This window comes from Corvus cornix, chromosome 4 (genome assembly GCF_000738735.6).
Source record: "Corvus cornix cornix isolate S_Up_H32 chromosome 4, ASM73873v5, whole genome shotgun sequence".
Lineage (NCBI taxonomy): Eukaryota > Metazoa > Chordata > Aves > Passeriformes > Corvidae > Corvus > Corvus cornix.
In genome coordinates, this window is record NC_046334.1 from 21,860,576 (window position 1) to 22,004,754 (window position 144,179).

General features: G+C 39.2%; 1 long non-coding RNA gene across 2 annotated transcripts; it reads left to right on the forward strand.

The window, feature by feature from the left end:
• Positions 1-3,962: 3,962 nt before the first annotated feature.
• LOC120409860 lies at positions 3,963-112,605 on the forward strand. 2 transcript variants are annotated; one of them, XR_005601676.1, is made up of 5 exons: positions 3,963-4,015; positions 8,548-8,639; positions 12,831-12,985; positions 90,612-90,760; positions 111,961-112,605. It is a non-coding gene; the product is annotated as an uncharacterized LOC120409860 (long non-coding RNA). The 2 variants fall into 2 exon arrangements; XR_005601677.1 differs by lacking the exons at positions 90,612-90,760; positions 111,961-112,605 and adding an exon at positions 76,814-76,906.
• Positions 112,606-144,179: the final 31,574 nt, after the last annotated feature.

The following is a 144,179-nucleotide window of genomic DNA, read 5'->3' on the forward strand; positions in this document are numbered from 1 at the left end:
CTACCGAAGTGCATGCTGTCATCTGATAAGGACAATAAGGAGAGCATCAGCAGCATTCCTTTTTTTATTCCATCATATATAACATGCTTGTCAAACAAAATACAGCACGGTGAGGTAATGACTGCACTGCGTGAGCAAGTTTCCGAGCAGGAGGCAATACCCCTGGAGCAGTTATGCTGTTCCAGGACCTGAGCCAGCAGCTCTCCATGGCTCTGCTTGTGCCGTGCTGTGAGTAGCCAGCATGGGGGTCTGAAATCATCCCTGCTCTGCGCCGTGCAGTCACGGCCTAGCGACAGCATTTGCAGCTTTTTCATGGGCTGCCCAAGCATTGTGTTGTCTCTCAGCTAAAGCAAGGCCCCTCGAGGCCCTGGGCAGGAGGAGGGTGCCTTTATCAGGTGCCATCCGAGCAGGGGGACGGGGTTTGGTACCCCCTGCCTGGTGGAGGTCTGCGTGTTCCTTCGGCCAGGCGCAGGCACATAATGGCACAGCTCAAGTTCCGGATGGAGGCAAGGAAAGAGCATGCTGAGAAAAATAATTGAAAACGAAGCTGCATTTAAAAGTAATCAAATTACTCCTTGGGATTAAATTTTTAGAGCCAAATTTTAGCCCTCGTTCTATGGCGGTGCGTTGGCAGGAGTGTGTAGCTTGGCCCAGCTCCATGCCTGGGGAGAGTTTACTACTTTTCTGAGTAAATAGAACATATGAAGCCAGATTCTCATTGCTTTTAAGCCTAAGTAAATGCACCCCTTTTTCAACTGAGTCCTCTCTGATTTATACATATGTCCATGAAAGAAAACAGAAAGAGAATAGCTCCACAGCTGCTAAACCCTTGCTGACTGCTCCCAGAGTGCTTAGGGAAAGCACTGGTAATGAAAGATAAGAAGGCATGATTACTTGGGGTCTGAGTACTTCTTCATAGATCTGGACCTCTCTTTCAGCTACAAAGTGACCATTAGGATGAGGAGTTTAATTCCACTGTGGCATCTAAGAAATGTAAAATTCCATTGTTCAAGGACTCCGCCCTTAAGAGCACCAGGGGGTTTATCCTAAACTGTTTGCCTTACTGCCTTTTGACACTTTATCAATGAGAGTAGTTACTAGTACACAAGAGGAGGAGGACGCTTTATAGCTCCTGTAAAGGAGAAGAAAAAATATGTTCAGAGGGCAGGTGTTATATCTCTGGTCTTCCAGACCACTGCAATTCCCAAGAGTCTAGTCATGGAGCTGCCAGGTTTTGGTGTTCAGTGAAATTAAATATGTTGCTGAGTTGCACTGCCTGGGAGAAGATTTCAAAAGGAGCAAAACACTGCAGGTACCAACCATGAAGATGATTTTTTTGTGGCTTATGTCTCCAACAGGCACCTCAGTGATCCTGGATTCTTTTCTTTTCCTGGGGTGTGCACACATCTGCAACATGCATGGGTACGTAGCAAGGAAATTTGATTTGAGTGAGGAAATGTGATTCCCAGCTAACATCCCTGACACCTGCATGAGGAAGCATCTTGCTTGTACTCAGTGCACCATATGCACCCAGCCTACAGTTTTTGGGCAAGAGCTAAAAGCATGATATAGACTACTGCAGTGAGGTCTCTCAGCATGTGAGCTTGGGTGTCTCCCACAGGCTAAGGCAGCTGCTCTTAAGGAAAACGTGCTAATTTATGTATGTGTGTGTATATATACACACATATATTTGTGTGAACATTTAAGCTGAGCTCAATTTAATAGTTAAGCAAAGAGGGGTTAAACTGTTGGGAACAGCATATGTGTAAATATATATATGTACGTATGTGTCTATATATATGTGTCTGTATGTGTGTATATATATATACATATATATACACACTGCAGCTGGCTGTGACAAATACAGCAGCCTAAGCTCTGTGGCACTGAGGTGTTGCACTATAACATGTATCTGTCTTGCCTGGCTCTCATGCTGAGCCCCTCCACATGCTATTTGAAGATTTTTGTCATACATCCTACACTGTGCTCTGACAGTATCTGGGCACTACAGAGTGAGTTAAGAATGGACTGACACTTCAAACACTGTCCCTTGCTGTTAGCTTAGCACTGTTTCATGTGAAAAATATCTTCAGAATGGCTGTTTCTTTCTCAGATAACAGACCTGCCTACCCTTACAAGTGACAGCTCCATTCCTTCCACTTCAGAAAACAGAGGGCATCATTAAAATTTTGACATCCATATAGGAATACCACAAAAAGAAAACAATAAATGCAAATACCAAGGTCTGGTATATGTCAAGATTTTAATGGAACCAACACTGTCAAAGATTGCAGAACCAACCAATTCCTCAAGAAAAATGTCCTCACTTCTTTACTGTTCTGGTTCTTGAAAAATGGTAGACAGGTCTTAGAAGAATTAGATTTGTAGTGCCCCAGGGTGAGAGTCACCACATCTGTGCTCTTATTAGAGGACTTCTCTTCCTCCCCAGATGCATCCATCAAAAGTAGTAGAAAATAATTCATGTAATGAAATTGGATGTGCTGACTTCTTTGGAAACTTGGTTCAATATTCACTGAAATTAGAGGAATATTTTAATCAGGACCTTGGGTTTATTTTTGGTTTTGCAACATGTTCATAAGTGACAGGGCTAATCTTTTTTAAAAGTTGTTTCCAGAACACAAAAGAACTTTGAAGTAATAACCTTGAGATTGCACTAAATCCATGAGTAAATTATGACTAAATGTAAGCATTTAGGGCTATAAGAATATCAAAGTTGCCCAATCAGATCAGACCCATTCAGGCTCGGAAAATGGCCACATGCATGACAAGAAATTATAAGAGATCATGTACTAGAAGAGTGCAACAATAGAGTAATTTTCTTCCTGCCCTTCTGTCAGAAAGAGCTCTTCACTTGAAGTATTTCTTTCTAGGTTCTGTTGCTCTTCTAATATAACCATGAAAGGTCTTACTGTCCACAAATGAATAAAGTACCTGATGCCCAATTCTGGCCTTTTCCCAAAAAACGGATACAAAGCAGATACACTGCTCAGCCTCTCTCTCATTAGTCTGATGGCAAAATTCCCATTATGTCTCCTGCCATTGGAAGAATTTTTTCTGTTGAGATTTAATTCACAAACTACATCACAAAGTCAACCAAAACACTTATATAGTTCCTAAAATTATATCAGACAAGAATTGGGAAAACCCACAAAAGTACAGAAAATTTAAAAAAACCCCATTTTTTAAATTTTCAAAATTGTCTCATTACATCTTCATCAATTTATTTTCTACACTGTTAAAAATCATCCAAAAAATGCTTCATTCTTAGTTAACCAAATAATAAATAAATCTTTAACAATTTTTTTTCCTTTGCCTCGCAGTCATATTTTTGGTCAATCCAAATTTTCCTTTAGACCAGCTTCTTGTTTTGGCCAATAAAGGGGAAATATCAGTTGTTCAAGCACGCCTTTCATCTGTAGCTGTAAAGGACTGAGATTAAGACTGCAGTATCCTAAATGCCAAAAATGGTTTCTATCACTGATTACTAATTAAGTAGTCCCTTATCAAAGGACATCCATTCATAGGAGAAAGGAAATCTCATCATTTAAAGGGCCAGTAGTCATGAAATATAAATGAGAAGATAACAGTAATGCTATGTTCTCTTAGCATGCATCATATCCCACAGTGATTTTTTACTTATAAAACATTGAACTGATTGCATACTGTTTTGCTGTGTATCACTCACAAGGACTACTCTTGGGTAATGAAGTGTAATTAAGAGGAATCGTATCCATCTCTTCATTCAAAGGCAATGATTTCCTTTCCCATTAGTTACCCTCTGGAAATACAATGCTTTACAGACGTCATCTTTACCATTGATTTAATTGACTCAGCTGTCTTCAGATGTTAGAGCTGTGTACCAAGGACTATATCATTTAGATGCTTTTTCTTAGTTCAGAAGTTAAACAAATATAAACTATATTCCTTACCAATCATCAGGACAGATTATTAGATGCAGTGCTAAGCAGCCATCCCTGCCTTTGAAGAACACAAGGTATGTGCTCTTTTCTTTTTTTCTGTTTTTTCCTATGGGAAGTTTCCTTGTGTTTTAATTTGAATTTGCCAAATTAGGTAATCTCGTTACATTTTTTTTTTTCTTTCTTGAATTTAACTATGTTTTAGAAGCTAATGAAATATTAGAAAGTCTTGGGGATATTGGTTTCTGGCTCCTGAGAATCTGCAATATCAGTCTGTGATGTTGAGGTGAAGAGCAGAGAAACTGAAGGAACGTTGATGCTCTCTCAGGAGTGTGGCAACTTCTATACATGTGCTATTCCCTATGGCTGTCTTCTGACATCTCCCTGGTGGTAACAGTGGCATCCTTTACATCTCACTGGAAATTCACAGTCATATACTGAGAAATTCTGAAGCCCAGTAATGATATGAAGGTAAAACTCAGTGTAGAATTCTCTATGCTACCATATAGAGTAACCTAACATTTTTAAAACATGAGCTTATGAAATTGGACTTGCTGTGATTTCATAGAATCATAAAAACAGCTTGGGTTGGAAGGGACCTTAAAGATCATCTGGTTCCAATCTGCTTGCCATGGGCAGGGATGCCTTTCACTAGATCAGGTCTACTTCTTCTATTTTAATTTGACAATCCTTTATCTTGGCCTTCTATTATGGGAAGTACATTTGAGTGAAAGAGTTAATCACCTACTCTCTAAAATGCATATGGACAAAATACAAACTACAAGATGAACAGTGTTTGGCCAGTGGGAAACATAGGGTAAACCTGTCTTTTTGGTGCTTTTTGCTTGCCAAGACCCCTGCAAACCTCCGGCCTGTAGTTTTCTGCCAGTCAGCACCGCCACTACCATGTTAATGGTCATCAGATGTCAAGAATCACTTTCACCTTGGAAAATACTTGGAAGAAGAGGATGATGACTAAATAAAGGCTGACTCTTAGGGATAAATATGTAATTTGCGATGTGGCACAGAAGGAGGATTACCTGTATAGCACTTCCCTGGGTATGTGTATGCACACAGAGAGAGGAGAATCTGTTCTCCTTGTCACGGTGCACATTTGTAAATGTTAAAGACAGGGAACAGATGACTGTTTAACATGGCAAAGAACTATAAAAGCATTACTGCCTCTCCTTTCTTTTTCAGTCATTTAAATTTTTTTTTAATGAAGTATTGCAAACTGACTTCTGAAGTCATATGGTATTTTAAATACCTACCAAGGGAAGAGATTACTTTTAAATATTGTATTTTAAAGCTCACAGGAGACCTCAGACAGTTTGTTATTCATTTCAACCTAATGCAAGCAATAACAAGCTTACTGGATTAGGTGCCTACTTTCTGAAATAGTTTGACTCTCTAATGTCCATTATTAAATGTTTTAATATATAGAATTCACTGCAATTTATTGTACATGTCTGAACATTCTTTAGGAAATCAGGAAATAGAGTTCCTGGACATTAAAAATGCCCTGGACAATGTATTTTATTACTTCTCAGCTATCTTCTGTTTTGAAAATATAAATTCAAGGAACTCTTAGAAAGGAGGGATCATTAAGAGGGCAAAAATATCAGGGTGGCAAAACAATAACATTCTTCAGCTGCTAATAGTCTCTGAACTGCTAGAAATGCTTCCCACCATCTGCATTTTAGCAACCAAGGTAATGCTATTGGTGTTTTGTATCCTCAGGATCCTCAGTAGTGTCATTAGTACAAACAAATCTCAGGAAAAGTTCTCTGGGTAGCAGAAGGAGCAGTCTGGGACCTGGCTGCTGCCACATCCCCCAGCTTGTGCAGTGGGGATGCTGCCTTTGTGTGTCCCATTGTGCCCTGTTTGTTCATAGTGTCACATGCTGAAGCTGCACCAAGGCCTTGCTGGGTGCAGGAAGAGGTTTTTATCATTAGAACTGACTGAGCAAAACAGAGAGACAAAGTCTGTGGAAGATAGGGAACATTTTACCTGCAGAATTTCCTCCTAATTATGGCAAATCAGAAAAGCACTTTGATTTGTTAACCATGGGGCTTTCTTGTGTCCAGGAGCTCTGGTTTTTCCTTATGTCTAAACAACTCTTAGCACAGCACAATGATGGCTCAGCACTTGAGCTCTCACAAGCTACAGTGACAGAAGCAGAAATAAATAATAAATATAGCAGTGCTCACAGCTCCCAAACTATTGACACTTGCTGATTTTGGAAGCCAAATTAAAAACAATTTCTCACATTTCAAGCACAATAAAATACTGGGTTTGTAAAACTTAGGGAGATGTAAAACCCCTTGTTGACCTTTGTCCTTCTGGCACTGCTGAATTTAGTAGGCCTAATCTTGAGGCATCTGACTGGCTTAACCCTCCTGTTTTATTCTTCAAACACCACTGATTTACATGGTAGTTTGCCTTAGACAGGGCAGTTGGGCTTTGATATTTGATCCCCATGGGAGTGTTGATTAATAAAGCCTGAGAGGAAAAGTTATAACTGCAGAAAATGAGAGCAAGTGAGAGTCCTTTGTAAATGAGAGTCCTGGGATCTGCAATGATTTCAAATTACATTTCTGTGTATGGGGGGGTGTGTGTGTGTGAGTGTAGTCACTTTGGCACGTCACTTTGGCTTTGGCATGTCAATAGCTCTGAGCGCACTTTAGAAAAGATGCTCTGAACATTAATAATCTGTAGAGCTAAGCTATCTTGGCTCAGGTGATTGTATAAAAATAGCACCATCACCATGTTAGAAATGAAAAGAGGAAAAGAAAATAAACCTGCAAAAAAGGCAGGTAAAAGCAGGGGACTAAGGAAAACAAAAATTATAGATATTACACCCAAGAACTAAGAAGTTTCTCCCTGAAGGCACAATATCAAAAAATTAGTTCCTTTAAAAGGCAAGATCCAAATTTGGGGCATCAAGAAATCTGAGAAGTAAGCTGTAGGCTTGACACTGGGGCCAGGCACCTGACCTCATTGCTGTGGGCTGTTCGAGAGCAAACAGAACTTTCTGCATTTTCTGTATTCCAATTCTGAAAGGGTCACTGTGTGCTCTAATAGCCCTGGCTACACAAAGCATCTGACACTTTTTCATATGACCCCACATGGCCTTTCTTAGTGTGGAAAAGACTATGAATCTACCAATTACTACTGAAAACTAATAATCAGTTGTGTTACATGCATGTAATAAGACCTCCACTAAAATTTATTGATCAGTGTTTGTTACAAAAACGCTATCAAAATTTCAATAATGTCTTTAGAAATGAATGTCTTGAGAATTGTGGTATGCTCAGATTTTGTTGGTGACCTTCACTGAACTGACTGTAATTTGGAAATACTGTGAAATCTATAAAGGCTACACTTTGCAACCAGCCAAATGTTGAATGTGGGTTATGATTTCCACTGCATGTGAATAGCTTAATATTTTTATTTTATTTTACCTCTGATTAGTTGTACATGGAACATTAAAGCTGGCTTTTTACAGTCAGTGTAGCTAGGGGTATTGAAATCAGAACATAGGTCTCTCCTCTAAGTACAAATCAGAAGGACAGACACTTAATAGTTTTGAAACATATAGTTAGTGGGCCTATATTTTTTATTTATAGTTTTATGATTATATTTTATTTTTCAGTTTGTAGATATTACGAAAGGAATCTTCAGATGGTCCTTAATTATTTTGAATTTAGCTAATGAGATATGTTGCCGCAGTCCAAACTCTAGGCTCATAATAAACAAAAGCTAAAAGAAGGAAATATACCCATTCTTGTTTTTTTACTGAATGTTATTTAGAAATCTTTTTTGTTTTTTCTAATTTTGCAACCACTGAGAGGGTTGGTTTGTTTTTTTTTTTTAATGGTTGTTCTACATCTCCAAATTTCATTGCTTCTCTGTGCTGGGTTTTTGAGAGACCTCAGCTCTCATTCCCGCCAGAGCAATTGGTATGATTTGGCGAAAAAAAGGCAAAGTAGCTCAATGTAGGAAGAAAAGGCTGACCAGAGGTAATCAGCTGTCAAAGCCAAGCCCTCACGCAGCCACTCTGACTGGCTGGGCAGCATCAGTGTCGTGTTTGCCCTCACTATCCTGCAGGGCAGGGAAACAGGTCCATCTCATATTTCAGCTTAGGAGCTGAGGAGGGGAAAGGATCAGGGTGGGGCTGTGCTTCAGGCTGAGCGCCCATCCTGGATTCAGAGTTGCCCCTGTTCCCATTAGATGAGCCACAAGCTAGATCTGCAGTGGTCCCTGGACAAGGTGGGATGGAGTGCTGGCATGACAGACCCCAGGAGGAATATGTGATACATCAGTGCAGCCAGGGTCATCTCTAGTGCCACCACTGTGACTGAGGAATAGGGTCTTGGACCATGGGAGACAGATGGTTTGGAGGAGAGCAGGAATGATGCCTGAATCGGTGTTCCACTCCTGCTCCCAGGAAATGCCCACCCAGCAGATAAACTGAGTATCTTTCCCACGCTGCAGGGAGTGTCTGACAGAAACATTGGGTGATACGTGCTTAGGGCTGGTATCCGGTCTGCTGAACCACAGATTCTGTACTCACAGCACTGTAATTGCAATAATTTTCCTTTTCCAGTTCATTTAATGAAGATGGGAACTTGTGGACCATTCTTTATTCTTCAGAAATGCTGCATCTCTCATGGACATAAGGCATTTGTGACCAGCCAGGTGAGTATGCCTCTAGCACAAAGCTGTCACTCAGAATTTAAGATAGATATCATATATGCACTGTATACTGCAATGCCTTTTTTTTTTTTCAATGTATGTTTTAAATGGTACAAGGAAAACAGGGAACCCTGTCAACAGTGTGGCCAATTCCATTTCACCGTAGCAGGTTTGCTTGTGGTTTGGTCACTGGCTGGGCTTCTCCTGACAGTTTACCACAGCTCTGAGGGGTTCTTGGCTGTGTTGTTTGTGCTGTTCCTGGGGATTCTGTGGAAAAACAGATTAAGGGATACAACGGAGAAAAGGGTAGGGTTTTTGTTTCCTTTCATTCACTGTTGACACTCTCCAAAGGAAAACTGGCAAGAAAGGGATGTAGGTAACACAGGACTTGGCAGAAAGCCAACACACAGGAGGGCTGCAGGGGTTGAACATTAAGTCTTTTGTCCATTTCAAGTATCCCTATTTTATTCTGTGCAGTACAAGCTGTACAAGTCCTTATTTACATAGGCCACTTATGCAAGCTGGACCAGCAAAATTTCATGTTTTCTGTTGTTCACATCAGTCCTGATGTGCACTTCAGGATCTCGTCTGTTATCCTTGCCACTGGAATTGCTCAGTGTATCTCAAAGTAGTTTGAGGACAGCTGCTCAGCCTCACAGAAGACAGTGAATGTTAGATGTGATAGCCACTGCTCAGGTGTTACTGACTGACACTGGATTCACACCATGGTGCATAAACTGCAGTGGAAACAGTGACAACAGTGGTCTGATCCCTGAAGTCATCATTCTATGTCATTTGTCCCATGTTTGGTGGCATTGCCAGGATCAGCACTCTTTAACCTCCCACCACCAGTCTTCCTTGTTCACTCTGCTTCTCCTGTGTGCATGTCTCCTTAATGCCCCACAACCTTCTGAATCCTTCAGGAGACACAGGACAGGTGCATGATTTTGTTTGTCCAAATGGTGACCACCTACCAGAGTGGGAACTTCCAAGTTTTTGGTAACTGGCTCAATTATTGTAGCACCTGCCTTTTTACAGGAGTTGTCACATTCTCTCTCTGGGTTGCAAGTATGGGTAGTTCTCATCTAGGCAGGTAATATGAGTCATTCTTGGAGCTGGGTCTTTTCAAGGATTTTGAATTAAACTGTATTTCCTTTCAATCTCCCAAATAATAGAAACGAAGGATAATATATTGTTATGAATAAATTATCTTAGACACATATTTTGACTTAGACTTAAACAAGCTCTACTAATAATATAGGAATGGGGAGAATGGGGTTTGACATGAATTCCAGCAAGGTATTTATAGAACTGTTAGAACAGATTTTACAATAATTAAAACAGAGTATAGGTTATGTTAAAGTAAATGAAGTCAATTTAGTTCATCATCATTTTTAGTGCTGCAAATTAACATAACAATGACAACTGTGGTTGTCACTGACTTGAACAGCAGCAATTAATCATTGCAGTTAATCATTATTAACACATAATGCATAATGATCAATCATGCTTGACTCTAAGATCATAGTGGGCTTGTATTAAATACTATATAAAAGTATAAGGGCATTAATAACTGTCCAAACCCTAGGAAAATCAGGCCCCCATTTTCCATTTTGATGTAGTGCTATGAGCTATTTCTGTCATGTCTCTGAGTTTGTTAGGACTTGTTAAGTTTGAATTCATCTTGACAGGTAAGATTGCTGCATGTATGTGCAAATAGCATAAATGCCCCATATTTGTCTAAGGTAGTTGTGCTACTGTTCTGACTGCTGAGTCAGTCAGGCAAAACTCTTCTGCTCAGCATTGAACTGGTGCTTTGGCCTGGCAAGTCCCATCTAACTCTCTCCCCATGGCATACAGAACTTCATGAAAAGTAACCTGTGGTTTTTGAAATTACTCTCAGTTCCTCCTCAGCTGCTATGCTCAAAGTTGGTTGAGTAAGGGCTGGTTCCAAGGTGAGCACTGTGCTGTGGTTTATACCTACTTGCAGTACTGATGTCCAGGAGCACAAGAACCTCTGAAAAGTAGTTTTGCAGGCTGCCTTTATGGCTTTGCAGGCTGCAGATTACCTGTATTCTGAAAGGCCACGCTCTAGACCATGTTCAGGTTTAGGTTTTTTTAACAATCTCACTATTTGTATGCTCATTTACCTCTCTGTGAAGCAGAAAAACGGTGACATAAATTAAGTCCTTTGTCAAAAAGCTTTGGAGTACTACTTTTCAAGTTAAATGTGCCTGGACATTGTAATACATCTTCTTAGCATGAAGGCTAACTGGAGTGATGGTGTTTGTCTTCCCGAGTAACCTTTCCATGTGATGGAGCCCTGCTTTCCTGGGAGGGCTGAGCACCTGCCTGCCCATGGGATGTGCTGAGTGAATGCCTTGTTCTGCTTTGCTTCTGTGCATGGCCTTTGCTTTACCTGCTAACCAGTCTTTTTCTCAACCCATGAGTTTTCTCAGGGTTACTTTCCTGATTCTCTCCCCGGTCCCACTGTGGAGGGAGGGAGTGAATTTAGTTGCCAGTTGGGGTTATTATAGAATCATAGAATATCCTGTGCTGGAAGGGACCCACAAGGATCGTCGAGTCCAACTCCTGGCTCTGCACAGGATCTCCAAGAATGATCCCAGGTGCCTGAGTGCATTGTCCAAATCCTTCTTGAACTCTGTCAGGCTGGTGCTGTGACCACTTCCCCAAGGAGCCTGTTCCAGTGCCCAAACAACCCTCTGGGTGAAAAGCCTTTTCCTAATATCCACCCTCAACCCACCCTGATACGGCTTCATGCCATTCCCTCAAGTTAAAACATGACACCATGATTCAGACTTATACTGCACCCCAAAACAAATCAATTTGGTTTATTTTCCCTTGAAGAGTGAAAATAAATATTTCAATTGAAATTAATTTAAAATATTTTAGTTTGCTCTAAGGAAAACAAGAGACAACACTGTGTGCATGTCCATAATGAACTTCAATAACAGTTCAAAATGAGTGTTATTACAGCATACAACAGTGCTCAAAGAAAGCCAAAAATTCAACACAAACAAAATAAAAGCATTAAAGTTTGAAAGCTGTATTATTTCTAGACAGAGGGTAAAGACCCACTGGAGAAGTTGCTAAGTGCCCTGGTACAGCAAAGGATGTTTGAAAGTGCTTTTTTCTTAACCAAACAAAATATTTCAAAAGGAGCAAGCCCCTTTTAAATTCCTCCATGAAATGAAAGTCTCTTCAAGGGTAGTTTGGCAGAATTAAACCATTAATTCATCAGATTTCAGCAGCGTCTGATCTCTGAATATTATGCAGACTGTTTTCTGCCTGAAGGACAAGCAAAGCCATGTGACTCCTGCGAGAGGGTAGAGCTTAGAGCAGCAGGTAAAATTGTGCTGTATTTGCTTCAAAACCAGCCAGGTAACAGGGCTCCATCCATTGTTATGTAATGGATTCAAAATTAGTTCTCTTGCCACAGGTGTATTTTCAATCCTTTTTTCAATCTTTTTTTTATCTTGCCAATAATTTTTTTCCTGAGTTTGAGGATCCCTCATGAAACTGTTATTTTTATGATGCTTCATTCCTTTTCCTCTGGGAAATCACACCTTGCTCTACCAAGGGCACAAGTTCACTTTTCAGCTTCAGTCCAGTCCTTGGCCATGTGTCTCTCCTGTCCTGCCAATGACACTGCTACTTCTGTGACTGCTGTGCTCAGAGAAGGTGCTACCAGTCCAAGTGATTTCTCTGTGTGCTGCAGCCATGCACAAATCCTGAAACACAAGACATGGAAGGACTGGGAATAAGATTCTGATGTGCACCTTTTTTCTGTGCTGCCTTTATCCCTCTGCACATTCTTACTGTTTAACTGTGCTAAAATGATTTATTACCTAAATCAAATTAGGAATGGATCCCATTTTGTCCTTCTATTTTTTGCTCAGAACGACACTTAGAACTGGAGGCAGGTGAGCAGAAAATACTTGAAAAAAATGTTGCTATTAAAAAAGTACTTTAAGTGTCTCTCTCCCTAAAAACTAATTATTCCAAAAGCTTTCAGCAAAAAAGTGGCTTGAAATAACTGAGATAAAAGAAGGTAATATAAAAAAAAAGATATTAATAAAAGATTCTATTAGGAGTTTGGAAATTGCCTCCGTTGTGAGGTTTTGTTTTAAGGATTAAAAAAAAGCCCCTCAACTTCAACATTTAAATTTTCAGGTTCTGGCCTCTGAGGGAAGCATCACATGCTGAGTGCCTCAGCTTCCTGAAGAAAGTGTGGGAGGGGCAGGAAAAAGAGTTGAATTCAAAGCAGCTGAACTTCCAACTGGGAGATCTGCTATGGAGGGGATGAGGAAAAACCTGGTCAGTGGTGGGTAAGTACTCTGTTGGTTTGGAGCTTCACTCCGTGTTGCAGAGAGGCCCTTTTTATCCAGCTGGGGTCCAGAGCCTAAAGGATACCACCAGAACATGTTTTTTCATGCTTTGGTGATGAAGGACTGAGCAGGGTTCACTGCTGTGTTTGAGGAGAGCAGCAGCAGCAGCAAATGTGCCTGTAGAGGTGTGAGCCCCAGTGCTTGGGGGATTCTCAGTGAAGGGGAGAACAGGTCCCTACAGGTTGAAGTTGTCTGGTTTTGAATTGCAGTTTCTGACTGAGGGGCAAGTGGTCCCTGTAGCCCCTCTTTGCAATGCTAAATCTTTCATTGTACCCAGCTCTCTATCACTCATCTCTCACAGATTCAAGATGAAGAGGGCAGAGCCTCTTTCTAGGCTCATTTGTTTTCTGTCTGATTTATTTATATTGGTAACTCTTCTGTTGATGAACTATTATTACCAAGATACAAAGAGCAGAGTGAAGGACTCATCAAGATTGATGCTTTCAAGAATGCTGGATTGTAAATAATAATGTATGTGTGTGTTTGCCTTGTCTAATGTGTTTGGTTAGAAAACTAGTGGGTTTCTGAAATGCAGTGAACCTGTACATTTTTCAGGATGCTCCTGTGAAGAAAAGTTGAGTGGAACTTTAAAAAAAACAGCCAAATTACTTTCTTCTAAAGAACTTCTTATTTTGTTTGTGGCCCTGAATATAATAATCAATTTATTTCCCTTCTGTTGTATTTCCTTTGCAACCTGGTGAGTCTCATGAGCAGAACAATGGTGATTATTTTAGGAGCAGATTGTAAATGTAAAGTTGGGTTTTTTTACAATTGAAATAATAAAGCTCTGTAACATATGGTAGGTGAATATCCTAAATATATAGATAATAAAAATAAGAAACAAATATAGAAATTTAAATTTTAATTATATATGATTTTTCATCTCCAAAAAGTCAGTGATTAACTTAGGAGTACACAAACCAATTAGTGTATATGAGAATGAGTGGCACTGACACATTGCAGGCACGAGGAATGTGTTATGTTATATTCTTCTATTCCTCATGCCATATAGGAGTGAACACAAATTATTTTAAATCCCAACAGTGGTAAATTAATGCATATTACTTGCATAAGAAGCTACAGGCATCTGTTTCAGTAAAATGCATATATCTATACACACAGCAGAATATGAATAGTTATTTTTCACTCTTTGTTAAAGTTTTGGTAAAAATCTTAGCTATGCAAAACTGAGAGGTCTTGATAGCCAAAGCTAGGAATGAGAACTGTAAAAAACATGTATTTCCTGTGTGTCCTTCTGCTTGGGTTACCAAAAGATAATATTTCCCAGATGCCAGCTTGCTGTGGGCTTTTTCAAAACTTAGACCTCACAGATATCCTGTGTAGTCTCAGCATTTCATTGCTCTTACAAGGAGATTGAATGATATGAAAATGTAGTCCAAGGGCTGGTCTTCAAAAATTCAGGTGCTTCTTATCTAGAGCCACTTACCAGTCAATACTGATAAATATTTACTTGATAAGGTTCAGGTGCTTGGAGGAAAACTGTGTGAATAGTAAGTGAGCAGCATCAACAGGAAAACTTTGTTTTCCAGTATTCATGTTGGATGCACTTTTCCCCTGTCCTGAGGACCTCTCTCCCTTCTCCTCCCTGCAATTATAATTCAGTTATGACTCTCATGATATCTACTCTCACACACATCAGTTTTGGGTTTTTGGTAGTTTGGTTTTTGTACAGAGATATGGTGGTTGCTAGTGACCTTCCTTTGCACCCTCTTTGTTGTCTTAGTCACAACTCCAGACCCCTGGCAGTTTTTGAGTGAGAGGGGCCTGCAATATCTATATAAAATTTGCAGTACAACTTGACCTAGATTTTACTGTTATTATCATTTATGCAAACAGCCTTCCTTGCTGCTGAGTTCCTGCTTTGACAATGTGAGCTGAAAATCATCCATGGATGTAGCGCAGGAATGCTAAATTCCTCATGTTATTGCAGTGATGGGGAGGGGTGAAGGAAGCATAGATAGCACCTTTGTTATTGAACCAAGGTGAAACAGTTGTGATGTTCTGTGCTGCTGGGTTCCTGTCAGGAACCAGCTGCTGGGGCGTCTCGGTGTCAGCATGAATTTGAGTCTGCAGCCTCCTGAGAATTGCTGTGACCTGGTGAGGGCAGTGTGGCTCAATGGGGGTACTGAGGAAACAGGTGGCAGAACTCCTCAAAAGCTTCCCTACATGGTTTTGCAACCCCATCTGGTTTGCAGCTCAGAGACTGGTGCTTAGACTTGGGATTCAGAGGTATGAACACACTCATTTGTTCCTTACCTGGAACCACAAAGAGACCACCATTGCTGTGCCTGGAGCTCTTTCCACACCCAAGCCCCATTTAAATTGCCATTTATTAGGTTATTTGAAGAGCAAGGCGCTGTTACCTTACAAGTAATTATACCTTGGACATAGTTAAAGATAACCTCAGTTATCACCTGGGCTGATGAGGGGTCTGTGATGAATGATGAGTCCTAAATACTCCTTTATTTCAAGGGAGCTGCTGGTTTTTGTTTATAAAATACCAGCAATAATGAAAGGGTTTTGACATCTGCCATTGTTGCAGCATATGTTTCCAAGAACTTCTTGCTATACATGTTGTGAAAACAACTTGTTATGATAAAATATATTTCCTCCATTCAAATGCAATTTAAGAGTACTCTTTAATTTGGTTGAATTCTTCGTGAGCCATTTTTCCATTTAACTCTTGTGATGCAATAATCTAAAAAATAAAAATAAAATCCCTTACATTCTTGTTACAGCTGAGAACAGGTTTAAAAACTGAAAGATCACATAATATCCATTAATTGATCCAATGAAGTTTTGAGCGAGATATCAGGGGTCTAAGGTTGGTTTATTCTATATGCCTAAATTTATGCACATTTATAGTTATATTTTGTCACATAATTTGTCGTTGTACACTACCACATTGTCCTTTTAGCCTAATTTACTATCCCTACTTTTAACACTGAGTGTTACTTTGTATAAATTGGTCTCATCCAGACCTTCCCAAACACCTTTTTCCTTCTGGGTCTCATTCTACTTAGAGAGTAGGGTTAGATGATTCGGTTCAGAAAAGCTTTTACAGACTAAAGAGATTAAAAAATTTTTGCTCAATTTCTGGTTGAATAGGCTTTTAATTTTTAAAGAATTTTGGAGATGGCAGAGCCTGCTGTACTGACAGGGTCTGAGGCTGCCGTCGTCTACACAAGCAAAGGTGCACAAGGCAGCAGAGCAAAGTTTGGGTGAAGGTTTGTAAGCTCCTATTTCACCTGAATGTGTCATGCAATCCCATTAAAAACGATAATTATGGGCTGAATCTGAACCTTTTTTTACATCATTATGAGTCTTGTTCATAAATTATCCTCTTTACTCTGATAAGCTTCTCTACTTCCAAATTAAAGGAAGTACTATCAAGCACAGGAAAGAGTGGCAGAGCTGTTGCCTCATGCAAACAGCTAGATTCCTAAAATGTATTTATTACCAAAGGATTCAGACAGAAACTACTGAGACCTAAGGACCTGGGCACTCACCCTATTTCTAAGTCCAGATACATCCAGAAAACGGAGTTTCTGAATCCAGATACATCCCGAAAACCTGCCCCAAGGCAGACCCATCGCTACCCTTGCCGAACTTCATGACCGCTCATCTGTGTGCTACCCCCTACATTTTTTGTTAGGATATTCTGAGGATGCTGGCACAGATCTTCAGCTCCCTTTCCTTTTCTAGACATTTCCATTGATAGCGAAATAAATCACCAAGAAAATGATACTGCAAATTTTCTCTTCTTCATCCTAAACATGTTTATCCTTGTATTTTCTCCTACATGACAACAGCTCCCAGAGTAACTATACCTAAACAAATTAAAAGTATATGAATATTCTTCATACTATAGTGAGTTTGGAAATAGGAAATTTTTGCTATAAGTATCCTCATTCCCAACTTTCTTTATTCTAATCTCTTGTGTATGCTGCTATACTACAGAAAACATTAAAGTAAATTTGAATAATAAGAAATTAATATGATCCATTTATGGGTCAAATAGTAAGTTTAGATGTTCTTTTTAAGCTCTTAATTGTTTTTTCCAAATCATGTTATGAGAAGACATAACAGAGTACTTGTAATGGGCAGTTCTACAAGATAGACTAAAAGCTTTCAGATAATTTATATACATTTTCCTTGGCAAAAAATATACATCACAGGTCAATTTTTTTTTTAATTGGCTTTTTGGAACCCAATACCATACATGTGCCATAGCCAGACTTAAATGTTAATTGAAATTAATATGAAGAATAGGCCTTATTTTTAGATCCAAGGCAACAAAATCCTGATAGACATCATTTCGCTTTGAGTGCAATTGTAAGACTCTCCAGTCCCACAGGTAATAAATAACAACTTGACAAGGCTCCACTTCATGCTATGGGTATTGAATCATTACAAAAATCAAGCTCTTAAATTTCATCTTTAATTTTCTTTCCTTTTTTTTGGTAACAGAATTTTGTTGATTTTGTTTCTAAACTCTGATTATGGAGTTCAATGTGGCTCATTTGGCATTTCAGGGTTTGGAAGTTCTTATGTTTTATTTGTTTCCATAAAGATTGATATAGGAAGAGAAAATGCTACTCTCTCCTATACCCTATACATGTTAACTGATTATGTGGTTGAACTCTATGACCTATTTATCTTCCTGAAAGAAACAGAAATGACTTTGTCACAAGCTACAGAATATATGCAGGGCTGCACAGTTCTCAGTCTCTACTGCATTCTGAAGAGTGATATATTTTAGCATCTAATATTTATGTTCATTTCAACTTGTATTCTCATTTTTCATCTGCAGTGCCCTTGGTGATGGTAGAAATTAGTTTTATTACAGCTTCCTCTAAAGGACATCCATGCTTGGAGGAAAAACAGGGAGGGGAAAAGTTATCCAGAGGCATGGGCTCCAAATTGATATGTCAGAGAGGTATATCCATGAATTTCCTGTTGAAGTATAGTGATCCATAATCCTCTCTTGTATTATAGACTTATAAATTACCTTCTTTTATGGTATGTCATTGAACTATACATGTCTTTGTATCAAAACTCTGGTTTCAAGCCTAGGATGGAACCATCAGTGTTGTGGAGGTCACCCTGGAGAAACAAAATAGATAGCAGTCTTGATAAGCAGAGACTTCCCTTCCCTCAGGCATGGGCATGGCCGTGGCTGCCTCAAGTCCCTGGGAAGTCTTGTGGTGATATTTGTTCCTGTTCCGTGGGGCGAGGCTGGCACTGCCATCTGTCACTCACTGCCTCAGGTTGCGCATTTTTGCCTCGTCTCACTTTTTCCCTCAACGTGGCCTCCCTCCAGGCTCCTGCAGCCGAAATCTTAGCAGTCAGGTGCTATTTTTCCTGTGTCTAGCCTGTGAGCCTGCATCTTCATAAAACCTCCAGCAGGCCCTTTTCTCCTCCCCACTTTTACAAGAGCGACATTTTGAGTAATTCAAGGTTCAGTATGTGCCAGGAAACAGATGAAATTATAAAGCATCCTTCTAATGCCATATAAAGTTGTGGTAAAGGTGTAATGAAGGAAAGAGTAATTAAAGGAAAAAAAAGGTCTGCATTGCATAATCTTTTACATTCAAAATGGCTAAAAAACCACATAAATTCTTCTATAGCTATAACATTTTTGTAACACAGGCCCTATTAATCTGACACTTGGTCAAATTGCCAAAAGCTATTAAATATATATGAAACTGTTCTGCAATATTTTGAAAAAAGTCTTGCCCTTTAGAACTCTTGTTGCAGAGATAATGACTTGGTGCTTGGTAAACATTTCATACATGTTTAAAACTTCTACAAGCTATTTTCTTCTGAGAAAGAGCTTCTGAGTTTCACTAGTGTCTCTATATCTCATAATGGAGAAGGAAAACAGACAGGAAGGCACAGTGTATAATCCAAAGCTATTTACAAGAAGGTGAGTGAGGGAGTGAAAGAAATCCCAGGACTTCCAAATACATGGAAAAAATGCAGGCTTGCAGTCAGTGTGCCTCTTTTGGCCACATGCGCCTGGACATGAATGGTGGCCATTTTGCATGGGAAAAAAAGCGCATTCCCCCAGTGTCTCAGGGTCAGGTGAGAGGGGCTCCAAGGGCAGCCAGAGTCCTAGGTGCTGGCAGCTTTGCTCTGGGAGAAATCCTGCGACATTTTAGGAGGCAGCACCCCACTGTCAGCCACATGCGCCTGGACGTGAACGGTGGCCATTTTCCATGGGGAAAAAAACCTCTTCCCCCCAGGGTGAAGAAAAATGTGATCTTCTGAAGTGTAAAACTTAAACCTGACTCCACTTCCCACTCTGGAGTTCAATGACTTTCCTAATTTGTTCTTTTCTACTGTGTGCAGGTGGGGAAACTAATACAAGTTTCCAGGAGTTGTGCTACTCTCACCTGTCTGCACAGAATGCAGGTCTCAACAACAATCTTCGTCCTACAGAATCCCTCAGTAATAACTAAGCATTTTCTAAAATAATTGCAAGTCATGACTCCCCAAAAAGCAAGGGTACTAGATGAACAAAGTCACTGAATTAAATTTTTGCATCAGTTTTTTTTGTTGCCCTTCCCACCCCACCCCTCTCCCCATCCCAAGGGGTTTTGCAACCTGGATTATTTCAGTGTATGCCCCTAAAAGCTGCATTAATTCTATGAGGAGGAGGCAGTCTAGGTGAGATATAGATGCAGGACCAAGATGCAAAGGTGATAAAACCGAGGATATTTTAAGCCAGGTTTGCTGCTAAAGGACATTTCACACTGGAAGCTGCACAGTAAATCTCCAGAGCCTTTGTTCAATCTGTGTTGCATGTTATTTCCCCTCCTTTTCACTTAGCTATGCTGAATACATAAGGGTCACTTTGGAAGAAAAAAAATATTGGTATGTTTAATGTCACTGCTTTATTAGGGGAAAACTGACACAAAACTCTTGCATTTCAGTATATCAAAGGTAAGTTGTTTGCCCCTTCCAGTGCTGATTAGTAGGAAAGTCCAGAGGTGACCCTGTCTGGTCTCCAGGACTGTATGGTTTATCACTGGGTCCTTCAGCTCTGTCTAGGCTTTCTAAATCACAGTACTCAGAGAGAACTCAAGCAGGGTCTCTCAGTGGTGTTTCTCACAAACTGACTTCTTGCAAAACTACAATAGAATCCCAAAGACCAAGCAGTAGGCAAGAAACAAAAATGCTATTTTTAGCAATTCCCTGTGAAGAACTGAGGAGTTGCACTAAGGAGGAACCCACACAGCCAAGTGCTTGATGCAGTGCGTGAATAGGCAGCATCTTCTTTATTGCAGGGGAAAGTTCAGACTTGTGCTGTCAGGCTGCCTGGCAGAAGCTGTGTAAGGCAAAGGGGGTTCTCTGTTGGAGCAGCATGGGCTTGGGGTGCTGGTGAATTATTGAGGTACAGAGGTAAATTAGAAATACTGCTGGGAGGCCAGTGAGTGTTCCAGGCAGCTGTTTTCAGTACAGGCAGGACATGACTGACTGCAGGCTTATTTTCCAACTTCACATCACACTGTGAAATACTTTGTGTGTACCTCAGCTGTACTTGTTTCAGAAAATCCCAGGCAGGAAGGAGGATTGCAGTGCTTTGTGACTGCCGTAGCTTCTTCTGTGGCTACCCAGCTGCTGCAGGGAGGAGAGAAGGCTCTCGGGTGCTGCCCTGCCCTGCAGGCAGAGGCTCTGAGGAGGACGAGTTCAGCCAGGTGCCAGTGCAAAGGTCAGGCCTCAAAATTTCTGCACATACAGTAAAATCCTATCAGCAGCAGACCCTCCTTGTGCACTGCAGATGGTTCGGCTGTGAGTAGAGCCTCCCAAGCCCACTGGGAAGACTGGAGAGAAAGATACTGTCTTCTGTGAAGGTGTGCTGGAGTGTAGGCTGCAAGCCAGATCTAAAAACATGAACTGTAGTGGTTTAGGGCATGGCCTTCAGCAAAATGAAAATGAGATGTTCAGGAGAGAGCTGCGATGCCACACATTGTATCTCTGATGGAAGAAAATTATGGTCCAGGGGACACACCTGACTGTCTTCATCTTTATGTAACTGTTAATTTTTTTTCAGATTGTATTTTTGCATAATAGGGCTAACTAACTGTATTCTCTAAATTCAGCCAGACAAATTCTTGCCCAATATGAAATCGTGATGATGGGGGAGTTTAAGTTATGGTTGTTATACTTGTGCTTAGGGACTGTATTCTGAAATAAGTAATCTAAATGAGATACAGAAAGACCTCGTATAGGAAGGATCCAAAGTGGGCAAGGAGTAGAATGAAGATTGGGAATAGAAATGAACAGGAAGATGAGCCGGTAAAGCAGTCACTAGAAGGCAGCGTCATACAACTTTGGAGAGACGTGCAGCAAGGCAGAAGCAGAAAAAAAGAGATGTGGAAAGAATAAAGAACAGGGAAGGTATGGGAAAACAAGTATTGTCCATATAGCATGAGAAGAAGTAATCTAAGTCCAATATAAAATATGGCCTAGAAGAAAGCCAGATATCTAAGTGTATCAAAGTCATAACAAAGAATCATAAGAGAAGTGAGATATTGAAGAGAGCTGTAGGAAGTAAGACAATAAATAAACTGTAGAAACACTGTAGGGGTTTGAAAGATTTTTTTATGTCTTCTTCCTTATTAAGCCTCATCATTAACAGGAATACTGTTTGATCTTATTTATAGCATCAATATACTGCTGCTGTAAAATCTCTTCCAATACTGTATCATCAGCAGCAGCTGCAAGTAAATTTGAAAGCTTCAGCAGAGTAGTGCAAGGTAAAGCCATGATCAGCCATTGCTTTCTCTCATTTCCAGTGATGCTGGTCCTTTGGAGTTCAGCGGATCAGTTCTCTGAGAAAAGCTGAGGGGTTTCTGAGACTCTCCAGCACCTTCATTGGAAAAATGTGCAGAGCAGGCAGTCAGAGTAACAAGACGCCCATTATGGTAACGATTGATTCGGCAGAGAAGAGGAAAGCGAACTGCTAGGGAACCCACATTTGTTGATCAGTGCTGAAAATAATGGGATTAATACTATAAATTAAAAAAATAATCGTAAAAGAGGGCTATGGCTAATAACAGAAAGAGGAAAGGATAGAATGGGGGAGGGTAGGTGGGAACACTTCAAATAATGGGAATAAGGTGTGAAGGCAGAGAATAGATACCACATGTAAATGAACCTTTTGGAGTAAGATAAATACTGCCATACACTGATGTCAGTTTTGACAGTAATAGTGATTAGTGTGAGTTGATAATTGACAACAAGGAGCTACAGCCAGAGCAGAAACTGTCTGCACCAAAGTCCTGTGACACTATTACTTAACTCAATTAGCTCGAATTACAGAGGTGTAGCTGAATAAGCAATATCATGAACTGTGACTCACATAAGCATTTCACTCTGGGAAGGTAATTCAGAATCTACTAACTAGAAGCTAATAGCCAGCAGGAGCGCATGCACAATTTATGACTTTCATTTAAATGGGACTGCTTAACACAAAATAGCTACTTTAAAAATGAGAGTGCTTAAGTCTGTTTTAACACCTTTCTCAGCACTAGAGAAAAATCTGTGTTAAATCAAAACCATCTTTACAACCTGTAAAACTCTCGTGTTTTGCTATTAGTGTTGACAAAACTAGATGCAGCATCATCAACATAGATACTTCCTTATGTCAGAAAGGTGCCATTAGCTTTACTTCAAACATCAGCTAAGCTGTGGTTTGAAAGAGGTACTAAAAATATTTCTGAGTACACATTGTTTCATCCAACACCTGACATTGGCTACCAGGTTCAACTTTCCCACCACGTTGATTCAGGTGGTGTTTCTAGTGACTCTCACATCTATTACCTCAAGCAGAGTCAGGTCAGTTGAATCTAAAGGTGAAAATATTAATGTAGCAGTGAGAAGTTTCTCTGAAAAGCTCTTCAAAACTTACCCCAGAAGAAACAAATCCCTCAGTATTTATAATTGCCACCTCACATTCACCAGCTATACAAATCACGTTTCTTAAAGCAGGATACATTTTTCTCATCATGGCATCAACTGTCATGTATATCCAATCTGAGAAAGTCATTGCTTCTGTGGTGATCAAGGAATATGAGATCTCTTTATCGTCTCTTCAAATTCTTGCCTCCACATCCCCAGGACTTGGGGGAACTTGCATAGGGGCAGGCAGACTGTTGTTGATTTGTGAGGTTTTCTGCTTTTAGCTCTCTTCTCATGGATTATTGCCTAAGCTTTCTTTCACTGTGTTTTGTGCGTGCCATGTGTGAAAAGATATTTTTGGGTTTAATCACGGTATAAACTGAGCCTTGAACTTTCACAAACAGATGTGTGGAGCTGTACACAATGCTGAGAGAGAATCAGATTGTCCTTAGAACGCCTGCCAGATGTGGCATGCCCCAGCGCACACCATCCCATTGATCCCATTAATTGACAGTACAGCCTGCTGTGTATTTCAGTAAGTCCAAATAGATGGCATTAGAGCACATAGTATTTCCTGCAACCTACTTTCTCCTTGGTTTCCACTCATTGTGCTTAAAAATGTAATCCCTGCTTTGAATACACACCTGAAATGATGACAGCATAAACTTCTTGTTTTCATGTATGAAAGACCAATATTGTTAAACAAAACAAACCACAAAAACCTATTATATCACAGGTGTTCTTCTCATTTAAAACTTCTCCACAAAGTCTCTCTTATAACAATTGCAGCTGATGTTGCATTATCTCATTTTGAAGTACTAGCTCAGAAACTATTTTCATCTAGTCTTTGTGCCACACTGATAGCTTAGCAATAAAACCAAAAAACAACAGGTTAAAAGTGCGTGGAAATCTTTAGTGGAATATAACACAACGTGTAGATCAAATCTAGGCTGATAAAAATTTCCAGAGCTGGGCATCTATACATATGTAATGATTCAGGCCTAAACTGATAATTTCTGTTGTTAAAAAATCACAAAAATGGATTTTGAGACCTATGTCTTAATGGCTACCCTGAGGTCTCTTTACTCGGTATCTGGAACATTTGGACATCTGAGGAGGGACTTGTTTTTGCACTTTAAAGTTCCTCAGGTGCCTGAATTTGCTTCTCAGCATTGTCTCAGCAATTCTGACCAGACTCTGACTAGCAGCATCAAGGGTGTGTGCGAACAAGTTGGTGTTCAGACACCAGGCTTTGCCTTAGTCCCTGTGGAGCTCATTCTAATAGGAAGAGCCCAAGTGTGCTTGCTGGTTTGATTGACTTAGGCTTCTGAACTGAGACTGGAATTAGGGATTGCCAGATCAGGGAGATGGAGATCCTAGTCCAATGTATCCCCTGAACAAGGATTTTAAATGCCCATGTGTCACCTTCCAGGGTACTGACCTTGATGTTAAAATGATCTAAAAGTGTGTCTGTAAGATTGCTGGAAAAACCATGCTGTTGTGCAAAGAATGCATAAAGGAGGCAGAGTCTCTGCAGAGAAAGAGTTCTGCTCACAGCCTGGTTTTGCTAACCTGGGAGGAAGGGAAGAGAACTGGGATACGTGCTGCTGTGATCCACTGCTCCAGTGGCTCAAATAACTCAGAGTAGCTCATGCATTTTTCAGTGTTGACTACCCTTGTTCTGCAGGTGATGAATTACAGACCTTTTAGCAGCTATGACACTCTCTCTAATTGTGTTTCCTCAAATTAGCTCAGAGCTCTGAGAAACTGGCATGCAGTGAGACAACCCAGTGGGAATGTGGGATTTTCCTGCCCTTGCATAGTGTATAAATAAAAGCTCTTTTCCACAGTCCTTATGAACAGATAGCCAGCTCCTTGCCTAAAGCTGGTCAGAATAGATCCAATGACTTTGGTGAGACTGTGTATGTTCACATCAGCTGAGAATCTGGCCTGAAGTATTATTAAATTACATATTTCGGTTCTGTAAACAGCCCTGCCGTGCTGAGATGATGTGCCTGATTCATGGGGCCTGTTTTGCTGCGGAGGGCAGTTGATGGGCAAGATAACCAGTAGTGAGATCATTAAAACACAATTAGACAGAAGGAAGCCAGAAATTCAGCCGCGATCCTCCCTCCCCGTTTTGTGTCCCACCGTACGCTGGCAATTCCTGCGGACAGCTGGAGACGCACGAGGATGTTACCTCCTAGCTGCCGTGCCATACCTTCTCCAAGGAGAGCAGCAGCTGAAAAGCAGATTGCCTTCCTGAAAATGGGACATCCTGTCAGCAGGGAAAAGCAAACTGAACAAAAGTCTGTGTGAAAATAATGCAGTCATCCTCCAGCTCAAGGTGTATTCAGACCAACTCTTCATTAATTCTTTTAGATAACTGGTCCAAATAAAAGCAAGCAATATGTGAAGCAGCAGGATATACCTGGATATTTATGGACTTCTGTTCATTCCTAAACCAAGGCTTTTCTCGTAGGTAATGATTGGTTCTACTGTTCACAGCAGAAACATTGGAGCTTCTATTTAAAAGAAGTAAGTTAAAACATACCAGAATCTTTTCCCCAAGTGGTATTTCCCAGAACTATGTGATGGCAACATCTCTTTCCTAGACAGTGAACTGTCAGGGCCAAGCCCATTTTTGTATAGAAGGAATTGAAACTGTTTTCTCTAATATATGGTACTACCTTTATCTAAATTTAATGTCTCCAGTCCTTTCATCTCCAGTCAGTGCTAGAGGTCTTTCTGCACCTTTACAAATCTGCTTTCCCTTTTTACTACCTTGGGCAAGTGAGTAGTGGCAGCTGCCTTTGTCACCTCAGTGTTTGTGCTGTTTTCCAAATCACCTATGAGTAGCTATCTGGCATAACTTGCTTTTCTTCAATAAAATTGTGCTAAAAAAATATGCTGCATTGGCTGAGACCCTGCTCTGCCATCAGTAGTTTTCATGTTGACTTTAATGGGGCTAGGGCTGGACACATCGGGATTAGGTTTTTCCAGCACTTCCTTTATTTGATTTTTAGAAAGAAATTAACATAAATTTTAGTTCTTCTCTTCCTTTTTTGTTTTTTTTCATGTCTATAAAGTCTTAAACAAGAATGAATCAGGTTTAAGAGAATGTAACACACTCGGGGCCTTCACCATGGTTAATATTTTCTTGTGCTGTTCTGCCTTGCAATACATTATTATGGATAGTTTGCAAAATTTCATCATCTTGCCTTTAAGGTAGGCAATGTTTCACTTTTTGCAGTTAGATGATGGCAAGCACTGGTAAAAGTACTGGAGAATTATCTAGCAGAAATATGAAGTCATTTATACTGTGTAAACTGAACTTACCAAGGTCTGAAATTCCTCTTTGTAGTAATGCTTAGCACTTATATGGAGTCTTACATCTTCAACAAAGAGTGCAAACATTCACTAATTAAATCTTCACACTCTATAGGTAACCTGGAGCTGCCATTCTTAGTTTACATGTGAGATGCTAAGTTAATATCCCATCTCATATCAGCTACGGGCTCTTTGCATCTCTCTGAGGGAAAAGCTAAAGATTCTGGACTTTTTTTTTCATTCACACTACCTGCTTTCAAAATTGTCAAAGTCTAAATTCTGTCACTTCTTCTCACCTCATCACAAGCTGTAAATAAAGACTTTACATGTTTAGCCATTTTTGGAAACTCGCTATTTCTTTTTATAAAATAGGAAGTATGAAATAGAATATGTAACTCAAAGAAAGTGTAGGAGCTTCAGCTAGAAGAGATGTAACAGTCTGTAAAAATGTTACTTTTAATTTTTAATTTAGAAAATGCATAATGACCCACTTTGAAATACAGCTACATGTAGCTGATCACTTGATCCTTCCTTTAGGCCTTATTTTGGCAACAACCAGAATTTCACAAGTATTTTCCAAATATTCTTTTCCTTTGAATAATTAAAAATTTTAATTAAAATTAGTTTCAAAGCTATTCTAGATAAAGTTTCCTACTCTTACTACCAATTAATCTAATATTAACTGCTTTTATATAACTTTCCTGTGCATTTATGATTTGAAGTGTCCAAAGTCTACAAGTAGCTCTTCAGTATGCCAGGAGCCCTCTTAATATCAATCAACACTGCATATGTTTTAAAGCTGCAATTTTAGTGCTTCTTTAGACATTTCTATGTTCATGTTTTCTGGCAATAAGATGGCATGTATTAGTGTGATGAAGAGGAAGGCAGAGTAAGAATAACTAATAATTATTGCCAATGGACTCTATATCTGAGGAGAAGGGTGTAGCAGGGGTAGTCATCTCTAACGTGAGCTCTTTCTTTTTCAAATGGAAAAGACCAGTGTCTGAAGTGGTGACCCAGACATTATTTCAGGGTGAACACACACAATCTAACTCACAAAATGTGCACATGAACTCAGGTTTTCAGAATTGATTTCTCAATTAGGGAGGCTGCTCAGAGAGTGCATAACCTTACTCTTCAGGACCAATTAGTGGACTTTGTTGATGAAGGCTGCTTTCATTTTTATACACTGCTTCAAGCACTTCATGTGTGAAGGACAGGGATAGGTATCCAAATACCTCACTGTCCCATCTGTCCTGTCTGTTCTGCATCCTACCCAAGAACCTGTTTTCCGTTTCTTTACAAAACTGCAACATGTTGTTGTCAAAGCCATCATTTTCCTGTTACCCAAAATGTATCATGTTTTAGGATCTGATACTTAATTTTGTCTATACTTGTGTTTCAAGCTGGTTTTTCTCAGTTTTATTTCTTGTCATCCATTAGACCATGGTGGTTACAGATAGCTGTGCATTCCTTATGGTGCTGCTACTGGTGGTAGAGGTGACCTGACATGCTGTTCTCCATCCTTCTCATCCCAAGAAGTGCTGAGTTTTTCTCCCATTCAGTGGCTGCCATTTTCCTCATGGTGTTTGGCATTTGCCTTGCAATCTCCAAATGAGCCAGTGAGGTCTTCTTGGGTGCCTAGACACTTCTGATAAAACAAGCATGTTTTTGACAGGTAAAATCACTGTCTGTCCTGTGAGTGCTTCACTGACCCAAATGACAGCCTCTCCATACACACATCTGGGTTGTAGCTGTTGTACGATGCAGGAGATGTCAGCAGGAATGCTGGGTGGGAATGAGGCAGACATTTCTGATTAGTCCAACATTTTGAAAATTTCACAGTAGTTCTTTACTTCTGTTTGTGTTGCCATGGTCACACACACACTCTTGATGTATTTAATGTTACCTTCATCTTAAACTGGTCCTTGCCAAAGGCAGCATAGAAATACATATGGTTCAAATTTTGCATGGTTGGTGATCTTGATATCCTAAATATTGACAAACATTTCAAAGGAATGATTGAACTTAAGAAGGGTTGCCATTCTTAAGTTCTTCCATAATGCTTTTATATTGTTCACTGTTGTAGCACTGACTGTTGTGAGAGTTCGCTGTCACTCAAGATTATGCAATTTTTTAGAAACTATCCCAGTTCCAGACAAACCAAGTCACTTTTCAGTGCTGCTGGACTGCTGCAGGTTGAGGAGTCTTTAAAGCCCAGATCAAATGTGCAGCTTAAGTAAAGCAAAGTGGCTTTGGTTGCCGTTGAAGAGACCCAATACCAGTTTGCTAGTAGGAGGTTGGGCTGTGATCTGAAACCTGCTAATGCAGTTCCAGTGAGAAGATACTTGAGAGGTAAATGAAGTGACACTCAGATAAGTAAATACAACTGAGGTTATTTGTAAATGAGATTTGACATATCTCAGGGGGTCAGGGGCTGAGTATGTGGGCTGGGTGATGGGCTTGGGTATTTGCGTACCTTCCTTCAAAGAAACAATCCTGGTGCATGCACTCTGTACATAGTATCCAATTACTTATGCCTAAATATATGGAATTCAATTGTCCTTGGGAGTCTGATTTGTGCCTAGCACAAAGCCATGACTGACAGGGTACCTGGAAAGGGAGAACATTGCAATAGGAAGGGGAAGATGGTGAAGCTGTTAAGCCAGTAGGCTTCTGGGTTCTTACATTCTTCCTGAAAGCTTTTCAGGATTTGTGATTTACAGAGAAGGGGCTAATTTAAGGTCTTTATAAAGTTTCCTGAAAGTCAAATAGGTCCTTTCACAGTACAGCCATTCTATCTTTAGGGGCGGTGATATACTTCTTCCCACTCTTTGCAGATCTATGAAACTGAGGTGAAAACCATATTTTGTAAAAGGATGTCTATCCTACATCTTTCATATACCTTGACTGGATTCTTGGCTAAGCCTGTGTGGAGTAATTTTCTAAATTACTGCTCAAAAGCTTATACAACCTGACAGAAAATGTGTGGAGAAGGGAAAAAAAACCTATTTAGTTTCTTTTTTCTGTCCACAGACCTCTGCTAAAAAATATCAAATGAATGTAGTACAGTCTTTTTACTGTCTGACAAGAAGTCATCTTTGAATTCACTTCAGTAAAGTTTTAGTGATGAATTGTACTATTGGAAAAACAAATATTTAAAATCAGAAAGCCACGTATGCATTATTTGAATGTGAAAACTACTTCTTTTGATGTGCAAGTTACTACCACCTGGAACTTCAGCACAGTCTTTTAAAAGTAAGATATATTAATAAAATTGCTAAATATCTTTAAAATCTGGTCACATGCTTAGAAACTGAATATGGGTTTAAAATTTTCTGCTAATAATTTGGAGTTGTTAATGCATAATACAGAGCTGTTGTTGTGCAGAGAACAGATTTTAATGTGTCTTGCTTGCATGGAGAGAGAAACACTTTTCCCACCTAGTCTTCTGAAATCAATTTCACATTTCTAAAACAAACTGATGTGCTTTTTATTCCTGGAGCATACACAGACACTAAAAATTCAACAATGTCTTTTCTGGCAAGACAGGAGCATATTAGTCAGAAAAAGAGTTTAAAACCTTCAACCTATAGCTTTCAACCTGCAACTTAACAACTCTCTTCTGGTGCAAGGCCAGGGTATTTGATTCTCTCCTAGTGACCATAGGAGTTGAAAGGTTGGCCCTGCTTCCTTTGTGTGATTTCAGATCCGTGTCAGACTTCAAATCAAGCTTCACAGCCAGTACAGCCAAAAAAGGCTTTTCATCACAACACTGGAGAGAAAAGTAGTGCTCCAATGAGATCAAAACTTTAAAAGTCATCCCTGTGTGGTCTGGGTGCAGTAGCCAAGCAATCCTGGCCAGATCTCCAGCATTGCAGTCCATTATTCTCAGCAAATGATTTCCTGCTGACAAGATGCCCCTTTGCTTCTCTGTGTGTTGTAAACAATTGCTAGTTAATATAGAGATTAATTACTGCCTCTTTATTTTTGGGCATCCATGGGTATAAAAGACCAACTGCATACTTGCAAAGACACTCTCATTAGTGTCACCTTAGTATTATTGATCATTCTGACATCAGTCTTCTGTAATCTTTGATCCCACACGCCTGGGGTACATCAGGTTGATAAACCTAAGTTGAAAGTATTCCACCAGCACAGAGTCTTATTTTTCCAGATAAGATTTTTAAAAACTTGTGACTGAAAAGTTCTTCATCCTGCCTAGCTTTCTGTAAGACTGGGTCCCAAGAGTCTTACTTGACTTCCACAGATGCAATAGATTCACATATTCAAACATAATTGGAGCACTGCTAAAGATGACTAAGTATTGGAAATAATTAAAAATTTCTCATGCAGTACTGGAATCATTACTTTTTATTTCCATGGAAACTTTTTAATGGATAGTAATTGAGATTGGCTGGCTGACAGAGACAGCAAACAGTCTGTTACTGCAATACATCAGCAGTCTTATTCTTGATACTTGCAGGCATTGTTTAAGTATTTACAGTAGAATTACTTTGCAAAACTGTAATCTGAGGCTGATGAGTATAGCAAGTTTGGGTGGCTGTAGACTACAATTTTTTCCAAGGTTAACTGTACTAAGTTTATAGTGCACCTGATTACTCTTTCATTATTCAGCATGGACTTGGTTTACAAAAGAAATATTAAAAACCAGGCAGTCCAGTGGCCAGTCCCTGATTGTTTGCAGAAAGATAGAATGATCTGCAGGGAAAAAGGAATTGTGGCCTCATAAAAACAGCAGGTCCATTACATGAACCGCACGTGTTTCCTGGCTTACGCATTCTGTGAAAATTCAACGGCTGGCATTGGCACTATGGTTATAGAGGGACTCCTGAGGTTCATTTCTCTGAAAAATTTTAAATCAAAAATTTGGACTTGTGACCTATAATTTGCATTAGACTTTTCTGTTATGTTTATTGTGATCCTGCCCCTCTGCTCAGCCCTAGTGAGGCACATCTGGAGTGCTGTGTCCAGTCTGGGCTCCTCAGGACAAGAGAGACCTGGAGACCTGGAGCAGGTCCAGTGGAGGGTGACAAAAATAAGTAAGGGACTGGAGCATTTTTCTTATGAGGACAGGCTGAGGGAGCTGGGCCTTTTCAGCCTCCAGAAGAGGTGACTCAGAGGCAACCCTATCAATGTCTATGTAAAATGCAATGTAAAAATGTAAATGTATGTTGCTGATAATGCATAAGTTTTATGATATTGTAAACAGTTCTTAAAAAGTCAAAGAACAAGCTACCTGTGGGACTCTCCTTTTTTTCTGACTGATAAAATTTCTAGAAGATAGAAAAGATTCTTCTCCTGACACTTTGTAAGGTCTGGATTTAGGATTACTCTGCCCTGGACTTATGCTGGAGAATGTCAACATCCCATCCTCAGGCTGCATGAAACTCCCAGCAGGAGCATAGCTCTTTGCTGTAGGGACTGCTCCTTTCTTTATCGGCATCTGACTTAATGAACAGCAGGCAGGGTTTTATGGAATACTCAATTTGTAAGGAAAAAACCATTTTGAAAAGGAATCTAAATTACAGACTGGATCATTTTTACCCTGGTTTCCTCAGAACTCTGAATCTCTGGATGACCCCATTCTGCTTTTGATCTGCTCCTCTGCCTCCCCAGTGCAATGCCTCTGCTTCCTCAGAAGCCGATCCCTGGCTGTACGCAACTACACGGTATGTGACAACATAAACCAGTTGGAGAATTCCCCAGCAGTGAAATCCGCCTCAAACACCTCCTTCCTCCTGCATAGCTTTAGGGGACTCCTGATGCCCCAGGTAGCTGTGCAAACATACAGGGTTCTAGTTATGGAGCTAATTAACAATTATATATACGTGCATATTTCCTTTTTATAGCCACTGCCATTTGGCTGACTGGCTGCTTGTGTATTCTATCTTTGCAGTAAGGAGGAAAAAAATAAAGGAAGGGAAAGGAGAAGAGGGACTCAAGGGTCCTTTGTATGGAATATTACACTACTAGTAAAGTAACATGACTAAGTGGTGGGATCTCTAGCAGTCCCTCAGTATCCACTACAGTAAAGATTTCATTGTTTTTAAGTTCTTAATTAGTTTCTTAGCATTTTTTAACTTGTAAAATCTTATTGGTGATTTTGAATTCAAAGTATATGTATAGTCAGAATACTAGATATTGTGCTATTATTTAATCCTTTTTTCTACTTAGAGTATCTGCTTAAAACATGTTTTTATATTTTTCTAGTTTCAAAATCAGTGTAGGTATGGAAAATCAATGTAAGTATGGCATATGCCTTTGTCTAGTGTGTAACAGAGCTGGCTGAAGGACTACAGTCCCTTTTCAAAATCTTAGAGATTTTAAAATTTGTTTTCCTTTCTTTTTTTCTCAGTTTTTAAACTAAAATTACTTCTGGGATTTTAGAGGAAAAAACCATTACTTTAAAGGTCAGTTTGTATGCTTTCCTAATAGTTATGAAAAAAAACCAAAACAAAACAGAAAATAAGTCAGCCCACAATTGATCTACTTCTGCAATATGTAACCAGTAGTAAGCAGCTCCTCTCAGATAATAAGCTGTGGTTCATCCAATATATTTTATGACTCAAAAGTCTGTAAGGACCCAAATAGATTTCATCTGTGAGCCTATTCTGCAACATGACATATTATTCCTCTAATTTATTTTCTCATTAAATAACTAAGGGAGACTCTTGTGATTTTCAGTGTTGATGCATGATTGAGTAAAACTGTGCACTGTTTTTAAAAGATACAAGTTAGAAAAAGAAAAAAACAACTTGGCTGGGAGGCATAATGTACTACCATTTGATTAAGAAGATATTTTGACCTTTTCCTTTCACCCTTTGCACTTTCATTTGATTTCTTTTTTTTTTTTTTTTGCTTTAAATTATTTTATTCTCAGCTATGGCAAATGGTCCTCTTGAAGACTTTTGACTTTTAAAAAATTTGTTTACAGACCTTCAAACAGATTTTTAGTGAGGGAGAAAATAGTAGCTGTATCCTATCAACTCTCACCTGAGCCATTCTTCCCTCAACGACTGTGATTTTCTGTATGAAATTTTAAGTGACATATTTGCAGTAGCTGCACAGTGGCAGCAATATTGCCTGTTCCTGAACAGAAGAAAAGAGCTTCCATTGAGTTTCTACTTCTCCTTGCCTTCTTACCTCTGCAAAGCAGAGACAATTCACAAGTAGAATCCATCAGCATATTTTATTGGAGGAAGTGAAGGACACAAGACTTGTATGTTTAATATCAGAGACAAAAAGAGCCTCTTTGATTTCTACCTCAGCCTTCAGGCTGTATATGTGAGCCATTAAGAGCTATACATTTTTAAATCCCCTGAGCCTTCATTAGTCTGATGCCGTAGAATGCAGAGAGGAAATTTGGATTTCTTTTTAAAAATTATTTTCTTAATGCTCAACTGGAAGAGCACAGTATAAAGAAACATGACTAAACACCGTATAGAATCACAGAATCATAGAATCAATTGGGTTGGAAGAAACTTTAAAGACTCTAGTTTCAACCTCCCTGCCACAGGCAGGGACACCTTTCACTAGACCAGGTTGCTCAAAGCCTATCCAACCTGGCTTTGAACACTTCCAGGGATGGGGAATCCACAATGTCTCTCGAAAACCTGTTCCACTGTCTCACCACACGCGCAGTAAAGAATTTCTTCCTAATAGCTAACCTAAATCTACCCTCTTTCAGTTGAAGCCATCACTTGTTAGAGGATGTTTTGTCTGTTCTGAGAGGAAAAGTATGGGCAGTGGAGTATCTACGGGAAGGTTTAAGGGCGTTTTTCTAAAAATACTTTGTGTGGACTATATGTGTCTAATGTTATTATATATTGATTTTAGATAAAGATCAAGGTATAATGACTCAAAATTTTATAGCCTGCCATAAGAAGAAGAAAAGCTTGATGTGCTTGAAGTAGTTGTGTTGCTAAGGATATATTGTATGGTTCTAATCCAGCTGAGTGATGATCAAGGAAGTAATAACCTGTTATTATCCATCAGATAGGAGTCCCTTGCCAACCAGAGACAGAAATCATAATTCAAAAAGGTTGCCATGTGAGAATTTAGTTTCTGGAATCTAAATAGGCACAAACCAAATCAATAAGTTGTTGGTATTGCTGTCTATGAAGAGCCACCTTGAATCCAAATTCTTTGAATTTTTTCCTATGCCCAGCAATAAGATGTATCTCTTATCTGGGGTCAGTTTTATGTGCTGTCTGTTGTCTATGGATTGTGGACTTGAAGATTTTAATGAAAAATAATAGGAACTTGTGTTCATGGGCAAAAGCTAAGATTAAAGCAGTCCAATGAAGAACTAATTTATTTGAAGTGCAGAAAATTTTATATGGCTGACTTTCATCCTTCTTGCCATTGAACACCAAACCTGCACCATAAGGACACGTTGGGTTCTGATCAGGAAGTAGAGAGGGAGTTACCTCCACAAAGTCCCCAAGACCTTGGGTATGGCAAATGGTCACGAAGGTCTCTCATGATACTGTGTGTTACTCTTTCTTAAGAAAATGGCGTGTTCTGATTTCACAATGAATAAAACCTTTCATCTTTTCTCCTACAATGTTATCTGGAGACTCAGGATAAAGAGAGGGATCTGCTACTAGCTCTAGGCATGTTGGGTGCCAAGGGTAAAGCTGTATTTATAGGACCTCCTGGAGTGCAAAGGCCAAAGTTTGAGGGAAATAGAGTGAGCACAACTCAAAATATCCAGGAAAATGAAATGTTAGAACAGACATATTGTAGGATTTGTCTTTTCTAACAAGCAAACTTATCTGTGTGGACTAAACAAGGTTAGTCTGGTAAGATCACCTGGTGCTTCAAAGAAACTAATCAGGAGAAGCCTATCTACAGGCCAGTGATGAGTTTAGCTCATTTTGTGGTTTTAAGTTGCTTGCCTGAATGCCAATAAGGAAAACAAAAACAAAACCCAAGCACCGCAAGTAAGGCAGATCTGCACCTCTGTAGGCGCATGTCTTTGCAGCAGTCTAGCGTAGATACTGCAGCAGGTTTGCTTCTTGAGCACCTGCCATTCCTGCCAGCCTTGTGCTGGGGATAGCAAGAACAGCTGGAATAACAGGGATGTGGCCTTCTGCCCTCCATCTGTTGTACTGATTCCTAGACCCGTTAAATCTTCCTCTGCTGCTGGGTCTGATGCTTCATGGTTTGTGTATCTTTTGTAGTCCCTTACTGTGACTGTTGGCTGTGAGTGCCAACCTTCCTGTTTATTAGGTAAGGAGTTTACCTAAGGAACTTTTAAATAAGAAGCATAATTTCTTCTAGTCTTTGCTTAAGTACAGGTTTTCCCTTTCTCTTGAACTTTATGTTCTGTTGACCAAGACTAAGAAAGACGTAGGGATTTTGGTTGCAAGCCTATACCTCACTGGCTCTAATGCTGTTTCAAGCACTCAGTGTCTCTAGGATAAGTTGTGTTTTGCATGTATAATTTCTGTAACTTTACTGAACCCAAAGTGTTTGTGGCTTTGAAAAGCAGCTGCTTCTGGTTAGTTTAGTAATTCTCTCTCAAAGTGCAAACAGATTGTGGAGGTATATTCTCCAGTTCATCCCAAATATTGTTTTGTTTCTCCTTGCCACTGTGGCTGATCAGACAATGATAAATTGCAAGAGAGTTAGGGAAGATCTGTATTTTAGACTGGTATTTTTCTGTTCACCTGAATGAGCTTGCCAAAGATGGATAGGCCCCTTTTACCTGTGTGTGTCTATGGCACTAATGCTTTGAAGTAAGCAGACTTCCATCGAGCATGAGTACAGTCCTGCTGGTTTCCCTCCCTGTGTGAATGTGCCTGTGTGAGAGAATATTTATTTATAATTATGCTTGTATCTGTAACAAAAACATTTATTTAAATGAGAGGAAAGGGAATGAGTGACAGTAGGTGTTCAGCCCATGGGGTGAGTGACCAGAAAAAGGCAAGTGGCTCAGCAGCCCCGCTGAGCTGGCTCCTGCAGAGCGTGTGCTGCCAGGCAGTGCTGCCTGCGGCTGCTTGCTGGGGGCCACTGATCCATTGGATGAACAAGGCTCGAATCAAAGACCGGGAGACAAGCCATGTCCTTTCCCTTTCCACTCCTTTGCTATCCATTAACCCCCACAGACTTTCCTCTAACAAAAATGCAGACATACACACACACAACCATCTGTCCTTCTCGCTGTGTTTTATTTCCAAGATGACTGATGAGGGAAAGAAACCTCTTCCGAGATGTTCACTGATAACATATCAGATAAGACACAAAAATAAGCTCACTGTATATATTTCAGGATTTGCTTTTTCTGTAATAGGCGGCCTTTCCTGTCGTGAAACAAACTAGCAAAGAAATAGGCAGGTACCGCTTTAGCTGCGATGCTAACTATGAGTGACTTTTAGTGCAAGAACGTTATGGAACTTGAGGTACAAAATGCTGCTTCAGAGGAAGGTAACTCTGATGGATTATGGCATAACAGAGCTATGTAACACTTTGAACACAGGTCTAAGTGACCTTAGGCCCATGTATTGGCCTCTATTTGCTCAATGATAAAGAAAATGCACTGCTCATACTTAATGTACTTTTCTGCCATGCATCTGAAAATATTTACAAAGAAAACCATTGTATAAATGATCTAATGGCATCTCTGTTTAGGTTTTGAGCTGCATGGCATTGCTGGTGAGGAATATTAACTTTAGTGCTGTGCAAGAGAAAGAATGCCTAAATCCAGTGCAACTCCCTGTTACCTCAAATTTTCAGAGGTGTTTGAGCCTGGAAGTGTCTTTTAAAATCAATTTTAAATGTTAACAGATTTTTTATGATCAATATTATCAGAACTATGACAAATATATCACTAACATTAAGCACAGGAGTGAGGATAAAGAACTTGATTTTGCTAAAATCATGTCAATTGGAGTGGACTGTGCTACAGAGCTGGTATTTATTACACCTGTTTCGCAAAAAACCAAAGAAGTGGGGGCTTGAAAATTTTACTCATAGAACAGAAATTTGGCACATCTAAGGGCAGGATAAGATTGCATTGACTGCTTGCATTTTATCTTGTGAAGGAGAGCAATGAAAATTAGTATAGGCGGGCTGTTAAATTAAGGTTAATGATTACTCAGAATATGCTATGCTGGTTTTTGTTGATTGTATTTCACATGACACAGATCTGGTGAAGGTTAGGTTTCAGGGTCAGAGACAATAACTTTTCTCCAGAGAGTTTTGTAATATTCAGACTGTGACTCAAAGCCAGACTCCTCATTACACAGACCTGACATAGAACTCCCAGGCTGAAATTGGAGCATGTGAAAGGGGCTTGCATCTGTGCTTCTGCTCTGCAGTGCTCAACCCTTCATGGAGAAAAAGGGGCAAAAAACCTTAAGTTATCAGCAGAAATGCAAGTGCTGTGTAACATATGGTTCTGTGGGAGACAGTCCCTTAGTAACAATCCAGATTTCAAAATTGGTATTTGCTTCTGGCAAGGAGTTCAAAAACTCTAGTGTCTCTCAGTTATTGTAACGTTGGCTTTGGCCATGACTTTCAAGGGCTTTGAGGGACTTTCTAAGCTGTGTCAGGATCCCAAAAAGGCAAAAATAATTAGTTCATAACCTTCAAACTAAGCTACTTCCTTATATTCCAAGATTTCCTTCAACATGGAAGAGTGTGATCATAGCAAAGTTACTATCTTTAGGTTTCTTGGGGATTTCCTGACTAGAGAGAGGGATCTTTGCCTTCCACGTTTAAGTGATTTGAAGTAGTTGAATGAAAATAACAGGAAATTACTGTTTTGGTAAACATCTACAGTTTTCAGAAAATTTGAATCAGTTACTGAATTGATAGCAGGACATATCTTAAGAGAAATGCAAATTATATTTCGTTACAGTGGGGATACTGCAACACGTGTATCAGACAATGAGGCCCATGGAAAGAAATATATATGGGCCGATTCTTGGTAGATATTTTCAGAGATGTTTATTTCTCCAGCCGCATGGCCGGATCTCTGCCGAGGAACTGCCACAATCACGGGACCCGAGGGTCCTTGCCCGTGCAGGGGAACACAAAACAACCAATGGGGAACAAACAAGGCTGAGCAGGGGCAGGGAAACCCCGTGTGTCCCCCCCAGGGCCCCTCTCCCAGGACCACATGGCAGGGGGGGGAGGGCCCCAACATTTCACCCGTTTTTTTTTAACAAAAAGAGATGTAAAACCTAACATTGAAAACAACTGGATAAACATAACAAGAACATGTTTAAACATATTTAAAACAAAATAAGCCACCCTCCTGAGTCTTTAAATGTCCAAACAGATTCTGTGGAACATCTTAAGGCTGACAGAAGGGAGACAGGACTCTCTGGGCATGCTTTGTGAGGAAACTGAGGCAGGAGAGGGTTTTTGTACTTGTTGGAATTCTAAACAACAATAGTTAATTTCTTCCCTCCCCCTCTTCATCCCCCACTCGGCATTGGAAAGGGATTTTTGGGGAAACAATTGGCAAAGGCATGGTTTTGTGAGGGAAACCATGGGAGAATAAATGGATTGGGAATACACTGGGGATAATAGGATATAGGGTAAAAGGGAAAGGTGGGATTAGGAAAGAGAGACTGTAGGGGGGGCTTATAATGGACATATTGTCTAACATGACTACCATTTTTAGCATATATACTGCCTTTCACAGAAACACCATCAGGCCCAGTGACCTCTGCTGCTTGTAAACCTTTCCTTCCTTGGATTATTTTAAACTCTACTATTTCTCCATTTCCTAAGCTTGGGATGTATTTTTCAGGGTTATTCTTTTTAATAGCAGTTCTATGAATGAATATGTCTTCCTGGTTGTCACAGCTTGTTATAAAACCATAATTTTGTTTAACATTATACCATTTTACTACTCCTAAAACCTTAGCTATGATGATTTTTTTCCTTTTTCCAAGTGGCTGCTGTTTTCTGTCTTGCTGCATTTTCGCTTTCGCTCTCTCCCGTGTTGGAATTGCCAGGGCTGCTGGGGCCGTCGGGGCTGCTCGTGCCTGCGCGCTCTTCCCGGGGTCGCATTCAGGGCCGTGCAGGCTGGGCCGGGCTGTGCCGCTCAGCTCCCTGCGCGCCGCCTCCTCTGCTCTCAGCTGTGCTGCCGCTGCCTGGGGCCGCACCCATGTCTCGGCTGGGCCCCGAGCGACAAACCCCCCGTGCCCTGCTCCTGCGCGTGTTTCAGCTGGGCGCGGCCCCCGCTCCACCGCCGCCGCCTGTGCGCCGCCCCTCTCACGGGGCTTGCTCCACCACACGCTGCGTGGGGCCATGCGGGCACCGCCGGGTCGCGCCGCTCCCGCCGCGCCTCGCTCCGCTGCCAACACTGCAGCTCGCGCTGCTCCGCCCACACGCGGGAACTGCCTCACTGCTGCTCACAGAGCGCTCGGTCCATGTGGCCTGGGTTGTCGCACGGTCCCTGAGCCAGGCTTCCCTTCACCAAGACACAGCTGACATTGCTCAACAGTCTTGGTAATTAAATAATATTAATGAAAATATTCTTCCATCGGCATATATTTTGACTCAGAAATTAACTGTGTCCAAACAGTCTTCCAGAAGTCTTTGGTAAGAATTAAATCCTAAGAAATGTAGAAAAAGTTCTTAAACAACCATGCCAGGAAGTGTTTCAGTTCCTTTTGGGCTTGAATTAAGCTAAAATTTACAAATCGTTGTTCAAGAAGCTTTTCAAGTTTAAGATAAATGTCCGTATGCAGCTCTGAGAGCCAAGAGTCTTTCCACGGTTCCTCTATAGTTTAGAGATGGAATAGCAAAACAAAAACAAGAAGAGGAATCTGGAGTTTACTCCCAAATCAGTCGTTGTCCTTAGGGATTGGGGATTGTTCTGCTCACAGTTCTCTACCATTTGTTACAGTGGAGGTACTGCAACACGATGTATCAGACAATGAGGCCCGTGGAAAAGAAATATATATGGACCGATTCTTGGTAGATATTTTCAGAGATGTTTATTTCCCCAGCCGCATGGCTGATGATGCCAAGGAAAACTGCCACAATCACGGGACCTGAGGGTCCTTGCCCCCGCAGGGGAACACAAAACAACCAGCAGGGAACGAGGTTGACCAGGGGATAGGGAAACCCCATGTCTCCCCCCCACGGCCCCTCTCCCAGGACCACATGGCAGGGGGGAGGAACCCCAACAATATTTCACTTGCAATATGATGTTTAATTATACTGCTTATCTTTCTTGAAATATTTAACAGCAATGGATGATACGCAATGTCCAGTAGAAAGGAAAATTGATCCAGGGAATACTGATTATATCCACTTTAATAAAATGTTAAATACTACTGTAATGTGCCACATCAAGGAGGCACTTGCTCAATGTGCCTGATTCCAGCACCGACTGCTCTTAATTTTCTGGCATGACCTTGGAAACACTGCAAATTTCTCATATTCCCTGCATCACTAAGAACAGAAAGGTAATTGTACCTTGCTCTGCAGTGTTTACATCCACCTCTAGCAGCACTGCTGGGGAGAAGCAAGTCAGTTCAGGCTGGTTTCCAAAGTTGCACTGGAGTAGCAGGATGCATTTTCATTTTTAAGACACTGTTACTAGAGTATTACTTGGATAACAAATTGACTTAACCCAATTGCCATTAATGGGTGCCAGTGCGTGTAAGTCATACTTGCATGGAAAAAAAGAACATGAAACCAAATAGTTGTCTAGCTGTGACAGCTGAAAAGCAATTGATTTCTTTGTCCAGTGGCCTTTTGGCCTCTCACTTTTCTCTTTCTGGAGAACACTTGTTGACTGGGGCAGCTGTGATGGAGAAGCCTGTGTGCAGTAGCCTGGGAGGGAAGGAGCATCCCCCTCCTCTCTGAGGTTCAGCCCATGGTTGGTTGATGAGCCTGAACAAATCACATTACCTACCAAAGCCCCACAACTTCTCCCTAAAATTTAGAGGCAATAATGCTTTTCTGCCCTGACTGGGAAACAACAAATCCATATTTCCTTACCAAGAAGTGCTTAAGGACCTGTTTCATGCAGTAAGGGAGGCACATCTGCATGCAGTAGAGGGTACTTTCCTGTCAGTATTCATCCATAACTGCTTCTTTGCCTCTTTTTTCCCCAGAACTGGGCAGACTGTTCTACAATGGTTTAGACTGAGAAAAACAAATTTTGTAGCAACTTTATGGTTCAGTTAAAGGTGCATCCTTGTACCCGTCTCTGAGAAGAGAGGCAGTCGTTTATGTCACTCATATCTCTTTAATATGCCAACAAACTATGCTACAGGTTTTAATTTTTCACTTCATCCTTGTACTTCAGAAGTGAGTTTGAAATGCTTTCTCCAAGAAAAATGTAAGCTCATTTCACTAGATGGCCATGTATATTACTGACAGGTGTCAAAAGTGCAGTTCACCGGCCAAATAGGCTCCTACATATCTCTAGTGAAGAATTTTTACTGTTCTCTGGCTTGTATCCTTTTGTCCACTGCATTGAGACAAAGATAACCATCGATTTAGTGTGTAAAGCCTTGGTTTTCCACCTCTGGGATAATGGCTCACATCCAACTTGACCCTCTTAAGTGCAGTCACTGAAACAGATGGAGATGAGGCTTGGGTGGGCATAAATCTGACCAGTTATGAGGATGGTTTGTAGCAATTTGAACTCACTAGACAGAGAAGGTAAAATATACATGAGTAATGGGAACCACATTGAGCACATCATTCTGAGGAACACCAATACGTGCTGGGGAAGAAGGAGGAAAAAAAAAGGTGTTTAGAAAACTCACTAATTGGGCTGGCACATGTTTTCAGAGGAACATGGAGTGGTGGCCAGGTAACAGGGCTTCCTGTTATGCACTGCAGCATCTGAAGTCAAAGGGGATTGTGCTGAGCCTCCATACTCTTCTCTGTATGATGCTTCTGATTATCACAGTGTGGAGTTCTGATTAATTTAACTTTAATGTGCTTGAAAAAGAGAAAAAGGAATTCAGAACTGAGATACAGGGAGCAAAAGAGATCTGTGTTACACTTGTGGCTCTGGAGATAGCTGTTGGTTTTCACCCTGAAAATTTTGTAGGGAATGTTCAAAGCCTGAGCAGTAGTGGTTTTGATAACAGGGTTCTCCTTGGATATGTAGAATTATTGCTATTTACTCCATAACTCATCTACAAGTTCCTTATGACCTTTCATGGGCTTTAGTCAAAAATAAAGTTGTACAATCTGAGCAGTTTAGGGTCTTTTTTTTATTTTTGTATAGGCCCATTAGAGACACTTCTGCAAGTTTTTAAAACTGCAAGTTCATGTTCTGTGATCTTTGAGAAGTGCTGCTGACCTTATATGGGGGGGTGGGGGTGGAAATTTTTATTTAAATACCTTCAAACTCCTACTCCCTGCCTCAGGTAGCATTTTAGCTTTTGTTTGGGGTGGAGTAGAGGTTTGTTTGTTTGTTGGGGGTTTTTTTGCCACAGATAGTTTTTATTTCCCACCCCACCACCCTGAATTACCACAACTAACATACTTGGGTTTCAGCTCTGTAGCCTTTAATTGCTGGTGTTAGCCATTCTCTTCTTTTTTTATATTTTTGATCCCACATCTGCACTTTTCTCTTTAAAATGTCTTTTGAATGCTGGTATAATTAGATCAGTAGCTACCAGGTGAGGAAAGTTGAAACAGCCATTTAATCAAGCTGAAAAAACCCTGGCTTCACGAGGGGCTATGTGGTGTGCTGTTTTTTTTCCTTTTCCCTTTTTTTTTTTTTTTCTCAGATATTTCTCAGAGGCACCCTAAGGATATTATTTTGTTTTTTAATGGTAGAAAAAAAAATGTTTTTATTCTCATTATTTGTTTACAGACATATTTCTTGTCTGTTGTTTTATATGTCAACCTCTATAGGCCCACTTCGAGAAATTTATGAGCACTATCCCAAAGAGCACTAATTGGATTATTAAAATTAATAATCTACAGTTTGAGGTCTTTTAAGAATAGGTTTTGTTTCCCTCTAACCTCACTTGTATGTGCAAGGAAGTAAAGTTTTCTGAAATTCATTCTTAGTTAAGAGTAAACAAACAACCAAGTGAACACACTGCAGGCAATGTGCTGCAATTAATATGGGAGCTGTCAGGGGGGTATATTATAATAAGATGAACTGACAGTGCTGTTCAAAGGCTGAACCTAAATTTTCTACTCCAAGGAGAAAATTATATTTATGCTGATTATAACTTGCTTTTCAATGACAGGCTTCTTTTATGAGAGATAAATTTATTTTGTGTTGTGAGTAGATGAGGAAGAAAACTGTTCCTTAGAACTTTAAACTACAATGGCTGAAACATTAGGGAAAAATAGAAAGCTCACAACAAACACCAAACAGCTGCTTCTCCTGTATATTTAATATGTACAGCTCTATTAGATTGGTTTATTAATCCATCTGCAGGTATCCAGAAACAGGGACCAGATGGCTCAGGAGATGAATAACAGCATAAAAAGGTTTGCAAGTAGCTATCTACTGCAGGTCAGAATTATCCATATGATGTTGCCTTCAGGTGTCTATTCAGTAACCAGCAGGGATGGCTCTGGAGGGACGGTCTCACTCCTGTGCCTTGTCCTGTACCACCGAAACTGCTCCAAGATTTTTCTCCCATCTGAAGAGAAAAACAGAGCACTAGAAATAGTGACAGGCAATCAGGCAAGTGCTGCCTACACATCGGTGATGATGCTCCCTGGTAGGATGCTGCAGGATGTTTTATTTTGGGATAAAGCGCAGCAGGTGACTCCATAGGTGGCAGTGGATGCGTGTTCACAGCTGTCTCCTGGGCTCTGAAACGTGCACACAGCAGGCTTCCAAAAAGTGGCATCAAGGTCTGTGCTGGAAATCTGCCAAGGGATTGCATGTTTTGTACACGCTGTAATACACGCATTTGTGCACACTGTAATTTAATAGTCTCCATTTTTAAACTTACGTGATCAAACCTGGTCTTGAATTGTAAATTGAGGTGCATTCTTTTAGCTGGGTTCTCTGAAATCGTAGGCAACAAATATTTGGAAAAAGATAGTGCCAGGCTTTGTGCCTGGTTCTCTGCATTTGTTTTCTAAAAGTTTAGAAATGGTTTGCTGTTTTGAATTTATGATTATGGAAACTGGTATTATTAGGTAACAGCAAAAAAAATGAGAAGGCATGGTACCACAGTATTAATAAAGCTGGTATAAAATGAGTTATACAGATGCAATACAAATATGATCCTGCTTTCTCTATTTAATGGGACCATAAAGAACCGTGGTAAGATTCATCATATGGCCAAACCTCCAAAAACTCTGTTTCATGGTCAAGCATGCTGCAGGTGTATTTCTCCAGACACCCTACCTGTATGTGGGTATTACCTTATCACTCAGAGTAATATGACACAGTCATAATACAATATATGAATTGTATCAGATCACTCCTGTCAGTTCTGGTTTCAGGCATCAGAAGTGAAATGAATTTGTCCTGCCTCTTGGGCCCCACAAAGGTAATCATTTACCTTTAATCCTTTGAACTGCTTTTGGAATTAAGGGAGTGGTACTACCTGGATTATAGGCTTGCATTGGAAGCCTGTTCTGATGTCAGCTAGGCCAGGCATACCACATAACTCAGAGGACAAATGATGCATATGTGTGTAAAGGGATTAACTACAGCATGAATACAGACTATCAATGACTTTGCACCCGGATGAAGGGGGATGCTGCCTGACACTGGTCCATTTTAAGTCTGGAGGTGTGCTTAGAAGAGCTGTTGAGGGTGGTCTAGGGAGATATCCGTGACACCAAGATAAGTGGTTCTTTGATATCTCTGTCTCTTGTAACACTCTGAGGGTATTTGTACCTTGTATCTCGCTTTGTAATAAGTCACTCTGATGACTATTTAGTGCAACCATGTCCTGTTGCTGTACTTCAAATAATCGCTTGGTCTTCTTGCTTTTCAGGGTATCAGTTGAAACTTAAATTCCTCATCCCCAAATGCTAATGGATATGGCTGCCAAAATAAACAGAGAGTCCCTTAAAATAAATTATTATTTTGGGATTTATTTAATACTGGTTCTTTGTGTGATTTTTGGGTTTTTTTAATTATTATTTGTTTATTAGGCTCTTCCTCATGCTTTGTTCTTGCTAGTCTGGTAGATTATACCAAAAATAGAAAATCCTGAGATTTCAAATAGAAGCAGGGACAGGGCTGGATTCAGAGCCACAGCTGCATGTATGTAATTCTTGAGAATGATTCTGTTGAAGCACGTCAGCTTCGTGTCTGTGTGTTTCTCAGCTCATGTACATTAGTGAAGTCAATGATGTTAAAATGCAGAAATAAAGGCCAGATATTTGTGGTTTAAATAGATTCAACTTCATAGCTTCCCTGGACCCATAGCACTTTGCATTTGCTGAGGATTTGACTCGGTATACTATGTCCAAATATCTGTAAAAATAAAACCTGTAGAAACAATAAAAAATTAAGACCCCTGTTACATAATTAACTGTAAATCTTAATTCTTCAATGAAATAAGATAATTTGACATGGAAATACAACTTTAATACTGTAGATGAAAAGGATGGTTATTAATATTGTTGTTAATATGACGAAACAGTACAAACTATTGAGTGAAACATGAGCTGAAGGACTTGGGGATGTAAAAGCAGTTAGCGTTCAAGTCCAAAATTACATCCTTCATGAATTCAGGTGGAAGAATCAGATTTGAGGTGTTAAATCTGAACACAACAAGAATTCGTTTCTACTATCCAGTGACTTTAACTTGATCTGCTCTAGCAGATAATTAATTACCATATCTAAAAACAACCCCCCCTATTTTATTTATTTATTTATTTATGCTTTCAGGCTGTCATCTACCTTAGATAAAATAAGAGAAAGTAGAGCAAGAAGGTTCTTGGCTAAAATTGAGTATATTTGCCTTTACAAGGCAAGAATCTAATCAAATGCTTTGCTAGCAGCTCCATAAATACAATTTCATAAATCAATACTTAATTCATTTTATAATTGCTGCATCTATCCTTCATTCATCCTAGGTGTCCTACCTATAGGGAGCTCTGAAGCTGCCTGTTTGGTGTTCCCTGGATGGCTGCAGATGGTCACTCTTTTCTCATCTGTTAGCTCCTTTATTTTCTATTGAGTGTTTTTTTATGGAGACTCTATTACGTCCTTTAACTTCCCCCCTCTGTTCTCTCTCAGAACTACTTATCTTCATCACACGTCTCTTTCAACCTGTCCCAAAATTCACTCTTGCTTTTTGCTGTATATCTCCTCACTGTTCACACATGGGTAATGCTTCATTCTTCCAATCATGTGTTACTCTGTCACTTTTAGTGCATGGGAATAAAAAAGGCTTTTCACGGTGCCTGCTGTCAAGTGCATTTAAGGAACTGTATTCATGGCAGAGAGTAAAAGCTATGGCTGGGGGCAATTAAATGCACTAGTGAAGCAGAGGAGTTTCCTGACTGCAGGGTCCACATGAGCATAATCTGTCCAAGAGCTGAGAAAGTCTTATCCTTCACTGAGGCCATGGGGAGCTGAAAGTCTCTGAACGCTTTGCAGGAGCACGTAATGAAATTTATGGAGAAGCCAAAGAATATCTCATAAGGATGACTTTATGAAACGTTACTCTTGCCTTGTAGTGGCCCACAGGTTTTATGATGCTGCCTTGTTCAAGGTAACACCATTGTCAACATAGTAAGAGCCTTGGCAGCGCATCAGTTAAGAGATAAAAATGGAAAATGCTCTAGTGAGATCTAGATTTTGCTGGTTTCTCTCATGCCTTACTACAGCAGTGGCCCTGCTCTACTCTTCTGTGATGAATAAAAGCAAACACCACATAACCATGGCAGTAGGAGTGTTGTAAATGTACACAGCTGTGCTAATAATCCTGCCCTTTTTTTTAGTGCATGGGTTGAGGTGGTTAGTTGTTACGCAAATAGCTGGAATGGCATCTGACAGTCTGATTCTATAGTATGAATTTGTTAATAAGCTAATTGGAGTGCATATTAAAAAAGATTCTAAGGTATTTACACATGTACAATAGAAGATTTTCAATGCTTTATCTACTTGGCTGCAATAAAGAAAATCAATGAAAAAATGCCATCTACTAAGCATTAGTGCTTGAAGAGATTTTATTGCAGTAAAGATTTTTCAAGAAGAAAAGCTTAAACTGGTAGACTTGGGGCATTTTGTAATTTTTTTTGTCTTAACTGGCTTACATATTTTCAGATGTGTTTCAGTTAATTTAAGAGTTTCACTTAGGTTTTCCTCTCCCCATCTACTTCTGTGTTCACCAAGCAAAAAATTCATGTACTAACCCGGAAGAATATTGTAATCCTTACATTGAAATCTTGAAAATGTAGAGAAGCAAATATAAGAGAGGTTTCAAAGATATGCAGCGTGCTTCTAGTAAGTGTGGATCAAGTGCAGTAGAACTGTTTCAAAATTGACTAGCTCCAAAACAGCAAAATCCTGCTCTTCCTTCCAAAAAACTTGCTTAGATTATTTCATGTGAACGAAATGAATCTGGAACACCAGCTTCGTCCAAAAATCATGCTGTTCTGCTTTCTTCATTCACATCTCTCAATTTGCCTTGCTGACCAACACTGGGCAGATTTAGTGTCCAGTGCATTTCTGTACTCAAAAATATTAAATCTCATGATACACTCTATATCCAAAGGTGCTGTGCCACTGTACTTCTTCTGGTGGTCAGAACAGCGGTTTCTAACATCATTAATTCCTCAATTCCCGCTCACTTGGCCATCCACACCAATGAGAAAGGTGTCCTACATTCATATCCTCTCCTGCATATAGGGAGAGTTCAGACCTGTTGTGCACAGACACAGATATTTAGAGTTGACTCCTGACTTGCAAACTGGGTGAGTTTGATCCCTAACTGCAAAAATTGTTAGAACAAGATGGTCCTCAGAAAACAGTTAATATGATAGTTTGGAAGGATAAATATGCTGCTGATTTAAAAAAATGACAGCAAAAGTTTTGCTAAGTGGAAAGGTAGCTCATACTCATATGGAAAGTTTTGCTAACTGAATTTGCTGCTGAATGTTCTCAGATGACCTTATATACTGACTTAGCTCCCCAGTCCAGCCTGCCTGAAATTTGTATCAGTGTTTCTGTTGCCTTTCCAGAAGCATGTATATTGTGTGTATGTTTGGACCTGCATGGCCACACTCAGTGAATGTGATTTTTTTTCTTCAGTGAAATGGGGCAGGATTTGAAGGAACATCTTCAAAATGAGGTTGGATTAATCATCCCAACCAAAAAGTTGCATTTCTAAGAGATGATTCCATGCCTGATGGATTCCTATTCAGTGCAGCTTATGTATGTAATATTCAGATCAGAATTATACTCCAGGAAAGAATAGTGAAACATCATGATTGTATTGAGGTGGAACAATTGTAATACAACTAACTACGCTGCTTAAATATTAATTTTTATGAAAGACATTCATTATACTCTTCATCTGGTAAATTGTTCTCACTTAAGACTCATTCCAGTGTTCAATCTCTGATAGAATATTGGAAAAAAATCATAAAATATTTAAATGCTCTCATTAAGTTTTGGACAGCTTGTATTGACAGTGAATCCCACACTTCATTTACAATCGAGCTTACAATTGCCACTTAGACATAGCTGCAAGTCCTCTGAGTCTTTGCTACTAAGAGTTAAAATGAGAATTACTATGAGAGAACAAACTGAAAACAAAAAGGCCCTTGACTGGCCTACCATTTTTGAGACCAGCACTGAACCTCTCTCCTAATTTATTGGGCAGATAACAACAGCTAGATGCTCTGTATGGCATCCAGCATTGTGTACAAGACCATCCAGCGCATAATATGTAAGACCAGATAAAAATGGCATGAAATGGTATCCTTGTACATTACAGCATTTTAATCTCTTATCTTGTGCTTTGTTCTGTCTTGTTCAGTGCAGCTTCTGCCAACTCACAGTAAAAAACTAAACAGGTACATCTGCACTTATTAACCACCTGTTGTTCAATGTGTGCCTGTCCTAAGGCTCAATTGCAGTGCTAGCAGTGTTGTTGCTATGAAGCTGTCTTAGACCTCCTCCTCCCCAGCAGAAAAAGCTTTCATTTGGCAGGGAGAGTCTCACAGATACCTTGATCACTTTTGTCTTCGTGCTGGTACCTTCTTTGTAAGAACAACACGTTCTTTGAAGAAAAACTGAAAAAAATACATGTATATTACTGGACAGAGGCTCTGAGGCTGCCTTTCAGACAGCCTTTTCAAAACTGAATTCCTTTCTGAATATTTTGAGGAAGGCTGAGTTTTTTTAGCTACATCTGCCCCTGCATTCTCTGTAAAGTCTTCCAGGAATATTCTAAATGCAGAGGACAACCATGATTGCCAGCCACATTAGAGATACATCCTTGGACCCTGTCTAATAGCTTAAAGCACAGATGGTGAGTTTCAACAATTTTTCTGTGAATTTATAATGAGAAAAAAAGTTTTAAATGAGTATAACTTATATAATGACTTTGACTTCAGCCTTCTCTGTCCTCCTTCTGCATGTCACACATCCTGGAATATAGGTTTTTCAGGGTGAGGCATTGTATTTTCACCAGTATTTGCCTAATGCTTTGGCCAACAGTGTCTTATTGTCCTGAAGGTATAGGTATGGCTGTAATGTAAAAATGAATAATAATTTAAGCCTCTGAGAAGGTAAGAAGTTGTTTTCCCCTTCCTAAGGTAACAAGAGCAAGGAATGGTCACAGCTGCTTTAGCTGTATCTGTAGTCAGATAAATGGAGATGTAGGAACCACTCGGGTTTTAGTAGCCATGGGGAATTCAGTGACAGAAAAAACTTCATCGATTGAAGCTTTCTATTCAGAATTTCTCAGTGATGCTTTAGGACCCATCTTAACATGTGTAAACTTAAAATTCTCTCTTTCATGAACAAAATGACAGGGAAAGGATACTTATTCTGTAATGATGGAAATGCTCAAGAACATTCTGGACAGTACCAAGTACAACATGGTGTTAGACCCTTTCTGGAACTCGAAAGAACTATTGCAATACAAATAACAGGAATACTCTGCTGGGAACTTCACTGTGAGGTGATATTGACAGAGAATTTCCCAGAAAAAGCTGTTGCAGAGTAAAATATGATGGGACCCTACTATCAGAAATACTTCTAGCAGGATGAGTGAACAGATTAGGACCAGGTGCTTGAGCGATGCCCTAAGTTTTGAATCATGCTGTCCACTGAAACTGAAACATGGCAGGATTCTCTGGAAGGGAGGAAGGATTAGCACAGAGGTGATGAAACATGAGGCTTTGGACATTTGCACTGGAGTGTGATGAACAAACATAACTCATTATTTTGTCCTGAAACCAAGGGTTGCTTTTTTCCTTTCACAGATTTTTTATCAAGTGCTTTTACAAGCTGCCCTTGTGATTTTTTTTTGCTCCCCCACTGAGGTCTTTTTCTTTCTTTATACTCATCACTTACAAATGGGAATGCATTGCTTATCAAGTCAAGTGTAGCTTACATGCTAATTAGTTAACCCCCAAATTCCAGATTGATGAACCTGGTATCATTTCAACAGGGAATATTCGATGTTTCTACCCAGTCTTTGTGGCAACAGCTGCATCTAACAAAACAGTTATAATAATAAAGCATTCCCTGCTTGATGCTTTTGCAACATTGACTTATTCAGCAGCAATCATGAAGGATTATTCAAAGCACACACCAATGAGCAGCACCAAGACCAATGCCTTCACAAATGCAGGGTAATCAATGATGTCTATTTTCTGAACAAGAATATTTTCAGTTGTACTGCAGGCAGAATTCCCTCTGGTTGAATAAGCTGCTGAAGTGGAAAATTTTATTTAACAGCATTTGGTAAGAGTCTTGCAAGTCTCCAGTGAGTCATTAGGAGTGCTAGAAAGAGTCCACTTTAGCTGAGAGTTGAATTTTGAGTCCTTCCTAGGTGAATATTGTTTTGAGAGGTTGCAGTAACCTAACCCTGCTGTATTCTCTAACACCCTTCCTGCCCATCCACACAGAGCAGCAATGTGAGTCTCAGGTAGGGACTCCTGGGTAAAATTGCCCAGCTTTCTAAAATTCACCAGCTGTGTCTAAAAACTAAAATACCAGGATATTTAAATATGACAGAAATTGGGTTTATTCTGTTAAATAAGTGTTTACCAGAAGCCCCTAGACTTCACTGATTATCTGCAAGATCAAATGTTTCAGCCAGACCAAACATGGTTTGGTAAGGGCCATGTTGCCCAGTGATCCAGGAAGCTACTGAGGGCTAATACCAATTTTACCTGTGTTTTCCATTTATCTTTCCAGGACCATGAGCATTACATACATATATACATCAAGAGCAAAAGGTTGCTGGATGATTTCCTGTCATGCTTCCTATTGCTTCACTGAGGTCTGTCCAAGCACGTCAGCTATTATCAGAAAATGCCGACTGACTAAACTTGGCCTTACCCAGCCCAAACACATGCACAGGACAAGAATTTCCTTAGGAAATGGGAAACAAGTTTTCAAGTTCTCCTGCTACTTGATTGAGCATAAGCTTTCAAGGCACTCCTGTGAGTGGCTGAAAAAGAAGCAGGTGTCTCCTTTTGGGGACTTCCCACCCTGCATAAAGCAGCTGTTATTTGTCTCCCTTGGTGCAAACTTCTGCTGATCCAAACCTTACTGCAGTCCTAGGCAGTCTGTCCTTCTGTCTGATTCTTTCACTCATGTTTGGGGGGTGGAGGGAGAATAAGAAGATATTACTGTGAATATTTTGATTGTGTCTTGACATTGGAGGTGAGAAAATATATAATAAAGTACAGGTGGGAAGGGAACATAGTTTCTGAGAAACTGTATTTCCAGTACAAGTTTCACTTGGTTGTCTGGGTGAACTAATATAGTCTCTTTCTGGTCAAATTAGAAATCTATGGCTAACCTGTTGCCAACACTTTTATAACGTTTGGGGAGATATCATTGAAAAGATGAGCAAAGGCATCCTACAGCTTTTACATCAACTCAACTTGATGGCCCCTCTCCGGGTCCAGCTGTATCCTGGCACGGGAAGAGAGAGCAGCACGACAGCTCTATCCTTTCTTCTCTTCCTTCAATGTCAGGCTCTGCATTAGCTGACATGGGCTGGGGCCAGAGCTCCCAGCCTGAGCTCCCCTGAGACAACTCTGCACTCACACCAGCCCCCAGGGCCAGAAGACAAATGAGAGCACCTCAGGAGGAACCTGACTGAGTAATAACAGAGCCAGCTGGAAAGGTTAAAGGCCACCCACCATTTGCAATGCAGTAGGTCTCCTGTATAGTACAGCCACTAAAAAAAAGCAAAACTTGTGACGTTTAGCCTATTATTTTGAGTTGCCAGGATGCTTTAATTGAAGCAGAGCAGGCAAAGTCAATTCAAAATATTATAAATGTTTTGTCTGCAGAGGAGACATCCGGACAGCATGCTCTCCTCTCCTGAAGGGATACCCGAGCTAGCTCTCAGAGCTAGTTCAGCTACTGCGAGTAATAGAACCAGACTAGCGTGGCACTCTGCCCAGACTAATTTATCTGTCTTCCTGAAGGCAGGAAGTCTGACAGGTCTGCTTTATTCAGTGCCTTGTCACTAATGAGTGCTGTGTAACCAGAGCCTCTGAAGAGCACAGTAATCAATTTAAAACAGCTCTTGCAAGAACTCCTTGAAGTTGAGTTCTCAGCCCTGTTAATGATTCCAGATGAGAGTCCATCTATGTAGACTGGCTGTCTAGAGCAGGCTTGCCTGAGCACTACAGAAGCACAACACGAGGTAGAAGCCAGGTCTCTGTGGCTGGAAGGAGACACACCAGCTTCAGGTCTAAAACACCAGGGCTGACCCACCTGTGCACCTACTAAAAACCAAAGCTAAAACATCAAGGATTTGAGAGAGTGCTCAACCTGTGCTTGGAAAATCCTGCCTGCTGTCTGTAATGACCCTGTTTCAGCTATTACTGCATTTTAAATTCCTCAGCATGCTGTTGAGTCAAGCCATCAGTGAGAGGGCAGCAGAGATGTTAAGCCTTATGGTCTGGCCCTGGCACTTTGCTTTGACATTTTTATCAGTTTTTCACTTCTTTTGTCTGTTTAATCTATTTTATTTTCCAAAGCCATCATCTGTCTACCAGCCTTATTTTCTTTCCAGGCATTATTACTTTTTTTTTTTTTTTTTGAGGTGTTATTGACAGGTATGATGCAGGCAAACTGATATCTAATGCAATAATAAATCAGCTACAGCTGAATCCCATATTCCTGATATAATCATATTGGAAGAAAGTATTGTGTTATACACATGAGACCCTAATGAAGTCAACAGCTCCTCATGTGTAAAACCAGCAGAATTTGATCCACTGAGTTCAGCTGGATCTGGCAGCTCTCCAGATTTTCTGAGCTGAACTATTTTTGTTTTGGACTTCACAGTTGCCAGTAGGAGCCATAACATTCAACATCAGAGCAGAACTTCCCAGAGATAGTCCTCTCTAGAGGCGATTAAAATAACCTCCAGACATATAATATCAACAACTGTATTTACATTTATCGCTTGAGGGGATATTAGTTTACTGTGCATTATATTGTAACATTCAAAATAATACTTATCATAGCCTGAACCAATTCTTTGCTCAAAGCCACTTGTAAAAGTCAATGGAAGCATGAATTAACCTCCTAACTCTATTCTAATGGTTCAGAAACCTCTATGTCCTTTCTTGAGCTCTTTCCTTTAAACTGCCATTTTAGTTTGTGCTGCTTACCCCACTTTTTTTCCTGTTTTCATATTAAACTCAGAAAGAACAAATTGGATTATCTAATCTTCCTCTTCAAACTCTGCTATGCCCTTTCCAGAAGATGGTGACTCATAATTCCCTCCTTCCTTTCATGTTCTTTTCCAACCTGGCATCTCCATCCATGGCAACCAGGCTATGCCTTCTTCAGAGAAGAGTTTGAGATTTTTTTTGTCCCTAAACCATAAAAGCAACTCTAAGACAAGAGGTTTTTTGCTTCCCTAAATGCCTGATTAGTTCATCTGCTCTGATCACATCTCAAGTGCTCCAACATGCTTTTCAATGGTTTTGATAAAGTATATCTTAAATAAGCAGCATCTTGCTGAAGATGGCATTTACCTTACCAACAGCTACTTCATTAATTGCTTTCACATCTAATCTCAGATGTGAAAATATACACTTAATTTTCTATGATGCCACAAAACTTTGTTAAAGTGATATGATTTTCATAATAATTTTGGCTATGCATTCTTTGCAGGTTGCTACCTGCTCATATTATTTGTACATGGTATCTTCAAATTTATTTTGACTCAATTCAGTAGGATAGCATGATAGATCCTTTCAGTCCCTAGCCTGAAGGTTTTCTAATAACAAGGATGTACAAGCACTGCACAAGTATAAATAACAATGTCAACAGTATCTTTAATTTATACAGAAGGAATAGCAACTATTGTTTCAGTGGCTTTTTTACTGCATACGTATTCTCATGCTTGCACCTGCTAAAATAGGTATTGAGAATGTGGAGCTTCTGAGTAGTGTGAGATACTGGAAATCCAGAAAATTATTTTAAAACAAACGAGCAGACAAAACCCAATCAAAGAATAATCAATATACTAAAACATAAGCAAAAGCAATGAGAAATAAATTGCCAGGAAACCAAAGAAAATTCCACTAAAGTTAGATATTTTGTCTTGTAACATGCCAGGGAATCTGGGAAAGTGGTTTTATCCAAGATACATATTAAGCCTTGATTATACAGTAAATCCAACACTAGTAGAAGATGGAAAACTGCATCAGCACTACTCCTACTTGCTGAAACACATGTGGGCTCAGTACTTCAAAATGTGTAACCCACCAGCTCTGAAGGACATGCCACCAGAGAGCTGCTTTTGGAACTAATACCCTGGCCTTGGAGAAGAACATACTAACACATACTTTATTTTGTAGGTCTTTCTCAGAATCCTTTTCCTGCCATTATGTAAATAAGATGCTAATCAAGAGGTGTGCAGGGAAAACATATTCTGACACGTTGGCACATGGCATTTTCAAGCAGTACACAGCACATTTATCATTATGTTAATGTGAGATCCCAGAGGCAGCACTGCCTTTAAGGCGTACTTGAGCATGCCAAAGTTTTCCCTTTTGTAGGAGGCAAAACAGAAGATAGATTTTTCATTCATGAGAATGTGAAGATTCCCTGAGTTATGCACAGCAGTCAGAAACCCTAAAATAAAATAATATTTTGCATTTGTGCAGAATTTTTTTTTCCTTTTCAAAACATGAGCAGTTTACTATCTGCATTATTTTCACCCTTTTAGAGATGGCATAACTGAGGCAGAGTTTAATACACCATTTTTTCAATAATGCTGGCCAGCATTTTGGCTGCTAGGGATGTTAAACACCAATAGTTTCCTTGTCCTTTTCTTTTGTAACTTACACCTGAAAAGAAGGTTATCTAGATAAAGCAAACGAACCCAAAATCAGAGAGAACTCCTAAAGTATTTGCCCAAACCACTTCATCAAGGTCATACAGCAAGTCAGTGTGAGGGCTGGGAAAATATTCATGACTCCTATTTTTCAGCTCATTCCAACCCTCAGGTCAGATAATACTCCAAAAGCTTAAAAGATGTTCAAAATGTCATATGAATTTTCTTCAAGAAAGGATGCAAATCTGAAGGATGTGGCTTATGGTAAGGAACAGCTTTTTCCTGTGAGCTTTAGGTGGTGAGGTTTAGCTATATTCCTGTATCCGTAAATGTTCTCAAACTTTCAGGTATCCCAAGTTCAATTTGAAAATATGATTGATAATGACTTAGCCTGTATCTCCTTGTGCTTCTTCTACTTCTTAACAAAAAGTAAGGCACAGAAATAACAATGAAAATATACAAATTTATGGTAAAGGAAACCATTTCAATACAGAAACTCAATTATTTGGAGGCTGAACCCATTTCCCTCCTGCCAAAATTGAATATACATAACATGCATAAATGCACCAAGAATCATGTTAACACCAGTTAGCTGTCTTAGCTTTTTTCTCTCTTTATTAGAAGGCTACTCCAGAAAATGAGGTGTCACTCATCAAACGTAGACTCCACATATCTGCAAATTATTAGCTATTCTCAAATCATTCAGCCAAAAGCAAACAAACCCCCTCCAACAAAGAACAAGCACTTTGTTCCTTTACCTCCAGTGAGAAATTGCACAACAGGTTCAGAGGACATACTGGAGAAAAGTGTGTGTTCTGTTTCTAACCAAATACCCTGAACCTCTTCAAGATGCAGTTTGCTTCTGTTACGAGTCACTGCTCTGCCTTCTCTCATGTTGTTTAGCAATAGTGGGCTCAAGTATCAGAAATATGTTCTGGATTGTCATGGATGATTACTTATCCATCTGGACCAACTTATAAATTTATGTCATTTTGCTGAGAATATAAACAGTGGTGAAGACATGCCAGTTAAGGATTTAAGATGTCCTAAACGACAATTAAATTCAAAGTCAGTAAAAACCTAAAAACTATAAGAGAAATCAGACCTTTTTGGTTCTTGATTCCTTTAACACTTTAACCTCCATGTGATTGTTTAAAGTAGGTTTAATCATGGATCATTTATATGTACAGGGTTCAGTTAGGAGCTTTCCCCACAGTACAATAAAACTGCACAAAACCAAAATGCTTCTGGTCAGCAGTGCTAAAATTTGTAAATTTTACTTGTTTTCATGTGATCGTGAAAACTATTTTGCTTCATCCTACATTGCTTTGCTTTGCTTTAATCTTATCTATATGCATTAAAGTAGACATCAGTGGCTTAGAATGGCAAACTTGTCACAGTTAACCAGCAAAATCTATATCTGAGAATGCAACATTCACCAACAACTTTGGCTTGGCTTTCTCTTAGTTGCCAGGAATGGGATGAGGAAAAGCTAAACTGACATTCAACCCTTCTAAAATCAAACATGAAAGGGCACTCTGTTTTAAGAGGTTTATGAGAAATAATGTAAGCATTTGAGCAGTGGGACACCTTAAAACTGTACAAATACAGGGGTATCTATTAAAAAAAAAAAAAAGAAAGCACAACAAAGTAATTGAAAGCATAAAATAAATGGAGGATTGTTAGTTGGATAGAAAGCTCACTAACAAAACAACACAGCAACTGTGAATCACTTTCATTAGTTGTGTTCTTTACTAAAATGAGGTAATTTGTAACAGCACTGCTGCCCCAGAGCAAGTTTTGAGCCTTGATTTGCTCTTGGTATTAATGGGCTCAAGCTGAAAGCTCTGAGTCTGTATTCCAGGTGCTTCATAGTCTACCTTCAGTTTATTTACCTTCATGGCAATCAGGTGAAACAAGCAATTATTTTCCCATTTTCCATAATCCTCTTATTTGCCAGCCCTTGAGCCAGTAAATTATTATAAAATTAATTAAAAAATAATGTAAAATCTAACTGTCATTTGATAAAGCAAAGTAAGGTTCTTGGGAAGGCAAAACACACATTTTCCTAGACAGTACTTTCTTTGGAAGCCCCGCAGCAGGCATTTTACAGGACTGAATGAGGCTCTGCCACGCACACCAGCAAACAGAGAAGGCTGAACACCTGCTGCTGGCTCTGACGGTGCTCAAGTTGCTGTTGTGTCAAGAGAGAAACCTCACCTTATTTTCCCTAGACCTTGTCACAATGCTCAAACTGAACTTGAGTAGAGCTTAGAGTACATGGCATCCTCACAAGTGTTCAGTTGAAGAGCCTTTAAATGCCTGCTTCCCAAGCTGTAAAACTACCAAGCAGAGGCTTTTCCTGAATTGATGAACAATAAGCCTGTCCCTATCTACCTGCACAGGTGAGGGCCCAGCTTCACCAGCCCCAGCTGGAAGGTATCACCCACCCAGCCCAAAGGAGCGAACAGCAATGGAGCTTCAGGCATCAGGGAAAAATTCACACTTATTTCTTCTTTATTGCATTGAATTGTAGATTTCACCCTATTTACGGATGCATAACTAAATCTAAATAATTCAGAAAATGCAAGTTGAGCTCAGAAAAAGTTGTCATGAGTTCTCTCTTTATGTTGCATTACCAGCTGCAGGCCCTGACAAGGAAGGAGGAGAGTGAGGTAGGAGAGCACAGAGAACACAGCCACTGACACAGCAACATGAGCATGCCCATGAGCAAACCACTGCCTAAATGGGCAAGGTAGATATGGGGGGAAAGGGGAGGCCAGCACAGGGAGCAGAGCTGAAGGTTAACAACAGAGCCAGGATCCCAAGCCCTGACTGCCACAATGCTCAGACTGGGGCACACCACTGCCAGAGTCCTTGGCACAAGTAGCTTTAGGGCTGGCAGTGGTGTCTCTGTCACCCACTGTGATGCTTTGTCTCAGGGCATGGGGGTTAATTGCTGGGAATGTCAAATGAGAAGGGTTAATGATGAGCTGAAAGGAATTTCAGTATTGCTACTGAACCCTCTGATTACTTGGGTAGCACTGTGGGAGTAAAAAACTCTAATGCTATCATCATTTTCTTCCAGGCGGTTAATTCTTTTTTATATATTTATATATCTTTCTGTATAAATACATGCACACAGACACATTTTCTAATTCCAACAATGCTGGGACATGAAATAAGAAGCCTAGCACTTCTTGTCAGTGCTAACCTGCCAAGATGCTACATCAGCAGCACTAGAAGTGAAGAGCTCCCTGAATCAGTTTTACCTCTTTGTTATGGTTGCCTCAATAGTCAATCTCCCATCCTATTATCCAAAACTTTTATACATTTATAACATGGCTGATACTTCTAGGTCGTGTATGTCTAGAAATTTTCTGAATTTTCAGCACTTTTAGGGATTATTTTGTGACATGTTCTTATAAATAATAATTTTTGTTCTTATTGCAGCTCCAGTGCCTCCTCTTCATCTGAACTGTTATTTGAGTGCTAGTGAGGTAACTGGGTGTATCAACTATTCCTACAGACATTTTTATGCAAGTAGTGATTCACTCTTTCAACATCATTGCTTTAAATATAGCTAAAGAAACAAAACATTTTTCAAGGAAACTTCTAGAACTGTGAATAATATCACAAAGGTGTCCTTCTGTGTGCACCACAAATAGCCAAGTGTAGATACTCATAATCTAATTCAAAATCCATGTGGTTTTCTCTCATATTAAATACCATTAATGTTTTGCTACAGAATGAGAAAATCCCTTTTTGCTTTAGCTATTCTACTGCAATTAGAAAACTGTATTTTTTTTTCATTTTAACATTACTGCATTTCTCAGATTTAACTTATTGCTATGTAATTGCCCTACATTTAAAAATAGAATGACATTCAATCCCAGAACATATCACAGAGGAGTCTTAGCCAGCAGGAGATATCTATTTAATCACTACTTTGCATTGTTACAGCAACAGCAGGAGAACTATAGGAAGAATTGCCTTAAAAATTAAACCATGCAGGATGTTAGGACTGCCAAAGAATGGATTTCTAAAGAAAAAAAGAAAACTCTGACACTCAAAACCAAATCTGTTCTGTTTGTTTGTGATGATAATGCCTTCCCATGATCATACAAATGACATTTAGGTACTTCATTAAAATCAGGATACCCCGATCATGGAGACTCAGATAATTTTCTAGCTCCTTAAGACAGATGTTTAACTTACCTGCAGTGTTCTCAGGCTGTAGCCCAGTGTTGCAATGCCCTGAACACACACTGTCCTCACAGTCACCATCCACCTCACATGGTCACTAATGTGACATTCCTAGTCCGGCAGTGGTTCTAAATGCATGGCCAGAGGACTGGATAAAAACACAGGATAAAAATCCCAGTATTTTAAAACAGAAGTAATATTATTCATTAGCCTACAGTGGCTACCCTCTATCTTAAATAGTACATATTCCTAAAGCTGCTGGTTTTTCTTTGTTAAAATGGCAATAATTTTGTTACTAGAAAGTCATCAAGTAGCGTATTTATCATTTACACTGTTTATTAGCAGATGAGTGTATTCCCTGGGTCAACCTATGTGTGGCTGTAATACTCCAAAACTCCATGGTCTAGGATCAAGTAGAGCAGGCAGCACAGCTGCCGACGTAAACCAGCATCCCTCAGTGCTTGTGCACTACCAGTACCAGAATTGATTCTTTCCAAGAGCAAAATTTAAGATCCATGACGTGCTGGGCATTTGCTTAGAAGAGGACTGCATCAACCCTTACAAGCTCATTAACCACCAGGGAATTGTACTTCTGTCTACACGATGGTTATCCCTGCACAGCACAGGGAAGGAAAGGAAAGTCATCCTAAAACAAAGAGCCATGGTGAGGGTCTCCTACTGCAATAAGTACTATATACTGCTTAAAATGGACTAATGAGTTCATTCATAATATAAATTAACCATTATTAATAATCATAGAATCATTAAGGTTGGAAAAGACCTCTAAGAATATCAAGTCCAACCTTTGATTGAACACCACCACGTTAAATAGACCATGACACTAAGTGCCCTGTCCAGTTTTTTCTTGAACACTTCCAGGGATTGTGACTTCATCACTTCCCTGAGCAGCCTGTTCCAGTGGCTGACAACCCTTTCAGTGAATAAATTCTTCCTGATGTCCAGCCTGGACTTCCCCTGGCGAAGGCAGCTTAAGAATTGGCAGCCTGAGGCAATTTTGTCTCATCTTGTCACTACTTGCTTGGCAGAAGAGATTAACCCACATCTTACTAGAACCTCCTTTCAGAGTTGTAGAGAGGGATAAGGACACCAGGCTAAACAATCCCAACTCTCTCAGCCACTCCTCACAGGAGTTCCCTCTAGACCCTTCTCAAGCTCTGTTACCCTCTCTGCACTCGCTCCAGCACTTCCATGTCCTTCTTGCAGTGAGGGGCCCAAAACTGGACACAGCACTTGAGGTGCAGCCTCACCAGTGCTGAGTACAGGGGGACAATCCCTGTCCTGGTCCTGCTGGCCACACTATTCCTGACACAAGCCAGGATGCCACTGGTCTTCTTGGCCACCTGGGCACACACTGGCTCATGTTCAGCCACTGTTGACCAGCATCCCAGGTCCTTTTCCACTGGGCAGCTTCCCAGCCACTCTGCCTGGGGTTGTTGTGACCCAAGGGCAGTGACTCAGCACTTGGTCGTGTTGAACCTCATTCCATTGGTCTCAGCCCATGGATCCAGCCTGTCCAGATCCATCTGCAGAGCCTTCCTGCCCTCCAGCAGATTGACATTCCCACCCAACTTGCTGTCATCTGCAAACTTACTGAGGCTACACTTGATCCCCTCACCTAGATCAACAAAGATATCAAACAGGACTGTCCCCAGTACCGAGCCTTGGGGAACCTTATTAGTGACCAGCCACCAACTGGATGTAGTGCCATTCACCACCAGTAATAAAATCCATGGTATTTCTGCATGCCATTGCATTACATTGTCTAGCCAAGACTGCACAGCATCGCTATAACTGCACCTCCCAATCTGCCTAAAGATGGGGGTCTGGTCCTCTTCTTGCATTTAATTGTCTTCCGAAAATTATGCTTTTATTTTTCACATTTGAAAACTGTATGTTTTTTTATTTCATCCTAGAGCTGGTATTGCCTTTCCTTCACACACACACGCACCCCCCACCCTCATCCCCTTCACCCAACAGAAAACTTTGCAAATAGAAAGATACTGTGGTTTATAGTTAAAGACCTTTTGCTCTGACAGCATTATTAAACAAAGGGTTTGTTACTTTGGCTGTAATTCCACTGGTTAATTGGAGGATTTGCCCTTTTTTTAATTTAAGCATTCACGTCCTCATTTGCAGTGAGTGGCTGGAAACTTTTTGTTGAAACAATTTCTGTGTGAGAAACACCATTGAACTAAAACCATTTTCCTAAATATATAATACCTTTGTTTAACAGCATTGTTTTATGGGGAAAAAAAGTATTTTCAACACTTCCAGACATTCATTTGTTCGGCTCCTTTGGAGTATGGATTCTAAACAATTAGGAGTAGTGCTCCATTATGTAAATTGTAAGGATAGAGTGGAGGAAAAAGGTTTACTAGAAATTTTAGCACTGTCAGTAAATGGACTGTGGCTGTGACACTTTATTTCAGATGTTCTTGCCTTTATGAGAAAATAATAAATGCATGTGCTCCCTTTGTTTTCAGGAAATGTAATTTATGGATGTCTTATAATAGAGGTGAAAAAGTACTCAGCGATGCACAGATTTAATTCCTATCTACTTGTATTCAGGAGAGTTTTCTGCAGCATGTGCTGCTTCTTACAAATCTCCTGTAGCATAGCCGTGCATTCAAGTCACCAAAGGCTTGGATCTCGGTTTTGCTCTAAAATCCGCATTGTACACCACGACTTTTAAGTCTTTGAGGCTGTGCCTGCAAAACAGCTGGGCAGTCTTAAGGAGGTTTAAGGGTTTTAGATTTAATACTGGACTATATATCCCAGTGGACTTGGGAGTGACAAATGCTGAGCACCGACAGTCCCATGGAGCATTCTGCTGGCACTTACTCTGAAGCTCCACACTCCAGGCTTTTTCTTATCTCCCACCCTATAGCCAGTAAGGTACTTGAGAAAGGGAATTTTTGGCATTGAAGAGAACTTGAAAATACCATTTTACCTCCTCTGACACCTTCTGAAAAAAAAAGGATAAGTCTTTCCTAAATTTGACACAAAGCCAAAGCCTTAGCCTTCTTGATGCTGTCAGTGAGTGGAGAGGCAGGGGAAAAGCTCGTATTGATTACAGAAGGTTAAACCCAAAGGGACTGTGAAAATGCGAGTTTTCACACAGATTTAAGAAAAATTGTTGTGCTTCAGAGATTCTAGAATGTTGGTTTGAAGTTGTAAGCCGTGGCTAATGGCTTTAGTAACATTGCTATGTAAATTTGGAGCTGCAGAAGTTACTCAATGTGTATGATCTAGATGTACACAGGAAAGTATATCCTGTGTGCCCTACTCTATTCATAAGACTCCCTCCTTTTTTCAGTTGATTAGATACAAGAGATCAAAAAAAAAATCCTCTTATAAAAACCTGGACAGCCTCCCTGTGGAAACAAAGCGGTTTGATATTGTGTTTGTTTACACACACCCCCCTTTTATCTATGATATGGTTGCAGTGTATATTTTGCCACTCAAAGTTTGTGCACACAACTTTTTATCTAGTAGTGTCTGGAAAAGCTACGTTAAAAGTACTACACACTTCTGAAGTTCTTTTCAATGTTTTCCAAGAGGACATGTAAAAAATGTTCTTGTCTGATACTGGAAGTGATCCCTATCAGTTCTACTTCATAAAATTCCTAGAGCTTTCATTTTCATGCACCTTCACATTCTTCACAAGCAGTGGTATTGATATGCCATATAACAACCTCTCTCCAGGATGACTGCCGCAAATAAGTACTACTAAAAATATCACCAAGATTGATCCTTTTTCTCCTGCCCAGTTATCAATGTTCAAATGATTAGATAGTGCCCCTGGGCATAAATATGAATAACAAAAAGAGGCCTTTGAGAAGCAGCATAGAACACTCTGGACAAGCACCAAATTTTGCAGAGAGTTGGACAAACCTTAACCAAAATTATATGTGTTAAATCACTCTCTCCTATGTGAAAAGAGTGCAAGATCGTAATATCTATGGTCCTCTAGTCTACCCATGGTTTTCCATGACCAGTTTGTAATGAAATTGGTTTATTGCTACGTGAGAAAACAAGAGGTGGGTTCTGACACAGACTCCACTGGCACCACTATGAATGTGTTTGCTTCAAGGCTACACAGTTTCATTACACTTTAGATGAGCTGGTCTAACCTGTAATAACAGATCAATAGGTCTACGTGCATTAGCCTTGATGCGGCAGTTTATGTGATCCGGTGTACCTACACGCACCGGTGCTTTGTGTGTCTCTGACACGTTCTTCTCACTGCACATGCATGCATGCAAATAATTCCAGGAAGCACCCAGAATTTTTTTTTTTTTTTGCAGTTTACAAGTCCTCAGTGCCCAGAAAGCTAAGAATACATTTTCCAGCAATACCATTTACTCCCTGTTGAGTATAGTCTGCTGGTAGAAAAAAAGAAACATTCAGTCTTGATGTATAGATTTCAAGGGACTGCATGAACATGTGACAGTGCTTACCAGACATGTATATTTACATTGTCATAGAATCACAGAATGGTTTGGATTGGAAGCGAACTGAAAGGTCATCTAATTCCAACTCCCTGCTGCCACGGGCAGGGACACCTTCCAGTGGACCAGGCTGCTCAGCGTCCCATCCAATCAGGCCTTGAACACTTTGAGGGTTGGAGTATCTAAAACTTTTCTGGGCAACATTTTCCAGAATCTCACCACCTGCACAGTAAGGAATTTCTTCCTAATATCCAATCTAAACCTGCCTTCTTAAGTTTAAAGCCATTGCCCCTTGTTCTATCACTGCACACTCTTGTAAAAAGTCCCTCTCCAACTTTCTTGTAGGCCCCTTTATGTACTGAAAGGCCGTGATAAGGTCTCCCCAGACTTCTCCAGTGTGAGCAACCTCAACTGTCTCGGGCTTTCCTCATAGGAATGGTGTTCCATCCGCATAATTATCTTCTTCTGCATATATATTTATAAACAACAGCAGGAACAGAAAAAAACAGAATACATGCAGCCCTGTTTCCTGGTGTGATGACTTTTATAAGCTTGGGACTAAGATTATTATGAGCATTTCCATTGCATTCTCTTGACTGGGCTTTTCAGATGTGTGGAGAAGTCAGCTGAACTACCCCATATCTAAAAAAATGTCAGAGAAGAAGAGAAATACCCTGGACAGCAGCTAAGAGTTGAGTTACATCCGACAATGCTTTGGTAATGCTGAATACCAACTTGTTTCTAACAGCAGCTTTACTCAACCACATGCACCAACAACAGATTCCACCTCCTCAAAACACCACACTGGGTACCTGACTTCTACCCTCCAAGAAAAAGACTTGTGCTTTCCATTCAACCAAATGCCCTCAAGTCCAAGACAGCCTAATGCCTTTCTTTCTTTTTCTGTAGCAGATGCAACAGACATCTTGTCATGCCCTTCTTCAAGAAGGGAAGGAATTTCCACCAGAAACTTGAGTTGGATGCACACTGGGTCTTTGGGTGTAGAGGGATCAGAGAGCAGAGGCTGGGAGAATAGAGTGGGGAGAAACTTCCCAGGGAGAAGTGCAAGGCTTATGGAGTTTTTTTCTCTGAAGAGGGGGAATACAACAGCAATGCTTTGAGGAGAGAAGAGTATATAGGATTAGTGGATTTAGAGTAAAGCAACAGAAGCAAAAACTGTGGAGATGCACCTTTGCTTAAAATATTAGCAGGACCTTGCTTTGGCTTACACTTCCTTTATTAAGTATTGCCTTTCAGAAAGGAGATGCAGCAGTTTGATAACTTTGGTTTAGTAATAGATGATATAGCACCAATAAAAAGGTAGTGGTGGGGGAAGCCCATTCCTCCCAAATTCCTAATAGCTAATGAAAACTGTGACAGTCATTACCACCATAGGGGTTGTGATTACATCTGTTGATACAAGATTTTTATTGGCCCACAGTCAAATGCCATCTTTGCAAACAGCTCACAGCAATACTGCCCCTGGGGGGTCATTTTGGAGCCACTGACTTAGGTGGCACTGTTTGGTTTACTGTTTTCTCGTGAATGTTCCCAGACATTTTGGTGCCTGCCTAAGTACGGGGCTCGCCAAGAGCAGCCAATACAGGTCATAAAACACTGTAAATAGAGAATTTCCATTTCAGCTGTGCCTCTGTCCTGAATTCAGGATGGCTGCCTCTGAAGCACTATACTTAAGGGTGCCTATGATTCACAAGAAGTTTCCAGCCCATACAGTACCTGCAGCTTTTATCTCTTTGGCTTTGATCTCCTCTGTATTCTCTTAAATATAATTAAACCTGTCACATCATTTCCCTGTCTTCTGGATTTCTCCCTGAAAGAAAACATTTATGCACAAATTAGGAATTTTAAACAAAGACAGTTCCAAAGAGCAATAAAATATATTTGGGACATTTCAGCTCCACCTCATATATCATTTGCTGACAAATGTAGTGCATTCCATTCTGACAAGCTCCTGAACCAGAACATTTTATTTCATTTTTTCTGGTACAGTGTATTTTACTGCAATTTTTATTAATCTCCACCATTGGTAACCTGGAATCTTCTTGTGACGTGAATTTGACAACACTGGCATAAAACAAAGCGCAAGTCTCACTGACAAACTGCATAAACTTCATCTTGCAGTTTGACACATTGATTTAACTAATGCAAAAGATTTTTAAGGAAAAAAATTCCTTGAAACTTTCAACAAATTTGTGCATTGTTCAGAGTTTTAACATAGGCCAAAGCTGCGTTTGCCCCCTTAAACTGCATCTAAGCTCAGTGTCTAAGGAGATATGAAGTGCACAGTATTTCTATGAACCATTCATTTTATTCCTTACTGTGTATGTGGTGTTGCACAGCAGAAAGAAACAAAAACCAAAAAATTTTTCAAAGCTGTTTCGCATTTTCCTGTTAAAATCTGAATTCAGCCCTCCAGATTGTTGTATCTTCAGCAAGAATTCTCCACTTTTTATTGGTAACATCTTTCCTAGCATCTCTAATAGCAATATTCCTTTACATTCCAAGTAGTTACGGGTTTATCCTCACAATGCTCCTTCCCATCCCATAGCAGCAAAATTATTACCACCCTACATATGAAGATCTGAGGCACAAAGTGATTGCATGATTACCCACTGTAGAAACAGAATTTTGAAGCATAGCAAATTGTTATCCCATGTTGAAGGAATGCTTTAACGCTGACACCATAATCCTGTGCAATAAGAAGAAAAATTAAAAATAGCATGTTAAGAGGGACACCCAGTATGATTAACTCAAGTGGACATAACGGATTACCTGAAAGAGTGATGAGTTACATGAAAGGCTACAGAAACTACTAAATGCACTGTGCTGAATTTCATTAGAAGTGTCCTTGAGTTACAGGAAGTGATGGCTCCTTCGGAAAGGCAGGAGCTTGTGGTTAACACCCGTAACAGATGAATCACAAAATGGGCGGTACTTTGTCTTGCTAGATCATGTGAATTTCTCTAAACTCCATCTAAACAGGGTGTTGCCAACTCAGTAGCCCTGTCCAAGTGACCTGAGCCAGGTGAGGGCAGCCAGGATGAGGTAGAGTTGCTGTGCCCCTGCACTTTGGGTGGGATTGCATTAGTTCTTGTGTTTCCCAGGACCTCTGGGGCAGTTGCACACATGCAAGAGCTTTGCAATGATCCTGAATGCAGCTCTCACTTAATACCAGCCAAGTGACAAGTCTAGAAACCAGAGATCCTGGATTTAATTAGTTTATCCATAAGAAGATTAAAAAATGATCCGTTTGGTTTTAAGAATACTTAGAGGGGAAAAAAAAGTGAACACCAGGTATTTCCTCAAGCTAACAAAAGAAGACACTGCAAGATGTTGCTGGTATATGGGAACAGGAGCTACATAAATTTCAGAGGCTTGAATTGATGTGATTTTTTTGACCTTTAATGCAAGTCCCATGATATAAGGATTTTTCATAAAGCCTCCAACTGCTGTAATTATTTCATTCCTAGCATCAGTGTTTCCACAAAAAAATATAAAATTGTTTTCTATTCCTCAGTGGCTCCACACAAAATACATTTAAACTGTGAACACTGAAGTCTAAAGTGCAGAACACGAATGAAAAAAAATCCACAACTTTTTTATGTATGACATTGACAATGGGGCTATTAAGCTGGGAATTAAATGCACAATAGTTTTAAGTGAATATGAGAGGCACTTAGCAACAGATTGTACAGATGTGTTGCCCCATTACATGGAGTCTTTAATTTGCATGAATATCTGGAATGGAATAAAAGAAGTTCATTCGATTTCTTGGATATGAAAATATTAAAGGTACTTTGGCTTGTGCTGTACAAAAAGTAGAATTAGATGCCTGCCATGGTTCTTCCCCAACTTTAAAAAATACCCACAGAATATGATTCCCAGCCCCGTATCCCGTTTGCAATGCATCCTGGAGAGATGCTCTGTCAGCCTCATGCTGCAAATACCCTGCAAGAGCTGTCTCGTACATTCTCAGGGGATTTGTCATCTTTCAGCCGCAGATCTTTGATACTGCTACTTAAAAAAACCTTTAAAAAAAAAAAAGGAAAACAACAGTAGATGCTCAGAATGAAGGGATGAATAAAAAAAAAGCCCAGCACCTTGAGAATGTGTGACTACTCTGAGTCTATGTTTTACACAGAAGGCTAGATGACTGAGCACACAGCAGTCTTGAAGACAGCACATTCTCTGTTGGGGGAAAAATAAAAAAGAAAAAAGACACATAATCCAGTTCTGTTAGCATACATCCTATGAGGGTTTTTTTGGTCCTATCAGACACTATCTGATGTAACAAGTTTTGTCACCAGCTTGGTGTGACAGCACAACACGACTCAAGAGAATCTCAAAGGAACTGGCTGTTTCAGGTGTGTTTTGTTTAAAACCCCAATATTTTCCCAGGTTCCAGTCTTCAAAATAGTGCCAGGCTGGAGCAGACTCATACTGCTAGAAGACACAGATACTTTTGCTGAGCTGACAAGAAGCTATTCCTTCTAGACATGCTCTGTAAAGCATGTGGGGCTGTCAGGTTTCTCATTAAATTAACTGAAATGCTGAGCTAGCAACGTAGGTTATTATTTATAGAGCCCTACAATTTCAGATATATACAGAAGATAGTGCCAAACATGTAGGGCTATCCATACTTCTCAATTTGAACACTGAACATATTCATTTTGGAGAGAGAATGGAAAAGGCAAAGTATGATGAATGGAGAAGAAAAGGAGGTGAACCAGTTGTGAACGCCGCCTTAAGGCTCTACTTTGAGAGCACTGTCCATTCATTACATCAATAAATTGCCTGATTTATCCCATCTAAACCAAAATTTTCTTTCCCTGTGTCCTTGTACTGCACTTGGTCCCTTGCTGACATCTTGCACTATGCCAGCTGAACCAACTCACTAATTACCAAGGACTCATTTGAAGAGAAGAAGCATGAGCCACACATAGTTCCTCATTCCCACAGAAAAGCCTTCAAGGCATGCTGCAGAAATAGAGGAGAAAGTTAAAAGGATACAGAGAAATATTAGCAGTTATGGCCTGTGATTTATTTGGGTAAAGATAATACCAATTATTCAGTTTTCCAAAGTTGGCCACTGTATTTCTAATTATTGTACAGAAAAAGGGGAGATATCACATAGGAGGTAGGTGGGAGAATATGATTTTCAACTTGCCAGTTGTAGAAGGTTTAAGGTTATTTACCAGGTCAGGAAGAATGAAAATAATTGACATTTATCCCTTCAAACAAATAAGATCTAAACATAGCCCTCTTTCTTCAGCAGCTCAGCATGACTTAGGAAGGGCAGAAGCCCTCTGCAGTGGCTGAGGTATGATGTAGACCTACACATTGACAGAAATATCAAAAAAGCTTCGCAGCCTACTTCAGATCACACAAAAAAATGAGATGAAATGCTGTCTTCAGAGAAATAAGTTCAAAAGCTATATCACTTGACCATTTTCTACTTGACTTATAGCTACAAAACACCTTCAAAAGATTGTGAGCAACAGTGTGACAAATAAACAGTGAGAGACATAGAGTAAGGGAAAGAAAAAATGGAATAAAAGTTGCAAAGTTGAAAACATAATATAAATTGAATAATCCTGGCAGTCGGTAATGTTTACAACTGTGGCATTCCCTGAAAGCTGTGAAGACTTAAGGGACATAATTGGAAAAAAAAAAATTAAAAATATAAAAAGCCCTACAATTAGGAGAGCCAAATTTTGTTTGAAAAATTCTCCCATTTCCCTCTACCACCTCTAAAGCTGGCTGAAGAAATCTGGTATTTTTATAGCTGGCCAAAAGTTGGTAGGAAAGCTTCACTCAATTCACTTGAATATTTTTAACTTTACAGCCGTTGGAAGAGTTTGCAGGACTTCTCTACTTCTAATGAATCAGTGCAGTTGGCATAATAGTCAGTGTGTTCCACTGAAGTGGAATAAAAATGGGTGTGACAAAAAGGGTCTTGGAAAGCCACTGAGACACGTACAATGTGACTGTTCAAAAACAGATAAGCGAGAAGAGCAGGGACCTAAACCAGTCCATAGGCTACATGCTTCAGCTAGGTCTGCTATCTTTGCATACTTGTCTCTTGACTGGGCCCAGGTATGGCTTATCCTACGTCTTTATTTCTAAATAAAGGAGTATCTAAATCAAACAAGTCCTCTGTCTCCTGTTGCCCTCAATACCTGAGCATCCACCCACTGCACATGAGAAGCCTTTCAAGAACCACTCTGTGTACTGACATCACTTGCGTTGGTAATAAAGAGAAAATACTCTTTGTGCAGGTGGCACAGTGTCACATACAGTGTAAAGGCAGCTGTGGCTTATTACATTAGGTGGCTTTTTCTCAAAGGTCTTGAGAACAAACTGTGGGTCTTATTTGTCAGGAGAGCTCCAGATGTTAGCAAGGCAGACCCATAATTTTTTATGGGCTTGGCGTGTTGTTTCTGCTTTCACTGATTAACGAGATAGTGCCCCTTATAGCAGGTCAAAAATTGGATTCTGTAAAAGAGGACATTAGAGGTTTACAGCTTTTTTGGGAAAAGGAAGAAAAATCAAAAGCAAGCAAGTGCATGACACAGTGGGCATTGACCAGCTCTTTTGGAACTTTGGCATTATTGCACCAAGGAACAAACAATCATTTCTTGAAGAGTACTGATATTCTGATCTACAAGGCAGACGCATGCAGGGTGTTTTCATCCTTGAGAGTTTATTCTCACTGAATCTTGCATGTAAACCTAGTAAAGGTCCCACTCTCTGTAATGTCCTTGGGAAATAGTAATGAGTATTTTGGACCAAACCACTACACATGAAGAGTTTCTCAGGAGCGGGCTGACTTTAGGCGCCCCTCCATCACTTCTGAGAAAGGACCACTTCAGTGCATTGGTAGTAGCATAACAAGATTAAGAACCTCTTGAAACCAGCTACATTACACAGTACATCACAGCTACTGACAAGGCACATTACCTAGGTGATATCCATCTGATCTTTCACTGCAGTGATGGCACTTTGGTGAGCTGTTAAGGTAGGAATTGCTCTTTTCATCTGCCATAGTCCAGCAGTTCTGCAGAAATATTTGGTCTTAACTAAATGATATGATGGTCAAATATGCTTTATTTTTAATCACTGTTTGGATGATTTATTTTGTGTACATTCCATCTAATGGGCAAGTACTTCCAAGAGTAAACATATTAAGCAGCTCTTGAAAAACCTATACGAAACAAGATTTTAAATCTGCTTGCAGTGCATTAATCAAGTGGCAGAGTAAGCAAATATTGATATGTAATTTAATCTTACAAACTGTCCACAAATAAAGACATATAGATCCAGACAGAGGGTTTCCATATCTGTCCCTGGGTCCATAAACAAGCGTAAGCCCCACTGTGTTGTAAGGCAGGGAACATGAGTTTAGGAATGTGCTGCTTAATCATCTGAACTAGAGAGCGCAAAAATATATCAATAATAGCTTTTAATTAAAAGTGGCATCACTGGGATGGAGCAAAGCAGACACTAATGCCAAAAGCAGCCTCTTGATCAGCACAATGTATTTGTGCATGATGGCTGAACACATTTTTAGACAGGTTGATAAGATTTGGAGTGGGCTTTAGGGCATGACTGTAAACAGCAGGGTGTTGCCAATCTGCACACAGAGCTCAGCAGTGTTAGAAAAATTAACTGCAATAAGTAACTGCAAGGAATGTGCTGTACTGCAGGGCAGAGAAACATCAACCTCTACTGAGGCATGGATAAAAAGCTTGAAGGTGTCGTACTCCTGCCTAAAGGGAGCCATTGCTTTAATGATACACCCAGGCTCCAAGTGACCCTGGAATAGACCTGTCCCTTCCACATCCGAGCTCCCACAGCTCTGCCATGCCAAACGCTGCACAGGTACAACTCCCTCCACATGGTTTGTGTGAAACCCTGTTTAAAAGTGCAGCTCCTGACAACAGACATCTCTGCAGCAGAGAGTCCCCTGCAATGTCTATAGAGACCACACTGGAGCAGATGCCCACACTGCTGATCCATGCTGGAGCAGGGGAGTATTCCCTGACAAGGAAAAGCCCATGCTGGAACAGATTTATCCTGAGGGAGTGCTGTCCATGGAGGACCCACACCAGAGCAGAGGAACTGTGTGAGAAGGAAGAATCAAAAAGGAGCTACCAGGGGCTGATGACAACTGCCCATTGTCCATCCCCCTGTGCTGTTGGGTAGGGGACGGTACAAGAGTGGTATCAGAGGAGTGAAACTGAGCCTAAAAGAAGCCCTGATTTGTGGAGAATCCTAATTTTTGGTTTGCTTAAACTCATGCCTTGAACTGGAACACATAGAACAGGCATGCTCTTCTGCCTGGGCAGTGCATTTGTCTGATGCTCACATAGGCAAACCACTCCTACGTACAATTCACAAGCCTCTGAACTCCTGCCTTTTCTGGATCTCAATCAATAAATGGCACACAGAGACTTCTGATGTTTACTTAAAATAATTTGATTTAAATACCCATTAAACTATTGCAAAGGTCAAGACCAAGGTTTGTAAATCTAGGCACAGAGAGTGCATGTGCAGAACACGAAGAGGAAATTGAGCTACAAGGAATAAATTCACAATGCAATAATGAGAGTTTAAAAGTTGATATGAGTATGATTGATGAGCTTTATCACAGAAAAATTGCAGAAGCTCTCTGGTTTCTTCTAGAAAAGTATTATGGGTATCAAAACCTCAGAATTTATTATTCTGATAAGTACCACATGTGAATTACTTCAAGCATCTTTTAGCATAGTGACAAGAGCGTTCCTATCAGGACAACATGCCTTTCAAAGACTCAAAAAGCATTTAGTTTCCTTCATTAGAAGTAAACTGTATATACACAAATATAAAATATTGAAATAGCAGTACTGGGTATGAGTTCAAATAAAACACACTCTTCCTTTTCATAGGCCACATACAGATGAGGAAAATATCTTTTGCTTAAACTGTTTTTGATATTTCTATATTATAAAGTCCCAAATCTAATAATGTTTTTTTCATAGAATCACTAGTTTCTGCAGGAAACAGTACATGTGTTTGTCTTGCCAGACAATGCATTTTCTGTCAAGTGTATCCACCAGGCCATAAGAGAATTGTCTCTGTAATCCATGCCAAGCAATGTTTTTCTCTACCAGAAGAATGCTTTTCTCTACCAGACTCCACAGCAAACGAAAAGCTTCCTGTGTCTAACTTCTGAGCTGTTGCATTCACACATTGCTGTGATTTTTGCTGGCACATGCTCTATCTGTCCCATGGAGCTGCTCACCAGTGCTGCTTTGGCAATTCTGTGCAGGTGCAAGGCCAAGAAGTCACCTTCCACATACAAAGATTTAAATAATTTCAGGAACTGTTGGTTCCTGAGTGACTGGAAAGGGGCACAAGAAGGCAAAGCTGGCTGCATAGACCCTTGAATAAATTAGAAGAGCCTTAGGGCACCTAGATGCAGTTCAAGAAGAAGGAGCTACCCACACTTTGTCCCTTGCACTGATGCCCTGTAAAATTTAGAGCCTAGAATGCAGTACTCTTTGGAAAGAGAAGTCTTAAAATTTCACAGCTCACAACACGAGACACACATTTAAAACTGTTCCCTAATTGCACCGTGTCTGTCTGCTGCCTCCCTTCCTTACACTTCCCAGTGAAGCAGTGATTTCCTGTGAAGAAGTGTGCACCAGGCGTGCTTCATGAGAGGCTGGGCTCTGCCTCGTGCTCATGGACTCAGGGGATCAAAGCAGGTACACAGTGGCCTGCAAGTGACACCTTGCGATGCCACGCTCTGCCCAAAGCTGTGCGTGTCACTAGACGCTGTACAGAGCATGTGTTTGCTGCAATGCAGCATGAACCAAGGTCCCGTGCTTAAAAATGGGAGTTGTAAAAGATTGTAAACATAGGCTCTACAAACTGTGAGCCACAGATGAAGGCTTCCTAAAGTCCTTCAAAAAAAATGCAGTGCCTTGTTCCAAAGATAGAAGAAGATACAGCTCTGGCAGAAACAAGGAGAACAGGGAAATCAGGTTTCTGAGAATGTCAAAGCATCTTTCCCATCAGTTCTGAATTTACGTATTTTTACAGTGTTGCAATTCACAGAGAATAGCTGAATTTCCTGATTCTCCTTCATGGTGTAAGGCATTTTTGTAAGGATTTCTGATCACAGTTTGCCCCATCAGTTTCATTTAAGGTTAATAGGGTATGTAGTGTGGGAGCTGTACCTATCCAATCTACCATGATTCTTTAGGCTGTGAGATAAACGCACTGAATTATTGCCCATTGAAAGGGATCACCATGCAGCGACAGAGGGAATGGCAAGGCAGCAGAAATCAGGAAGGATTTAAAGTAGGTAGATCTGAAGGGTGAAAGGTTGCACCTGGCTTCTGGTATTTCCAGACTACTGTTTTAAAATGTGTGTGGCTTGTTCATAATTAGAAGTTTGAGATGTCAGTTTTGATTTTTGCTTGTTTTGATGATTGCCAACTATACCAAACATGTTTTTCAGATGGAAAACAAAAAAGAATGATCATTAGTGGCTCATGCGCTGGCACTGGATGTCATTAAATAATTAGCATTTTCCAGTCTGCAGAGCTGCAGCATTGATTTCTCTGTCATTCTAGGTACAGTAAGAAAATCTCAGTGATTTATGGATTGTATCATAGGTAATGAGTTTACAGCAAAGCATTTTCTAGATTCACTCCACTGATAACGTGTACCTTAGATGATACAACTGCATCAGTTCATTAACTGGCAGTACCTTCCAAACACACCAAGTCTTCTTTCACAGGTTGTTATGGTCTTAAAGAGTTATAAGCCCAAATGAAATAAAATTTGAGGTCCATTTTTGTCCCAGATCCGAATTAACGTTCTTGTTTTTTTAAAGAAATATCTTAATGAATTTTCTAGTTTTGTTCTCTGATATTACTCCATTCAAGGATGATAATTTAGGCCCCTATTCTTCATGTATTTCACTCTAAAGTGGGTTTAACCTGATTCCTAATGAACTTTGTTATTTTTACCATATTAGGAAATGAAATGGCAATTTCTAAAAGAAACTGATGGGTTTTAGTTCCTACAAGCTACAGATGTTAATTGGGATCCAGGCTATGTTAGGTTTTTTGGTAGGCTTTTTTTTATCTCAGCATCTAGGACTTAAAGGTAAGGTTGTTAACTTCCTTTAATTAGAAAATTGGCTTTACATTCTCTGACATTTACTTCAAATTTTTCCACACAACTCAGTGGAAATTAATTTGGAAACAATACAAAGTAAGGTGTCCCTCTCTGGTTGCATCTGCTTGTGATTGTTCTGTTTTTAAAGAAGGAAATATTAACTGCCTGTCTCTGTAGATGCCCCTCTTATTTTGACGTGACTCTCTGATCTGCCCTTGCCTTCCCAGTGCCCCTACTCCACAGCTGTGTGGTCACCTCACCATGCAGTTTCTCAGGAGGGCAACACTCCCTGTCCTGTGCAGGGAACCCCACAGCAGCACTCACCAGCTGACAAACAGCACAAGCATTAATTGCTGTCTGCATCCCTTTGTGTGCCAAATCTAGGTGCTTTCTGTCTCTGAAGAAAATTGCATACAAAGTCAATAAGCTCAGGGAAAATGGCTGTAAAAATACAATTCTTTAAGTGGAAGGAAAGTAAATTGCCTATACTGCTCAGGTAGTTTTGGATTTGTTGCCTGTTTCCATATGAGAGATTTCCTTCCCAATAACTTAAGTCTCAGAAATTATTGTTAGTCAGTGTAGGCTTAAAAGTCTGATGCATTAATCTTTATATATGTTCCTTTCTATTGCCTCTTGCTTTATTTATGGAAATCATTTTGCTGGAGTAATACCATAAGCTATACAACTTGTTTTCATGAGGAACTGAAGTTGTAAAAAATAACTCAAAATAAAACTAGACATGAAATATCATTTGAAAAGCACCACATAACAATTACAAAAATTTATTACTTGCAGTAAATATTGCTCCAGTTTCTATGTAGGTGAGGCTTTTTAATACTGCTACAAGCCACTATTTATACCTCTTCTTTATCATCCAGGAGTTTAAAACCTCTCAAGTGCCTCCTCCTTACTTTGAGGATTCGCAGGCCACCTTGTATCTTTTAGCACATTGCCCATCTAAACAATAGATTTACAACTCTGAAAATAAACTCAGACTACACGCAAGAGCTTTACCTACAACACAGATAGTGGCGCTGGTTTTGGATACAAAAGAAAAACTCAGTTTGTTGCAAAAGTAAAGTAACTAAATCTCACCTGAATAGCAGTAAAATATAATATGAAAGGACATTATTTACCTCTGGTATCTCATCAGTGGTTCTCAAACTGGTTTGATTTTTTAGACTCTCGGTGTGCTCCAAGCTCATATACCAGCAAGCCAGACACTCAGCTTGGAAGAAACTACCAGAGGAGTAAGTACTGTAGATGTCACAGTGTTTGCAGCACCTGGTCCATGAACTAAAGGAGAATAATGAAATAAGATAATTGAACGTGTGCAAATAAACTGAGCTTGATTTGCATCTGTAGCTCTGAAGCTGGATATGCAAATATCAATCTTTATGCACTAATGTTGCACCTGCAGGTATAATCAGAAACACTGTTCCTGGTATGAAATACTTTGCCTATATATGAATGTAAAATTTTAATTAAAAAAAAATTACAACAAAACAAACCCACCTGTAAAACCTGTGAAGATCTTGATGCTCAGGTACTGAGGAGATGGGGAGGGAGTTAAGAAATTGTGATTTAGTTGGCATCTGAAAGCCTCCATCTAAACTTTTCTCATTATCTGTCATCCTGGGAAGTATCTCCAAGCCTGTTATTCTGTTCCCACCCATGTTGCTGCAATCACAAAAGGTAACTATTGCTGTAACCCTGTGGGCACCATGTGTGTCTCCCAGTGGTGCTGCATGAACAGGGTGTATGATGTCAAAAATGTATCAGGGTATTCTTCAGAAATTTCAGGATTTAAATATTCTCATAGTAAGAGAATAATTTGATCTGTTAGATTCACAGATGTTGAAGGATTTGTACACCTGCTGGATTTACGCCTACTGACATCCTCATCATCCATCTTTCATGCTCACAGTAAGGACTATATGTGAACTCTGTGGTGTAAACAATGCTCCCTCATCCCTGCCAGCCACACTAAAATGGCAGATGCTATTCCCAGAATCTCTGCACTAGACTTCCAATTAAAATACTGTTTGCACCAGTGAAACTCTGCAAAACTGGTATTTTCTGATTTTGTTTTGAAATTAATGCAAAAAAGTACAGAATAAATAAGGTATATAAATTGCTGTAAAAGTGACTCAAATCTGATCCATTCCCAGCATTTATGAACAGGATTACAAACAGCTTCATTTTTTATTTTTCACAAACAAGTTTAAGCTTTGTTGTGATTGATCAGAGCTGTGTTTCGCTGACCCAAATCCCTGTCTAAACATGCTTCTCTCTAGTGGTAGATAGCAATATCAACATTCAAATTAATTAGTTTACAAAACACCATGTAAAAAGCTCAGAATACTTCTAGACCTATTTTCAAATGGGTTTATAATTTCAATGCTGGTAAAATAATTATGCTTTTTACTCTTCAGTAACCCTGCTGAATATTTTCGTAGAATCAGAGGATATCCTGGGTTGGCAAGGACTCACAAGGATCACCAAAGTCCAGCCCCTGGTCCTGTACAGGACACCAAAAAAATCATACCATGTGCCTGAGAGCATTGTCCACACACTTCTTGAACTCTCTCAGGCTTGGGACTATGACCACATCCCTGGGGAGCCTGTTCCAGTTCCTGTGGTTAGTTTAGTCTTCAGGTAAAAATCTTTAACCTTTAAGCCTATTAGCCTAAGTTAATGCCATGAAATTGTAACTAAATACCCGACAGGTCCCCCAGAAAGATGTGGAAGGTCCATATTTGCAGTATTTTAAGAACGGGTGAAACAATGATGGACAACACACTGCCTTTGCAGGAGTTGAACTGAACTTGGTATTGCTCCCTTAGCTTGCAGACTGATAGTGGTCTGTGATTATTAAAGGCTGTTTATAAAATAATCAGAATAATAAAAAGACACAACAAATGGAATATTCCTACTTCCACAAGCACCAAATACTTTAAATGAAGGAAGATGCAAGTAAGAAATGCGTGCTCCCAGGCCAGTTATCTTTCTAAATGAGCTTTAGAAAATCTCTAGATGAAAGTGTGACAAGTCTGAAGTTAAAACAGCAGTTCCTATACTCCCACATGAGAACTATGAGCCTTAAGCACACCAGTCCAGGTATGAAGAAACATCTTTCAAAGATTAATCCTGAAGTATACACAGGACCTGTAGGGTAGGAGTTTGCATTTTATTTAAGCCATAAAAGGAAAGAGCACTAAGTATTTCTCAATGCATGTGGCTGCTCACAGATCTTCACCTTGCCAGTGGCACCTGACAGACTCAACAGAGAGAGCACTTGGGCTGGACAAATGAATGTCTCCTAGTGCAACACACTTAAATGTAAAACTGCCAACAAGGAACACAATCCTGCAGCTGGGTTAAATCCTCTCCTGTATCTTGTTCACTATAAACCACGACACAGTCTCTCTCCAGACCCATCACATCTGCACCCTTTCTCTGTGCCCAGTATTCAGCAGACTCTGTCTACAATGTTGAAGAAAACCTGTTTCCTCCAAGTGCTTGGTGCCCTGGCCCAGGAATCCAATATACAACAGCTTGCAAACTACCTGGCAGTCACTGAGTGCATGCATGTCTTCATATGGATTCTGAACAGGCAGCATTTTAACACGATCCCATAAAAATACAAGTAGAAGATTTGATGTTTAAAATTCTCTACTGAATATTGCTTTGTTCATTTTTCAGTGTTGCCTGCTATCAAAATTGCTACAATTTTGGTTTGGTTTGTACAGCTTCTAGCGGGATAGGGCTCTGTTGCATCATGAGGATCAATGCCTACGTGTCCTACTCATGTAAATGCTAATTAATAATTTGAAGAGTTTGTGCTCTTTGCATCTTTGCAGTGCATTTGGGCTGTACAAACATTTTTACTAATGCTGGCAGCTGGCAAAATACTGGTAAATAATGAATAATACAACTTAGTTAATAACAGAAAACCAAACACATTGATTTTATTATAAATCAGCTGTTGGTACTTGCAGAGAGCAATATCTTTCTCCATATTGCTAATTACTTCAAAACATCAAAAGCTTTTGAGCACTCTAAATTTCATAGCTTAATTACTCAAATGGAGAGAGATTTGCATTTCAGGTAGACAGAGCCATCAGAATTAGACTGCTATTATCACTTTATTTTGACACCTAATTACAAATAAGTACTTTAGGTCAGATTCTTGATTGCATCCAAGATCTGCTGACACAGCAGAAGGGCAGTAAAATAAGGAAGAAGTCAGCTTAAAGTCATCTTTAAGAGCTCCCACATCTCGGCATAATTTAAAGTTTTAGCTATGCCTGCAATAGCCTTCAGAAAACAATTATTCTAAGCAAAGACTTTGGCATTTCAGCACTTAAGCCACTCCATCTTCTCACCATGCACTTCTCTGAATTAGGGCTTTTTACTTGGTTTGTGTGGCAACCTGAAACTTCTGGTGGTGAGGGGGCTACGGGGGCAAGCACTGTGAGAAGATGCCAGAAGGTCCTGAGAGTCCGGCAGAGCCAATGCCAGTGGATTCCAAGATGGACCTGCCACAGGCCAAGGCCAAGTCTATCAGCAATGGTGGTGGTGCCTCTGGGATAACGTATTTAGGAAGAAAAAAAAAAGAAGTTATTGCATGTTGCAGCCAGAGAAGAGAGGAGTGAGAATATGTGATAGGAACCATAGAGACATCAAGGTCGGTGCAGAAGGAGAGGGAAGAGGTGCTCCAGGTGCTGGAACTGAGATTCTCCTGCAGCCTGGAGGACTCCACACCAGAGCAGGTGGCTGCCTGGAGGAGGCAGTGACCATGTGGGAAGCCCACACTGGAGCAGATAGGACCCAGGGGGACCCATGGAGAGAGGAGCCCACGCTGTAGCAGGTTTGCTAGCAGGACTTGTGACCCCAAGGGGGACACACACTGGGGCAGCCTGTGCCTGAAAAATTGCACCCCATGGAAAGGGACCCACACTGGAGCAGTTCATGAACTGTAGCTCATGGAAAGGACTCACATTAGAGAAGTCCATGGAGAACTGTCTCCTGTGAGAGGGACCCCATATTGGAGCAGGGGAAGGACTCCTCTCCCTTAGGAGGGAGCAGAAACAATGTGATGAGCTGACCATAACCCCCATTCCCCATCTCCTTGCACCACTAGGGGAGAAGAGGTAGAGAACTGGGACTAAAGGTAGGCCTGGGATGGAGGGAGGAAAGACAGAAGATGTTTTTAAGATTTGGGTTTACTTCTCATTATTCTACTCTGATTTGATTGACAATAAATTCATTTAATTTTCCCCAAGCTGAGTTTATTTTGCCCATGCTGGTAACTGGTAAGTGATCTCTCTCTCTGTCCTTAGCTCAACCCAAGGTCAGCCCACCACAGGCTTGTCCCAGTCCCAGGCTTGTGCCACTACCCAACCACCCTGCCCAGTGCATGTACAAGATGTGCTAAGAAGGAAGCAGATATGGGGCAAGAAATGTTTTTTCTGGGGCAGTTATATCAGGTAAGCACAGTACAACAGTGTTAAAGCATATATCCCACCTTATGGTTTTTGTTTTTAACATGGGGAGTCGGTATAATGTCCTATGCAGCCAAATTGCCTTTAAAATCGAGCCCACCCATTGTGTTTAGAGGCGCTGCCTTTTAAGGATTAGCTACAATTTCATTTGCATGCTGAAAATTTACAGCCACATCCACAGCATGCAAAGTTGCTTCATCTCTCTCTTTAGATGGCAATAACTAGAGCCAGTGGTTAAGCAATGGAAGTTCATTCAAAAGTAACATCTGTTTGTACTTCAGATTTCAAATCACATTGTTGCTTTTGCTTTTCATCAACACTTTAGCTAAGACGAGCAGTGGCATTTTGCATAATATTCAAGAATTTGCTTATGCAAAACACAGAATAATTACTTTTAAGATTTTGAAGAAAAATCGCATAAGAGCTTGCATTTTCTACATTCTCATCTAGATATAAAATGTATAAATCTGATTTCTTCCACTCCTTGTCTCTGTCTGAGCTTTTGTTAGATGACATGTGCTGCTTTGCACATGAAAAGCATTATTTTTGCAAAACTAGCCTCCTTCAGTTCTTTTGCTCTGTGGTACACTGGTTTCATTGACTTCTACATGATGCCATTGATCAAATGATCCGTGCTCGTGTGATAATTAGATACTACAGACTGCTGACTGAAAGACAACTTTTGAGATTGTTACTGGATAACTCACTCACCAGTCCTTATGGCCCAGACAACATAGACTGATATAATGGCAGAGAGTTTAAAACAGTTGTGAAAATTATATCAGCTGGAGGTCAGGATAGCAATTTCTCATATTCTCCAAAATACTCAGATTAGAGCAGTGGAGATGCTCAAAGTACAATGCAGGTGAAGGTGGTTCAGAGGAAATTTATACCTGTAACCTGCCATGGTGACCTGCATGATCCCCCATGCATCTTTGTTCATGTTCTTTGAAGTCCTTCTTAAGGGAAATGCTAACACAAGGAAGGACAAATCTATAAAGGGAGAAAATAAAATTTAAATTATAACAATTTTTAAAAGTTCTTCAGGCTTCAACCAAGATTTCCAAAGGTGACCAGTGAATTTATGTTTCTCATCAGCAACACAGGAAAAGGCCCTGATCTTCAGAAAAGTGCTGAACCATCTAGAATATTTAATATACTACTGAACAGCCTTGGAGAGCTTGGCCACTCTTCGCACAAAGAAAAACTTGAAATATCGATTTCATTTGAGTGATGCACTCTTCTTTTCTAGTTGAGATTTTTTGCTTGTTTGTTTGTTTCATGAAACATCGACAGGCTGCGGCATAGGTGGGTGGTGTGGAGCTTTCTTTGCTCATGTGGGGACATTCCAGCTGCCTGTAGGACTGTGGCATGGTGCAGACTGGGACTCTGTGTTTTTTCTTATCGTTAGGTCACTGTCCTTGTAGAAACCTGCAGTGTACTCTGGCTGAGTAGTGGAGGAGGGTGTCACGTCCCCATCCAGAGCTGAGGCTGTCAAAACCAGGGAAACAAGAACCAGCAGACACCTTACACCCTGAGCAGCCCCTGCCTCCCTGTGCAGGACTCTCCTAGCATCGGGTCAAGGATGTCCATCCCACATCTCCCTGACAGCCAGGTGACATCTGCCCTGGGCCAGTTATGTTCCCAGTTCCCTGTGGCACAGCCATGATATGACCAGAGCTAGTGCCAGAAGCTGGTAGCTGCCCTCTCTAACGTGGCTGTGCCATCATAAGGGCTGTCGGTGCTGCATCGGTGTGACACAGCTGTTTGTCTTTTACCACTTGAGTGAGAAGAAGCAAAAATAAAAATTTAAGAAAACAATAAAAAAGACATTTTAAAAAGGGAGGAATTACACCCAATAATGGCAATGCTGAGCCTGCAGGTTAAATGGCCAGAGCAGCAATTTAAAGAGCAGCAGCTCAGCAATGGCTAAAAGGGAATTAAAAACAATAGGTCCTACTCACTGCCCAATATTAATGATTTCCGTGGTAATTTCTGTTGAGATTTGTGGACTTGAAGGCTTAATTCAGGGAGAAAAATGCATTTTGAGTAGACTGAAGGTAATATTTCACATCTTTGGAGCTTGAGACATGTCCAGTGCCAAACTCTGCATCCACAAGTGGCTGAGAATGCTGAGGAGGTTTGGGCATTGACTGCTGGACTCACATCTGTTTTTCTTGGAATTGAACAAAAAGATTTGAATGACCAGGAATGACTTTGTGCTACAGACTTCTCTTTGTCACTAAAACAAAATAGATAAACTAGTTTTCTTCTGCTTGACTCACTGTAAACTATCACACCCTTCTGAATTGACAGGACAAGGGGCAATGGGCACAAACTGAAGCACAGGATGTTTGAATCTTTCCAAGGATGGAGCATCTACCCCATTTCAGAGGTCCACTCTGAGCAGCAGGAAACTCTTGCTTTCAGGATGACCTGACAGGTTACCCAGGGAGGCTGTGGAAATTCCACTTTTGGAGATATTCAAAGTCTGCATAGAAATGGCCCTGTAAAACGTGTATATTTTGCTCTGCTCTGCAGAACCATGCTTAAGAGTGATCTACAGAGTGCAGATATTCTCTTCCCTATTTTTTTTTTCTTATATTGGGGTGTGGCTTTGAGCTAGTAGGGATTTTGTAGTTTTCTTTACAAGATTGCATCATCAAGAACTGGCTAATGAGAACTCAAGAAGTGTGGAAAACATCTCTTCCCTCAGAGAATTATGCAAGGTTTGTGAAATTGTCCTTTCATTTGGAAAATCTTGGGTCAAACCCTGCTCTGCTCAGAAGAATTTGGTGCAAAAACTGGCTAGATAGACTGCTGAGCCTCTTTTTCTCATTCTATATGAAAAAAAGAAGTATATTTAGTAAAAAAAAAAAAAAACCCTAAAAATCAAAATTACATTCATACTCACTGCAATTAAAAACGAAACCCCAAGCAGTCTTTATGTTGTTGAGTGATGTCAGGGAAGCAAACAAAACCCAGAGAAGGGTCTTTGGGCATAAAAAGAATTTCAAATACTTTTGTTATCATGTCCCCTTCTGTTCTCACTGTCCCACGTTGCCTTTTCAGAGGAAGAGCTCAGCGCAGAAACTGGCGCTTAATTAGGTTTAATTTTTGCTTTGCTCTTTCAGGTCACCTTTAAAAGCAGAGAGCCATGGCTTTTCACCAGGTATGCCAGAAGGTGCTGGAAGCAGTGCTCTGTGCAGACTGTTGCAGATCCTTCCTCACAGTCAGGGATTGCACAGCTCTGTCTCCACTCCCACATCCCCGGGGATCCCTCAAGGACGGGCAGTCTATTTTTCTCTTTATAGTGTCCATATCCATCCTAATTAGTTTGAACCAGGCTATAAGGATTAACGAGATCCCTTCAGTAAGAGGCTTTGCAGAAAGGGTGACCTCCCACCCTCCCAAGTTGTATGTGTGTGAGCTCAGTTGCTCATTTGGAGCACAGGTATTTGGAGCACTGTACGTGGTAGACCTGCATTCAGAAATAGCACAGGAGACTACTATAGTATTTTCCCTTTAATCTCTAGAAACCAGACACTGAATTTTTCCCTTACAAAATTTTATGTCAGTATAAATGCCACCAAAGTTGACCAAAAAAATTCCAATATTTATAGGCCTGACAGGAGATAACAGGTCCCCGAATGTACCCTCTCTGGACTTCAAGGTTTTGATGTGCTGCTTCTAATTCTCAGATTATCTGGCCTCCTCATTTCCCTGTCTAGGTTACCATATTTCACATGGTGCTATTAATCATATAAACACTATTGACTTTTTCCTGTTGTAATCGTTGATTTCAGCCTATGTCCTGGAACTTTTGATTGCTTTTATAAAATTGCTATGTTGCTATGACAGAAACTAGATTTTTTTTTTTAATAGGATAACAAAACATGAATGCAGAGAACTTGGAAGCTGTAGGTCTACAAAGATTTCCAGTGACAACACTTTGGGAAAATTGATAAAGCCACAAGTGATGCAGTGTTGTTGGAACCTGATAAGGATTAAATGTGAAGACAAAAAAAAAAAGCACAAAGTGGGTTTGTTAAACAGAACATAGGCACAGTTCACAAAAAAGGTGAGGTTAGAGAGGCCATCAAAACCAGGGCCCTGAATTGAGTTCAGGCTTCTGCATCCCACCATGATTTCCCCTTAGTGCTAAGTCAATGGGATTTTACCTTGGCTGTTTTAGAAGTTTCCCATAACAAAACTGCTGAGTTCTCACTATGCAGCTGATATCCTGGCTATTCTGCAGAATAATCTCCTCAGGACAGATTTTGCTTTCCCTTACCAGTCAGGATAATTCCAGTCTTCAGCAAAATGAGCCTGGATTGACACCAGTGCTAATCAGAACACAACTATCCTGCCTGAAGGGAGCAGCCTTCAGGAAAAGTTCTTATGTTTGTAACAATTTCTATTTTGGATTGCCATTCTGTTTTACCAATTATTAAAAGAAACAAAAATTATTAGTCCTTTTATTGTTTTTGAAGCTTCTACTCCTAATTCTGCCGCCATTATTAAACAAGTCGTCCTTCTTCTCTTTAGTAAAGGTACTCATGTTACAGGTGTATTCTTCCTGCCTACTTTTGATTAAATAATGCTCAAGTTGAAGCCTACTGAAGACAGAAAATCTCTCTCTGACAAAGTATATAAAAGTTTAATTACTACAAAATACTGCACATACTGTGCAAGTTTCCGCTGTATTTCCCAGTGCTCTTCTTTCACCCCCACCACAGTGGGCTGTAACCACATTTGTCTCTAATACCAGACATAATTGTATGTTAGTTTATCTACATTTTAGCTGTCCTCTCCCAAATCTCATCTAATCTTTTAATTTCAGTTCTGTGATAAGAAGCCCTAAACTGCACACATTTGTGATTGCATTCTTACCAAGACTGCCAGAAAGTTGTTACTTGGAAAGAAGCAAGAGTTATTTATTTCAGTCACTCATTCTTATCCTTAGCAGGTCAGGCTAAGCTGCACTAGGGACATTTACTTCTGTAGAAGGCTTAGCTAAATGTGGAAACTCATATACCATATTACATCTGTATCACAGATATTAGTCCCCAGTACACTAAGGATGACAGAGCTAGAGAATGTTATTTCTTTATAAGACAACTCATTCTTTTTTTTATATATATCTTTGTGTTATTTTTGCAATATTGCTGTAGAGTCTTTTAACCGTTTCACTCACCATACCTCCCACTAAATTCACCCCACTGCCATCATCCACTAGCATTTCTTCCAAACTGACACAGGTGAAGGAATGAGTAACACAGATTACTCAGCTTTTAAATACTAATTCTCTTAAACCAATCTAAACCAGCCAGTCACCCCATGTCACTTCTAAAAGGTTACACCAATCTGATGCTGTACTCCATACTTGAAACCTCTCTCCTGGTTGCTGTCACACCATCATGCCAGCTTAAAAGTGATCAAGCTACATTTGTCCTATTTTACAGAGACAGCGTTGAGAAACACACTTTTTTGCTTATTCAAAAATATCATCCATTTCAGAAGAATCCAGAAAAAAAAAGCCTTCTTGAAATGATGCTTAAGCCACAGAATGCCATAGAAACCACGTCTGAAGGGTTAAAGGGATAGTATTAAGAAATATATGCTCTTGTTTTCTTATTATCCAGACAATATTAAAACACAAAACATATATGGCTGCTATACACTGGACAACAACAGCAGCAACAATCACAGCAAATGGTCATTTCTTTGAGAAAGTCATTGCAAACCCCTCCTTTGAGCTGTCTCTCACACTTGACCCAAACTGCCCCATAGCTGTTGCAGCCAGCCTGGGGGTAGTCAGCAAAACCCCACTGAGGGCCCTGGCATAAGTGCAGAACAGCAGGAGAATTCTGCTACTTAAAAATATAGAGTTGTGTCCTGGCAGCCTCTTACATACTGTAAGAAACTTTTATACCTTATAGCTTTGGTGTTGCAACAAATTTGCAGGAGGTTTGCAGTTACCTCTGTCGTGGTATGATATCACTGCTTGTCCTCTTCGAGACAAGGTAACAATGAAAGACCTGTATGGAGGTCTTCAAAATTCTGGTGAAAATGGGAAATGCTGTCCCTGAGGAAAAGCCACCCTGGAGTTAATAACCCTGGGTTTCACTTTCAGAAAAAAAAAAAAAAAAAAAAGAAATCATAACTCTACCTTTCGTTCCCATTGCTTGATTTTATATTTCATTTTATTTTAAATGTGTGGTTATAATTTTTAGTTTAACTGTAAGCTGCCATATTACATATATACCTATTTGTGCTGCAATGTAATAGAGCTGTGGTGTGACACAGCTGATTGAAATCAAATACACCACAAATTTAAAATGTCTGCATTTACTGTGACAGTTCAGGTGTCTGAATTATGCAGAAGAAATAACAGAAATTATAAACTGCATTTTAAATGCCATGATAGTCTTAACCACAGAAAGTGTCTGATCCATAAATGAGTAAAACTCCACAACTTAAATGTGAATTCCATATGGTTTTATTTCTTAAAAATCTAGTACTGATTTCAGTGAATTCAAATGTCTATTGGCTTTAATGTCTCTGATCAGAGACTTCCTTGAGTATTTCAAAATGTAAGAAATATAAACACAGGCTCTGCCAAGGCTGAAAACTGGGCTCAGTCCCCACACTTATTTTCTGCTGTATTAAGTGTCCACATAATTTTTTCCCTTAATATGAAAAAGGCTTCAAATATGTATCCAACAATTTTGAGATACATACATTTTGCAATGCAAACCATATTACTTCCTATGTCAGACTTAATGCTAAATTAATATCAGGGAATAAAAGCCAACAAAAAAATCCCCAACAAAACAATCAAACAAAACCCAAACCAAACAAAACCCAAACAAACAATGACCAAAAAAAAAAACCACCACCACCAAGAAAAAAAGAAAAAGCTGCAAAAATCAAAACTACAGGAAAGATTAGTAGCCCTGATACTTAGTATAACTTTGTGTTAAAAGATTTCTTGAGACGGTGCCGGACACATAAGACTTCTTAACCACCATAAATCTAACATTAATTTCAATCCATGGACCATCAAAGGGGAAAGACAAGATAACATCTCTGTAAACAACCACCCACTCCAAGTAATGTAAAATTCAGCAAACATTTATATTCCTGAAGCCATGGAGTTGTTCAAACTAATCCTGACCTTTCAAATTCCTGTGCAACCGTAGCAAAACCTAAGAAAACATGCACATGTCCTCTGATACCAGGCTTTGCTGCAAGTTCAAGGGTCTTCATAACCCAATTTGACTTTGTGCCTTGAACCTTTGTTTTCCTCCATGTAAGGCACCCCTAGATCTGACTCAGAAGACCTAGGAAAATCCCAATGCTCCAGTTTCTGCAGAGCTTATGCCTATCAGTGCTGATCATAAGTTCTTGAGCTGGGTTTGAGACCAGGGCCCTTACAAGTGAGAAATCACATGGGAGATCTTATTCTCACAGTTCAAGGAGATAAATGAAGTATCAAATTTAGAAACTATTGTGTATTTCCCATCTGAAAACCTACCTTTCCTTCGCCCATAAAACTACACAGTAACCAAAATAACATTCCAAACTTCAGTGAGAGAGACTCTCATCACAACAGAAGTCTTCTTTCTGTAACATGACCAGAAATCCACCTTAATAACACCAGGCATTTTCAGCAGAGTGACGCATTCAACTGAAAGAATTAAACAAGACTAGCAGCCAACCACAGTTCAAATTGTTCATGCAGGCTTGTTAGAAGTAGTGAAAAGTGAAGCCATGGGAAGAAGCATCTATTCTTTTTTAATTATGTGAAAACAAAAGATGTAAAACAACCTACTGCATTTCCAGATCTTTGGGGGTTTGAGTGGAAGGCCACCCACTCCTGCTCTAATTGCTCAAAAAGGAGTTTCCTCCTTATTCTTTTGCATCTCTTTCTGTCCAATTTTTTCAGTGAGATGATTTAGCACCAGTGTCCACTGAATAAAAAAAGCCTGATTAATGTGCAGCAGCTGACATTATAGCATATACATTCACGTTAGTGATAGAAGAGCCTCATGTAATTGGATCAGAAATTGGATAAAATAATGAAAAATTTAACACAGCCTTTGTCTTTATACATTACAGTGGCATGGCTGTGAGGTCAGGAAAAGGGAGAAAACCAGGGGAGTTTTAAATGCTTTCTGGTAAAAATTTGTTTAAGGCATGCCCATGATTAAAACAAATGTGGTATCCCACTGCGACACAGAGGTACAAGAGAGGGAATAATAAATTGGTGGCATTGACAAGGTGTCATTTGTTATCTGCTTTAAAATGTCAGGTCATGTCATTGCACTGAAATATTTTCTCTCTTGATGTATGTCTTACAAAGCAAGTTCAATGTTTGGCACTTTTCGATTTCAATAAAAGAAAACAGCTTTTAATCTGGAAAGCATAGTAACCATCAGGAAAATAAGGTCAATTCAAGGCTCCTATTGGAACACTTTTTCACAAGCCTCTTGAAAAAGCCTACTCTAAGTGGCCTTGTTCATCATAGAGCCCTATTCTTACTCACAGAGCCCTGTCTGGCTTTCTGCCCATTTTTTTTTTCCTCTTTTTTTAAAAAAAATAAGTATATTTCTGTGATTTCAGTACCAAAAAGTAAAAAAGAGAGAAATTTTAATTTCTTTAGAACTTGAGTCTTGTGATAAATTGATCAACTTTTTGATCACAGAAATTATTAAGGGAATGTTTCCCAGGCTGACATTAACTATGTGCTGGAAATACATGATGGGGAATTTAAATAAGTTATGGCATTATATTAATGACAAAATCCATTAAATAAACCAGACATCTTATAGGAGAAGAGAGCAGTTATTATGTTTGTATTTTTTGCATTAATGGAGAATAAACCTTTTTTTCCCATAAATCTATCAGAAACATGGAAAATGAAAAAGTGGGGGAATGGACTGATAATGATAGAACACAATGCAACTTCAAATTAAGTCACAAATTTAACTCACAGGATGCATTTGCTCAGGTGAAAGGTTATGGTAAAAAACCTGAAGATTTCTTCTATGAAGTGTTCACAAGCACAATTCCTAAAGAACCTGACCATTAGTTACTTGTTGAACCTACTCTCCAAGGAGTACTTTATGTTACTGTTCGGGAAGCATGCCTAAAATAAAATGAGAGGCAGTAGCAGCAAGTTAAAACCTAACTAATTTGATGTTTTTCTGGGTAGGTGTAGACCAAAGCACCCTGGATCCTGACTTGCCTAGTCCACAAAAAGGAGAGTAGGGGAGGTAAAGGAGAGAATGCAGCATTTGTTCTTAGGGGCAGATTTGGGGAAGTAGATGGCTCTGTTTTCCTGAGGCTATTGGAGTGTCAGGGCAGTACTAACTGAGAAAGCATCTAGAAAGCGCTATTGCATTTATGTGCAAGTCTGCTTTTGCAATGTTCTTCTTACCTCATTTTTTGTTTGCATTCCCCTCAGATTCAGAGCAGCATCCTTGCACAAAGCTTTGAACCTAATTTCATGGACTCAGCAGCAAAGTTTGCACTGGTAAAGAGAGCGCAAAACGGACAGACTATGAAGATCCCTGGCTTGGCAGGACAGGCATGGAACAAAGTGGAAAAACAAAGGTGAAAAGGTTTTTCTAGCTCATTCTCAAACCAGTTTTTACTAGATCCTGCTTCCCTAAGCTATTTTTTTTTTCTCCATCTCTGTGATACATTCAGCTCCTCAGTGCTCAGGTGAATCCTAAAACCAGTTTCTTCCAAATGATGTCATTTAATATCTCTGACCTACTTTATCTTCACCAGTTCTTTAGTATTTATCCAGAGGAAAATTTGGAAATACAACAAGTAGCACCACAGAAATTAAGATCCTAGCATTGTAACTAGGCTTTATTCTGCTTCCTCTGTACATCAGTAGCAGCACACAATGGCTCTAATTAAATCAGCAGCTATTCTCTTTTTTCCTGTCATCCTAGTATATATCAGATCCTGGTGCACTAAGCCTCTGTTTCTCCAGTTCAACCATATCTCAGCACCAGTAATATTCAAATAATCTCTCCTTATCACCTCTGGATATATCCCCCAGAATTTCAAGAGGTAAATATACTGGTGGAAGAGGTGAGGAGGAACAGGGTGAAATTGTACACCAAAAAAAAACCAAAACAACTATACCAGGTGTGTATTAAAAAATAATATCAAGCAATTTGGCCTCGTTTCTTGGGCACTAATTGCTTTCACTGTTAATGACTGGTTTGTACTGCATGATACTGTAAAGTCTAACTTCTGCTCAGCACCTCATGGAGCAAGTTCCCTGACATTTTTCACCTTTCTGTAGTCCAGATAGGAAGTTTTACATCACCTTGAGCTGAATGCCTTGCAGACACTAGAGAAAGCGAGCACCTTCAGTTATGAGGCAGTGTTTCACTCCAGCTATTACAGCACAATTGTTTAGACTAGTGGAGTAATAAATGGCCCAATTGTCCACAAGGGACCAGGGATTGTCAGGCAGGGAGGATTACTGCTGTTGTCTGTGGTTTATTAGCTAGCATTTTGATTCAATGCCTGATACAGTCCCATAATTAAATTTAATTTGTGTGCAAGCTTGTAAGAGAGAGACAGGGAAAATATTCATGCATTGTGCAGGTGATAGGGAGAGATATTTTCTCTGCATACAGACTGGTTCCAGTGAGAGATTCAGGAAGTTTCTAGGGTGGTAGCACATCAGAGAAACTTGAAACTGAAAAACACCCTGATCTCTAGGGTTAAGAATCTATTACAGTGCCTGAAAAAAAAAATTGAAAATATGTGCATAGTCACCTAGAACTAGCTACTGGGAAATACTAAACATACAGGTGCTTGGGAAATCTCCCTTCTCCAGAGCTTAGGCACCTGCCTTAAGGATGTCAGGGAAATGCCTTCATTCTCTTTAGGATTCCAATATGGTAATCCATTCCTAAAAGTATTAATATACTCTTTGAACAATTCTTCTCCTAGAGGAAAAGGAGTTGCTTCTATCTCTCAGTTATTATTGCAATAATCTAGAAATTGAAGGTACATAATTTTTGGCTTGGTTTTGTTTTGGGTTTTTTTCTTTATGCATCATCATATTTATGTAAGACCTCTGTCATTTAAGTGATGGGATGCTAACACTAAGTTTTACCACCAGATATATTTCATCAGTTTTATTCCACTTACTAGATTAAGTGCAAGTTTTGCCACAAGCAGTGTTAGCAAGATCTTAGCACTCCTAAACACAACGCACCAGGGAACATCTTTTACACTAAGTAAAGCAACATTAGGATGGTTTGTTTTATATTTCAGTCTGGGAATATTTGGCATTATTATTGAAACAGTGAATGCCACATCATTATGACCTGTTCTCATTTTAGCAGCAGGAAATAAGTATTTGGCTTTCACTGCCTGAGAGGAAGCTGTGGCAGAGGGAGCTGCCTCCATAGATGTTCCACATGCACCACAACTTCCGAAACACCCAGACATATGCTCGGACTATCATTGCTAATAACTCCTTTGACATTAGAGGCTGTAAGATGCAGCTTCTCCACTGCTGTAGTCATCTGTTGCATGCCTATAAACTCTCTGCTTAATAAGAGTCCACTCACAAATTAGAGATCATTCAGACTTTCCTGGAGCGTTTTCTGACAGACAAATCATAAAAACTAAACCAATTACAATTTACTGATGTGCAGCTATAGCAGTGGACGTTATTACCTTCCTTTAGATTTATTACGAGGCCAATAGCAGGAATGCTGGGCAGCAGACTGAATTGTGCAGCCTTCACAGCATACATGTCTTATCTATTTCCCCATCACTGATCACATTATGTCCTAGGGCATGTTCTCAGTGATTCTTCACGTTGTTGTCAGATATTATCAATTTAAGTGTTTCACAAGCAAAAATATTCCAAATTATTTCTTTCATTCAGTATTTTTTAAAGAAGATTAAGAAAGGGAGGTGGTTAGCTGTTGAGTATACTGGAGATACATGACTGATGTAATAAAGGGGCTTGGGTTTGGCTTTAAAGATTATGGTGATACACAAAACTTGTTCCCCTCCAACTGATTTCAGCTGAACAACATTTTGTAGCATCTAAAACACCTCCCTTTTTAAAAAACTTTTCTAAATTTCATTTTAAAAAACTTTCTAGGACTTGAAATTAACCAGTGGTCTATGTATCCGGTGGATGCCAATTACTCTTTCCTAGATTTTTTTTTTTTAAATCATTAATAAGAATGACAGTAACTATCTATGAAAATTGTCAATAAGGAATAAAAATTGTTTGGAAAGAGAATCTTTGAACACTGGGTGAGATTGAAAATGATAGGTTTTTTTTTTTAAAAGGAAACACATTTCTTTTATATTAAATTAGATTAAATACTTTGTTGAGTCCAAACCCAAGTATTTAAATTTGTATTTGGGCTCTCAGCACTATTGAAGTTATATATTACTAACTGGAAAATTATTTTGAAACATCTTAGAGATTTCATTTGAAATTGGCTTAAATTAAGCACTTTGCCTTTTCCTAAATTTATGTTTTCTGAAGAAGTAATTTGGAAATCTAAGTGAAATTCCCCACAAAATCCTAACCTCCTGGAATCCTAAAACTAAACATATAAAACTGTGGCTGACTGGTTGCAAATATTTTCTTTTAGCTTTTCTTTAGTTATAACAGTATGGTATCTAAATACTGAAAATACTAAAAGTATTTAAATATTGAAACCATTAGATATCTAAAAAGCAGGAAGCAAACACGTATTTGAAAACAAGTACATCTAATTTCATGATCTTACTAGCATAGTTCCTAAACGCAACAGAAAAAAATAGTATTTGAACAAATGTGAGATATCTGTTTTTTTGAAACTCCTACTGTCAAAGTTCTGAAAAAAATTAAAAAAATTCACCTCAATTTGCCACTGGAAACTGGTTATAAAATAAAAACACTGACAGGTAGAAGTAAACAGAGAATTTTTGTACCCTTTCTCTTTTAGTCTGGATTTCACAGACAGTAGTCATATTCTGGTCATTAAAACAAAAATTCTTTTACAAGAAGATAGCAAAGTTTTGTTGATGATAATCATATACACAACATTTTAATTGTTAGAAGAAGCCTTTTTATGCAAATAGTTCTTGACATTGATAGAAAAGCATGGAGCTACAACACACACAAGGGAAAAGTTTTGTAATAGACTTCTAGCATCATACTTGAAAGTTTCAGCCTTAAAGCATACAAAAGGTACATTATTTGTACTGAAAATGCTTAATTATGCTTTTACTTTGAAGCACCATCCTTTGATAAAACAAATTCTCTTAAAACGCAGCACTGTTTATCAAGATACTGGTATTGACACAGATAAAAATTTGCACATTTTATTATTATGATTATTATTGGCTGTGTCCAGTACGTGAATGTACTCACCCTGCCATTCCCATGTTTGCATCTATTTCAGACAGAACTTGATTGGTGGGGGTTGGTGGCCCTCTCTCCCCTGATTTCCCTCCTGACAGAGCTCACTGCAGAGGAGCTGAGAGGAAGATGACCCCTCTTAACCAAATTGCAACGTGATAGTGACATGAGAGCAGTCCAGGGAGCATTCACAGGCAAAGGGAGGCAGCTCTCAGTGAGCAAAACTCAACATATTCGGAACACGAGGTCCCAACAGGGAGCAGAAAGCATGCCAGAAGGAAATGCTATAAAAAAGAGGTCCAAAAAAGTCTCCTCTTATTTCACACCTAACTCATTGTGCTGGTTTTTTCTGGGATGGTTAATTTTCTTCACAGTATCTGGTATGAGAAGGCATTTTGGAGTTGTGCTGGAAACAGCGTTGATAACACAGGGATGTTTTCCTTATTGCTGAGCAGGCCTTGCACAGAGTCTCAAGGCCTTTTCTACTCCTCATCCTACCCCACCAGTGAGGAGGCTGATTGTGCACAAAGAGTTTGGGGGGGACACAGCCAGGACAGCTGACAACATATAAATCTGGGGGAAGAAGGAGAAAGGGGGGAATGTTCAGTTTGCCTTCCCAAGTCACTGGGTTCACTGATGGAGCCCTGCTGTCCTGGGGTTGGCATGGGAAGCCCCTGTTTTGCTTTCCTTGTGTGCACAGGTTTTCCTTTTCCTAAACTGCCTTTATCTCAACCCACGAGTTTTCTCACTGTTACTCTTCTGGTTCTCTCCCCCATCCCAACAAGGCAGGAGTGAGCATGCAGCTGTTCAGGGATTAGTTTCTGGCTGGGGCTATAGAAAACACCCAGCAAGATCCAAATACATCCTTAAAGTAAATTTAAGGTAAATTACTTTCTATTTTCCCTCATCCTCTTCAGTTACTGATAATCAAAACCAAAACCAGATATATTTCATAATTTCATTTTTCAAAACTGAAGCCTACTCCTGAGCAACTTTGGTGTTTTCTGAGAATAAAGTTCACTTCTGTCAATCACTGTAAGGCAAAACTGTTGTTTAGGAATAACATCACAAAGAGCTCTTGAGCTGTACAACATAGGAAATCTCTTACTAGTTATATGTTATTTTAAAATTTTTTTTTATTTAATTACACTTTTCATTAAAATAAAGTATAAGCCTTGGAAGTGAATCCTTCTGACTTTCATTAGGGCCTGACTGAACGGCACAGATTATACCCAACCATAAATTCCTCAAACTTTTTATAAGGATACAAAGGACTAATTTTAATCTCATACTAAAATAAATATTCACAAATAATAGTACTGAATCAAGTGAAGGGTAACTTGGTCCCAATGACACTCTTGGAAATCTAGAACCACTCTATTAATTTCAATAACATTTTTGCAGTTTAACATTAACACCAAAAAGGTGAGAATAGGGACCACTGGAGCATAAAAGGTGTCTCACTGCTTAAAAGGTGTCTCACAAGTGATTAAAGTTCCACAAACACTGGTTTTCCTCCAGAATAATTCCACAGGGTGACATTAAAAAGTCTTATTTTGTACAAGTCTTTGTATTACTGTCTGAGGGCAGCCAGCAGATCACAGCAGGGGAGTGGCAATTTATAAGGAAATGCAGAGGACTGGCAGCAGAAGTGGTTGCACTTCAGTGGATCTCCAAGTGGCCATTGTTGTTGCATAAATAGCACAAAAAGGCAACAAAGAGCAAATTTGCTGGTGAGGGACAAGTACACTACAGACTCCAGAAACTTTGGAACAAAGTGGTATCGGGAGCTTCCCCACACAGTCACCTGTAACCAAACGTGGTGTGTTTCAGCAGAACCCTCAGCCCACAAACTCAACAAGAACTGCCCTGTTGGAAAAAGCAACAAAAACCCAAAAAGCATTCACTTGTGCTGGCCTGGCTAGCAAATATGAGCATCTATTAAGGAAGGTTGAGATGGAACCCTGTGCAGCCAGAACTGGGGCAGGCTGCAAAGTGCCTGTGAAAGAACTGAAGAAGCAAGCAGCCATCCCAGAGAGAATGACACAGAGCATGAAAGCCATTCCAGGTAGTATCAAAAGGCTGGAGAACAATATCCAAGAGGCATAATCATGAATGAATTTTTAGAGGTGGAGAAGCCCAACCAAAAGCTAACTGAATTATTGCTCCCTACTGGCAGCAATATCCTACATATCCCAATGTCATGATGAAAACTGGTGGTGTGATGCGTAAAGAAAATTTTCTGCTCGAAGATGGAAAATTTGAAGTACAGCTGCTCAAGTCCCAAAATTGATAATAAGGTCTAACTATACCAAAATCACTCACATGAAGCACTGGGAGACCTCTTTATGCTGCTGAACTGGTATTTCATGGTACACCATGCAGGACCACTGTTCATCTGGTTAGGAATATCCTTGCTCCTTGCCCTTTAACGACATGTATAAAAACACACATAAAATACTACCAAGTCAAACCACCTTACAATCCAGCACTTTACATGAAAGCTAACAAACATCCTTCGGCAAATTTTTATTTCTGGGGAGCAAGAATACAGAAGAATGGTACTTCAGAGGTCCACAGCTCCTCCAGATATCATTCCAAGACGTGCCAATGGTCATGTACAAACAGCTCAGATCCAAGGGAAAGAAGAAAGGAGCTGAACTGATTCTTGTGCAAAGGGACAGGTCAAGACAGATGCAACACCACTGTGTCCTATGGCCTGAGCACTTGGGCTAGTCTGACATAGGCAGGTACAGTGCGAGCTGATATCTACAGCCCATTCACATGGACACCACGTAATTTTTTTATCCAGATATTTGTAACATGAGAGATCCAGAAACTGATTTGCACGTACAACATATGGCAGATGGCACGTGTAAGTGCTTCCTGAGCAAGACATCATGAAAAATTACAAGCCAAAAAACCTCAGGAAATGCTATCAATCAGATCACACTAGCCAGAATTTTAAAATGACATTTCAAATTTGGCCCTCACATAACTGCAAGAAGTGGCTAATTTTTCCTTGTAAACATACTTATAAAATTCGAGACAGTTGGCAAGCAAAGTGCCTACTTATTCAAGAGAGTTGTCTTCCTATATGGAGAGCACGAAGACTATTCACAGTTTTGCAAGCTTGTCTTGTAAGACTTCATATTTCTGTTTATAAACCAGCCCTAAACTATCTGGGATTATAAATAAAAGTGTGACAGGAAGAGGACCTCCGTGAATGATCCCTATTAGGGAAGTATGCCCTCTGAAAAATATGAGAAATTATTCATCTGCAATGTCAATCCTATATTTCCAGTTTGCTTCACAAAGGTATTCTGCAAGGCAAGATATAGCAGCTACAGCAGTATCTTCCTATTTTCTGACAACCATCTGTATATGTCTTTCCATTCCAGTACTATAATATTTTGATTTTAGATATCTGTACATAAAATCTTTTACTGACTACGTGGAATATCACTTTAGAATGGTTTGGGCAACACTAGCATCCCCCACACAGCTTCTCTTAACAGTTTCTGAGTTCCTGATTTTTTGATTTCTTTTTCATCATATATTGGAATGAAAACTAAACCTTTACAGTATTCAGAAATCAGAACCACAACTTCTCTGTTTCTATTGAATGTCAGAGTCCTTTGGTTCAGGGCTTCCCTCTCCCACTTTTTGTCATTTATATAAGTGGCCAGAAGTCAGCAAAGAGAAAACTAAAGCACACAGAGGCTAAAAAATCTCCAGATATTACTGGAAAGTCAAGTGTGCAGCCAGGTGAAAGAATGGATTTCTTAACTAAAGTTAACATCACTTTAATCACTAAACAGTGATGTTCATCCCAAGACCCACACAAAGCAAAAAGCTGTGACAACAAAGTCTAGCTGAAATATTGTCCATATTTCCATGACAAAGCACTAAGTAATGCCTGCAAAGCCAAACAAACTGTTTGCATGCAGGGATATACACTGTCTCATTTATCCTTACCTAACATCTGCGTCTGAGAAGAAAAATCAGACCTCATGAAAAGCTTACTTCCATAAGTAACTTAAAGCAAAACAAATTAGGAAATTAACGTTAACAACAGTGCAGTCTTAACTAATAGAAAAAACTAAAGGGTGCTAAAGGGAGCAAATGACAATGAAACTTTCACGTAATTTACCAATGGATAAGAAAAAATAGCAATTCCCACTTAAATGTTTTCTTTTGGAAGAAAAATTGTGCAATCCAAGCCTAGCTTTTTTTTGCCTATGTATCCTTAACTTCGACATCTGTCAAAGAAAATACAGTTTTATTCAGGCTGCAGCCTAGTTTTTTCAGTCTGTTTACTCTTTTCTTTATTGAAAATTTTATTAGAAAAATATTTAGCATTTACAGGTTGTGGCTATACATCAAATCCATGACTCCAACTAGGAAGGACAAATCCTGGTACAGAAACCAACAAAGCTTTACTGAAAGTGCCTTACATGGAGCATTCTGGTATACACCAGCATTTCTTTGTTATGCCAGATTTTTTTTTTCATTTTGCCCAAAATCCATTAACTCAGAGAGAAGCTGTAGGGCTGCATATAGTAAAATTTGTCACCTTGAGAATTACTTCATTTCAATGGAAGGGGCGGGGCAGGGAAAACTTACTTGAAACTAGAATTCAGAGGGAAAATTGCAAATTAGCTCCTGGCTGTCAAAATGCTGCAGTCTTTAAAGATGAAATAAGTAAACAGTTTCAGAGGCAAGAAAAAAAGATCATAAGAAAATCTGCCATTTTACTTTCTTTTTTTTCCCCCTGTTCAGTCATTCATATACAGTTCTGCTTATAATCTTCCTTTTCAGTAAGGACAGATTGTCCTTTTAAAAAGGATACTTCCTCCTACACTACCACCAGGAAGATAATATTGTATGTACTCATCCTGAAAAGAAGGAGGCTTTTTTAGGAGCTCAAAATAAACCAGAGAACTGAAAAAGATGAAATTAGGTTTCATTCAGCTTTTCTTTGCTTTTTCTTTTTAAATTAATCTTCCAATTTTCTTTTTATTATTTATTTTTATTTTTCACTGCCAGCAGAAACTCAGAGAAAAAGGAAAACCAAGCAGATTTCTCTAACATCAAGCGAGGGTCAAATAAAGGACATGGTGCACCTTGTCAAAGGAACCTGTGCTCAGCAGCCTGAAAAAAAATGAGCCAATATCACTTGGAAAATGATTTCTTTCCTGGATTTAGCAAAAATCCTTTGGCTTTTGCTGCTGCTGTGGCTGTTGTGAATCAGCAATAGTGCCATGCTTCTTTTTTCTGCTTTTTGGTTGGTTTTATTTTCTTCCTTCATGAGGAGCTTTTGAAACAAAAGACACAATCTCTCTCTGCTGCAGCACTGTGGAAAAGGTTAACCAATTCTAAGCACAGTGGTTATCCTTTCAAAGGGTTTTTCTAACAGAAACAGATTTTTTTTTTAAACCTGAAAAACCTAGGGAAAAAATAAGGGAAAAAAAGGGCCCCACATTTGTACATGGAAAACCCTAAAACTAGGAATTTTTCATCAACATCTCAATCTCACTCATCTGAACCAAATCAAAGAATACGAAATGAGATTTATTTTCCTTGGATAAACCCACGTGTGCACTTCTAAAAATACTTTAAATGGCAGAAAACAACTGTTCCACTACATCCTCACATTCTCTGATGACTCTGCACACTTAGACACACTAGCACACATGTCCTATTTTTTCTCCATAGTATAAACTAGTGAAATTTAAGCAGTGTCATCCGACAAACTTCAGGCCAGCACAGGAGCTGGCTACACTAGCACAAGTTTTAATTTGGCACCTCATACTCAGAGAGTCTCTGCATTAATAATGCAACTTAGTCTTGCCATGACTGGACCAGCTTTTTTCCTCCTCATTGTTTTTATCATCTCAAATTCCCGTGCTTGTTTCAGATGTCTCTGTACCTGACCTTCACTCAAGTTGTTTCATAGGGCACCATCAAAATGTACCTCCAAAACAGCTGAAGCATACAGCTTTTTTTAATACATACAATGATGATTTCTTTCCCTCCAGAGAAACTTAACCTGTCTAACCTCCAATTCCTTATATTGGTTTTGTAAAATAGAAATATCTGTAAAACCAAGTGAAAACAGTAGTATTTTCCTTCTCTATCAACAAAACCAGAAATTTGCCACCATTAAGTACTACCATTTGCTCAGGCTACTTTTTCACATCTTTTACTGATGCTTGGGAAGTTACTGCAATCAAAAAAGGGCACCTCAGAGCAGCTCCCACGCTGCTCCAGCATCCCAAGGTGCTCTCAGCTCCCATCTTGCAGAGATGATACAAAGAGAGAACACTTCTGCAGAGGGCAGAGGCAGGAGCCTTTGTCCAAGGTCCTAATGCCTCTGAAGAAGCTTTAATTTGGGAGAGGAAATGGCAGAGTCCATGAAGTTCCCTCCATTCATGCTCATATGACACAGTAATTCTCACTTCATCTGCATAAACTCACCAGCACTGCAACTGAGTTGTTACAAAACAAGGAGTAAGTGAGGTCTCCATATAAGAAAAGAATCAAATTCCTTCCCAGCTGTCAGGTGATTACTGAAAAAGGGAAAGTTTTTAAACCAGCTGCAAGCCTAAGCAGGATTTACCTGGTAATACCAATGTATCAGAGCTTATTCAGAAAACCAAAGGTAAGTACTGTCTGCTAAGAATATTATCACCTCCACAATATGCCAGCACTACTTGCTATTCACAGACCAACAGTTTCTTTCCTTTTTTTTTTTTTTCAGCACTCATTTTTTAAAATCCCATACCAAATTTAACACATGCATTTTTTTCATCCAAGTATGAGGATGAAGTTTACTAATAGCTGCACACCAGGCTGTTAAATTAGGACATGCTTCTCAGAGAGAAGAACTGAACATTATTTCCTCATCATTTGTAGCAGGTTCTGCTATGCTGTGTATTTTCAGGTTAGAATATGAAATCCCATCTTGATTTCTGGATCTGTAAATTGATCAATAAGATTTTTAGATTAATGTCACTGCTGGTTTTTAGTAAGAGTTGAATTTCACTCCCTCACAATGACATACAAGAGCATGTCACAGAGTCTCACAGAATGACTGGGGTTGGAAGGGGCCTCTGGAGATCACCTAGTCCCACCTGCTGCTAAAGCAGGTTCAACTACAGCAGGTAGCACAGGATTGTGTCCAGGTGGGTTTTGAATATTTCCAGAGAAGACTCCACAACCTCTCTGGGCAGACTGTTTAACTGCTCTGTCACCCCTGAAGTAAAGCTTTTCCTCATATTCAGATGGAGCTTCCTGTGTTCCAGTTTGTGCTCATTGTCCCTTGTCCTGGGCACCACTAAAAAGAGTCTGGCCCCATCCCCTTGACAGTCACCCTTGTATGCATTGATAAGATCCCCTCTGTCTTCTCTTCTCCAGGCTGAACAGGCCCAGCTCCCTCAGCCTTTCCCCGTGAGAGATGCTCCAGTCCCCTCACCACCCTTGTGGCCTCTGCTGGACCTGCCCAAGGAGCTCCATGTCTCTCTTGTGCTGAGGAGCCCAGACCTGGACACAGTACTCCAGATGCTGTTCCACCAAGCAGAGTAGAGGGGCAGGATCACCTGCCTCAGCCTGCTGGCCACACTATTCCTCATGCACCCCAGGACACCAGTGGCCTTCTTGGCCACAAAGAAACTGCTGGCTCAGGGACAGCTTGTTGTCCACCAGGACCCACAGGTCCTTCTTCTCAGAGCTGCTCTCCAGCAGGTTGGCCCCCGATCTGTGCTGGAGCCTGGGTGGTTCTTCCTGGATGTGCTGAACCCTGAATTTGCCTTTGTTGAACTTCATTAAGTTCCTCAGCTACTGGAGAAGTTATTTTTTCTTCATCCTTTTTTTTTTTTTAACTTTTCATTTGCCTACTTTATCATAAAACAGAAGCCATTGACACACCAAAGATCATCCATAGCAGAGTATTTCATCCAGGCCTGTAAGAAGGACGGTAGGACTGGCCAAAGGCAGCCAGCCACCCAGTGATCAAAAACTGCAGCATGACTTAAAGTAGAAAGGTCATTGTTTTGAGCTCTCCTCTCGCCAAATAAAACTTCAGTTCCCAGCTTCCCAGCTAGATGCCTGCTTTTCTTGTCTAGTTAGGCTTCCTCTATTATAAAATTCAATTGAACTGAGTCAGCTTCCATCATTCTCAAGACATAATTCAGACAGCCTTCTCCTGCTCTGACACTGAGACCCCATAGAACTTCATTTCCAGTGTGTAGATTTTTCTGAGAACCCAAGAAACAAAGTTTTGTGACAATTCAGAATATTTTTTATTACTGTGGACTATGTCATAATTGCTGGAAAGAAAACTTATGACATATTCAATCACTTCATATTTACCACTACATTTTTTTTTCAGTTATTAAATTTCACACTGAAATACATAAAAGTTTCTTCACAGAAATTCCCCAGATAAAAATAATTTCATGAGGAAAATACCATTTCTCACTTTTCCACCTCTGTAGAAGATTCTGAAGGAACAAGTCACCAAATATTTTCAGTAGTATTTTTTTCATTTAGAGTGAGATACATAGCAATACAGGGGAAAACCAGAAAAATAGAATACCAATATTTGCCTTCAATGTTTTCTGCTCCAACTGAACAAATAATTTGGTGTTGTCTCTGATACTTTGTGCAGAATCCAAATTAGACCACTCTGTTTATTGACCACTTGACTATTTGAATGAAGCCAGAGAACAATCTGCATACTGTAACACTCATCTTCCTGTATGGGTTTAATCAGCACTGAAATATCTGAATTACTTTTGCATTATGTTTGCTAACTGAATTTATCTCCTGAAAATATAATTTTTGTCCATTAAATACCTCATTCATTGTAAATCAAGAATACTCATGTGTTTTATCCTGATGTTATTTCAATTTACACCAGTAAAAAAACAGCAGAATTTAGCTAACTAATGGCTGAACAGGTCTGCTACTGCATTTGGTGTTACTGAAGGCTTGGTAGTGAATTGTCTTCCTAAAGAAAATTATATGAGCTATGCTTTGCACATTTCACATAGGAATGCTGACACTTCCTCAGGTCTGCTTCCAGTGTGAATTGTTGGACAGCCACAGGTCATTAGCAGAGGCCATTCACTGGGCACAATTTTACTCAGGCTTGAAAGGCCTTTAGATATGCTTTGTGTGTTAATTTCATTAGCTTTATGCATAAAGCCTTAGAAATTTTATTACTGACCTGGAAAAATATAAATACAAATTGCAAAACTCAGGGGGTTTTACACGTCCAAGCAGGTAGAGCAAGCTGCTAATTTAACTAACCATATACTAACATTGTTTCATTTTTGGAAGTGTTTTATCTCTTATTTCCCAGAACTTTCACTATTCTTCGTATTGAGAGGGCAGCTACTCATTATTGTTACCTACTAATTAAGACTGAATGTCTGATATTATAAGGGTTCAACTGAAACAAGCTGAAATGAGCTCTCTGGGCTGTCAACCCTCTTGAAACCACAAATTAGTGAGGTGCACATCGCATGAAGCTCTCCAGAAGGTCAACTTTTAAGTAAATAAAAGCAAATACACTGTGGAAAAAATAATAGTAAAAGAGACAAAGTGGATTTCTCTTAAAGAGACTACTATTTTCCTACTGACATAAAGACTTGCATAATCTCTTCAGAATGTTTTTAAAGATTCTGCTTTTTAAAAGGTCACCAATTCAATGATATACACATGTGCACATGCCCCCACATATATATAAGTATTTAGACACACAGTTTTGGATTACTTATATCTGTGAAACCTGCTTTGTGTGAAATTGTTTCAGATTGTTTATACAGTGTGGAATAAAACTTTCCAGTTTGCTAATGGGGATAAAAAACTAGCCAAAACCACAATGTATTTCCTTCTCCTCTCCACCTAACTGAAGGCAGGAAGTAATTTTTTACATTCAGATATTTTCAGTCAGATTTTTCTCCCTTAATTTAGGAGAAAGCGAGTATCATAAGCATCTCCTGGAAACTTAGAGCACCCAGGTTTACTTATGATTCTTCTTGGTGTGCATTACAAAGAAGAACTGGCACAGTTTTAAGCAACCCATCTATTTTGTAGGACTCACCACCTACCACCTGTAATCTACATAACAGAGCATGTCATTTGATATGTGCATTGCTCCTCCCCACATTCATTTCCAGTGTGTCACAGCTCACCTGTTTAGCAATAGCAATTCATCACTGACAAACAGCACAATGAAACTGCTCGCTGTGCCTTGTGACGGGAGCCAAACCAAAAGAAAAAGTCTTGCTCTTACATTTTGGACTAGACACAGACCCATGTAATACCATCACAAATTCAATTAACTTTGCACTGTGATTATTAATGACAGAACAGTGTAATGAGTCAGAATGAAGATAAAATTCCTGTGGCTAAGTGAGTCTTGATGCTGAAATTTCTTTGCCAAATTAAAGAACTTCTTCCCCAGGCATTTGGGAGTCTCATTAAAAGCCAATTTAAGCCAATGAGAATCTTCCCTTTGACAGGCATAAGTTTGAATTAGGTCCTCATTGCATTAAAATTGAAACATGTAGGGGTCAATTTTTAGGAAAAACAGTTGCTTAGTACTGGCTTGGTATTGTCTGTATCTGTTCATGCATACAGCACAGATCTGTGAGTTCCTATCAAGTAACTATACACAAATGCATATAGAGAAATCTCACTACATACATACATGTAATAATCCCATCTGAAGATATAAACAGTGACAGTAGATACTTTTAAAAAGGCCTCAGAGTTCTCTCAAAGCTTCTTAGCTCATAGGTATACTATGAACCATATGCCTTATCCCTTCTTCTGTCTTATTATTAAGAATCATATGAATTTTGCACTTTAATTCCCCACCCAGAGCTCTATAAATTAATCCAGAGTTTACAGCTACATAAAGGGCATGGCTGCCTAAATCCAAACTAATTCTGGGGCACTGTGATGCTCTAATAACAAAGCTGCTTTTCAAATTCAACTGTCAAGTATCACCTAGACCTCTATAATCCTAGACATTTTTGGCTTTTATATTGAAACTTTACAGGTGCCAGAGTACTTGTGGCTTCCCCAATGGCTATTTATCATTTCCTGGGAGGCTAGAAAGGACGCAGACACCTCCTCTTTGTGCAACTACTAAACTTTTCTTTGCAAAACACATATGTGTGTGTTTGTGCATATCTATCATATGTAGATATATACTTACATATATATATATATGTAAAATAAAATTGAATTTTAAGACAGCGTGCAAGACTGCATAGGACTATTTAGCCTGAATTAAACCTTAATTTGGAGGCTCCTTGATTCAAGACCCCGCTCTAAGTGTTGCTACACACAAAAAAATAAAAATCACTCAGATGTTAAACCAGGAATAAAAGTCTTTTTCGCACATGTTTCAGTAGTTACAGACCAGGATTATCCAATAGATTGGAGGCATTGTCCTTCTTTGTCTTATTTACCCTTAATTGAGGGGAGCCGATTCAAACCAAAATTAGCATCATTCCCATTCCTACCCCCATGCCAGTACCCTACTGGAAATTATGCAAAGGCTTCTAAGGAGAGAAGATCAAGCATGCAACAAATTACCAGAGGAAGTGATGACAAAACGGTAAATTCAGACCAAGATCCAATATCTTTCTGTAAGACAATCTTTAGCAAAAAAACCCCAATACTTTTTAGAGGGAGTCAAGTTAGCTGCATGAAAAACATAACTGGCTACCTGAAAGAAGCAAAAGTGACCCACTCAGCCCCAGAAGTACCTTTTGCTGTTATGTTGTATGACCTTTAGCAGGTAGCATGTGTGTTTACCTAGATGCAGTCAAATCTGTATTGTTTCTAAAATCACTTTCTATCTTTATTGCAAAACCCTTTCAAAAATCCCAATAACTAGATGAGTTTTTCTGGACTGTATCCTGCAGATAATCAAACCAGATGATCTCATAGGTCCCCTTTGGTTTAAAATTTCATGCACTGGCTCTTACTTTTATCTGCCAAAGCCATTTTTTATGCTCTGAGGATTTTTCCAAAGATAGATGAAAGCTGGACATTTGTTATCTAGCTGTTTCCTTACAAATGGCATGGCCAACTTCCTGCTTCCATGCATGACGTTACAAATGGAAATACCAACTGATCAGAGAAAGGCATCTGAAAAAAGAGACACATTTCCAATATTCTGAGATTATCTTCGGAAGTTCATTTAAACTGGAGGTGCTTCTGGTTTAGCTATATATCTCCTCCTAATGGCAAGCAAACAGCTAAAACCTCTTCCCTCAAGCTGACAATATGCTCTTGCTTCCCCAGATATAAGACAACTATTTGACTGAAGCCAGTAGACTGTAGTCTGCTATTGAAATTATAGTCAAAGACAGATCGACACCAGCTTTGTCTCATAAAAGAGATTTTTACAGCTCCCTTGGAGCCAAGTCCATTATATATATTTCACATTTGCACTAAAATTCATAGCCCTTGGAAGAGTTTGGATTCAGTCATCATCCTAAGTATTTGGAGCTGACTTGGAATAGCTGAAAGAGAATATGCTAGCACTTTGGTGCTGCAAATAAAAGAGTAAAAGAATACAAGAGTAAAAGAACCTTCTCCTCTTTTTCCTTTCTTTCTAAAATTATTCTCCAACCTTACAATGCACATCTTACTTGAATATTATCATATATTATAACTGAAACTTGAGAAATGTTAGTAAATTCTATTCAAGGTATCCATAAATCTTCTGAAAATTAGAAATAAAAATCCACAGAAGTAACTACTTGATTCATTTTTTCTACCAGTTACAGAAAGCAGTGAATAGAGAGGAGCCCGATAGAAACTTCAATCTGCCAAATGACTCTTGCTGGGTTACTTGAAAATAATGTAGTGCTCTCAATACAAAGATTCTGACATACCAATATTAAGATGAGAAAAACAACAAAAAAAGTAAAAAAACCCAAAACAAAACAAAAGCAAAAAACCAACCAACCAAAGAAACCCCACCTCATTTCAACCAAGAGACCAAGGTGATCCAAAGTTCTGTTCCCGAGGTTGATAAGAGTTAAATTTTGCCTGTTAGAAGCATATCCACATTCCAAACATATTTTCATACTTCACTATTTTTTCAGTCCACTTGCATTATGATTAAAAATCAAATGCAATGTGATAAATAACTCGTTAAAATCTTGCCGTAAACAAGATCCACCTGGATCAGAAAGTTTTCTGCAGATACAACATGGGTTGAAGAATTTTCCTGTCTCCAGTGTTCTGTCAGGGTATGTGCATGACCAAATGCACAACTTTCTGGTTTGGGTTAGGGCTACAGAAACACCATAATTCCAGAACCTTTTGAATCTAAATGCTACAGTTTAAAGCATAGCTTTGGAAGTCAAAGCTGTATCATTTTACCTTAGGGGTTGTTGCCACATAAGCTTTCTTTATCTGAACAGAAACAGAAAAGCTTCAGATTTATAAAAAGCTTGCAGCCTGTTCTGTGAAGATTTCTAACCCAATTTTGTAGCTCTAACATATCATGAGATTATACTCAACTCTTCATGGCAGACAAGAGGAAACCTGTAGTCCCTTTAAGACCTTGGGGATGAAGAAGGGCATCCTGATTAAAGTATATATTTTCTGGCTTCTGAAAGTATTTGAAAGGCAAGGAAAAGGCTCCTAGACCTAGCTAAATATTAGATAATTTTCCTAACGCTTAGATGCTTATCTAAAAACAAACTGGCAAAATAGCCATTACAAGCCATTTGGTTTCTTCTTGGGAAGGACTAAGACACTAGTGCAGCCTAGACTAATACAGCCATTTGAGAATGAACAAGCTGAACACCACACTACCAGGCTGTGTTGCTTACATTATGACTTTTCAAATAAACCAGTTCTAAACCAGCATATACACCACATATAGAAAAGTGGTTTGAGTCAGTTGCTGCTCACCCTCTATAATGTGCACCTGTAGAAAAGAAAAGGTAAAAAGTATAATAGTGAAAGAAAAATGACAGTGGTAGCAGGCAAATAAGAGAGTCAGAAGGGTGAGATGTACTTTAGTGGCATTGATGAGACAGAAGAACACAGAAGCTGAATGACCAGAACCAAATCCAACCCAGAGCCATCAGAGATGCGGGAGCTTTTTGTTTTTATTTCTGTTTATAGGGTGAGCTGTCTGCCAGGTACCTCTCCTGTCCCTTCCTGGTTCAGTGTTGCCCTCCTCCTGTGGTCCTTGGAGACCTCATGTGAAAATACTGTGAGGAGTGTGATAGAACACTCTGAACATCTCTCTCTCTCTCTCAGTATTTCTGTCTGTTGGGACTCTCACAGAGGTTTGATTTCCAAATATCTTCTAAACCAAGAGATGCAGCCTGCTTTTAACCAGGCAAGTCAACTACAATAAAGCACGCACAGTGCTATAAAAAATGTGGACCTTTTAAAATTATTCCTTGTTAAATAATTAATAAAATTTTAATATTTAATTGCACCTTTTTTTTTTTTAAGAATTTAACAGAAAATTACAGAAATTATAATGGTCTACCTAGCAGCAAGAATGTGTTAATTTTCTTAGCAGGTATATCCCACTAATGGAATATTTTCACAGCATTACCATATCAGCATGTTAATACCATTTGCAGAATTCAGTAAGAGTTAGTGAGAACAATAATTATTTGAGAGTGAATGTTGCTTTGGGCTTTATTATTCCTTTCTCGTAACGTGGAGTTCTTAGTTTTGGACTCTATGTAATGGTAAACTGACTACCTCACCAAGTAATTGAATTTCTCTTATTACACACACACACACAACCCCCATAAAGGGCATGTGATGCAGCCAGGACTCAGACAATGCTTTTCTCATCCTTGCTGGATCATTCAAATTCATTGTGGGAATAAGTCAGATCCTACTTACAAAAACACTACTGAAACTCAGCTCAGTGTCCACAAATACTGGTAGATATTTTTCATTTTCAAGGGGGTTTTGTAATCAAGATTATTTGCCCCATTGACCACATATTCAAGCAGACCAAAGGCTTACAGAATTAATTAGAAAAAATAATCCCATTAACTCTTGAACTTAATAATAAACTGGTACAGCATTAACATTTTGGTCATTAAACTTATTTAATTAAATTTAATTGAGCTCTCAGATTATTATGACTACAGTAAACTAACTACCCACATTGCCTTGTCCCTCCTTCCATCCCCATCCAGGAGACAAGACAAGAAAGAGGTAAAAGAGGAGGGAGGGATGCAGGAAGGAAGGCAGGAAGGCAGGCAGATTTTGTCAGAGGTAGAGTGATTCAAAAAGTGGTTCAAAAGCACCTCATATCAGAGCTGGGCTTCATGAAATCAGAGAATGAAATCTCTTCAAGCAAAGAGGAAAACCTCTTAGGACCATTTCCCTAATCTCTGGGAGTGTTAAATCCTAATTTCTGTCATACACTGTTTTGTCACTAACATGGAATTATTTGTGTTTAGGGTACCTTCACACTCCTTGTGTCAAACAAATAATATAACATTAAATCAGTGAAGAAACTAGTCAAGAAATACTGTTTGGACAATTGTATAAAATATTAGCCAGATGCTTTTTTTTTTTTAAGAGTTTCCTCTCTGTGTGTTTGAAATGGGCCTAGTTTTACCTTTTGAAAAATCTGCGACACACAGAGTTATAAATTATAATTAAAAGTGCAAAAGCCTGTCCATTCTGAAATACAATTTCATTATAAAGTATCATTAAGTCAGTATTCACTTTTGCCAAAACTGTGTATATGCCCTAAGGAAACTATATTTAAAGGCAGAGATCTATATATCTTAGTGCTGAGTTATGACTTCCAAGTAGAACTACATAGAAAGGGAAAACTCTGTATGTTTGTAGTTTCACCTTGACTCTGCCAGAAAGACAACCTGGGCTTCATTTCCTTCCTGGGTTAATTCTTCACACAAAAAAAGAAAATTATTTACTAACACTAGTTACGTAGTCTGAGCTTTCCACTTTCCAACCAGGAGCTTGACAGGGATGTTGCCAGCAGCAGCACCTATATACTTTCCACAAAAACAAGATGCTTCACAAGAAAATGCCAGTTCAACTAAATTCAAGTGTCTGCTTTACACATTTGCCATCAAAAAATATCTGGGAAATAAAAAATATTTTGATTTAGACATGCGACTGCAGCGTTTCACAGCAGTTACAGACAAATTACCCCATGTCTTCAGTCCTCTAAGGAAAGACAGCAATATCTTCTGAAACATCTAAATTGGGGGGCATAAATGATACAGATAAATGGAGTCATGAGGCACAAAAATAAGAATCCTCTGACATACCAAGACAGCAATACCAAATACAAATACTGAAGATTAATACCAAAAAATTAAGGTTTGATTTTCCACCATAAATTCAGACATTTCCAAGGAGAGAAAAGCCCAGCTTTCAAACAGTTCAAATCATCAAAATTTATAATGCTTAAAATGGATCCCAGCAGATCTTTGTGCAAGAAGCTCCACTTGACTTTTCACCTTGCCCAAGTGTCTAAAGAATAATTGAAAATGTCTCTCAGAGGCTTTGTAGTAAAATATACATTTAATCCTCAGATTTCTTTGTTGTAATTCATTCGAAGTCCATAAATACCATAACTTCTGTTATTTCAAACTCCACTGATCCACTTCGATGTTTTTAAGAAGTTAAGATTTAGACTAGAAGTTTTCTAATAGTAAGTTCTTAATATAGAGATGTGGCTGCAATTTCTATCAGAAGCTTAATATTTTCTCTCAATTTCAAGATATTTAGAAATACCAGATCATAAGCAGTAAGGTATATTTAGCAATTGAGAAAGACTTAAAATTGGAAGAATTAAAGTTTGAATCTCCCTTTTAGAATGAACAATTTATCATAACATTTTACTTGCTGCTAGGTGTCGTTGTCAAAAATGTCAGAGAGGTGTGGATTCAAAGGCTGTCACCCTAATGCAAATAACCTGACTGACTGAAAGCTTCGTCATTCTAGTGAAAAGGCAAGGAAAGATTATAATCTTTGCAATCAGTAAATAAAATTTATACAGAAAAGGGGACAAAGACTTTTGTTGTTAATATACTTACCCCTTGAAAAACCCTCAATCATTAATAGACAACAACTAATTCAAACATTTCAATTACCTGTAGAAAACTGCACCATCACAAAACAATCTGGAATGTCTATATACATGTCAACAGATTCAATGAAGCTCACTAATTCCTCCCATAACGGAGGCCAAAAACTTGCATTAGAAGTAAAAAGTCTTGGTTTCAAACTGATGAATACTGTTCTACTACAAAAGCAAGTGTAAGCCTTTTCCTAACTGAAATCAGTTTTCATATTAGATATTTATGTGAATGACTTGTTCCCATTCTTCCTTTCTCTTTAGGGTACCAGTGTGACTAGGATGGGAAAAAACAATGGAGAATCACCAAAGTGCTACTTGAAACCAACATACAGAGTGAACCAAAATTTCACGCTTGTAAATATTTATAAGATAGGATTTCCCATTATATGTTCAGCATTGAATGGTGCATGTTGTTCTTATTAATGTTTCATAAACATTTGTACAGAAAACAATATGCTTAACTTTTCTTCTAAGTATTAAGTAGAATTATAGCAGCATCTGCTTTCAACAGTTGAGTGCACAAGCTATTCATGCCCTGTCGTAAATTCCATGATGCATTAAGATGCCATTAAGTGTACCTTCTGTGGTTGTCTGCTCATTTACATACCTTGTAAATCATCGTGTAAAAATCAAGTGAACTAGGGAGTAATCACCTGCACTCTTCCCTTCTGCCACAAAATCCAGAGCCATCCACATCTTCCTCCATCAGGATCATCACCATTAAACATAGAATCAATTATGTCAATGATAAGAAACTTAATTGCTAAAGGCAATTTGAGCTATGTTTTTTTTAACAAGTCCATTTTCCATAAAAAAATTTGAAAGCCAAGCAGGATAGGCAAGCCAGGATACATAAACATAGTTGGTGGGCCCTTTCTCCTCAAGGATCCTCAGCTGGGAGTCTTATGTAAAATAAATAAACAAACAAACAAATAAAAAACCCTTGAGAAATAAAAATAAAATAGAAGCCTGTCTCTTAATGGTCTTTCCTCCTCACACACAATCTTTAGCATGATTTCTATACTGCCTCTGTACTTGAGCAAAACAGAAGAATATCTCAGCTTTTGCTGAACTAGAACATACTGGAGAAGAACATTTCTTTTTTTATTATTATTTTTTTATTTCATTAAATTTCCAAGTACTGTTTTTTCCCCATGCTTACTGGTTTAGTTTCTCCAAGCCAGTTTTTAAGGAGATATCTGGAAAAGGTTTACTTTTATGAAAACATCCAAGCATTTTCCTGGCTGGCAGGATAGTTTTGTCAGTGTTGCAGCTGTACCTCCACTGACTGCAGACTCTCTCACCACTCTGGTGATTGAGTCTCTAATGGTCAGGAGCTTGGAAATGGGCATCTGCACCTGGGTACCAGAGATGGCAAAGTAATGTGCTTCTGGCAGGATATCTACTATGTTTCATTGTTACCCCTCCAACATTTAAACATTTCAGTCCCTATAAATTAGATCAGCTTTCTCTGAATGTAACTATTACTTCCACGCATTTCTTATGAGTTTTGCTCTTTCTAAGAAGCCAGACAAAAATGTTTACCCTATAGGAACATTGCCCAATATCTTTATTGAGTCGGAGTGTCCTTGAAAGGGAACAAGCCTGGTGAACTGCAAGGTCTGAAGTCAGCAACAAGGGAAGGCTGGAAAGGAGCTCTGGAGGGAGGGAGAAAGGGAAGGAGAGAGAATGGTAAACACTTTTGAGGGCACATATGCATCCAAGGTGAACTGCAAGACTGCCAGAGGTAACTAATTTATTTCATTTTGAGTCTGTCAACTTCCACTGGAAAAATATTTTTTAAACTCCAAGAAAATGAAATAATCCTTGATTTTAGTGTCAGGCTTTCACCTAGCACACACAACTCCCTTGCTAGGAGAATGCAGCCCATGGGACTTCTTAGCATCCTTTTCAAAGCAACAGCTTCTGAAAATAATCAGATCACAGTTTGCTTCCCCTCAGAAGGAGCATAAAAAAAAAAGGGAGGAGGGAAGATAATAAATAATATGAACTTTCTTGCATTTAGTGACAAACGTTATGAAAAAAGCACAACGCTTTGTAAGTGATGCTTTCTCCTTGCCTGTCATCTGTGTTTATACCGTATCTATCAGTCTTTGCAACCCTCAGTCCTTGAACTCCTTCTGCAGGCAATAAAGAGAAGCATCTACCATGTGCTTCATTACCAAACACCAAGACTCTTCCTTTAGCCTTTCAAGAAATAGTGGGGGAGGAGGAATTGTCTTCTGGCAATTAGAGGATATAGATGTTGGATCTGGGGTGATAGGTCTGTTATAAACTTATGTGTACAGAGAAGAGACCTCACAGGTGGAAGAGGAACAGTTCTGAAAACTGAGCACACCATTGTCTAACAATTTTTGATGGAGAGCCCCTTTCAAGCCAGCTCTTCAAACAGGACGAGGTCAGGTTTGAGTGGATCAGGCACCCTGAAAAGCCCAGGTAGACAATAGAAACCCCACTTTTACAGATATCTCTTGGCATATCAGTCATTTCTAGATGAAAATTTTTCAGTTCTATTAGTAAAACATTAATGATGAAAACTGTCAGCCTTGCACTAAAACAATGGGATCACAGGTAGCAGTGGCAAGCCAACAGCTTTGGGTGCCACCACAGTCACAAGAGGAACAACTGCTATTCCCTCTGAGCTGCCACATAGTTCTGGGTGGACAAGACAGATGGAGAAGCTTATTCTCCCACAGATGATGCTGGGTCACTGTCTCCATGAGGGAAAACCCTATCCTGGCCAGCTGGCTGCCTCTGTGCTGCTGCTCACCCTCATCCCCCACACACTTATCATCTAGAAACAGAGGCCACTGCTGTGCTGCTGAGAATGTAGCTTGGGAAAAGCTGTTGTCATTATAAATACTTAAACCCTTTTCACATCTTCTTATTCCATTTTTACCAACCTCTCTAAACAGTTTACAGTTCAGCCAGCACTGCCAAAGCTTTCCTGCTATTTTTTCAACGATTTCTGCTACTGAACCTCTTTATTTTCTCATTTAGGAAAATATTGAGGTTGCCTGTTGACCCCCTTGCTTTTTAACTCTGGAACCAGTGTTTGCATTGGAAGAAACTCTTTGTGATGCTGAGTGAAAGCAGAGCACTGAAGGCACTGAAAAATTAGAGCATACCTTTGTTATTTAGAGACTGTGTGGCCAATTCAGCCCCTCCTGTCACGACATCATCTCCATCCACTTGGCGTTGCAGGCTCTTACTGCAGTCAGACAGCTCAGAATATTTAAAAGTAGGTTTGCATCCTAATTTAAATTCCACAAACAAGCCTGTCTCCATTGAGAAGTTCTTCAGTTTCACTGTTCTAGGAAGCAATTCTCCCTTTCTAATGCTGTAAGCATCTCCAAATATTCATTCATAAGAAGATTAACAATAATCTCAGTATCAGTCAGACTAGATGTTTTTCGTTCTTGCTGAAAAGCTACACCCTTGCCAGTGCTTACATGTGCTGAGTTCAGTCCTTTTCAGTCAAAGGCTACAAAGACACAGCAATCTGCCTGTGTGGCTTCATTTCCAGCAAACCGATCCCAGAAATTATCACATTACATTTCCAGCTCTCTAAAAAAACTTGCCAATGTGCGTAAATAATTTTAAAATGTAAGAACAATGCTCGAGTCATCTTTTTTTTTCCACCAGCACAGTCTGACCATGGTCCATGACTCATGCTCCCATGCACTACCACTGCATAAAAAAGTGATGATTCCTCCAAGCAGCTGGAAAATGTAACTGAATGCAGAATCACAGCCTAATACTTAACATCTAAAAATCTACTAATTCATAAATGCAAATTTATATACATATCTGCATAGACATGTGTCTCTCTTGATCTTTCTAACTTCAGAGATTCTTTTTGGTACTGCATGGGTACTCTGGCCTACATGGGTAATTAAAGATATAATTGTTCCTTACTTCTGAGTTTTTCCTCCAAGAACACTAACATATGTTTTGCAATGGGCATATTATATGGCATAACAAAAGAAAATGTCATCACCTTTTATTTCCTTGACAAGGAAGCTAAAAAAATTACACAAAGAATGACTGAAACAAACTAGTTCAAATTTGAAAACAAACCAGAATTCTTTAACTAAACCAAAACTTTAATTTCATGCATATTTTTCCCAGGAGGATTTTGAGTAAACACAAAATTTCCATTGCTTTTGTATTTTTAAAGTTTTTTCCTACTCCCAGTCAGCTTGATTCTCATAATAGGAAAGGGAAAAACCTCCTAGAAACAAGAGAGATTCTGTGTGCTTGTAAAGTTATATTCTTGAGCGAAATGGAACTTTCTCACAAACATTTTCACCTCTTCAAAAGGAATAATGTTTTGTCAAGAAAAAAAAAGAGGCAGACAAGTGTTACAAAAGGTACTTTAAGCATATCTCAGTCATATTTATGACTCTGAAATGTGTGCTATTTCAGTACTTCCTGCTCTGTTACATTATTCAGCTGCCAACTGTCCTGTATTTCATATCCTTTACAGACATTTAACATAAAGTACACTTCATTCTGGCATTGAATATTCCTTTTTTACTTTCAGATTCACATGTCATCTCTATTTCTTCCCAAATCATCCAGGTACTTGCCCAATGCAAGTAGCTACAATGTTTAAGAGAGGAGCTACTAATTTACTTTGCCCATCACTGGATTCACTTAATACCATGGCTTTGCTACACATTTTCCATGGGAAGTCTCCACTAAACATTATGTAAAAACAGTAGATATTCCATATAATGCTTCTCTGCAATTCTTTAGTGTCCTTTTTTTATTTATTTTGTTTCTTTTCTTTCCCTCTATTCCTTTCAAGCCTCTTACCATTTCCAGTTCTCTCCTTCATGGCTTTTATGGTCCTCACGTCAACATGGCTTAACAGGACTGACATGTGGACCCTGGGAGCTGCTGTCCACTTCTACAGATAGCCACAGCCAAGCAGAATGTGTTTTAAAAAACCAAAAAATTAAAATATCTCTCTCAGCATCCTAGAGTGTCTTCCTGTTCCTCTGTCCTTTCCTTTTATGCCACTAGTCTGTAACCAAAATAAGAAAACATCCTCGTTACAGGATATGCAACAATGCTCTGACCATAAATTAAGCTACAGAAGCTGTCTTGGGTTTGACTAGACAACTTCTGTTCCTATCAGACTTGTTTTGTTTATGGCATAAACACAGAGGGTCAAATCTGTCATTTTAATATGGAAAGCTATTTTGCACAGCACACAGACACGCAAACACTTATGGTATAAAATAAATGTTGTAGCTATATGCAGCTTTACTCTCAAGGCAGACACATCTCTCAAGAGATTACATTCTCAAGCAGTGCACTGTTGTGGTCTGAAATAAAACAGTGTACATCTTGTATAATACTGACAGGGTAGCACTCACTTCAGAAGTAACTAATGTTGGAATAATAATAATAATAATTTGCAAAATGCTGGCTGCCATTCAAAACTCTCCTGAAAGCACTCAAACTGCTTGATTGAATAAACAAACAAACTGCTTGTTTCTTCCCTCTGCTTCCCTCTCTCTGCCAAAAACACAAACCAGACAGACACATTTCTAACTGATGTCATTCTGATATAGCCTATTTCAGAAAATCTATGTGTTCTATTAAAGAAATACTGTTTATTGTGGTATGGCTTATGCTAAACCCTTCCCCTACTAGAACCTGAGTTAAACATTAATACCAGATTCTTACTGTAGTCTGAATACGAGTAATATTTATTATTCCTCCAGAAATTCAAAGCAAATAAAGCCTTGTTTCAAATCACACTTTTCATTAATTTCAAATATAATTCTTGAACCTGACAACTGTGTGAGCAGTCTTTCTGCACCTGCTCCAAAATATTTTAGGAAAATTCTGTTGTGAAACCCTATATTGGTGCCCTGTTAGGGAGATGTAATCAAAATAAAACTTGAAAAGTGCAGGAGAGATAACTTGGAAATAATAAATGGACCAAAAGAAAGCTCATGTATCATTCAATTAGAGTACAAACCTTGGGTTGATGGCTGCTGAGATAGCAAGCAACTACAGCATAGTCTGGAATCTACCAGGAAAATGCCTTTCACTGTACCTAGCTCTAAATTCTTGTAGGCTGAAAAAAGCAGAGGAGAGAAGAAAACCAGCTACAAAGCCTACTGGGAATGAATGCATCTGATACTTCAAAATGCATGTGTTTCTATTTTCCAAATTATATCTTTAACACAGAGCTGGCTTCCGCCTCCTGTCAGCAAATGTCTTCTGTATTTTAAATTGAGAGGCAGTCTGTGTGAGAGAGAATGACATTTTACTGGAGCATCAAGTTTCTACAGCTCTAACTAAATTTAGATCATCTCTGTTATTTTCAATTGTAGCTGGCCAGATAGCCATAACAGAAAGATGTTAGAATACTAATGTCTTGGCCACCAAGTTCATCATGGCTTCATATACCCACATAGAAACCACAAAGCTTCGATACATTAGAAAACTTCTATGTTAAGTCAAATGTTTTCAAAAGACCTATTTAAAATAACTCATCTGGATTAAGATCCTGCTTTTTAACCAATGGATTCTCAATTTACATCTACCTGCACTTATTTATCAGAGTACTGACATGTGCAATGTTAACAGGTACAGCAACACCAGTTTGATCCATTCAGCCCAAATGTTCCTGGAAGCGCTCGTGTCTGGAAATGTCATCCACCAAACCCTGCTCAGCTGCCACCTGCTCTGAGTGACACTTAAGTTCATGAGATGTCCCCACCAATCTTGCTCCCCTCTATGCCCCACACAGCTTCAAGAGATTCAAAGAGGTTTAAAAGTGGACTTAAGAAGTACTGGTCTTTTCTTCAGAAACTTTTTCAAAATTATTTTTCATCTGGCTTTAGCAATAACAGAAATAGTCCACGGGTAAGGGAACAAAATATTGATGACCTAGGGTTATGTTTGTTTTGTGTGTAGATGTTCAGAGTTTTCCCAATTAAATGTTGGCTTTAATTATGCCATCCATCCTCAGCTGACAGGCTCTAGTAATTTATCAAGATATTTCAATAGATGATGTATTCTGCCGGATATCATAGTCACCTACATATTCAACTGATGCAATTTGAAGACATTAATGATTTCAAAAACAATTTTATACATATTTAGTATTTAAATGTAGAACCTAAGCTGCATATTAGGGTTATCACATTAAACCATGATCTTATCTGCTTCAATTTGGAGGAATTTAAAAAGAAAACCAAAAAGAATCTCCACCTACATACTAGAGATTGAGTGAAATTCAGTATTTTCCAATATTTGCTGACAATCTAGGAAAAGACCACATGGTTTAGAAGCAAAAAAAAGCAAAACAACCCATTCACAATAAGAGTTTGTGAGTAATTATATAGGCTATTCCTTAATGCAAACAAAACAAAAAAATGCTTCCTTAACTATGTATTCGGAAAGAGCAATTAAGAATGTAATGGTACATCCCAAACAAAACAGAAATATTGCAATTTTTTACAGATTCTTGCACTCCAGAGTCCTGACGTTCCATTATTCACATTCTGGTTGAAGTCTGTAACAGCTTTGGAGATGGATTTCATTAATGTGATCTTCATTACTTCACTTCTCCTTCTAAGCCCTCCCTGCTCATTAGCTCTGAGACAGCCAGGGTTTGTTAATGGTCCAGCAGTCATACAGTAGATCAATAACCCAATAGGGGCAAAACTTTAAGTGCAGGGGGAGAGGACAGAAAGAAGGAGAAAAACATTTCAAAATTTACATTGTTCTTCCCCTGGTAACAGATGTGAATCAAATTCTACCAATGTGAACTGGGAGTTCTGGATCAGGCCCTAAAGCCTACACAAAAATCAAGTTGGATTAGATGAGTATTTCAGTTCTAAATCCTGGTGTTCATTTTAACCCTGCTCAGCAGCTGGCAGCAATCCTGGTAGTTTCTAAGGTTGGATAAATGCAAGCTCCCGTAAAAATCTGGTTCGAGGCCATGATCAATCATGAAGTGTTGTATACTACAAGACCTTGTTTAGTACCAACTGTTTTCACAAGGAATCCTTTCTGCTGAGGAACTTGGATGAAAGGTCTTTTTTTTATGATTTCAGTGGGAATTAGGTGTGCCAAATGATCTGACAGCCTGCATCACAGTGCCTGCTAAGCTGCAGGATAATACCACAGATATGAAGATAATAGCCCACAACAGTGTACATTAGCATATTTTTCTGATCTGATAGGCATCCAACAAGCACTTATCAGTCAGGAAAATGGTGGAGGGTTAAACCCTTAAATATCTCCTAGGTCAAGAAACGCTATCTTTCCTGCAATACAGAATACTTTGATTGCATGCAACCAGCCTCATGAAGATGAATGCAACTGTAGTACAATTTTGGTATCTTTCACCTCCCTGGGTCAGAAAATGTTAGTGTGATTTGGGCATATCTGTTATATTTGTTGTCCTTTCCAGCCACAAATATCAGAAGAAACCCCATGAGCCTCTAAGCAAATGCAGGGAACTCTCCTGCAGCAGCCAGCTTTAATGAGGAATTGCAACACCAGACAGTGTATTTCAAAGGCAAAAAATCCAGCAGCTTTCTGAAAAACAACACCCTCATCCCATTCTCAACAGTGCTACAGCCTGACATGTATCATCTGGCTTTTTTCTGGAAGGATACCATTTGACCTAACCCACTGGAGGTAAATCATTATATGATTTAATGGGCACAAGCGCTTGTTAAAAGCTTTGCCTGAGCAGCCAGTTTTACATCCACAGCAAACACATCCCCATGCTATTCTAAATATTCATTTTTCCACATATTGCTTGCTATAAGTTCCCTGTTGTTTTTGACTTAATTACCTTTCTGCGAGCATCATGCAGTTTTGGAAAAAAAAAAAAAAGACATTAGAGTTAGATCACCCTCCTGGTGTGGGATTTTTCCCCATCATATGGTTTACTACAGCTTTGCTCTATCCATCACCCAGGGTGGTGGGCTTCTCATTGGCCCCTGTGCACAGAGGCTGCTCCTGTCAAAGGGAACTTTCCTTCCTTAATCCATACAATTCTATCCTCTTCAGCTTCCTCCTCTGAACTTCTCTCTGAACACTTACAGATTCACCTAAGGGCAGTAGCTCACACTCTGCTTAAGTGATTTATTTTTCTTCCAACAGATCTAGATTTTCATGGGATTGTTAAAGCCAGCTTGGTTTTCATCAGGACTAATAACTTTCAAATAGTATTTTCTAAAAAATGCATTTGCCGACTCTTTAAAGCCATGTATAATTAGAAATATTTCTTCTTTCAATATACATAGGATTTTTTATTATTCCTTTATTTCTGGAGGAAATGTGCATTAATTATTAATTTAAAAATAAAATTGGGATTTCTCTACTATAAAGAACTGCAAAAAACTGTTGGGTTCTTGGTTATTAAATATGTTTTTATTATTGATATTGTATTAATTTTCCTGGCTTGGTGGCAGCTGGATGCATGCCAATGATAAAAATGCATTCTGTTTTTAATATCCACATAATTTACATTTTATTTTGAATTTATTACTCATTAATGAACCCAAGTATATAAAGTAAATAAAGCATTCCATAAAACAAGACAAAACCTAATTGCATAGAAAAGGAAGTGGTAATGTAAGACAATAAGAAATCATTCAAATTATACTAATTCTACCAATGATTTTAAAAAAATAATACCACAGGGCTATTCTACACTGTGTTTCCATTCAAAGAAATTACATGCCACAGAACAGAGTAACATTGCAATGAATGAGCTCCTCTGTGTTTTGGGACAAAGAAACTGACTTCGTGCTTTGTTTTGAAAAGCCTTCAGAAATCTACTTGTTAAAATTCATATCCTTTGCAATTCCCAGTGAGAATGGTTAATCTCTCGTATCAAGTTCAGGCATGCAAAAAACCCCCAAAACAACCACAAAAGAAGAATTTAATTTACTTTGCTTTATTCCTCTAACTTCAGATCAGTGCTGAATAGTTGCACATTATGTAAATCAGAACATTTAAAAGTAACATTGGGCTTTTTGTTGGACTGATACAGAGTTTTCCAAGATTCACGTTCCACTGAGCACTTAACATCTCTCATCCATAAAACTGGAATGTTAAAAATTGAAAGAAATACTGAAATCTGGAATGAGGAAAGACTGTAAATTGGCAAACAGAATTGTCATATGAAACAGAGAAGGTCATTTATTATCTCTCTGCCGCAGATGACCCATCTGCACAGTGAGGACACCCAACTACCTCAGCACAGCTCTGCAAGGCTTTCCATTTATAAGCCTTTTCAAGGTCCCCAAGTATAGGTTTATAAGGAAAACTTCACTAAGTCTTTAAGAGGCCAGACTCTGAACATACTAAGCAATAACAGATCAGTTGTGAATACTGCTATGTTTCTTAATAAAGAAAGAAAGCTTTCTTCAAACTGTCACTGTTTATGATTTATCACTGATCTTTAGAAACTGCTTGTGTGTCCTGAAATTCAATTTAAGAAGCAATACTTTAAAAGGCAGCCATGAGAGCAGCAAGGGGGCTTTAAACTGACAAAACATCTATTTTCTTGGAAGTCATTAGATGTTTGTCTGCCTATCACATGTCTATCTGAAAATTCCTTTGTTATTTTCCATCAAGCATTGTTCAGTTACACTGTTTTTAAAAGAACTGGATTATAAGAGTGGGCAGGGAATTGAAGAATGGGGTCTGTCCTGTTAGCCCAGGAGCAAAGTGCTGTGGACTGGCTGGCACAGGCTAGCATTGAGGAAAATAGTGGTTGAAGTAAAAGGGAGCAAGAACAGCTTATGCAAGACTGCTCTGCAGCTGTGTTCTTCTTGGGAAAGGAGGCCATTTAAAAAGCTGAAGAATTCACAGCAGTGACACAGGTGGCCAAATAAATCTAAATTTTTTCCAAAATTTTATGCAGACTTCAGGAGCTATTAGTGCTTGCCTTAAGTCACCTTTTGCCCTTTAAATCTGACCCTTTGTTCAAGTTAAGCATATTTAAGCTGCCACCTCCCAAAATCCCTCCTCAAAAGTATTCTAATAACTCTCAGGATAACCTCGGATGGTACACACTGCAGTAGAGAACGTACAATTCACCAACGACCTACAGGCACCCACTTCTCTGTGCACTGCAAAACAGAAGAAGCAAGGGGAGAATAATTTAAAAAATAATTAGGTTTGCATTCTCTTCTCTCATCTTGCTCTTACCAAACAAAAATTTGAAGAAAAGTGCTCCATCCTGATCTACTATAAATGCCTTTATCCTTCCAGAGAGGGCATCTGAAAGCTCTTTAATGACAGAATTGTGTTTTCCAAAAGTACTATCGCTTTACAAACAAAACATCTAAATAGCAGTTGTTTGTGGGTTTTTTGATATGTTCTTCTTATTATAAAAAAACCCCAAATGAAAACATCCAAACAAGGGAAAACAAACAAGTAACTAAAACTCGAACCAAATACTCCACTAAATACATGTCATTTGCTTAATTTTGGAGACAAGGGGTATGGAAATAGAAGATGAAATAAGAAGGGAAAGGAAAATATGAGAGATGAGTTAACTTTCAGAAACCAAGCTGGTTAAAACTCTGCACAAAACACTGTATTTAGAATTTGCTATTTTTGCCCTTATTCAGGGGCAGCAGAGTTATGCCTGCGCTTCAAGAAGCTTCAGAAGACCATTTTGTTTAATAAGCTCAAAGATCCGAGAAAAACATTTGCTGGGAAAAATACCAGAGGAGCTTGGCTTTCAAAGTGATTCAAACATAGCTTTTTACTACAAAGTGTCTTTTCAATTAGGATGCTGGGAATCAGAGGAGGATAAGATGTAAGGTAATGAGGGCAGGCATGACACGGCAGCCTTAGGGCTCCATGGGATTTTCCTTCAACATTTGATTCAGCCCCTTGGAGAAACCTGCAGTGAATCTGATAGCTTCCTTCTCTTTCCTCATGCCTCAGCCTTCAGGTCTTGTGTGCTCTTTCACATCTTTGCATCTATTGTGCACACACCAGCACAATTATAAAGCTTTTGTTTTCAGGAGTTCTCAATTTTATTATTTAAGAAAATAAAATAACTCTAATAACATGAGGTGAGGCCTGTTTCTAGACACTAGGAGATTAAATGAGGAAGGGAGAGATCATCTGAAAGTCTGTGTGTTGGAAACATCAAGTAATGACCTTTATTACTAATGACCTAGGCCCTCCAGCAATGAACCCTAGACAACACTGATTAAGAGAGAAGCCTGCTGCTTTTTACAGGCATATAAAATAAAAGGAGTCTTTGTGTTAATGGAAAGGAGTATGACACAGAAGGAAATGTAAAAATGAATAAACTATAAAAAGAAGGGATTTTTCCTCCTCTGTGGAAGACAATAAGAAAATAATCCAGAAATATAAAAGCTTGAATCACAGTTTCATACACCACTGTAGAAACAGATCTTTACAAGCTAATGTTAACAAACTCCTTTGCTAGAGTTGTAGAAAATAGACAGTAACTTCTTTCCAGGTGTGGTATAGAACAGCAACTTAGTCTTAAAAAAAATTCACCTGCCTCCGTTAGAGTAAATAACTCATCCTATGGGAGTTTTTGCATCATATGCTCATTGCAAAAAAAAAAAAAAAAAAAGTAATGGAAACCTTACCTATTTCTATTAACAATGTAGCTAAACCTTCCAAAAGGCCCTTCTTGCTTTTATTATACAAATACCAAGTCCTTAGACTGGAAGGAAGTTGTGGATAGTGACAGGACATGACTGATTGTTACAAGACAACTGTTCTGGGAATACAACTTCAATGGAAAATGCTCTCATCTAATCTATGCCATTCCCAGCTCCACACTGCAGGAGCACTAACAACACATAAATCTTTTTATTATTAAACAGTTACAACTCAATGCCATCATTAAGAGCCTGAGCATTCATTCATTACGACAGGCACTAGATGCAGCAAGGGAAATTGTAAGAGCACGTTACAAAAAAAAAAAAAAAAACCAAACTGTGGAAAAAGATGACAGAAGAAAATAAAGGCTGCAAACAACAGGGAAACTCCAGAAAGATAAAGTGGATAACAAGAGACAGCTGACATCAGAAGGCAAGGGTACTTACTTGTCCAAGACAATTTGGCATTTACCAGCTGATAAGGAAGAACACAAACTCCCCAGTAGCATCATCTGGCTACTTCTAATGCTATGGCTGTATGAAACTTGGTAGAGCCCAGGTGACAGTAAATTATCAAAACCTTCTTCTTTGTTTTATTTGCAATGCAATCAAAATATTTGGTGTTCTTTTTAGGCAAAGAGGGGATCCTCACTCTTACCACAGGCAAAGGGATTTCAGCCTGGAAGTTCAGTTTAAATTACTGCAAACCAGCTTGGTTCTACAGCTAGTCTGACATCTTTCATGAATAACTATTTTTCACTCTAAAATTGCTACTCCTGAAAACTAAATGAGTTCATGAGTGTGGGATGACTTGCATTATGCACTATGCTTGGCAGAAAACATTCATTTTTTAAAAAATTTTAATATATTCAGCACAAATTTTTACTTGGCTATTTAAGCTATCTACAGTCTATAAAAATTTGATAACTTGAAAAGAAATATTTCACTTCAATTTCAAAATAATAATTTTAGATGCATCTATCCAGAATAATTTATGTAGTCTGCTGCTCCAAAAACTTTAGCACTTGCTAGCTTTCCTACCCATTATGCCACAGCCTTCAGAATAGCATGTAGAGCAGCCAAGTGTCAGGCTGAGTGCAGAGCTCTGATAAAAGGGGCCAGGAAATCTCAAGGAGCTCACAGCCGCGGTGGCAGAAAACACTGAAGTGCCAAAGGGAGAAATGAATTCAAGTACAAAGTCACTGCAAGTTTAAACTCCCAAGAGAGAATATAAAGTAATCAGAGCAGAGCAAGTTGTCTGCTGAAATACTCAGCCTTCCTTGTCAGACTGCTATTCTGAACAAACACCACCCAGGTTAGAAAACAGTGTTATCACTCAGCTCTTACTACCATCCCAAGCACAGCTGTGTCTCCGAATTTCCTGTATGGGATCATCTTTTCTCAAATACACTGATGCTACTTGACAGATGGGCAATGTATCTACCTTCTGGCCAAGGTAAACCAGTAGTTTACAGACTCCTGCAAGTTCTGTTTCCATTAGAGAGTCAATCCAGTCTCTCACACAGCTGTAAATATCCTACTCCTTTCAATGACCTCTCAATGATGTACAAACACCTGCAGTGTGTACAATGGTGACCCAGACTCAGGCTGTCTGCTTCAGCTGGGCCTGCAGGATGGGGCTTGGGGTACACATTCCCTCAGCTGATACCCTACTCATCTTCATAGGTATTCACAGCAGGATTCCAGCAGCTTCTACGGAACCAATGTAACATGAGAAGGGATACTCCAGACTGACTGGACAACTTTGAGTTAATCTAATTTTTGTGGTCAGGCTAGTTGGCTTTTCATCTGGGATAATTCTAATGAGTTGGAAAATAACTTCTAAAGAAAAAAAAAATAAGAGATCTTAAACATTTCATTTCCATTGAAAACAATTATTTGAACTGATGGCCAATTGAAATCAAAGTCATTTGCTGATAATCACTAGTACTTACAGTTGTAAAAGTCTAATTACATAGATATTTTAAAGGATTGTTTTTCAAACTATTAAGGCAGACTGATGTACATGAACCACAAATTTGACTGTAAAAGCCTTTATTTTAAGCAATGGCATTGAACTCTGCATTAAAAAGAAGAAATTCCTAGAGCAATAAAATATTATAACTCAATTTAAATAAGGTTTCTACTCAGCTTTTAGCCATGCCCACAAAATGCTGCGACAGCATAGATTTTCTTTATTTTGCAGCTGCAAGTTCAATGTATGCCTGAGTTGTGTTAAAATCTATCCCTCCAAAAGCATTTAGGACTGGGCACAATTCTATTTTTTATATACATTAAGAAACTAGAAGTATGCATGGCTGGTTACATAGATGTATTCATAACTGAAAAATGGAGAAAATGTAAACGTATGGCAAGAATCAGAGATGAAACTCCTAAAAATCTCATCTTCCACCTTAGATGGTTTTACTGTACTAAAGTAACATTCTTGGACATGATAATTTCTAACAAAAATGCAAGAGATCCACTACAGGACAGCATATTGGCTGGACTAACATTAGTTTAGAAACACCTAATCTAATAGTATTAGATTAGACACTCCTACATCTTCCTCACAAAACAGCCACAAAACCAGAGGATGTGATTCCATCTCCCCACACTTCTGTGCCATTTCACAGGTGTGTCTCTTTCAAGACATTTTGCTAATTAAAAAAAAAAAGAAGACAATTTGTTGTGGTAAGCAATGATTGGCCCAATCAAGTGGACCAAAAGGTCCACTGGTTTGATGCTTCCACAGCCCAAAAGCCTTGAGCATTCAAAAGGCTGTGAAAAATGTATTAATCCATGCTTTACCACTGGCCACAGCCCTCCCCTCCCCTTATTTCTCACATTTGATTGTATTTCCAGAGAGTTCCTCTGGGAAGAATCATGAGATCTCTGACCACTCTTCAAAAAAGTTCGCCAATTTTTTCCTGTGCTTACTGCAGGAATGCTATTAGGTGCAGCTCCCATTAATCATTTGAAATTTGCTGGTGTGTATGTGACTTAGGATGAACTACTATATATTCTTCTGTAGATGTGCGCAGTGTACTGTAAGACTATTACTGACTAGCAGCCTAACTAGAAAACACCTTTTAAGTTTAATTAAGAGTCATTTTAGCCTAGTTTTTACTACAGGTAGGAGGGAAGCACGTTGCACCCAAACTGTTGCTTTACAACTGTCGTAATGGTGGTAACACTACTCAAATTATAGATTATAACCGAAAGACTGTAACACTGCACCAGGACCCCTGTAAGATATGTCATGGGCACAAGGAAATGATGGTGCTTGTCCCAGGCAGTTTACAATCCAACTGTTAGAAATTCAACCCATGCAGAGTAAGACAGCATGGGAAAACAGCTCATAGCAACAGAGACCACAGCATAACACCTACCTAGCCTCACTTTAATTAAATTGCAATTCCTATTCAATGGGCAAAGCTCTTCAAATGCTACTGCTAGTAAAAATGAAATCCTGTCCTACAGACAGCTTTCCTAAGGAATGTTTTGTTGATTCTCAGCATTGCAGTATCCAAACATATTATCCATTTTGCTTTGTTTCTTGCAAACTGTGGCTATTTTGCACAACTTGTCATAGCTGTATGTATATCAGTATCTAAGTACATGGTAAGAAAAAGTGTCCTTTTATGAAAAAGCTATTTTCTCTTTTTTGTCTTTGTTACATTTCATAATCACTAACAAACCCCCAAATTGGTGGTATGCAGCTGGTCTAGGTGCTGGCAGGATTTTTTTTTCTCCCAATCAAATGGAAGATTCATATTTCTTCTTTGTAGAAACACAAAGTTCGCCAGATGGGTGAAAACAATAGTAATGGGTTTGGCAATGGTTTGATAAGAAATCATAATTTCATCCCTTTCATAATAATCTGAATAATCTCTTACTGACACCTATCATTTTTCCTTGCCTATCACCTTCATAAAGACAGTTTGGAAAATGCATTAAAATTGAGGTCCACAAACAACAAACCGAGCTTCTGCAAAGCTGCTCCAAGCATGGGCATTTGGTCCACTCATCAGCTTCCTAGCTGTGTTACCAGTTTTCCAGGGAGGCTACAACCTTCCTGAAATGCTAACACAATATTTCACAACCTTTCTCATCTTCATCTAGGCACCTGTATGGCTTTGGGAAGGAAGATGTTTTTTCTTTGTGAGGTCAGTGATGACAACCATCTACATGGCAAATCTTCTGCCTGTGCTGCAGCAGCAGGCAGGAGACCTTGGCAGTTTCATAATTAGTATGAAAGCACTAACAGACTTCCAGGGGAGCAGTCCAGGAAAACCCTGGTAGCACTGAGAAAAGGTCATTTTGCAACAGAAAAACATTCCGAGTTGAAAAATTCCCTGCTTCCATACACCAAAACCCTATCCAAGGTGGGCAGTCTTCAAATCACACTAATCAAATCTGCTGTTTCTCTCCTGAGTACAGATTAGCAAGACTCTTCTCTGCCATATTATTCATTTATTTGGGAAATGTAACTGTGCCTAGGAAACAAGAACTACTTGATTTTTTTTCTATAGACTGTACTGTGTGCTGCATACAGTACTGCATCAATCCTCAAAGGAAAACACCAAAATAATACACAAATTGATTTTCTTTCTCAGCAAAACCATATTAACCAAGAAGAATATAGAGAAAGAAGCATAAACTGAAAGTCCTGTAAGAATCAGAGCATGCAGGTAACAAGTTGTGCATTCTTACAGTGCAAATGATTCTGGGTTCAGACCTACAGAAATTTAAATAAATACCACACTCCTTTTATTCAAGATCTTAAAGGATGAAAATAATTTAAATTTTTGGCTTTACATGTCAGAACAGATCAATGTAGAACAAGTTCTTTCCTCTGCTAGTAGAAATTCATATCATCTTCACCAGTTCAGAGGCTACACTTTAGGTTACACCCCTCCTTACTGGTATGGGAACTTGGCCCTGTGCCCTGCCTCTTAGTCATGTCAGATTCTTAGTCAAGTCAACAAGAGCAGATGGAAGCAAAAGTACTGTTTATTGGGCAGAGGACTCAAAAATATTTGGATTCTCTTCTTTCAGTTAAAAACTTTCTTCTCTCCCACTCATACCCCTATCAGGCATCTCACCAGACATTAACTTCCTGCAAACAATTTATCACTCCTAAGAGCTGCATAACTGGATGGGAATTGCAAGGAAAAGCAGCACATGCTATTGTTTTATTAATACCTATTACTCAAATCCCAGTAGAAACCACAAGTATAACATCAACTACAAAAAGTTTGAGTCTGTTTTCAGAGGAAATTCAGGAACAGCCTGTCCTTAGGACTTCCAGTTTCTTTCAAGTGCTTCACACGTTGTTATCCAAATGTCTTGTTTGAACTGCTTGTTAATTTTCCTCTGAAACATTTATCTTTTCATGAGATTGATAAGCCAAATGCTATCAGTAAAAGTCTGCTTTGCTTTTTTATTTTGCTCGTTATAAAAATGAAAGGCAACATTTCATTTTTTTAGACTTTTTTTCACTTTTTATGCAAAGTATTTGGTTTTCCATTACCAAAAATGCAAATATAACTTGACTTTCTCTTTTCTGATGTTTTGCTGTAAGTATCTGAGAAAAATAAACAATGTCATTACTTTCTAGTACAGTTCACTTCTTGTTCTTCAGAAAGAGCTGATCAATTTCTGTAGTCAATTTTGAATAACTGGCAGAGATGCTTCAATAGTCCACTTTTGATATCAAAATTTTCAGGGAAAATAGGCCTCACACAACTATAACCTCAGTACATTTTTACTAATAATATTCCCTTGTAGACTTCATTTGTATTAAACAAATGCTGCTACAGAGACTGCTTCCATTTCTATTTTGTCAAACAAATGAGAAAACAATGAATATTCATGTTTCTTTCACCTAACAAACAATCCAAACATGGACTGCATCACTGTGCCAAGCTGAAACACAGTGAATCCCTATGTGGTTGAAGAGTAATAAGGACTGGGAATAGGAGAAGGATGTTCTATTTACTTCATGCCCTGGATTTAAGATCACATATATCATAACATAGCCCATTAATAACAACACTACAGTTTTAGATTCGGATTTTGCAGATTCCATGTCACAGATATGATATTCATATTGTTCTCACTTCCAAGCACTAAATACTATTTTACAGAGATGCAACAAGACAGCTCCAAACTTGCATATGACAAGTGGACAATAGTTTTAAAATGTTTCAAATTATGTAAAGAAAGAAAAGAATAAGTACATCTTAGAAGGACAAGTAAGAAAGGCTGAACGCTAGCAAAAAAAATGCAGCTAAAAACAATTGAGCAGCTTCCTGTTAAGAGGCTTTCAAGAGACAGGCATACAGGTATGAGTCTAAAAACTCCTTAAAAAAAATGACCACACAATGACGCATCCAGAATATGCCTTCATGTTGGAAGATGTCTTGGCACAACAGATCAACTAAAGGACAAAGGCAGCTATCATTTACCACTAACATTGAATTTGAAGGTACTAAAAAGCCATGGACAAGGTGTTCTCAGGTACATGGAACACAGCATGGATGCAGAATTGAAGAAAAACTGATTATAGGAGAGTACTGCTTCCATAGATGTCTGTCCCTGAGTTCTCCACACCTTTGCTTTTTCCCATTTCCATTCTCGCTTGCAAAAAATTTTTCTTCTGTCCTACAGCTCTTTGCCAGGTTAATTTTGTAACATCTTGCCTATGAAAAAATTGCAGATAATTGACCAGCCTTCATCATATGTTCCATTTTGTCTCCTCAATCCCAGCACAAGAATCTGAAATGGGGCTGATTCAGTATTTCTAACCCCTCAAAGATATTTTTCCTTGGTTTTTTTCTCTTTACTGTAGAACTAATATCTGAACTGATTTTACCCTACAAGGCACTTTACCCAGTGACATGCAGACAGGGGAAACAGACTGAAGAGTTCTACCTCATGCTTCTGTACTCTGTCTTATCTCTTCACAGGTGGAATTTTGGCATCAGAAGTGCTTAGGCTGCCCTTCTGGATGCTTAAGTAGTATGTAGTCAAAGGCACCAAAGTGCAACAAGGTTGAATGAACTTAAATAGGAAAAAACCCTACAATTCTATCTCACACTCTGCAACCTGCAACAAAAATATCAATGAAAATTTGGAGCTAAGAAATTATAATTTACATTTTGCACATGCACATGGCACTTCTGTCTGTAAATCCCCAAAACACAACAACAGCAGACTCAATCCTTCATGTGGAAAAAAACAAGAGAAAAAGAAATATTCTAGAGCTCAACAACCAAGGATATAGCTTTATTCTATTCTATACCTACCATATTAGAGCATGCTTTAAATGAACTGGCAGCCATAAAACTGCACTGTTGTTCTATGAAAGCATTTTAGTATTAGCAATAAATACAGTACACACTTTAAATGTAGAAATACTGCCAATGTGCAAAGAATTTGTCTGTATTATAAACACAACCACCTGTGTACTGTCTCTAATTCTAAACTATGAGTCAGTTGGAAAAGAGGAATTAATTGGCAAAAACTTTCTGAGATGTCAAATATTTGGCTTGTATGAAGCCAGTGCTATCTAAGCTGGATGGAACCCCCCTCTCTCCTCCTGTTGCACTGGAAATAGGTACCACAGAAGTCACATACCTTTACTGTCTTGTCACAGTGAGTCATTGTAACATTTATGATAGAAGAAAATAAGCCATAAAATGCAGTAACTTGTTGACAATAAGACACTTCTTTAGAATCACAGAATGGTTTTTATTGGAAGAGATCTTAAACATCATCTAGTTCCACCCCCACTGCCATGGGCAGGGAAACCTTTCCCTGGACCAGGTTGCCCAGGGCCCCATCCAGCCTGGCCTTGAACCCTGCCAGGGTGGGGTATCCACCACCATCCTGAAATAACCTGTTCCAGTGTGTCATCATCCTCAAGAGACAGAAAAACAAAAAAATGACAAAAAACAGGAAGTCAAGGTTCAACACAAAGACCCAGTAAGAGACTACAGAGCTCTCAGCCCTGGAGCCAGCCAGGCTTCACTGTCACCTTACGGGCCCTGATTCAGAAAAGGCCCTTTCATGAGCCTAATTCTACCTGCTCAGATTAGATTTGCTGATTTCTCTGGGATGAGTCACAGCATAGGAAATTAAATACTCATAAGCATGTCTCATAGCTACCAGTAATGTTGGAGTGTTCATAATAATTACCTTACATTATTTAATCCCATTAAACACATATTTGTAATATACAAATGCAAATAAGCATATATGCCTGTAGAGTGACAGATCAGTTATGTTGATATTAGTCCCATCTTTTCCCTTATATTAGGTCATTTTCAAGCCATTAGAGAGTCAGCTCTTGGCTGTAAAAATATTTTCCAGCACTGAAATTCAAAAGTCATACAGATTTGAAAGACAAAAATACTAGTTCTTAAAATTTTCTCAAAATCCAACTGAAGTAAACAGATTTTTTTTTTTTTTTTGTCATTGCCTTAATTTAATTTTTCATTCTATTCCTGCCTATGTTGTGCAACTGCACTGTGCTGGTGCCAAATAAAAGCACTTTTAAAATTTCTCATCTTTGAGAAGTGCAACTCCAATCACTTGCTTAACAAGTTACTCATGGAAATTAACAGAGATTTCCTTAGGATGAGGTTATCATTTCTTTATAGTACTATGCCTGATGGCTGCTAATTTACATCAGGATGGGCCTGCAAGAGAAGGGACATTTAAGCAATATCTTCCTTTGCAGGTTGCAAGTACTGCAAATGCGTGCAAGCACAGTGATGATATATCTGACATGAAATATGCAGTAACCATAGACACTAATTAGTAGACTTTGTTTTACAAATAAAGTGAGAGCTTTATACATATCCCACTTTCTTGTCCTCCTCTTTGCTCTTTCCCCTAAGGCTGCTGAGTTATCTCGCTGACCAAACCCAATTCACTCTGTGCAGCTACAGACAGAGACTCAAACTCAGGCTAAAGCTGGTGCTTTTTCTGCTGCCTGTCTGGGAGGTTTTTAATTAGTTTTTACTGAGACCAGTGGGTTTGTTACTCCCATTGTATGGATAGGGTAGGGTAGGGTAGGAAAGGGAAAATGGAAAAAAAGGGAAAACAAGAGGTATAGTAGGTTAGTGAATTCCCAGCCCCTCTGCCACCGAAACTATTTGTCACACCAAAGTGTGTCACACTGGGCAATGGCATTTGAACTGAGCATAGAGAGATTTGGACTGGTTAGAAAGGAAACATTTTCTTCATGGGAACACTCAAGCAGTGGCACAAGTTCCCAAGCAGGTTGTGCCATCCTTGCACATTTTCAAAACCCAGGAGAATAAATCTCTGAGCAGCCTGGACTGACCCCACAACTGACCCTGAGGTTAGACTGGAGATCTTCTGAGGCCCTTTCCAACCTAAGTTATCCTCTAATCCCTGTGCTCAGAGGATAGTCACAGAAGTCTACTGGCTGAAAATGGAGATTAAAGAATCTTTGAGACAGTTATTTTACATTTTCCAGTGCTGGAGAAGCTGTTGTTGCTGAGGGTAGCTTTTGCACATTTTTTGCACATGCTGAGGGTATCTGATTGCTGCTGAGGGTATCTTTTGCACATTTTTGTATGTGAATTACTGTTAGTTTCTGAGGCAGCAGTCCTGAGCACTCATACTTAAGAACCAATACTTGCTCTGCAGAAGTAGCGACAACTAATTAAAAACCAGGACAAACAACAAACCCCCAAAAAACTACTCAAAAGGATCCATAGAAAAACTAAAAGACAGTCCTTCACTCTGTTTAAGATGATTAGTATGCTTCACAGAGTAAAGGAAAAGGAAAAAAGAATAGCATATTATCTCCTTAAAATTGCTGAATAGCACTTTTACTTTTCCTCTTTTCTTAGTGTATTCAACAGTCATATTTTCTACCTACTCTTAAATAGCATTCGGTAAGAAATAACAGATAATAAAGATATTTTCAAATAATAGAAGTTTCTTCTGTGGTATTTCTGAGAAATACAATGAAATGTGCCATTAAGGGAAAACTACCAAAGACTAGAGATGCAATTAAATTTCCTCTCTCTGCTAAAACTCGTAGAACACTAAAAAGAAAGGATTTTCATGTTTACTCTTCCCTTTAAAAATAAAATATTATACTCACTTCAAATATTCTCCCTTAAAACTCTAGCACAAGAGTTGCCATCAGTACCACTGCTTCTATTTCTAGCATTGCATGATCAATTCAGAGATGCAAGGACACAATATCTCAGCTGAGATACCAGGACCAAAACTCCCAGTGAGGTCATTCACTTCAAATTTTCTCCATTTCTCTATAAATAGTGTGCCTACAAGAGAAGAGGGCAAGGGGACTCATTTCCTTTCATTCACCATGTGTCTGCCTTGTCTCCTAAACTAAGCTGTTTAGATCAAAGACTTTCTTATACTGTTCAGTAACATAGAGCACAGCACACTAGGACTTGAATCTTATTTGGGATATATACCTCCCACCAAGTATCTAGACCAAGGAAAAATAAAACTAAAAATAATAAAAAAGTCAGCTATAGAGAAAATATAGGCAGATGAAACAGAAGCTTTCTCACCATATAGATGGTTTTGTAATAGTAAACAAAGAAATTTCTATCAAACCATAGGCCATTTTCCCCTTGTTTCACTAGACTGCATGAAAAGAGGATCTCCTGCACTTTGTCATTTTTAGATATTCTGCTCAGAACTCGCAGAAGAAATAACCAAATTTGACGAGGCCTCACAAGTACTGTAAACAAACTTTGCTTCAGTGAAACTTTAAGAACCACGTAAGAACAGGCAGTTCAATGGCAAAGAATATGATGGCTGAGGCTGCTTATTGCAACACATGCGAGAAGGAGTGGGAAAAAGGAGAAATACCCGAGAGCGGGATTCAGGTATTTGGTGAATTGTTTTAAACCAACACTAGAAAGTGCTAAGGAAAGGGATGATGCCTCATCCAGATTTTAGGTTGACTTCCATTAGAAATTCCCAGCTCTGTGCCTGCTTGCAGAGTTCAGCCCTTTGCATCAAAAGTGATTTCCTGAAGAGAGAAAGTGTTAGTCACTCTTCCTACACATCCTTGTAGGGAATACTTCCACATTCATTGGAAAGGAGAGATCCTGTTTTCTTCCAGATGAGTGCTCTAAGGAGCAGCACTATGAGGTGATTCCCTCTCTTTCCCTCTGGCCTAATTAATATACAGGCAATTGATCTTTACCAAGGCCTCTCCCTCCAGGTTGATAAGGAGGTGAAAAGGCAGGCACAGCTCTGCTATAGCCAGCCCAGATTTGCAGAGTTATCAGCTCCTACAGGCACCGTGTGAGCAGGGCTGAACTGCTGGCAGGCATTGACCCAAGTCAGTCAGAGCTCTGCGCCTCACTTGAGGCACAACGGAGGTGGCTTGAGTACATTTACATTGCCTTCCAGAAAACAGACCATCGTCATACAAAGGACAGAGCAGAGAAATTATACATAGAGCAAGGCCAGATCTGGGCTGTTTGCCCATCAGATGAAGCTAAAAACTCTTGCTGGACCTGTGCCATGCATTGCAGAGTCAGCTTGGCAGAATAAAGAACCAGTACACTCAGGAGTGCCTGAATTACCTATCACTCTCTAGGTTATTTTTGCCCTCCATTTTTCCAGATATTAACAATATTTGTCTCTTTATATCTTATACACAGTGAAAAAGCTTCTCCAGAAGAAATAAAGAAAACCCTTCCTAAAAATTCCTTTTTCTTTTAGGAGATAGGATTTTCTTATGATTGGGAAAGCTTGGTTCAAACCACCTCTCTAAGACTCAGTGACCAATACTTTTATAGCCAATCTTTCACATCCTAAATGAGTGCCCTAGCTGTGTTTCAGCAGAAGACAGCAGTTATCCCAGTGGTTAGAGAGTCTGTACTCAACACACATGTATGCATCTTGACAGGCAAAGCAAGAATATCTCCCAGACTACACCATGGATGGTGCAGTAAAAAGAAAAACTGGTTTTTGAAACCCTTCAGATATAAGAACAGAGTTGCTTTGTCACCATGAGAACAGGAGCAAATGGCTAGGAAACTGCATGCTTACAGGATTTACTGGCAATATATTAAAGGCAAAAAATTCAAAGTATCAGAATTATGGATACAAGACACCTCCACCACCCCCAGTTCTTTAGATGTGAAATTCTACTGTATAGTTAGGCTTCAGCAATTAAAACTGCTGTAAATATGTAACTAACTTTTAAGAGAAAGGAGTCTGTAAGTATGGTCACAGTAGTAGGGTTACTGAATGGCCAAGCTCTTACTCCAGCTCTGATTCACACTGCCTCTGCAGATACTTCTTATTTATCATTTATCTGCCTCCAGTTTCTTCATCTCTAAAGGAAAGGCAGCACTTGTTTTATGAAGGTGCAGGAAAATCAGTACTCAGTAGTTGTAAAGTTTCTAGTACAAATGGACCACTTGCTTTTTCCCCAAAATACACACTAGATGGGGTCTGATCTGAAGTTGTAACAACAATACATGTGCAAAAATTAAGGAGCTGTGAAAAACTGTCATGGTTTCATTTAGATGATGATGTCAGATCTGTGCAGCTAACCCACCTAACTGGACATAGGAGAACACTCTCTGTTGTGGACACCTTCACAAGTTTTCCAGAAGACAGAGAACTTAAAACTGGAACACGTTCAGCACACTACCAGTGAAATGGTTCCAGGTGTGAGGAAAGGCTGAGGAAATGTGTCCAGGATGGAGAAGCAAGGGCTTTGATGGAATGTAACAGCAGCCTTCCAATACCTGAATTGAACTACAATATCTTTCGATAACCTTTCTAACTCTGTCAGCTGAGACTCACGGCTCATCTAATGCCCAGAGGCAGCACTTCACAAAGGAGTAGTGGGGTACTGCTCCACATGAGCCTCCCCCACTGTGTCATCAGAAAAGATATCACATCTTCAGGTGTAATGGGGAAGCTGGAGGTGCCAGTCTGGATCGGTGGCTTCACAATATCAAAGAGAAGTTTAAGTAGAGAACAAAACAGGGCCTCTCACCAAACCTCAGTCTCATATCCATAACTTCAAGCACCAAAGACAGACTTCTTAAGGAGCTCTGTGTGTGTGTGTGTGCCTTGTCATAGTCCTGCTTGTATCATACAGACATGAAAAGAAACAAATTCTTATGATTTCATACAGAGATTTTACTTCATAGACTCCTGGCAAATGTCTCCTCAGTTGGAGGGGGAAAAAAGGAAGAAAAATTCTTCAAGTCATCAGCTTTGCACACATCTTATTATAGCAGCGTCTGCAGTGAAATTCATGCATGCTGATGACAACGCTGGTAGACACACATGTCATCTGAGCTGTTTATAGCCATTCTTTCATTTAATGCATCTCATCTGCCAGGTTTTCTTGCAGGTTTTGTCTGCTTTACCATGTTACCATTTAAGCCTTTATCTATAAATCAAACTGAACTATAAACCACTTTGTCATCTTTTGTTTTGCAACAGATGTACAGCAAGCAGAGACTGTTCCTGAACAGGAAAAAATGTGAACACAAACAGAGGCTGGGGTATGCACAGAAACTCTAAAAAACAGTGTGGTTTCTCTTACAGATAGTCAATGGTACAGAAGGATGACTTGAAATAATGAGAGGTAGAATAAACCAAGATGATAACGCTCTTTAGATCCTCTCTATAAACAGGGCAAGGATATTAATCTGAGGGAGTGAAACAGAGAAGATTTAGAGTGGAACTGTTTTCAGAAGGCTCCTAGAATATGGACACTGAAGTGTCAATTCAGTTGCATAAAAGAATAACCTGATATAGAATTCTATGTTAATAAGCTTTCATTGGCAAGCTCTGCTATTCAGTAACACACTTTGACCATTCCAACACCCTGTCATGACTCCTGTGACACCATTACTACTGAGAAGATCCTAAGTTGTAACTACATAGCTTTGGTTCCCCAAACAGTAACAAAAAATACACAACTTAACCAATGTCCAGTTCAAAGGGCTTCAGAACATCTGACTTTGTGCTGATGTGTTGGGGAAGATGAAACAGGAAAGTCTTATAAATATGATTGCCTGACAAAAGATTTTGGGAATATGAAAACTACAGGCAACATCGAAATGAAAGCCACCTTTGAAATACCAAGTCTTAGTTACTGAACAACTGGAAAACAATGGTATGGCCAACTGAAGGTAATCCCCTCTTGATTGAACAATACCCTCTGCTTGCAGGCAGGTCCAAGGGTCAGAGCAGACCCTACTAGCTCAGCAGAAGGGGTCCAAAGAGTAGTTTTTAGAAGTTAAGATGTAACACTCTATGGTAATATAAGAACTCTTATAGGCTATATGTAAATGCTATAGGATTTGTATCTTGTATTAGATTGGTTAGTGACAATTAGAATATTCAGTACAGAAGATGATTTATTGTATTGTAACCAGGACTTCACCATTCCACTCTTACACACTCTTACTACTTCTTCTTCACTCTCATTCCTCTCGCTCTCTCTCTCTCGTTACTTACCCGCTTACTCTCTTGCTCTCTTGGGCCTGCTCAGAGCTGCGTCTGGCAGCTCTAAGCAGTGCTCCTGTACCCACGCCCTTTGCAATAAACTGCATGTTCAAAGATCAGACTCCAGAGATCTCCCGTCCGTAACCTACACTGATGGAAAAGTTTTTCTCTAGAGTACAGGATGCCAGGGGTTTCTTGCCTTCTCGACACTATTAATTGCGTTTATTACTAGCACTCCTCTGAAGGAGTTGAGTTGATCTAAAATACAAACTACAGATTTCTCCCAGAAAATGGGAGGTGCTAAAGTGCAGTGCTGTAGAAAAAGAGCAGTCTGGCTGGCTTTGGCACAGACAAAATTCAAACCAAAATCATGGCACACAAGGTCAGATATCTCAGTAGATAGCTTGCATGACCCAATATATCCCATACATCCTTAACTAAAGAAAGAAAGAAGGAAAGGGGAGGGAGGGGAGGAATAAAAAGTATGTCTGTAGCAAAATACACATTACAAAAGCAAATAGAAGCTATAATTAGGAATTTTCAGCAATATCCTTGATGACAGGAATAGTCATTAGGGATAGTATAGTCAGCAAAAATCAGAATTGCTAATTAATTCATCATCTTTCTTTACTGTAACAAATTACTTAAAATAGAAAGTAGCATATACATTTTTATTCGTACTTTCATGTCCCATCCAAGTTCCAGTCTTCTCAAAGACTATATGCCAACCACTGGAAATTTCCAGAAGACTCAAGAAAAAGTAATCCTGACAGAAGACTTGTGCCAGACAAGAAATTCATGACAAATACACGAAACATCCATACAGTCAGATTGCCATTATTCACAAAGCCATGAATTGCTATTCCCATATGCATAAATTTGTACTAAGACCATTAGACTGCTAGAAAAAATGCCTAATTTCTCATCTCCCATCTCCATCTGATATTTACCACAATAACCCTTTAAGACCCAGCTTAGATAATTAATTAATCTGCTGACACCTTTTCCTCCTCTATACAGGAAATAATTTAGCTAGAGATTTTTGAAAGAATGAAGGACACATTGAAGTTTTCCAGAAAGCAAATTAAAACAAAAGCCCACACTTCCTTCTGTAAGCAAGGTTCCATAACCTCCTTCAGCTTCAAATGTAAGACACTTTATTTGCCTATGGGGAACATATTCACATTCATGTTTCCTTTCAGTCCAGGAACTGTATATATGCTATATATTTTACTCAAAAATATAATCCAGTTATCATCTGAAACAGTTCAGAGAGGTGTGAGGGGGAGGCATGTATTTGACTGATGAAAATTAATCTGGGATCTAAAAATGCCATTCCAAAGTAAAATTTAATCAGTTGAAATTGTTCCACCAAAAGTCTGAGCTTTGAGTGTATTCCCCAACAAAAACTTGTATTCTCTAAGAAATCCTCACCAAGGTTACACCACTGGCTTCTCCCAAGACTGTCCTGGAAATATGATGGTACACTTGGATTTTACTGGATTCTGATAGCAAACTGGTGCTAGAAAAACTTGTTTCAGAGATGCACTGATTCCAATTTTTTTTCCTAATTATTTAAGAATCCTAAATCTAACCTAGAGTTGCAAAGCAGATTTGAAATTCAGCCTTAAGACAGCTCAACAGACACAGGAAAGTAGGTCCATGCCTGAGCATTTCTTTCTTTCACTTGAACGGGATTTCTTTCAGAGTCTAATGCAGTGTTCTGGTTATCTTCAAAACCCGCAGTCTGGGCAGCCAACTCATTCTTGCCTATGTGGGTGAGTGAAGAATTCAATCAGTTGTCTAAATTTCCCTGCTTTTAAAAATACAGTTTTATGACTGGGTGACTACAATTTGGTATACTTTTTCCCCCCAAATTAGTTTAAATGCCTTCATATTTCCTTTCAATTAAATAACTGTGGTTTTGATAGATAGAGCTTTCTGAGATTTTTCAGGTCTCACACTGTATCAGTCTAATCAGAAGCAGAAGCATTTATTTGGGGCATTTTGCATCTTCCTTAATTAATTTTAAAATCATTAATGGGGAAAAAAAAATCTATGTAAGATATTTTTAATGTCAATTCTTGTGAAGTTATGTTTAGTTTTGCTCACTTAACACACTGTACCTAAAGCAAAAGATATTCTAGTCCTGAGTATTGAGAATTTTTTAAAAATTTATTTATTTAAATTTATTTGCAGCCAATTATGACCACAGAAGACAGAAGCTATGAAATAAGCAATATTTCCTATTGGTGGGTTTAAACAACAAAAATACTATAGAAAAACCAGTATTTATTTCCAATTAATTTCTCTGGCCAAAGTATTATTTAGGCTAAAACAACCATCAACACCATGCAAAATTTTGTAGTCCAGCTGATGATTGTAATTTTACAGAACAAAAAGCTAATGGTACTAATCCTAAAGTCAGGCCAATTTCTGAACAGTTATCAACGGTTTTGGGGGCTTGCATATATGATGGATACAAGAGCTCTAAAAACATTTGGTGCTTGCCTCCTATAATCAAGCTCTTAGGCAACATTTACAGAGACTCTAAAGATGATTCAGATTTTGAATAAAAGCATCTCTGCCTGAGTGTCCAAGTGAACAGATTCATCATGCTTATAATTTTACCCCAGGTATTAATTTGTGTGTTCCTGAGTGCTCTGTGCATGAAACTGCTTTCTAAAATGGAGGTCAAGTTGAATATTCAGGGCTTGGGACATGATTTAGGTCTTGCTAGAGAACTAGCCGTGAGCACAAGGCATGAAGGCACAGATGGGAGAAAGAGCCAGCCTGGTAGGAAATCGGAGCTCCAGTGCCTGCAGCTGTCCAAGCCAGGCATGCAGCAGCAGCCACTGCCATACCAACCACCAGCACTGATCTGAATGAAAAAACAGAGCACTCAGGAACAAGGGGGAAATGAGAGAGAAAGAGAGATAACAACTAGCCTAATAACTATTTGATTATAGAATGGAAAAATATCACTTAAGAAACAAGTTGTCACTGAACTGAGAAACAGAAGCTGCTGGTCTCTGTAGGATTCAATTAAAGTTCTTCAAGCTTTGCTTTCAGACACTGTGAGATGCCTCCTGGTAACAGGCTCATGTTGGACTTCACTACATCTGGAAATTCTGCAACCAAGCCATGACAAGACATCATACCTTTTCCTGAAGAGAAGGTTTTCTTTTATTTTATTTTCTCAAAGCTCCACAACACAAGTCAATTAAGACACAACAGAAGTTTCTCAAACTGAGAGGTCATACTGAAGGGCAGCTTATGCCACAGTAGAACAGATAATCATCTTCAGTACTTTGCAAAGCCTCAAAACAGGCTTCTCTGGCTATCCAAAAATCAATAGTAATGTACCAACCCCCCCAGCCAAGCCAAGCACAATTCACTGGAATGTTATTACTGGGCAAAAAGGAAAAGAAAACTTTATTAGGCTGAAGAGTTTCATTTAGGAATGCAGCTTCCACAACAGCCCAGAGTGCAGAAATACCACCGTGTTTCCTGGTTTCAGCTGGGATAAAGTTAATTTTCTTTCCGATAGTGGTATAGTGTTGTGGTTTGGATTTGGGATGAGAGAGAATAATGTTTATAACACACTGATGTTGTGGTGGTTGCTAAGCAGTGATTAAGGACTCTTCCACTTCTCACACTGGCCCACCAGAAAATAGGCTGGGAGGGCACAAGAAGCTGGAAGGAGACACAACCTGGATAACAGACCCAAACTGATCAAAGGGATATTCCATACCATATCATGCCATGCTCAGTACATAAACCAGGGAGAAAGCTGGCAGGGGGGCACTGCTCCGGAACTGACTGGACATCTGTGGGTGCGTTATGGATAATTGCATTGTGCATCACTTGTTTTCTATATTCCACTTCTTTTTTAGTTGTTATTTTTCTTGTCATTATTCTTTCTTTCCCTTTCTCTTCTGTCCTATTACACTGTCTATACCTCAACTCACAAATCATACTTCTTTTTTTTAGTTCTCTTCTCCATTCCCCTAGGGTGTGAGAGGAGCTGTGGTGTGCAGCTGCCTGATGCATACACTTGGACACACCTCATTCTATGCAGTTAATATTGTTGGAAGCTGTATAATATTGGTGTTTTTAATAAAAGACTCACAGAAGGACATCAGAATGGGGCTTCTAATTCCCAGCTCCCCCCCCAGTCTGTCTTACTTCTATGGGTTTTGTAGCAAATTTTGCCCTTGATTATTTATGCATAGCTATCTCTGAAATCAATCAACAGATATTGCATCTATATCTATGCCCAAAGGCAAGAAAGAAGGCATTAGTGTTGAATTTTTAGAAGTATACGGTACACGCTCCTTTTGTCCCATTGAAGCTGAAGAGAATTCTAGCACTGACTTTTGGCAAGGAGCACAGATAAATCAATTGCAAAGACTTAGAAAAATCTCATCCCTAATTTGCATGCATTGCTGGTAGCATAATATCAATATCACAACCGAGCAAACAGATAAAACTCTTAGGCCTGTTTCCTGTCCAGGATACAACTTCTGCAGAAAGCTACAGCACCAGTAAAGAAAGCCAGGCTGAACACAGGCATCCAGCACAAAAACCTTGCTTCATACAGATTTTCCAATGCATCGTAGTTGACAATACATGTAATCTTTTAGAGGAATACTTCTCTGCACAATATTTTTCAATATCCTCTATTTTTCTCAAACAAGGGGTTTAACACTAACCTATGCAGACAGAAACACCGGGTACTTTCCCAAGAGTGCAGAGCAGTGCCCAACAACAAGCATAATTGTTGTGCCTCACACACGCTAAGGGAATCTCAAAATAAAGCAATGACCCAGTTTTACACTTCATGTTTTTCAGTTATTCAGTATTTCCCTGAGCTCAGGATTCCATGTGCTGTGAAATCTTTTAAATCTGCTCTTAATATTTCAAGGTGCATAATCTTTAACACCTATTGTGCATTGGGCCTAAAAACCTCTAATATTCCAGCAACTCTGTTATCTTCTTTTAACACAGCTTTCAGAGGCAGCATGACTTGTAGCTTGAAGTAATTTAAGTAAAATTATTTTTATTTTTCTCTTTCTTTTGAACATAAAATTTCCATTAGGTTATCATTCAATATGTTAGCAAAGGAAACTACCTTTTAGTTAAGCTCTAATCTATCTGGGTCACTTTAGCTCACTGATGAGAATTGTCTAGGTTGAGATTATTGTTTACCACAAGTGTTAATGTTTCATTGTCTGCTCTGCTTGCAGTTCTCCCTTGTGCTGAAAGCTGACCCAGTCTGGACACCATTTTGGC